Raw genomic sequence first — 144,179 nt, 5'->3', positions numbered from 1 at the left:
ACTCTCAGCTGGTGTTCTGCCTGCACTTCTGTGTCTGAAGGTGTATTCCTGATGTATCCATGGAGAGAGATGTACTCCACTGTCCACCTACTCCTCTGCTATCTTGTTCTCCTCCAAATTTAATAATTTTAAATTGGAGCACGTTCTTTGATGAGAAGATGGTGAAGTAGGAAAAAAAAAAAATGACCTGAGAAAACTCTTCTGTCCCTGGTATTTGTCTTTCGGTTAGAAAGCCTTTGCTTTTTTTTTTTTTTTTTTTTAAGATTTTTCTTTATTGGCACTCAATTAACCTTTGCTTTTTAAAGTATGTTACAACTTTATAAACTAGCTTGTTCTAACCAGGAAGTCACAAACTAAATCCCTCTAGGGACCAAATAGGAAACAAATATATGGAGAAACTTGGTGTAAGAGTGAATAGAGGTAATTATGGAAAACTGGACAAAGTTATGCTCTCTCTGAAGACAACCAAACACGCATTTAAAAAATCAATGTGTAGGCCTACACTGACTGACTCTCACTGAATTCAGCTTTAGTCTACTTGTTTGTCTTTAACTGAGAAAGAATTCAGTTCATCTCAGAGGAATACAATGAAATTATCAATATAGGTCATAATGAATACAGATCTGACGATCACAACTTATGGTGGACCTGACTTAAAATGGACATTAACTCAGAGCAAGGAAGTGGACAAGTATTTATGGTAGGGGTGGAGGTGAATGGCATGGACGGAGGGGGCTGGAAAGTTGTATCTGCTTTACCTGGAAGCTTTTTCAAATAACACACATCTATTCATTTCTCCTCCCATCCCTAGATTGTAATATGAAGCACCCCAACCAAAGCCAGATCCTGCAAATAAGAATTCTTACTTTAATGAGCCCATCGTTACTGCTGATAATAGTATTTGGTATTACTTTGACGTGAGGAGAGTATAAACAAGATTGAAAATAATTCCCATTGAAGGTCACCTATTCTAACAAGATTTTGACGGTTTACATTCATTCTTTTTCTTTCTAACTCCAGAATCTAGTTCCAATAAAGAATCAGAAGGAAATCTGATCTCTTCTTGTAGAAACACTGTTTTCTTTCACTCGAGTCAGTGTTTTCTCATTAGTTTATATACAGTTCTTAAGAAAACTCTTCAAAACATAAATCTGAAAAATTTCTCTATAGTGAGATCCCTCTGTGTGCCTCCCTGCCATCACAAAAGAAAAAAGAAAAAACACTTTTATTATTTCCTCAGGGTGCTACAGATGTATATTTTATATATATATATATATATATGCAAATGAGGTAGATATATTTTTTTAACTGTGTACTATTTCAAGGCCACAAAATTTGTCAGCAACTAAAGATTCAAAATAGGCTTTTGCCAGTTATACCCAGAGAATAGAAATACAAATGTATATGTAAGAATATAGGGAAAATATTATTCTCCAGAATTCCAGGGGCTGGAAAGAGCAGACTGGCTTGACTGGGCTGATTATCAAGAAATAAATACTTGAGATGCAGGAGGGAGCACTAGCATCTACATCCTGCAGAGGTGTGTGTGGTGAGAGAGAAGCTTCTAGAGGTGCATGAGGTGGAGAGGCAGTGACTTAGAGACCTGTAACTCTTTATTTTAAAATTATTTTACTTTATTTTGCATTGAAGTATAGTTGATTCACAATGTTGTATTAATTTCTGCTGTATACAATGTACAATGTGACTCAGTTGTACACATATATACTGTTTTTAATATTCTTGTCATTATGTTTTTTCACAGCACACTGAATATTGTTCCCTGTGCTATATAGTAGGACCTTGTTTACCCATTGTATGTATGATGGATTGCCATCTACTAATCCAAAGCTCCCAGTCCCTCCCTCCCCAGTCCTCAATGCCCTTGGCAACCATGTGTCTGTTCTCAGTGTCTATGAGTCAGCTTCTGTTTTGCTGATAACTTCATTTGTGTCATAGTTTAGAGTCCACATATAAATGATATAATATAATATTTGTGTTTCTCTGACTTTGCTCACTTAGTATGATAATCTCTAGGTCCATCCATATTGCTGCAAATGGCTGCATCCATTTGTATCCATTCATCTACTGATGGAGATTTAGGTTGTTTCCATGTCTGGGAAATTGTGAATAGTGTTGCTGTGAATATAAGGGTATATGTATCTTTGGAATTATAGTTTTGTCCAGATATATACCCAGGAGTGGAATTGGTGGATCATATGGTAACTCTATATTTAGTTTTTTGAGGAACCTCCATACTGTTTTTCATAGTGACTGTAACACTTTACATTGCCATCAACAGTGTAAGAGGGTTCCTTTTTTCTCCACACCCTTTCTGGCATTTGTTATTTGTAGACTTTTTAATGATGGCCCTTCTAACTGATAGGAGGTGGTACCTTGTAGTTTTGTTTTTTTTTTTTTTTTTGCATTTCTCTAATAATTAGTGAGGTTGAGCATCTTCTTTTAGCCATCTGTATGTCTCCTGAAAAATGATGCTGTTACAGTGCTGCACTCAATATGCCAGCAAATTTGGAAAACTCAGCAGTGGCCACAGGACTGGAAAAGGTCAGTTCTCCTTCCAACCCCAAAGAAAGGCAATGCCAAAGAATGCTCAAACTACCGCACAATTGCACTCATCTCACACGCTAATAAAGTAATGCTCAAAATTCTCCAAGCCAGGCTTCAGCAATATGTGAACCTTGAACTTCCTGATGTTCCAGCTGGTTTTAGAAAAGACAGAGGAACCAGAGATCAAATTGCCAACATCCGATGGATCGTGGAAAAAGCAAGAGAGTTCCAGAAAAACATCTATTTCTGCTTTATTGACTACGCCAAAGCCTTTGACTGTGTGGATCACAATAAACTGTGGAAAATTCTGAAAGAGATGGGAATACCAGAACACCTGATCTGCCTCTTGAGAAATTTGTATGCAGGTCAGGAAGCAACAGTTAGAACTGGACATGGAACAACAGACTGGTTCCAAATAGGAAAAGGAGTACGTCAAGGCTGTATATTGTCACCCTGTTTATTTAACTTCTATGCAGAGTACATCATGAGAAACGCTGGACTGGAAGAAATGCAAGCTGAAATCAAGAGTGCTGGGAGAAATATCAATAACCTCAGATATGCAGATGACACCACCCTTATGGCAGAAAGTGAAGAAGAACTCAAAAGCCTCTTGATGAAAGTGAAAGTGGAGAGTGAAAAAGTTGGCTTAAAGCTCAACATTCAGAAAACGAAGATCATGGCATCCGGTCCCATCACTCCATGGGAAAAAGATGGGAAAACAGTGGAAACAGTGTCAGACTTTATTTTTGGGGGCTCCAAAATCACTGCAGATGGTGACTGCAGCCATGAAATTAAAAGACGCTTACTCCTTGGAAGGAAAGTTATGACTAACCTAGATAGCATATTCAAAAGCAGAGACATTACTTTGCCAACAAAGGTCCATCTAGTCCAGGCTATGGTTTTTCCTGTGGTCACGTATGGATGTGAGAGTTGGACTGTGAAGAAGGCTGAGCACTGAAGAATTGATGCTTTTGAACTGTGGTGTTGGAGAAGACTCTTGAGAGTCCCTTGGACTGCAAGGAGATCCAACCAGTCCATTCTGAAGGAGATCAGCCCTGGGATTTCTTTGGAAGGAATGATGCTAAAGCTGAAACTCCAGTACTTTGGCCACCTCATGTGAAGAGTTTACTCTTTGGAAAAGACTCTGATTCTGGGAGGGATTGCGGGCAAGAGGAGAAGGGGATGACAGAGGATGAGATGGCTGGATGGCATCACTGACTTGATGGACATGAGTCTCAGTGAACTCCGGGAGTTGGTGATGGATGGGAGGCCTGGTGTGCTGCGATTCATGGGGTCACAAAGAGTCGGACACGAGTGAGCGACTGATCTGATCTGATCTGATCTGCTGTCTTCTTTGGAGAATGTCTATTAGGTCTTCTGCTCATTGTTCAATTGGAGACTTATATGTCTTTAAAGTTTGGTAAAACTACAGAGCTCTTATCACAAGTATGTCTGGACTTTTAAAATGGAAAACAGAAGTGTTTATGTTTTGATTATTTTATTTTTTAATTTGGAATAAATTGCTTTACAGTGTTGCATTAGTTTCTGCTGTGTGGATGGACCTAGAGTTTGTCATAGAGAGTGAAGTAAGTTAGAAAGAGAAAAACAAGTATCATATATTAGCGTGTATATGTGGAATCTAGAAAAATGCTACAGATGAGCCTATTTCCAAGGCAGGATTAAAGACACAGAGAGCAGACATGTGGGCACAGTGGGGGAAGGAGAGGATGGTTCAAACTGAGAGATTAAGATAGACATATATGTTATGATTCTGAAGTCTTCTTCACTGTGCAAGCTCTTTCTGTTTCTCATTTAGGTAACTGTAGTTCAATTGTGTCTTCAGAAGTTAGTATCCTTAACTCAGACAAATTTTTCTCTCTAAAACATTTTTGCTCAGCTGCCAAACTGATGCCTCTACTGTATTAAAAAAAATTGTGCCCTATTTAAAGAATAACATTTGATGACTCTTGGTTGCCTCACAAGAGAATGCCAAACTTCTCACCACAACACATTCATGACCCTTTATGATGTTTCCCAGTAACAAAGGCTTTCTGACATTTCCTGAATGAGTCATGCTCATTTCTTTCACTTCTCTGTTCAAAACTGACAAATCCAGTGCTTAGTAATTTAGGATCAGAAGTAATCTGTAGTGAAAACTTGAGCTACATTAATAAGGAGAAAGGAACACTGTTAGGGAATGAAGACAGAGTCAAATGCAGGTGACATTGTTATCTCTAACTTATTTAACAGTTTAGTTATAAATGTTCATATACTCTTTATTAAAAAATTATCAAAAGCGGTATTTTCCCCTAGTTCTTTGGGTAAAAGTTGGATAATGCATTGACTTCATTAATATTATGATCAAAAATCTAGTGTCATCAATCTAGTTTGGAAATCAGAATTTTCAAAATTATTAGTAATTGTGTCTCACTCTTCCTGTATAGCCATGGCAACCAGTTTACTGCAAGTTATTTGGATATAGTCACATAGGGTTTCTTTTGTAGAAAAGCTGGAAGCAATTTGTTTTTCTTAAAAAGTGAACTGAGTGAAATGAGATTATACAGTATGAGACTATCAAATTGTATTATGTAAATGCAAATAAAATAAAATATATTCTTGCTAAAGTGCCATAGGGTATTAAGAAAAGCCTAATGGGATTTACATGAATTCTCATAAATAAACCTCCTCAGGTTACCCTAGTCCTCAGATAGGAGGCAGAGGACAGTGAACTTCAGTCTTTGACATTTTATAATATCATTTTAAAAAACTATTTTATACACAAATCACTTAATATCACTCTTTGTGAAGTGATAGAAAATTTTAAAAGATTGGTGCTTCAGCCATCAGTGTTCAGCATACAAATTTTTTTTTACCCAGTTGGATTTCACTGCTTTGTAGAAAAGGGGGTCATTCAGAGGGCAGCATTATATAGTCAAATTCATGCCAAGTTATTGTCAGTGAAAAATGATAGTAATATTGTCTCTCATTTATTGGGAAACTTTGGGCAAATTGGAATCCCACTCAAATTAGAGGTTCCTAATGGTAAAAAATTGCAATATGTAACATTCTGCATTTTATTAAGAAGTCAAGGTAAGAAAGTCACTCAGACATTTGAATATTGAAATTTTAACACTGAAAACTGAAATAACCTTTTTTTCCCCTGAATAATTCAGATAATACAAATCGTATATATTATATATATCACTCATGCTCAGTCACTAATGGTGTTCGTGATTTGTCGCTCAGTCATGTCTAACTCTTTGCGACCCCATGTAACGTAGCTTGCCAGGCTCCTCGGTCCACTGGGTTTTTCAAGCAAGCATATTGGAGTGGGTTGCCATTTTTTCCTCCAGGGGATCTTCCTGACCCAGGGATCAAACCTGTGTGCCCTGTATCTCCTGCATTGGCAGGCTAATTCTTTACCACTGAGCCACCTGGGAAGCCCATATATATTATATGTGTATGTTTGAGTGTTTTTCTAATGTGTTTTAAGGTCAGTGTTTAGTTTTTTTTATTTTCTCTTTAGCTTTCTTGTCTCTAATTCTTTCTATGACCATCTGCTGTCATTTAAAAAAATTATTTTATAATATAGTTGATTTACAATGATGTGTTAGTTTCAGGTGTACTGAAAAGTGGTTTAGTTATACATATATCTATTATTTTTAAGATTATTTTCACATATAAGTTATTATAGAGTATTGAGTAGAGTTCCCTGTTATATGATAGGTCCTTGATTATCTGTTTTGTATATAGTAGTGTGTATTTGTTAATCCTAATCTCCTAATTTATCCCCCTTTACCTTTCCTCTTTGGTAGCCATAAGTTTGTCTTCTGAATCTGTTACTGTTTTGTAAGTAAGTTCATTTGTACCATTTTTTTTTAGATTCCTCATTAAGTGATATCATATAGTATTTGCATTGTCTAACTTATTTCACTTAATGTGATAAACTCCATGTCCATTCATGTTGCTGCAATTGGCATTATTTTGTTTTTTCTATGGCTGAGCAACATTCCACTGGACATATGCACCATATTTTCTTTATCCATTCCTGTGTCAATGAACATTTAGGTTACTTAAGATTGCCAGGAGAAACATCAATAACCTCACACATGGAGATGACACTGCCCTTATGGCAGAAAGCAAAAAGGAACTAAAGAGCCTCTTGATGAACATGAAAGAGGAGAATGAAAAAGCTGGCTTAAAATGTAACATTCAGAAAACAAAGATCATGGCCTCCGGTCCCATTACTTCATGGGAAATAGATGGGGAAACAGTGGAAACAGTGACAGACTTTATTTTCTTGGGCTCCAAAATCATTGCAGACAGTGACTGCAGCCATGAAATTGAAAGACACTTGCTTCTTGGAAGAAAAACTATAACAAACCTAGACAGAATATTAAAAAGCAAAGGCATTAATTTGTCGACAAAAATCTGTATAATCAAAGTTATGGATTTTCCAGTAGTTGTGCATGGATGCGAGAGTTGGACTATAAAGAAAGCTGAGTGCCGAAGAATTGATGGTTTTGAACTGTGGTGTTGGAGAAGACTCTTGAGAGTCCCTTGGACAACAAGGAGATCCAACCTGTCCATCCTAAAGGAAATCAGTCCTGAATATTCATTGGAAGGACTGATGTTGAAGCTGAAACTCCAATCCTTTGGCCACCTGATGCAAAGAACTGACTCATTTGAAGAAACCCTGATGGCTGGGAAAGATTAAAGACAGGAGAAGGGGATGACAGAGGATGAATGGGATCACTGACTCAATGGACATGAGTTTGAGTAAACTCTGGGAGTTGGTGATGGACAGGGAGACCTGGCATGCTGTAGTCCATGGGGTCGCAAAGGGTTGGACATGACTGAGTGACTGAACTGAACTGAATATGTAGCTAGTATATACATTTTAGAACCAAACTTTTTATTTTTTTGTTATCATAAGCAGTGATATGCTAGTACATGCTTAATAATGGACTTTCTGGGGGTAGGGAATGCCTGATTTGTAATATTTGCTGATTTCCATGGTGCAAATACTCCCACCTGGCTTATTTCAAGCTATTAAGGACCTCACTAAATGCAGAATTGGAAAGAGATGTGCAATGGCTCACCTCTGTTTAATGTTTCTGCTGTACAGATACATTATACATAAATAATCTTCAGGGAAGAGATACAGTAAAATGTAGTAAAATAATTAGGAGGTGATACTTTCTGGGATTTACTACCTTGATTTTAATGTAGTGTATTTCATTTCAAGTTAACATAATTTAATTTTTAATAGTTGGCTATAACAACTGGCTCAGAAGAGTCTTGACAATTTAACAATCTGCTTATTTATCCTGCTCTGAGTCTGGCTCTAGCACAGCCCTGATTTAGATAAAACACCTTATGTAGGGAGCATAAATCTCACTTTCTACAGCTAGGTTTTGAATAGTTAAGCTTTTAATGTGTTTATAAACTTGTCAGACCCCTTCAGAAATCAGAATACAGAAAACTAGAAGAATGAGCCCTGTCTCCAGGCTGTAGTTGAAACAACTGAACCCTGCTTAGTTTGATTCTCAAAGGCACTCACCTCCCCCACCCCATCTTTGAACACCTCTGAAATCGGTGTGCCTCTTGTAATTAAGATATGCACTTTCTCATCATTTACTTTGGGGCATTTTTCTATGGTACCTAAATAATTGTGCATCTTAACAAGCTATGGCATCTTCAAGTTGATTAAATATGGCACTTTAAAGTATGAGAAATTACTGATTTGTCTAGGACACTATGGGATTATTTTTTTATTATTAGAAAATGCAAGGAAGCCCCTTCCTATTCCATGAATTGAATATCTTAACATTAATTCAAAGTATCTAAGTACTGTGTTAGTAAGAACAAAAAAGGACCAATCTATCAAAAGAAGGGAGTTGACATTAAAAGGGTCTAGTTCTTAATGTCAAAACTATCCTGTTCTGAGAATAAAATATCATTATTTTTCTCCTCATCATAGCTTCAATGTTAACATTTATTGTGTGAAAAATGAAGCATGTGCTAATCTATTTCTTGTAGTAATTGGCAATCTCCATTATATGTTTTAGTGATGGTAAATAAGCAGTTGTTAATGCAGAAAGAGTCTGCAGGTGACATCTGAAATGTAACTGAGTATTAAAACCCAGAGAGAGAGAAAATTGCCTTCAGTCAAGTTCAGTTCAGTTCACTCACTCAGTCATGTCCAACTCTTTGCGACCCCATGAATTGCAGCACACCGGGCCTCCCTGTCCATCACCAACTCCTGGAGTTCACTCAAACTCATGTCCATCGAGTCGGTGATGCCATCCAGCCATCTCATCCTCTGTCATCCCCTTCTCCTCCTGCCCCCATTCCCTCCCAGCATCAGAGTCTTTTCCAATGAGTCAACTCTTCGCATGAGGTGGCCAAAGTACTGGAGTTTCAGCTTTAGCATCATTCCTTCTAGAGAAATCCCAGGGCTGATCTCCTTCAGAATGGACTGGTTGGATCTCCTTGCAGTCCAAGGGACTCTCAAGAGTCTTCTCCAACACCACAGTTCAAAAGCATCAATTCTTCGGCACTCAGCTTTCTCCACAGTCCAACTCTCACATCCATATATGACTACTGGAAAAACCATAGCCTTGACTAGACAGACTTTTGTTGGCAAAACAATGTCTCTGCTTTTTAATATGCTATCTATTGCAAAAATAGGAAGTCAAGAAACACCTGGAGTAACAGGCAAATTTGGCCTTGGAATACAGAATGAAGCAGGGCAAAGACTGATAGAGTTTTGCCAAGAAAATGTCATAACAAACACCCTCTTCCAACAACACAAGAGAAGACTCTATACATGGACATGACCAGATGGTCAACACTGAAATAAGATTGATTATATTCTTTGCAGCCAAAGATGGAGAAGCTCTATACAGTCAGCAAAAACAAGACCAGGAGCTGACTATGGCTCAGATCATGAACTCCTTTTTGCCAAATTCAGACTTAAATTGAAGAAAGTAGGGAAAATCACTAGACCATTCAGGTATGACCTAAATCAAATCCCTTATGATTATACAGTGGAAGTGAGAAATAGATTTAAGGGACTAGATCTGATAGATAGAGTGCCTGATGAACTATGGAATACGGTTCCTGACATTGTGCAGGAGACAGGGATCAAGACCATCCCCATGGAAAAGAAATGCAAAAAAGCAAAATGGCTGTCTGGGGAGGCCTTACAAATAGCTGTGAAAAGAAGAGAAGAGAAAAGCAAAGGAGAAAAGGAAAGATATAAACATCTGAATGCAGAGTTCCAAAGAATAGCAAGAAGAGATAAGAAAGCCTTCTTCAGTGATCAATGTAAAGAAATACAGGAAAACAACAGAATGGGAAAGACTAGAGATCTCTTCAAGAAAATAAGAGATAACAAAGGAACATTTTATGCAAAGATGGTTTCAATAAAGGACAGAAATGGTATGGACCTAACAGAAGCAGAAGATATTAAGAAGAGATGGCAAGAATACACAGAAGAACTGTACAAAAAAGATCTTCTAGACCTAGATAATCATGATGGTGTGATCACTGACCTAGAGCCAGACATCCTGGAATGTGAAGTCAAGTGGGCCTTAGAAAGCATCACTACGAACAAAGCTAGTGGAGGTGATAGAATTCCAGTTGAGCTATTCCAAATCCTGAAAGATGATGCTGTGAAAGTGCTGCACTCAATATGCCAGCAAATTTGGAAAACTCAGCAGTGGCCACAGGACTGGAAAAGGTCAGTTTTCCTTCCAATCCCAAAGATAGGCAATGCCAAAGAATGTTCAAACTACCACACAACTGCACTCATCTCACACTCTAGTAAAGTAATGCTCAAAATTCTCCAAGTCAGGCTTCAGCAATACATGAACCATGAACTTCCAGATGTTCAAGCTGGTTTTAGAAAAGGCAGAGGAACCAGAGATCAAATTGCCAACATCCGGTGGATCGTGGAAAAAGCAAGAGAGTTCCAGAAGAACATCTATTTCTGCTTTATTGACTATGCCAAAAAGCCTTTGACTGTGTGGATCACAATAAACTGTGGAAAATTCTGAAAGAGATGGGAATACCAGAACACCTGATCTGCCTCTTGAGAAATTTGTATGCAGGTCAGGAAGCAACAGTTAGAACTATACATGGAACAACAGACTGGTTCCAAATAGGAAAAGGAGTACAGTCAAGGCTGTATATTGTCACCCTGCTTATTTAACTGCAGAGGACATCATGAGAAACGCTGGACTGGAAGAAACACAAGCTGGAATCAAGAGTGCTGGGAGGAATATCAATAACCTCAGATATGCAGATGACAGCACCCTTATGGCAGAAAGTGAAGAGGAACTCAAAAGCCTCTTGATGAAAGTGAAAGTGGAGAGTGAAAAAGTTGGCTTAAAGCTCAACATTCAGAAAACGAAGATCATGGCATCTGGTCCCATCACTTCATGGGAAATAGATGGGGAAACAGTGGAAATAGTATCAGACTTTATTTTTGGGGGCTCCAAAATCACTGCAGATGGTGACTGCAGCCATGAAGTTAAAAGACACTTACTCCTTGGAAGGAAAGTTCTGACCAACCTAGATAGCATATTGAAAAGCAGAGACATTACTTTGCCAACAAAGGTCCGTCTAGTCAAGGCTATGGTTTTTCCAGTGGTCATGTATGGATGTGAGAGTTGGACTGTGAAGAAGGCTGAGCGCCGAAGAATTGATGCTTTTGAACTGTGGTGTTGGAGAAGACTCTTGAGAGTCCCTTGGACTGCAAGGAGATCCAACCAGTCCATTCTGAAGGAGATCAGCCCTGGGATTTCTTTGGAAGGAATGATGCTAAAGCTGAAACTCCAGTACTTTGGCCACCTCATGCGAAGAGTTGACTCATTGGAAAAGACTCTGATGCTGCGAGGCATTGGGGGCAGGAGGAGAAGGGGACGACAGAGGATGAGATGGCTGGATGGCATCACTGACTCGATGGACGTGAGTCTCAGTGAACTCCGGGTGTTGGTGATGGACACGGAGGCCTGGTGTGCTGCGATTCATGCAGTCGCAAAGAGTCAGACACGACTGAGCGACTGATCTGATCTGATCTGATCGCCAAGTCATTCCATCTTCTGATTTTATAAAAAACAAAACAAAACATGTTGATTTCATGTCAGAGCAGAGAAACAAATAGGGAGTTCTATTCTCTTTCTGCCCCTGCCTTGCGGTGGCAAATTAGTTGTATCATCCTTGTACACATTAGTAGAATGAAAGTAGGAAAAGCAAAGAGTGATGCTTTTTCTGTGGAGTTTAATTGCTGGTTCATGTCTTATCTTTTAAAATAGAAAATAACTTTTACTTTGTTTTTCTGCTTATAATGGCTGTACCTATTTAGTGAAAATGTTTGAAAACTACAGACAAATGTAATGATTCAAATAAAAATTATGCATAATAATCCTATCACTCAGAAACAAGACTGTTGTGCAGAACTTTTTGTGAATATCTCTGATTTTTTCAGAGGAAAATTTCTTTTGCATAATGTCCCCATGTTAAGAAAATAAACATTTGGAAAATACTTCCAGGAATTTGGAATTACACTCTTAACAATAGTATATGAGAGTGTGTATTCCATTGTATCCATGCTAACATTGGATACGATCATTTAATTTACCAATTTAATAACAAACAATTTCATCTCATTTAAAATTTTTGTCTCTTTGATTAACGATAGTTTGGTTTGGTTGAATGTCCATGTGCATGTTCATTAGCATCTACATTTCTTTAGTGATAAGCTCGTTCAGGTCCTTTGTCCACTTTATTTTAGAATGTTTACATTTTACATGGTGGCATATGAAAACATCTATACGCAAGAGATAAAAACTCTTGACAAGTATATTTCAAATATTCTTCCCAATTTTTTAAAAAATAGTTTTTTTTTCATTATAAAAGCAGTAATGTTCATGATGCAAAGTTTAGAAACTATGAAAAGTAGAGAGACAAAAACAAAAGTCATAATAATCCTCTTTCCTAGATATAATTATTGTTTACATTTTGGTGAATTTTTTCCTTTTGGCCTTTTTTTGTTTTACACATTTATATACACTATTTACAAATCCAAATCCATATGCTATGTTTGTATTCAGATTTTTTAAAATTGTATTGTGACCAATTATAAAAGTGCTGTTTGCTTATCTTGATTTCAGTTCCTCCAAATGTAGACCCTGAGACAAGAACTGGGATGTGGGTGTCAAGCTCACACATAGGACAGACAGCAAAGCCAAGGACTGACAAGTCACATAGTAGAGACACAATGAGCTACTTTTATATCAGAGAGTTATTTACAGACCCAGCAACTTGAAGAATAAGACAGAGGAGTCCACTGCCCTTGGTCCCTGTCCCTCACACTGAAGCAGAAGAACCTAGAAGACTGTAACACAAGTGGAGACCTACGCCTAGACTGCTGCTAGTGGATTTATATTCTGCAGCTGCATTCTGATGGGGACAGAACAAAGCAAAAGGTCCCATGCCTCATGAAAATGTGGGAAGTGGTGGGAAATCATCCTTACCATAGTCAATAGGGGAGAAGGCAATGGCACCCCACTCCAGTACTCTTGCCTGGAAAATCCGTGGATGGAGGAGCCTGGTAGGCTGTAGTCCATGGGGTCTCTAAGAGTCGGACACAACTGAGTGACTTCACTTTCACTTTTTACTTTCATGATTGGAGAAGGAAATGGCAACCCACTCCAGTGTTCTTGCCTGGAGAATCCCAAGGATGGGGAGGCCTGGTGGGCTGCTGTCTATGGGGTCGCACAGAGTTGGACACGACTGAAGCGACTTAGCATAGTCAATAGGGAGGTGAGTCCCAGATAGCCTCATATCAGCCCCTTACAAGACCTCCTATCTGCTAGTGTGCTAGGTGGCATACAAAGTTCTCTACTGAGATGGGTGTGTTGCAGTTCAAGCCTTTACCTATAAGGATACCTGCAAGATTGCCAGGTGCCACAGCTAGGCTGTTTTTCTACAGCTTAGAAAGAGACTCTAGGTATAAAAAGTAATGAAATGGGGAAAAGGAAACATGGAAGAGTGAAGAACAAAGGAAGTGTGTTCATGAACAAATGGGTTACTGCTGCTGGCAACTGTGGCTCACTTCCTGTGGAAGGGAGGCCTCTGGGGAACTGTGTAAATGTGCTATGGGACAGAGAAGCTGAAGTCTTCATCACCCATTCTTATCTCACTTTGCTTGTGGGTTGTCCAACACCAATGCCCTGGCCTTTCTAGAAGGTTTTGCCTGTGGTTAAGAAAGTTGTAAGGAAGCCAAAGAAAGCCTTGGGTAGAAGTTTGAGGTCTTGAGGTTGAGATCTGTCAGCAGTTTGGGAATTATCTACTGTAGCTGCATGTGAACTCAGAAGTGGGCAGAAAGGATATGAGCCTCACCTGCTACAATGCAGAACACTGAGAACACTAAGCATTATAAAAAGAGATATTAAAAATACCTTACTTCCATTTCTATGAGGTTCAGTTCAGTTCAGTCGCTCAGTCATGTCTGACTCTTTTGTGACCCCATGAGCCGTAGTACGCCAGACCTCCCTGTCCATTACCAACTCCTGGAGTGCACCCAAACCCATGTCCATTGAGTCAGTGATGCCATCCAACCATCTCACCCTCGGTTGTCCCCTTCTCGTCCTGCCCTCAATCTTTCCCAGCATCAGGGTCTTTTCAAATGAGTCAGCTCTTCACATCAGGTGGCCAAAGTATTGGAGTTTCAGCTTCAACATCAGTCCTTCCAGTGAACACCCAGGACTAATCTCCTTTATGATGAACTGGTTGGATCTCCTTGCAGTCCAAGGGACTCTCAAGAGTCTTCTCTATGAGGTAGTTTTGTTAACATTCCTATCATATTTCTCTGAGTTTTCATCAATGATTATATGATATTGCATATTCAATTTTGCTTTTTTTTTGTAAAAAAAAACTTATACCATTTTATAATAATTTACTCATATTACTACAAGCATACCTCAAAGATATTTCAGGTTCAGTTCCAGATGACAATAAAGTGACTATCACAGTAAAGCAAGTCGCATGAATTTTTTTGTTCCTTAGTGCATAAAAAGGTTATCTTTACATTATATTGTAGTGATACTTAGTATGTCTTTACTTAGTATGACTTTACATTATATTGTAGACATACTTAGTAGTATGTCGGAGAAGGCAATGGCACCCCACTCCAGTACTCTTGCCTGGAAAATACCATGGATGGAGGAGCCTGGTAGGCTGCAGTCCATGGGGTTGCTAAGAGTCGGACACGACTGAGCGACGTCACTTTCACTTTTCATTTTCATGCATTGGAGAAGGAAATGGCAACCCACTCTAGTGTTCTTGCCTGGAGAATCCCAGGGACGGCAGGGCCTGGTGGGCTGCTGTCTATGGGGTCGCACAGAGTCAGACACAACTGAAGCGACTTAGCACCAGAAGCAAGTATGCAACAGTGTTATGTCGAAACAAATAACATACATACTTTAAGTAAAAAATACTTGATCAATAAAAATCGCTAACATCATCTGATCCTTCAGTGAGTCATAACGTTTTTGCTGGTGGAGGTTCTTGATGGCTGCTGACCAGTCAGGTTGCTAATGGTTGGGGTGTGACAATTTCTTAAAATAAGACAACAGTGAAATTTGCCACATTGATTGATTCTGTCTTTCATGAAGGATTTCTCTGAAGCATGCAATACTGTTTGATAGCATTTTATCCACGATAGAATGTCTTTCAAAATCAGAGTCAATCCTCTCAAAACTTGCTGCTTTGTCAACTAAGTTTATGTAATATTCTAAATCCTTTGTTGTCATTGCAAAATCTTCACTGCCTTCACCTGGAATAGAACTCAAAAAACCACTTTCTTTACTCAACTATTAGAAGTGACTCTTCATGCAGTTTTATCATGCATGGTGTAGGCTAAGTTGCTTCAGTTGTGTCCGACTCTATGAAATCCTATGGACCATAGCTCACCAGGCTCCTCTGTGGGATTCTCCAGGTGTGGATACTGGAGTGGGTTGCCATGCCCTCCTCCAGGGGATCTTGACCTAGGGCTTGAACTCACATCTCTTAAATCTCCTGAATTGCCAGGCAGGTTCTTTGCCACAAGAGTCAATTCAGTAATGTCTTCAGGCTACACTGCTAGTTCTGGTTCTCTTGCTATCTCCACTACATATAAAGTTACCTCCTCCACTGAAGTCTTAAAATCCTCCAAGTCATTCATGAAGGTTGGAATCAGCTACTTCCAAACTCCTATTAATGTTAACCTTTTGATGTCTTCCCATGAATCACAAATGTTCTTAATGGCATTTAGAGTGATAAATACTTTTCAGAAGATTTTCAATTTGGCTTGCCAAGATCCATCAGAGGATCTGAGGATCTGCCATTATTTATGGCAGCCATATAAAAAGTAGTGAAAATGTGTCGCTCAGTCGTGTCCAGCTCTTTGTAACTCCATGGACTATAACCCACCAGGCTCCTCTGTCCATGGAATTCTTTAGGCAAGATTACTGGAGTGGGTAGCCATTCTCTTCTCCAGGGGACTTCCTGATCCAGGAATTGAACCCACGTCTTCTGCATTGCAGGTGGATTTCTTACCGTCTGAGCCATAGGGAAGCCCTAGACTTAGGAAATATGTTTCTTAAGAATAAGACTTGAAATTGAATTACTTTTTAATCCATGGGCTGCAGCATGGATGTGATGTTAGCATGCATTTCTCCCTCAGAGCTCTTGGGTAACTAAGTGCATTGTCAGCAGTGATATTTTTAAAGGAATCGTGTTTTTTTTTTTTTTCCTGAGCAGTAGGTCTCAGCAGTGGTCTGAAAATATTCTGTAATCATATATGTGTTGTTATCTAGACCTTGTGTTCCACAGACAGAGTAGACAGCATAATTCTTAAGGGTCCTAGGATTATCAGAATGGTATATAAGCATTGATTTCAACTTAAAGGCACCAGTTGCATTGGTTTCTAACAAGAGTCAGCTGGTTCTTTGAAGCTTTGAAGCCAAGCATTGACTTCACCTTTCTTGACCATGAAAATCTTAGATGGCATCTTCTTCCACTAATGTAAGACTGTTTGTCTATATTGAAAATCTGTTTTGTGTGGCCACCTTCATTAATTATCTTAGATCTTCTGGAAAATTTCTGCCACTTCCACATCAGCATTTGCTGCTTCACCTTAGTCTTTGAAGTTATAGAGATAGAATTTATCCTTAAACCTCATGAGCCAACCTCTGCCAGCTTCAAACTCTCCTGTGTGTTCTTCATTTCTGTCAACCTTCATACAATAGAGAGAGTTAGGACTTTGCTGTGGATTAGGCTTTGATTGAAGGGCATGTTGTGGTTGGTTTGACTTTCATTCTAGACCACTAATGCAGTCCATGGGGTCGCAAAGAGTTGGAAATGACTGAGCGACTGAACTGAACTGAATACTTTCTCCATATCAGCAAAAAGTTTTGCTTTCATGTCATCCAAATGTTCATTGGAATAGCACTTTTACTTTCCTTCAAGTATGTTTTATTTGCATTCATAACTTGGCTCCTGTTTGCAACAAGAGGCCTAGCTTTCAGCCTATCTTGGCCTTTGACATAGCTCCTCACTAAGCTTAATTATTTCTAGCTTTTGATTGAAAGTGAGAAGTTTGAAACTTTTTCTAGTTGAACACTTAGAGGCCATTGTAGGGAAATTAATTGGCCTAATTTCAGTGTTGTTGTGTCTCAGGGAGTGGGGAGGCTAGGGGAGAGGAAGAGAGATAGGGAATAGCTTGTTGATGGAGCAGTCAGAACTCACATATAAAACTTATCTATTGTTTGCTGTGTTATAAGAATGTGGTTCATAGTTCCCCAAAACAATTACAGCAGTCACATCAAAGATCACTGATCACAGATAACCATAACAAATATAATAATGAAAAAGTTTGAAATAGTATTGAATTACTAAAATGTGACACAGAGACAAGAAATGAGCAAATGCCATTGGAAAAATGGTGCAGATGGACTTGCTGTTGCAGGGTTGCCACAATAAAATGAGGGATTCTTATGTAAGTGCTTTGTGAACACATTTTTCTCCTTGGAGATTAAAGTTTATTTGGGGGATCAGTACACATGAAAAAGACATTAAAATAACACATTGAATTGAAGAATTATTGTTCAAAACATGAATATTTGGTTTAGATCATAAATTTAAAAAGAAATAGGATTGTGGAAGTGTCAAGAAATGTTTCATTGAAGGGAAGAATTTTAAGGTGGATGTTGTAGGACTAAACAGGAAATAGTTCAGATGTTTAGGAGAGTATCAGATAAATTAAATCAGGTGCAGCATGAGTACAGATTCTGAGGCACAGTGAAACAAACTCTAAATTCCACAACCCACGAAGTAGAATAGGGAAGTAGTCTGGATGGTCTAGATGGGACCAGTATCATCGCAAATAGGTGGTTCTAGTGGTAAAGAATCTGACTGCCACTGCAGGAGACACAAGAAGCACGAGTTCAATCCCTGGGTTGGGAAGATCCTCTGGAGGAGGGCATGGAAACCCTCTCCAGTATTCTTGCCTGGAAAATTCCATGGGCAGAGGAGCCTGGTGGGCTACGGTCCGTGGCATTGCAAAGAGTCAGACATGACTGAATCACTGAGCACACACAGCAAACCTCTGGAAAATATAGGGAGATAGTTTGGATGGTCCAAATGGGATCAGTATCATCATAAGTTTTCACATTAGCCTAGATGTTCCAGGTGGGCCCAATATCATCACAAGTGTTCTTTTATTTATTTTTTTTTTTTTTTGCCTTTTTCCATTTATTTATTTATTTTTTTATTTTACATTTTATTTTATTTTTAAACTTTACAAATTGTATTAGTTTTGCCTTCTCCCACCTCAGCATGTCACTCTGACTTCCCTTCTGCCTCTGTCTTCCACTTTTAAGAACACTTGTTGTGTTGCTCGCTAAACACAAGTGTTCTTAAAAGTGGAAGACAGAGGCAGAAGGGAAGTCAGAGTGACATGCTGAGGTGGGAGAAGGACTTAGTTTGCTCTTGCACAAGCTAATGAATATGCATGAATTCTAGAAGCTGAAAATGGCAAGGAAACTTTCTTCCATAGAGCCTCCCAAAAGGAACACAACCTTTGGACACATTGATTTTAGTCCAGTGAGAGCCCAGATTGATTTTGCCTGGAAAGAGATGAGTACTTTAATTTGCACATTTCATTTTTTTTCAACCAAGAAAGTTTCTATTTTCCTGTTCCTCTATTCCCATCATTAGTGTCCCTTCTGTTGTCTGGGTACTATCTTTCCATTTTTATTTTTAAAAATCTTTTCTCACACATTCTAAGAAAGGTTCTCAATTTTTACTTCCACATCTCTAATTGTATTTATTTTCCATGGAGTCAATTACATTTAGTTGCTACATTTTATATTTCTTTGTAGAACTTTATCACCTTTCCTCTGCCCTGTTTTCTTTTCTAGCATATTCTCTTCTGTCTTCTGGATCTTTTAGTAAGTTATTTTTAGAGGTGTTCATTTCCTTACCCATCATAGGACAATGTTTGTTATGATTGACTTTTTATTGATAGACTCCTAACCCCCTATCTATTCCCCTCTCTGCTTATTTTTCCTTTCTACCCACTGGAACTTAAATAATAAGAGACCTATTCAGTTGTAATATTTTCCAATAAGAAGAATTCATGAAATATGCTTAACCAGCTATCTAAGAGGTAACATGGAAAAGCAGAGAATGTATGATCCAGTATGTGAGTATTGGGTTTGGACAATTAGCTTTTTAAAAGAGAGACAGATGTGATGAGTGAGGAAGAAAGACTTCATAGTGGAGATGAAATTTAAGTTGTTCATTGAAGGGCTAAGTTGAAAATGGTGCAGATATTCACAGCTGAATCAGATAATATAGATGTCTGATTCTCTATGAATTAAAGTACTGAATGTCCTTCTGAACTTCAGTTAGAACTTATTCAATCCTGCTCATTTCTATACTTCCTTTCATATTTTCCATCTACTTATCTCTCCAAGCCACATGTAGGTAATTTCTTCAAATTTCTTACTGTTTGAACCACCCACTGGTTTTTTTTAATTTAATTTTTTATTTATTTTAATTTAAATAATAAATTAAAACTGTTTCTAAAAAATTTACTGGATTCTTTTTCAAGACTGCCTGGTTACTTTTGGTGATATTGATAGCTTATTTTTGTGATTACATTTTTTATTTTGTAAATATTTTATTCCTATTATTTTGTAAATTTTATTCTGATATGTAAATACATAAAATTTCTGGAGATTATTTTAACAGATACTTGCCCATCTGACTTGTTTCCTTGTTGGTTTGATGAATTTTAATTGTGAGTTCATGTTTGTTTGAAACTGATCTGTGAACATCCTGGGGGTTAACTTTAGGATATTTTCCTCAGGAGGGGATGTGTGTTCCTTCTTGCTGGGATATGGGGGCACAGGCAATTTAAGGCCACTTCAGTCTCCTTCTTGTACCCCTGGATTAATGGGAGAGTCTCAGGTTGAGTTCCCATTGTTGACACATGCCTAAGAATAGTCTTTAGGATTTTAGGGTTGGAGGATTAGTTTACACAGTTTATACTAGTTTATAATTAGGCATATTGTCTTTGTAGTAACTTTTGCACAGTTACTTGTAAACTTTTTTTCCCTTGATATTCTGCATTTCCTTCATGGTGTATTTGGTTGTGAATTTACTTTTCTCCTTCTGCTTGGTTCTTGAAACACAATTTTGAATGAAATAGTCTTTGATTCTTGTAATTACTTCTTTACTATCACTTTGAATATTGCTTCTCTGCCCACAGCTTTCCTTCTCTTCTGAAATTTCTATTTGGAGCCTCTCTCAGTGATCCTGATTCTGGTAAATTACTCTGGTCTGCTCACACTCTCTATATCTGTTTCATCTCTTGCTAGGCCTTCTAAACTTTATCATGTCTAATAATATTTTTATTTCACTGACCATTTTTTCCCTTTGAAAATGTCTTTTCATTTCCTTCCCTACTTGCTTTCTTTCCCCATTTTAACTTTTTTTAAAAATGGAATATATTCCTTTGTTTTTTTGAGCATCCTGAGGCTATCAAGTTCCAAGCCTTTTACAGACTGTTTTGTAAAATCGTGTAGTGAGGCCCTGTTCCTATGTTTCAACACTGTGTTTGGTTTTGTTTTGTTTTAACCTTTGTGGCACATTTTTCCTACTCCTTCTCATTTTCTCTTATTCCCTGTGTTGCTAGCCTAGAATCTTTTTTTTTTTTTTTTTTTTATTGTCATTTCAGGGCTCCTTGTATCATGTGATAAGATATTTCAGATCTAGTCACAGAATCAGCAGGTGGCTTGATTTGTTTCCTGATCTTTAGAATTCTGTGACTTCTTCATCCCACAGCTTGCTCAAAACCAAAGCCACAGTTTTTATTTTGCTCCCTTTTTGAAGACTGTGTTTATATGGCACTTCCAGCTTCTATCCCCAGACAATGAGGCAGGCTGAGGTTCCCCTTTTCATAGGGAGTATTTTAACCTTCTTAAATGATAGGGGCTGAACTTGGAGCAGTCACTGTGGCCAGAACTCAGTAGGGTTAGGGTCTCCTTGTTTTTATTGCTTTTTGTTTTTGTTCTGCTTTCCCTAGAAAGAGGTGTTTGTCTATCTCTTTTCTTTATTTTAATACTCTATTTCTCTGTGTTTGGAATACAGATGGCTTATTCAAGTGTGAATTTATACCATTTCGACCAGAACTCTTACCTTTGTTTTAGAAGCTGTTTATAGACTGTCAGTATTTACCTTCAGTATTTGGTTTGGTTTACATGCATTTGAGAATAGAGTTATATCTTTTTGGTGCAGACATACACCAAATACTATGTTGACTTGATGTGCCTGATGCCTGTTGGGGTCTTTCCTAGATTTGCTAAAGCTTTGATTTCTCGGTTCATTTCTAAGTATCATAGATCAAGATGCCAAAGATAAATCTTCTTTCTGGCCTAACAGTGATTTTGTTTTTTAGAGGGTTGTGGGGGTTCTAAACAATTTGCTATTCTTTTGTTGTCATTTTGTTAGTAATACTTTCTATCCCTCCCCTACCAAATAAGTCAAAAGAAAGGAATTGATTTGCTTTTAGTTTATGTGATCATCTTGGATTATCTGAGTCAATCTCACTTAGTGAGAGTTGTGCTTTCAATAGCTGTCTCTCTGTTGGACTAATTACAGCCACGCAAATCTATGGCTAGAATGACGGGAACAAGCCAGGTTTAACCACATTTCAGCATTCAGGGTGATCCCCTTTTCTTACTTCTGTGAACTATCCTGCAGAACCCTACCCCAAACTCTGCAGAAGACACTTAGGTTATGCTATGTCTTTGCCCTTCAGCCACCAGGAGGTGTATTCTGCCTTTCCAACTGGTCTACTATCTTGGAAGCTTAGTGGTTCACCTCCGGTCTACACATTGCAACCATAACGATTTTCCTGTTAGAAAGGGTTCAACACTTTCTTTTCTGCTGCATAAATTATTGTCCTTTTCTATGATGCTAATTTACTTTGTGAGTTACAGGGTCTTTTGTCTCCATGCTTAAGCAGGTTTCTTTGTAATGTCCTTCTTGACAACATCTTATCTGGGATGAGTGCCAGAGAGTAGAAGAGGGGTCAGGATGGGGAGTCCAATAACAGTATCATTAACATTATTATTACAACAGCAACAGACTAAACCTTTTAGAGGTTTGTCAGTGTTGTCCCTGCATCACTTTTATCTCCTCCATTCATCTCAGTCTTCTTTGATCCTCACAATAGCTCTGAGTCAGGAGGGGACCACTATTTTCTCCATGTTACAGATGAAGGTCCTGGAGCTCACAGAGGAGAAGTGACTTGTTGAAATCAGAGCTAGTAAGTGTCAGAACAGGAACTGTGATTTTCCTAGCAATATTTGTTGAGATTCAAACTGCCCAACATGGAGCGCGTTTACATGATAGCAGGGATTCTACAATAGCAAAGACATAATTTAAAAATGGGTTATTTTCCTATTTCCTGAGCCTTTTTATATCTGTTTGCAAATGGACACGTGTCTGCAAATAGGCATATGTATCTCCTTTAAGTCTTTCTGCTTTGGTGGTCCTTGATTTTGATCAGAAGCGGGAGTGAAAGACAATGTGTATTAAGTATACTTCTGCCATTTACATTGTTTGAGAGAGGCTATTATATTTGGAAATTCTTTCTAACAAAATTATGTATCAACTAACTACTTGTATGAAGAACCTGTGAAAACAACTTTTGGCAGGTAAATGTGTACCCTGCTGGTAAACTCTACCTATTCACCTAGAATTATTTTACATCCTTAAATGAATGTCTTTTTGGTAAGCCCTTAAGTTCCCTAGACTTCCCTGGTGGCTCAGACGGTAAAGTGTCTATCTACAATGTGGGAGACCTGAGTTCGATCCCTGGGTTGGGAAGATCCTCTGGAAAAGGAAATGGCAATCCACTCCAGGACTGTTGCCTGGAAAATCCCATGGACAGAGGAGCCTGGTAGGCTTATAGACATGGGGTCGCAAAGAGTTGGACACAACTGAATGACTCTTAAGTTCCTTGAGAATTACTGTTTCTGTCCTAAAAAGAGCTAGTAGTAAAAAGCAGTGACCTATTAAGCCATGAAAAGACATGGAGGAACCTTAAATGAATGCTGCTATGTGAAGGACACAAGTCTGAAAGGGCTACATAATGTATGATTCGAACTATGCAGCATTGTGGAAAAGCAAAACTATAGAGACAGTGAAAAGGTCAGTGGTTGGCAGGGGTTCACCTGCCAGCCCAGGGAGGAGGAGGCAGAGGAAGGGAACAGGTGAAGCCCAGGGAATATTTAGGGCCTGGAGACTACTTCTGTATGACACAGTAATGGTGGATACATGACACTGCCTGTCTTAGAACTGATAGAACTATACAACACACAGAGTGGACTTTATTGTAAACTATGGACTTTGGCTAATTATATATCAATATTGTTTTTCAACTGTTATAGATGTCCCACATGAATGCAAGGTAATAATAGGGGAAACTATGTGTTTTGAGGGAAGGAGAGAAGGTGTATGGAAATTCCCTATGCTTAATGTTTCTATAAATATAAAACTGCTCAAAAAAGCCTATTAACTAAAAAAAGGTGGTGTTCCTTGTTATGCATGGTACATATGGAGAAGCTAGAAGTTCTAGGAGGCTCTTCTCTGCAAAGGGTGTCCATCCCTTAGGGATATGACATACAGGTCTCTCTATGTATATGTTTATCAAGGTTACAAAGCTTTGTGTTGGGACCTTCTTTGTCCATTTCTCTAAACCTTCTGAACAGTTTCCTTTTCTTAAATCTGAAATTTCTCTAATCTTGGTCTTGGCTGAAGGGTAAATTTTTAAGGGAATGTGAGATTCAATGTTTTCAAATATGAGTTACGAGAGTGAGAGAATAATAAAAAACACTGAAGTTATTTTCTTGTATTTAGCCCATAGGCATTTTAGCACTCATAATTCATAAACAACTGCAGCTAAAATCCAGTTTTGCAGGGTGCAAGTCCCTTAGAAAGACTACAGTTTAAAAAAGATTACCCCCTCTGGAGCATGTTTGGTTTGATTCTTTGGTATCAGAAACTTCTTTTAGATTCAGTAACTATAGCTGTGAAAGAAAAGAGACTATTTTCAAAATTTATGTGAATTAAAATACAAGAAATGGCATGTTTTATATCCAGTTTGATATATTTCATCTGTACTAAAGACACTTTTGGCAGAAGAAAATAATACTAGAAAATATATGCCTTTATGCATCTTTATTTCTTATGTCATATTTAGTCTCTTTTAATTTGAACCAATAGATACACTAAAATTCTCTAGCAGCACAATGTTGCATAAGGTGATGGTCAGCATTAGTCAACAAAGAAAAGAATGAAGCTTTCCTAGCATAGCATTGCACATAAGCAAGCCTCCAAAATGGTTGGTTTCATTGATCAATAACCAGTGTGGTTGTAGGAATATAGGGATTTTGAAAGCAATATCTGAGAGATTGACTCTATTACTAAGTAAGGGCCAAAGCTCCAGAGTGTTTTTAACTAAGCAATTTCATTGATGAAAACTGGCTAATCTTTGTTTATTGGAATTTATTTTTATAATTTGTGCAAGGACATAATCTCTTGGCCAAAGGAATTACCCCTTGTTAGAGGTTGGACAGACTATGGCTCATGAATTAAATCTGGCCCACAGTCTGCTTTGTGTATACCAAAGGCCTTTTTTTGCACATCCCACAAGCTAAGAATAGATTTTGAAATTTTAAAGGGTTAAAAAATTGCACAAAAACTGTTAAATGACCCAGAAAGCCTAAAATATTTTCATCTGGCCTTTGAACTGACTTGCCAGCCTCTAGCTTAGAAAATAGAAACTTACAGGTTCAGTCCTTGCTTCCTATAACTAGATTAATTTAATTAGCTCTTATCTCTATTCCTTCCACACAAATGGCAGAGATAATTTACTTGAAGCTTTTTAAAAACTCTTCTATTTAGTGTGTTCCTATTGCTCATATTACTAATGAAGTCTTTGAGTTGGCCAATTAATTAGCCATCCTCTTCTCAATTCACATCCTGAACAAATCTTAACTAAGACAAAGGATGGTAGCTGAAGGTCAAATATCACCTTCATCACTGCTGACATCTACTTTTGAGGGTGTAGCAGTCAGCAGTGCGGCTAGGGCCAGACTCTCCATATGAAGAGTGCAGGACAGCATGGAGCCCTGTAGGCAGCTTCTTGAAGGATCAGATCAGATCAGTCACTCAGTCGTGTCCGACTGTTTGCGACCCCATGAATCGCAGCACGCCAGGCCTCCCTGTCCATCACCAACTCCCGGAGTTCACCCAGACTCATGTCCATCGAGTCAGTGATGCCATCCAGCCATCTCATCCTCTGTCGTCCCCTTCTCCTCCTGCCCCCAATCCCTCCCAGCATCAGAGTCTTTGCCAATGAGTCAACTCTTCACATGAGGTGGCCAAAGTACTGGAGTTTCAGCTTTAGCATCATTCCTTCCAAAGAAATCCCAGGGCTGATCTCCTTCAGAATGGACTGGTTGGATCTCCTTGTTGTCCAAGGGACTCTCAAGAGTCTTCTCCAACACCACAGTTCAAAAGCATCAATTCTTTGGCGCTCAGCCTACTTCACAGTCCAACTCTCACATCCATACATGACCACAGGAAAAACCATAGCCTTGAAGAAAGGGGGATAAAAAAGACAGAGTTGCACTGAGAATTCCCAATTAATTCTTAAGTTTACCTATCTCAGAGGGCAATATTCCTCCAAAAAGAAGAAAATGAATAAATGAGTAGAGAGAAACCAGTGGTCAAATGCATGCCTAAGATTCATGTTGAGAAAATCTCAGGGGTAAGAACAAAGTACTTCTCCCAAAAGTGTTGTTGTTGTTCAGTTGCTAAGTCGTGCCTGACTCCTTATGACCTCACTGTAGCATGCCAGGCTCCTCTGCCTTCTAGTGTCTCCCGCATGAATCCTCCAATTCATGTCTGTTGAGTTGGTAACTATCTCATCCTCTGTGGCACCCTTTTCCTTTTGCCTTCAATCTTTCTGAGCATCAAAGTCTTTTCCAGTGAGTTGACTCTTCACATCTGGTGGCCAAAGGAGTGGAGCTTCTGATTCAGCAGCAGTCCTTCCAATGAATATTCAGGGTTGATTTCCTTCAGAATTGACTAGTTTGATCTCCTTGTAGTTGCAAGGGACTCTCAAGAGTCTTCTCCAGCACCACAATTCAAAAGCATAAATTCTTCTGTGGTCAGCCTTCTTTATGGTCCAACTCTCACATCTGTACATGACTGCTGGGAAAACTATAGGTTTGATTGTACGGACCTTTGTTGCCAAAGTGATGTCTCTGCTTTTTAATATGCTGTCTAATTTTGTCATAGCTTTCCTTCCAAAGAGTAAGTGTCTTTTCATTTCATGGCTGTAATCACTGTCCACAGTGATTGTGGAGCCCAAGAAAATAAAATCTGTCACTGCTTCCAATTTTTCCCCTTCTATTGATTTTAGGTTAATGTTGAGTTTCAAACCAACATTTTTACTCTTCTCTTTCACCCTCATCAAGAGGCTCTTTAGTTCCTCTTCACTTTATGCCATTAGAGTGGTATCTGCATATCTGAGGTTGTTGATATTTCTCCTGACAATCTTGATTTCAGCTTGTGATTCATCCAGCTTGGTGTTTTACATGATGTACTCTGCATACAAGTTAAATAAGCAGGGTGAAAATATATAGCCTTATCATACTCCTTTTCCAATTTTGAACCAGTCAGTTTTTCCATATCTGGTTCTAACTGTTGCTTCTTGACCCACCTACAGGTTTGTCAAGAGATAGGGAAGGTGCTCTGGTATTCCCATTTCTTTAAGAATTTTTTACAGTTTGTTGTGATCGCCCTGGTCAAAGGCTTTAGCATAGTAAATGAAGCAGAAGTAGATGTTTTTCTGGAATTTTCTTGCTTTATCCATGTTCCAAAGAATGTTGGAGATTTGATCTCTGTTTCCTCTGCCTTATCATAATCCCTCTTGTACACCTGGAAGTTCTTGGTTCACATACTGCTGAAGCCTTGGTGGAAGGATTTTGAACATAACCTTACTAGCCTGTGAAATGAGTGCATTTGTACAGTAGTTTGAACATTCTTTGGCATCGCGCTTCTTTGGAACTGAAATGAAAACTGACCTTTTCCTGAACATAGTCTGCAAGGCATATCATTCTTCCCTTTTTTTGCCCCAGTTTGTCTCTCCAGTTTAATCTCTTATTATTTTCCTTTACTTTAGTATACATAACTATATTAAATGACTTGTTACAGCTGGTTTCTATATCTTGACTATTGTAATACCCCAGTTAGTGATGTCCTTTTCCTGCAATCTGCATCCATCCTTTGTATAAAACCCTATCTTTGTATAAAACCCTGGAAGAACCAGGGACTATTTGCTGTTTAAATAGCATAACAGTTTGCTCTATTCTCTTTATTCTACTGTATATCTTTCCATTTCTTAAAATTTCATGTTAATATGGTAGCACGTTTGCATGTTTTGATAGCACCCATAGATTAAGGATTGGTGGTTTTTTTACCCACCATTTATCCAGCATTTATTATGTGCTAGGTACAATGCTGTGTGCTTTTAACACATTCTCATTTAATTTTCACTGTAGTCCTAATGCAGTAGATTGTAAATAGGTCACACATTTTGAAATACAGTATACTGTGCAAAATTGAGGACATGGTTAGTAAGGTCATGGATCAGTTTCCTAAAATGTTTAAATACTTCTTATACAGGGTCTTGGAAAAGACCCTGATGCTGGGAAAGAATGAAGGCCAGAGGAGAATGGGATGACAGGGGATGAGATGGTTGGATGGAATCACCAACTCGATGGACATGAGTTTGAGAAAGCTCTGGGTGTTGGTGATGGACAGGGAAGCCTGGCATGCTGCAGTCCATGGGATCATAAACAGTCGGACATGACCGAGAGACTGAACTGAACTGAACTTTACTTTTAAACAAATTTTATTTTACATTGGAATACAGTGGATTTATAATGTTGTGATAGATTCAGGTGTACAGCAATGTGATTCAGTTATATGTATACATATAAGTATTCTTTCTCAAATTCTTTTCCCGTTTAGGTTATTATATGTGTACTTAATTTTCTTAGTAAATTTCAAAGTTCTCAAGGAAAGGGGTAGTGACTCCTCCTATTTTATGGTTTCCATCACATTTGTTGTATTGCTCTGAAGAAAAATGGATGTTCACTATATTTCTATCTTCAGTGCAATAAAATTAATAATCAGAATAAAAGTAAAAGTTATTTTTAATAAGTTCTACAAACCATCTGGTAGTAGAACTTATTATGGTGTAGCAGAATGGTGTAGCAGAAGACAGGAATAAATCTTGAAAATAAAATCAGTAAAAGCTGTGTATATATTTCTTCTTTAGCTTGTTAATATGCAAAATATAAAACATAAATATAGAGAGAATTAAAAAATTATCCCTGTAATCTGCCATAAAACTTCAATTCTTATCAACTGATGGTCAATTTTTTTGACCATCTATACCCTACCCAGCAATCTTGATTCCAGCTTGTACTTCATCCAGCTTGTCATTTCATATGATGTACTCTGCATATAAGTTAAATAAGCAGCTGACAATATACAGCTTTGACGTACTCCTTTCCCAATTTTGAACCAGTCCATTGTTCCATGCCCGGTTCTGTTGCTTCTTGACCTGCATACAAGTTTATCAGGAGGCAGGTAGGTTGGTCTGGCATTCCTGTCTCTTAAAGAATTTTCCACAGTTTGTTGTGATCCACACAGTCAAAAGCTTTAGCGTAGTCAGTGAAGCAGAAGTAGATACTTTTTCTGGAATTCTCTTGCTTTTTCTATAATTCAGTGGATGTTGGCAATTTTTTCTAAATCCAGCTTGTACTTCTGGAAGTTCTCAGTTCATGTATTGTTGAACATTGGAGAAGAAAATGGCAACCTACTCCAGTATTCTTTCCTGGAAAATTCCATGGACAGAGGAACCTGGGGGCTAGTCTATGTGGTCGCAAAGAGTTGACCATGACTGAGCACATCAGCACATTGTTGAACATCACCCTGATGGAAAAAAGCAAAGAAGAACTAAAAATCCTCTTGATGAAGATGAAAGAGGAGAGTGAAAAAGCATCAGTGACTCAATGGACATGAGTTTGGGCAAACTCCAGGAGGTAGTGAAGGAAGGGAAACCTGGCCTGCTGCAGTCCATGGGGTTGCAAAAGAGTTATACGCAACCAAGCACCTGAACTTCCCTGGTGGCTCAGAGGTTAAAGCATCTGCCTGCAGTATGGCAGACCTGGGTTCGATCCCTGGGTTGGGAAGATCCCCTGGAGAAGGAAATGGCAACCCACTCTAGTATTCTTGCCTGGAAAATCCCATGGACAGAGGAGCCTGGTGGGCTATAGTCCATGGGGTAGCAAAGAGTCGACCACGACTGAGCGACTTCACTTTCACTTTCAAGCACCTGAACAACAACAATACCCCACCTGTCCTGGATCAATTTGAAGAAAGTTTTAGACATCATAATGAGCTTCTGTGAATATTCAACATATCTTTTTAGAAGATGAGGGATTTTTTTAAATTGAAGCATCATTAATTTACAATATTGTGTCAGTACAGGAAAGTGAGTTAGTTATATAATTTTAGATTATATTCTATTATAGATGGGACTTGCCTGGTGGGTGGCTTATTGGTACAGAATCCACCTGCAAAGCAGGAGACGTGGATTTGATCCCTGGGTCGAGAAGATCCCCTGGAGAAGAAATGACAACCCACTCCAGTATTCTGGCCTGGAAAAATCCTATGGACAGAGAAGCCTGTCAAGCCTGACAGTCCATGGGGTGGGTCACAAAAGTCAGACATGACTTAGTGACTACACCACTACCACCACCATTATATATTATTATAGTATATTGAATAAAATTCCCTGTGTTATACAATAAGTCCTTTTGCTTATCTCTTTACGTATAACAGTTTGTATCTGGAGTCCCATACTGCTAATCAGTCCTTCCCTTCCTCCTTCCTTCTCCCTTTGGTAACTATAAGTTTGTTTTCTATATCTGTGTTTCTATTTTTGTAAATAAATATTTGTGTTTCTATTTTGTAAATAAGTTATTTTTCATTATTTTTAGATTCTGCATACTACAGTGTTTTCCTTTTTCTGTCTTACTTCACTAGGTCCATTTATGTTGCTGCAAATGTCAATATTCCATTTTTTTATGGCTGAATAATAATATTCCATTGTATATATATTATCATCTTAAACCAATCGTCTCTTGAGGGGCACTTGGATTATTTTCATGTCTTTGCTATTGTAAATAGTGCTGCTATGAACACTGGAGTGCATGTATCTTTTTGAATTAGAGTTTTCTTTTTTTTCTTGGATGTATACCCAGGAGTGGAATTGCATATGGTAGTTCTATTTTTAGGTTTTTAAGGAACCTCTATATTGTTTTCCATGTTGGCTGTGCTAATTTTCAATTACCATCAACAGTGTAAGAGGTTTCTTTTCTTCTCATCCAGATGAGGGCTCATTTTTAAAACAAAATGACAATTGCGTTATTGTCCAAAAATTCAGCAGGTCTTCAGTATCATCAATTGTCTTCAGTATCATCAATCATCAGTTAATGATTGAGTTTCCCTAGTTGTGCACAATTTATTTCAAGGTTAGTTTGCTTCAGGATCTGAATAAAATCAGTACAGTGTAATTGACTTACACATTGCTCATTGATGTTGTTTAGTCGCTAAGTCATGGTCCAACTCTTTTGTGACCACATAGACTGCAGCCCGCCAGGATCCTCTGTCCATGGGATTTCCCAGGCAAGAATGGTGGAGTGGAAATACTGGAAAGTTGTCCTTTGCTTCTCCAGAGTATCTTCCTGACCCCAGGATCGAACCTGAGTCTCCTGTATTGAAGGCAGATTCTTTACCATCTGAGTCACCTGGGAAGCCCTTAAATCACTTTTTATTAATAAATTATGCTCTCTCTTCTCTCTGTCTCCTTGCAATTTTTTCTTCTGAAGAAGCTGGGTCATGTGATTTTGGATTCTATCCTGTAAACTTTGCTAGCTTCATCCCATTATCTATATCCTTTACCATGTTTCTTTGTTCCTTGTATTTTTGTAATTTGACAGTTATATCTAGAGGCTTATCAGATTCAGGTTCAAACATTTTTATCAATAGTGTTTAAGTGATATTATGTCCTTCTATCAAGAATTTAAATTGCTAAGTCACTTCAGTTGTGTCTGACTCTGTGTGACCCCATAGATGGCCGCCCACCAGGCTCCCCCGTCCCTGGGATTCTCCAGGCAAGAACACTGGAGTGGGTTGCCATTTCCTTCTGCAATGCATGAAAGTGAAAAGTAAAAGTGAAGTTGCTTCAGTCGTGTCCGACCCTCAGCGACCCCATGGACTGCAGCCTTCCAGGCTCCTCCGTCCATGGGATTTTCCAGGCAGGAGTACTGGAGTGGGGTGCCATTGCCTTCTCTGTTTTGTGATGTTAGCAGATGGTAATCATTGCTGAAATCCATTAACTCATTAGGGATTATAAAATGGTGGTATTCTCATATACCATTCCTTCCTTATTTGTGGAAATATTTCTGTAAAGAGAATCAACAGTACATTATATATAAGCTACTCTGAAATATATTTATCTACTCTGAGGTAAACACTTAATGCACTCTTTTGACTTAATATTTTTCTAAACAATGAATTATTTCCCTTCTCCAGTGGATCTTCCTGACTCAGAAAGTGAACCAGGGTCTCCTTCCTTGCAGGTGGATTCTTTACCAACTGAGCTATCAGGGAAGCCATTTCTATCCTTTATCATGCCTATCCTTGCATGACATGTTCCCTTGATATCTCCAGTTTCCTTGAAGAGATCTCTTGTCTTTTCCATTCTATTGTTTTCCTTTATTTCTTTGCATGATTCCTTTAAGAAAGCCTTCTTATCTCTCCTTGCTATTTTTTGGAATTCTGTGTTCAGTTGGGTATCTTTCCCTTTCTCCCTTGCCTTTTGATTCTCTTCTTTCCACAGCTATTTGTAAGCCCTCCTTAGACAACCACTTTGCCTTCTTACATTTATTTTTCTTTGGGATGGTTTAGATCACTTAATGCCTCCTATATGATGGTACTAATCTCCATCAATAGTTCTTCAGGCACTCTGTCTACCAGACCTCTACTATATAATCATAAGGGATTTGATTTAGGTCATACCTGAATGGTCTAGTGGTTTTCCCTACTTTATTCCATTTCAGCCTGAATGTTGCAATAAGGACCTCATGATTTGAGCCAGTCAGCCAATTCTAACAATTGGATAACCCTCAGTTCAGTTCAGTGGCTCAGTCATGTCTGAATTTTTGCGACCCCATTGACTGCAGCATGCCAGGCCTCCCTGTCCGTCACCAACTCCCGGGGTTTACTCAGACTCATACCCATTGATTCAGTAATGCCATCCAACGATCTCATCTTCTGTCATCCCCTTCTTCTCCCACCTTTAATCTTTCCCAGCATCAGGGTATTTTCAAAAGAGTCATCTGTTTGCATCAGGTGGCCAAAGTATTGGAGTTTCGGCTTCAACATCAGTCCTTCTAATGAATATTTAAGACTGATTTCCTTTAGGATGGACTGGTTGGATCTCCTTGCAGTCCAAGGGACTCTCAAGAGTCTTGTCCAACACCACAGTTCAAAGGCATCAATTCTTTGGCATTCAGCTTTTTTTATAGTCCAACTCACACATCCATACACGACTACTGGAAAAACCATTGCCTTGACTAGACAGACCTTTGTTGGCAAAGTAATGTCTCTTCTTTTTAACATGCTGTCTAGCTTGGTCATAAAATTTCTGCCAAGGAGTAAGCATCTTTTAATTTCATGGCTGCAGTCACCATCTGCAGTGATTTTGGAGCCACAAAATATAGTCTGTCACTGTTTTAACTGTTTTTCCATCTATTTGCCATGAAGTGATGGGACCAGATGCCATGATCTTTGTTTTCTGAATGTTGAGTTTTAAGCCAACTTTTTCACTCTCCTTTTTCACTTTCATGAAGAAGCTCTTTAGTTTTTACTTTCTGCCATAAGGGTGGTGTCATCTGCATATCTGAGGTTATTGATATTTCTCCCGGCAATCTTGATTCCAGCTTGTGTTTCTTCCAGTCCAGTGTTTCTCATGATGTACTCTGCATATAAGTTAAATAAGCACAGTGACAATATACAGCTTTGACATTCTCCTTTTCCTATTTGGAACCAGTGTGTTGTTCCATGTTCAATTCTAACTGTTGCTTCCTGACCTGCATACAGATTTCTCAAGAGCTCAGGTGGTGTGGTATTCCCATCTCTTTTAGAATTTTCTACAGTTTATTGTGATCCACAGTCAAAGGCTTTGGCATAGTCAATAAAGCAGAAATAGATGTTTTTCTGGAACTCTCTTGCTTTTTCTACTATCCAGTGGATGTTGACAATTTGATCTCTGGTTCCTCTGCCTTTTCTAAAACCAGCTTGAACGTCTGGAAGTTCACGGTTCACGTATTGTTGAAGTCTGTCTTGGAGAATTTTGAGCATTGCTTTATTAGTGTGTGAAATGAATGCAATTGTGTGGTAGTTAGAATATTCTTTGGCATTGCCTTTCTTTGGAATTGGAATGAAAACTGACTTTTTCCAGTCCCGTGGCCACTGCTGAGTTTTCCAAATTTGCTGATATATTGAGTGCAGCACTTTCACAGCATCATCTTTCAGGATTTGAAATAGCTCAACTGGAATTCCATCACCTCCACTAGCTTTGTTTGCAGTGATGCTTCCTAAGACCCATTTGACTTCACATTCCAGGATGTCTGACTCTAGGTGAGAGATTACACCATTGTGATTATCTGGGTTGTGAAGATCTTTTTTTTTACAGTTCTTCTGTGTATGCTTGCCACCGTTTCTTAATATCTTCTGCTTCTGTTAGGTCCATACCAAGTCTGTCCTTTATTGAGCCCATCTTTGCATGAAATGTTCCCTTGGTATCTCTAATTTTCTTGAAGAGATCTCTAGTCATTCCCATTCTATTGTTTTCCTCTATTTCTTTGTACTAATCACTGAGGAAAGCTTTCTTATCTCTCCTTGATATTCTTTGGAACTCTACATTCAAATGAGTCTATTGTTCCTTTTCTCCTTTCTTTTCGCTTTTCTTCTTTTCACAGGCATTTGTAAGACCTCCTCAGACAGCCATTTTGCTTTTTTTCATTTCTTTTTCTTGTACAATGTTACAAACCTCCATCCATAGTTCATCAAGTAGGGAAAACCTATAGACCATTCAGGTATGACCTAAATCAAATCCCTAATGATTATACAGTGGAAGTGAGAAATAGATTTAAGGGAGTAGATCAGATTGACAGAATGCCTGATGAACTATGGCTAACCCTGAGAAGGTTTAATTAGCTTTCAATTTGATTGATGTATTTATTTATGCCATTAATTTTCCTCTGATAATATTTTACCCCTATCTTACAGTCTCATGTATGTTGTATATTCATGGTTACTAATAAGAAATTCTGTGGTTTTATATTTCTCTTTTATTATTTATTTTTTTTAATATAAATTTATTTTAATTGGAGGCTAATTACTTTATAATATTATAATGATTTTGCCATACATTGACATGAATCCGCCATGGGTATACATGTGTTCACCATCCCACCTCCCTCCCCATCCCATCCTTCTGGGTCATCCCAGTGCACCAGCCCTGAGCACCCTGTCTCATGCATCAAACCTGGACTGGTGATTCATTTCACATATGATAATATATATGTTTCAATGCCATTCTCCCAAATCATCCCACCCTCGCCTTTTCCCACAGACTCCAAAAGACTGTTCTATATATCTGCGTCTCTTTTGCTGTCTCGTGTATAGGGTTATCATTACCATTTTTCTAAATTATATATATATGCATTAGTATACTATATTGGTGTTTTTCTTTCTGGCTTACTTCACGCTATATAATAGGCTCCAGTTTCATCCACCTCATTAGAACTGATTCAAATGTTTTCTTTTTAATGGCTGAGTAATATTCCATTGTGTATATTTACCACAACTTTCTTATCCATTCATCTGCTGATGGACATCTAGGTTGCTTCCATGTCCTGGGTGTTATAAACACTACTGTGATGAACATTGGGGTACATGTGTCTCTTTCAATTCTTATTTCCTTGGAGTGTATGCCCAGAAGTGGGATTGCTGGGTCATAATGGCAGTTCTATTTCCAGTTTTTTTAAGGAATCTCCACACTGTTCTCCATAGTGGCTGTACTAGTTGGCTTTCATACCAGCAGTGTAAGAGGGTTCCCTTTTCTCCACACCCTCTTCAGCATTTATTGCTTGTAGGCTTTTGGATAGCAGCCATTCTGACTGGTGTGAAATGGTACCTTATTGTGGTTTTGATTTGCATTTCTCTGATAATGAGTGATGTTGAGCATTTTTTCATGTGTTTGTTAGCCATCTGTATGTCTTTGGAGAAATGTCTGTTTAGTTTCTTGGCCCATTTTTTGATTGGGTCATTTATTTTTCTGGAATTGAGCTGCAGGAGTTGCTTGTATATTTTTGAGATTAATTCTTTGTCAGTTGCTTCATTTGCTATTATTTTCTCCCATTCTGAAGGCTGTCTTTTCACCTTGCTTATAATTTCCTTTGTTGTGCATAATCTTTTAAGTTTAATTAGGTCCCATTTGTTTATTTTTGCCTTTATTTCCAATACTCTGGATGGTGGGTCATAGAGGATCCTGCTGTGATTTATGTTGGAGAGTGTTTTGCCTATATTCTCCTCTAGGAGTTTTATAGTTTCTGGTCTTATGTTTAGATCTTTAATCCATTTTGAGTTTATTTTTGTGTATGGTGTTAGAAAGTGTTCTAGTTTCATTCTTTTACAAGTGGTTGACCAGTTTTCCCAGCACCACTAGCTAAAGAGATTGTCTTTTCTCCATTGTATATTCCTGCCTGCTTTGTCAAAGATAAGGTGTCCATATGTGCGTGGATTTATCTCTGGTCTTTCTATTTTGTTCCATTGATCTGTATTTCTGTCTTTGTGCCAGTACCATACTGTCTTGATGACTGTAGCTTTGTAGTAGAGCCTGAAGTCAGGCAGGTTGATTCCTACAGTTCCATTCTTCTTTCTCAAGATTGCTTTGGCTGTTCAAGGTTTTTTGTATTTCCATACAAATTGGAAATAATAGGGATTGCATTGAATCTATAGATTGCTTTGGGTAGTATACTCATTTTAATATACTGATTCTTCCAATCCATGAACATGGTATATTTCTCCATCTATTTATGTTCTCTTTGATTTCTTTCATCAGTGTTTTATAGTTTTCTATATATAGGTTTTTTGTTACTTTAGGTAGATATATTCCTAAGTATTTTATTCTTTTCTTTGCAATGGTGAATGGGACTGTACCCTTAATTTCTCTTTCTGTTTTCTCATTGTTAGTGTATAGGAATGCAAGGGATATTTGTGTGTTAATTTTATATCCTGCAACTTTACTATATTCACTGATTAGCTCTAGTAATTTTCTGGTGGAGTCTTTAGGGTTAGGGTTAGTTCTTTCATAGCATATTTTTAAATTTCAGGGGGAAAGTCCTTTTTTTTTTAAAAAACATTTTGGTCATAGAATGATATATTGTAACTTTGGTATTAATTGATTATTTCTTGTGACCACAAATACTGTACTTTTCATAAGTGTTTTGCTTATCCTTACAAAGAAGATATATTCTTTACTGGGGTTTGGATTTGATATGTATTCATTAGGTCCTCTTATTTTTGTTGTTTAGGTCTTTTCAGTCAGTTCAGTTCAGTCGCTCAGTCTTGTCCGACTCTTTGTGACCCCATGAATCGCAGCACGCCAGGCCTCCCTGTCCATCACCAATTCCTGGAGTTCACCCAGACAAATGTGCATTAAGTTGGTGATGCCATCCAGCCATCTCATCCTCTGTCATCCCTTTCTCCTCCTGCCCCCAATCCCTCCCAGCATCAGGGTCTTTTCCAATGAGTCAACTCTTCGCATGAGATGGCCAAAGTATTGGAGTTTCACCTTTAGCATCATTCCTTCCAGAGAGCACCCAGGACTGATCTCCATTAGGATGGAGTGGTTGGATCTCCTTGCAGTCCAAGGGACTCTCAAGAGTCTTCTCCAACACCACAGTTCAAAAGCATCAATTTTTCAGCACTCAGATTTCTTCACAGTCCAACTCTCACATCCATACCTGACCACAGGAAAAACCATAGCCTTGACTAGACGGACCTTTGTTGGCAAAGTAATGTCTCTGTTTTTTAATATGCTATCTAGGTTGGTCATAACTTTCCTTCCGAGGAGTAAGGGTCTTTTAATTTCATGGCTGCAATCACCATCTGCAGTGATTTTGGAGCCCCAAAAAATAAAGTCTGAGACTTTTCGGTGTTTCCCCATCTATTTCCCATGAAGTGATGGGACCAGATGCCATGATCTTTGTTTTCTGAATGTTGAGCTTTAACCCAACTTTTTCACTCTCCTCTTTCACTTTCATCAAGAGGCTTTTTAGTTCCTCTTCACTTTCTGCCATAAGGGTGGTGTCATCTGCATATCTGAGGTTATTGATATTTCTCCCGGCAATCTTGATTCCAGTTTGTGCTTCCTTCAGCCCAGCGTTTCTCATGATGTACACTGCAAAGAAGTTAAATAAGCAGGGAGAAAATATACAGCCTTTAAGAACTCCTTTCCTATTTGGAACCAGTCTGTTGTTCCATGTCCAGTTCTAACTGTTGCTTCCTGACCTGTGTATAGGTTTCTCAAGAGGCAGGTCAGGTGGTCTGGTGTTCTCATCTCTTTCAGAATTTTCCAAAGTTTATTATGATCCACACAGTCAAAGGCTTTGGCATAGTCAATAAAGCAGAAATAGATATTTTTCTGGAACTCTCTTGCTTTTTTGATGATCCAGCGGATGTTGGCAATTTGAACTCTGGTTCCTCTGCCTTTTCTAAAACCAGCTTGAACATCTGGAAGTTCATGGTTCATGTATTGCTGAAGCCTGGCTTGGAGAATTTTGAGCATTACTTTACTAGCGTGTGCTATGATTGAAATTGTGTGGTAGTTTGAGCATTCTTTAGCAGTGCCTTTCTTTGGGATTGGAAGGAAAACTGACCTTTTCCAGTCCTGTGGCCACTGCTGAGTTTTCCAAATTTGCTGGCATATTTGAGTGCAGCACTTTTACAGCATCATCTTTCAGGATTTGAAATAACTCAATTGAAATTTCATCACCTCCTCTAGTTTTGTTTCTAGTGATGCTTTCTAAGGCCCACTTGACTTCACATTCCAGGATGTCTGGCTCTAGGTTGAGTGATCACACCATTGTGATTATCTGGGTCATGATAATCTTTTTTGTACAGTTTTTCTGTGTATTATTGCCACCTCTTATTAATATCTTCTGCTGCGGTCTTGTACGTTCCTAGAAATATTTTGTCTACTTGATCTTAGATTTAGAGAGCTATATTAAATCCTAAATTTGATGGATATTTTTTACCTATTTAAAAAAATTGTCTGTAATATCTACTTTATGAAAGATTTTGCTGTGTTCCTGGGAACCAAAATTTTAATCATTGTTATGTTCTCATTGTGACTCTTCACTTCAGCATTTTAGATTCCTTTTTCTCCTTTAATGATTTTTGTTCTGAATTCTTCCTTTTCAAATATGAACATTGTGGTAACTGCATTGAGTTTATTTGCATTTTCTTGTTACTCATTCTTCATCCTTTAAAAAATTTTTGAATATCTCCCATTTAAAAATTTAGATGTATGTCTTGTGTACAGCATAGAGTTATATTTTACTAGTTTAGATAATTTGGAATATATTGGTTTTAATTTCATATTGGTTTACACATGCACGTGTATATTCCATTAAATGTCATTTTTTTTTCCCTTTGATATTTATTGGTATATCACTAACCCTAACCCTTATAAATGGTTGTGAAAAGAAGGGAAGTGAAAAGCAAAGGAGAAAAGGAAAGATATACCCATTTGAATGCAGAGTTCCAAAGAATAGCAAGGAGAGATAAGAAAGCCTTCCTCAGCGATCAATGCAAAAAATAGAGGAAAATAACAGAATGGGAAAGACTAGAGATCTCTTCAAGAAAAGTAGAGATACCAAAGGAACATTTCATGCAAAGATGGGCTTGATAAAGGATAGAAATGGTATGGACCTAACAGAAGCAGAAGATATTAAGAAGAGATGGCAAGAATACACAGAAGAACTGTACAAAAAAGATCTTCATGGCCCAGATAATCATGATGGTGTGATTATCCTGGAATGTGAAGTCAAGAGCCAGACATCCTGGAATGTGAAGTCAAGTGGGCCTTAGAAAGCATCACTATGAACAAAGCTAGTAGGGGTGATGAAATTCAAGTTGAGCTATTTCAAATCTTGAAAGATGATGCTGTGAAAGTGCTGCACTCAAATATGCCAGCAAATTTGGAAAACTCAGCAGTGGCCACAGGACTGGAAAAGGTCAGTTTTCCTTCCAATCCCAAAGAAAGGCAATGCTAAAGAATGCTTAAACTACTGCACAATTTCAATCATAGCACACGCTAGTAAAGTAATGCTCAAAATTCTCCAAGCCAGGCTTCAGCAATACATAAACCATGAACTTCCAGATGTTCAAGCTGGTTTTAGAAAAGGCAGAGGAACCAGAGTTCAAATTGCCAACATCCGCTGGATCATCAAAAAAGCAAGAGAGTTCCAGAAAAATATCTATTTCTGCTTTATTGACTATGCCAAAGCCTTTGACTGTGTGGATCATAATAAACTTTGGAAAATTCTGAAAGAGATGAGAACACCAGACCACCTGACCTGCCTCTTGAGAAACCTATACACAGGTCAGGAAGCAACAGTTAGAACTGGACATGGAACAACAGACTGGTTCCAAATAGGAAAGGAGTTCTTAAAGGCTGTATATTTTCTCCCTGCTTATTTAACTTCTTTGCAGTGTACATCATGAGAAACGCTGGGCTGAAGGAAGCACAAACTGGAATCAAGATTGCCGGGAGAAATATCAATAACCTCAGATATGCAGATGACACCACCCTTATGGCAGAAAGTGAAGAGGAACTAAAAAGCCTCTTGATGAAAGTGAAAGGAGAGTGAAAAAGTTGGGTTAAAGCTCAACATTCAGAAAACTAAGAACATGGCATCTGATCCCATCACTTCATGGGAAATAGATGGGGAAACACTGGAAACAGTGGCTGACTTTATTTTTTTGGGCTCCAAAATCACTGCATATGGTGATTGCAGCCATGAAATTAAAAGACACTTACTCCTTGAAAGCAAAGTTATGACCAAGCTAGACAGCATGTTCAAAAACAGAGACATTACTTTGCCAACAAAGGTCTGTCTAGTCAAGGCTATGGTTTTTCCAGTGGTCATGTATGGATGTGAGAGCTGGACTATAAAGAAAGCTGAGCATCAAAGAATTGATGCTTTTGAACTGTGGTGTTGGCGAAGTCTTGAGAGTCCCTTGGACTGCAAGGAGATCCAACCAGTCCATCCTAAAGATCAGTCCTGGGTGTTCATTGGAAGGACTGATGCTGAAGCTGAAACTCCAATACTTTGGCCATCTCATGTGAAGAGTTGACTCATTGGAAAAGACCCTGATGCTGGGAGGGGTTGAGGGCAGGAGGAAAAGGGGACGACAGAGGATGAGATGGCTGGATGGCATCACTGACTTGATGGACATTGGTTTGGGTGTACTCCGGGAGATGGTGATGGACAGGGAGGCCTGGTGTGCTGCAATTCATGGGGTCGCAAAGAGTCAGACATGACTGAATGACTGAACTGAACTGAAATCTCCTTGAGTCGGACATGACTGAGTGACTGAACTGAACTGAAATCTCCTTTCTCTTGTTTTTGGTTATACAGAAATGTTCAAATTGTTCAAATGATTAGGTGTATGCTGATACATTTTACCAGCTAAGTTCTATCAGATAATTAGTGAATTTATTTACTCTTTGCATAATCTCTCCGTTCTTCCCTAGTTTAAGGCAGTTGCACTCTCCTGCATTGTCAGACTATCTAGCCATTACTTAACATACAGTTTCTTTTATAGTCATCATTTAGTTTTAGTTCTTAGTGTTTCAGGTATGTGTGATATCAGCATCTGTATTTATATCAATGTTTGTATGGTCATTTTGATTATCTGAAGTTTTTTCTCTAAGCTTCTTCATAAAGGGCTCTTAGCAATTGTATTCCCTGAACTCCTGTTTATTCATAACAGTGTGTGGCCTTTATCTTTGAAGACCAACTTGATTGGATATAAAGTATTTGGCTTGCAGCTAAATGAATTTCAGTAGAGCAAATACCTATGTTCCTGAGCACAACTTTCTTCTCTAAAATCAATCGCTATCATCTGATTAGGTCTTATCTTTATAGTTTTACCACCTTAGTATATGTTCCCACACATATTTTAGATTAAAAAAACCCACAATTTATAAAACTTCATAGAAATGAAACCATGCAGTATATATTCTTTTTCTGACATTTTAAAGTTTAATAACATTTTAAAGTTTAATACATCTACATCATTGTATGTGGATGTAATTCATTTTCATTGCCTATATTATTCTATATGATTAATGTATGATAATTTATCCATTATAGTATTGATGGATATTTAGCTGTTTATATTTTTGCTGCTTTAAACATGCCTGCACACATTTCTCAGGGTAGAATTAACTGGAGTAAATTTCTAGAGTCATGGAGTATATGTAACTTGATTAGATAAAAATTTTCTGAAGTGATCATATCAATTTATATAGTAGTGTGTAAGATAGACTCTTAGAATTGCAAGGAGACTTATAAAACATCTTTTTCAGTTCTTTTAAATATGATAAAATGAATTTCTGATTGGTTAACAGTGATGGAGTTGAAATTCCATTGCTGGTTAGTAAGCAAGGGGGTGTGGATTCCTGATCTTTTAATTTCTTTCTTTTTGTCATGTTACTGTTCTTTTTGTGATGTTTTGACAATAAAGGAATAGATTGAAAGATGACTGGTACTTGTGCAAAATCTCAAGAAGTCTCAAACTTCATGCCATGCAATAACTTGTACTACACACAGCTCAAATGTGCTCTAGAGTATCACTGTTTTATAGAAATACACAATATTTATATTGTGTTAAATCTGAATCATTATGAGGCCGATTTGGTATTGTGCATTCTAGAAATCATTATGAGGCTGATTTGGTATTGTGCATTTTATAAAGGCAGATAAATACAGAGTACATTTTAGAAAGATTTTCATTAAAATGTTACAATTGAAATTATTATGCTTAAGGGAAAGATTTTAATGGCTAAATGTTTTACACTAGGTAAAATGCCTTACCATCCAAAGATGTGGGAAAATTAGGCAAACTCCAATATGCAATGTTTGGTGTTGTCGGCTTATTTCCTATGTTATCTAAGTTACCAGTTCTTATACAGTGGATATAATGTCTGTTCTTTTATTTTCCTTTTATCATTTTGTATAATACATGTTATGCAGTAGGAAGTTTATTAATGTATTGAATGAATACTTCAATTTCCCACACAGTGTGCAAGTCTGGAATCAAAATAGTAGATGTGACTAGTGTTAGAGTTGCATTTTGTAAATATTTCTGAGGAGAATTGAAAGCCATTTAGAAGGTATCTCAGTAATTATGACTAAGATGATAAAACATGTTTTTGTACCCTCTTGCCTATTTTGTATAAAACCAGGGATTGGGAAAAAGCCATGTACTATGACTCTAGAAATCCACTTCTGCCAATTCCACCCTGAGAAACATGGGTACGAATTTTTAAGAGAGTAAAACTTTAAATATCAAGCTATTCATCAGCAATATTTAGATAAATTATTGCTATAATTCTCCTTTGATCTTTATTTAGTACAAGTATATTTAATAGTGTATTCAATATGTGGAAAATTCAGAAGAAATTATTTGAAAGCATCAGGTGGCTTCTCAAAATATGTCCTTATATCTCAATGATGCTTTGAATCTAAAGTTCAATGAACTTGAAAACAGTAGGTGAATTTAACCCAAAAAACAAACATCAAAAGAGAAACCCTCCAGACTCTACAAAAAATAGCAGAATCTGATATTTGGATTTTTCTAGCTAATGAGCACATGTCATGGAATTGCTGTGGCTCTTGTCCACAGAAGCTGTAAAGAGTTACAACAAGGAAAGCACTCCCTTATCAGATCAGAAACAACAGCAGATGAAATTAGAAGCATACCTTGGCAATACTGCCAGTTGGATTCCAGCCCACAATAAAGCAAGTATTATAGTAAAGTGTATCACAAGAATTTTTAGTTTCACAGTGTATATAAAAGTTATCTTTAGGCTATATTGTAGTCTATTAAGTGTGCAATAGCATTATGCCTAAAAAATGTACATACCTTAAGTAAAAAGCACCTTATTCTAATCATCATCTGAACCTTCAGGGAATCATAATGTCTTCCCTTGATGTTGATGGCTACTGAGTGATCAAGGTGGTGAATGCTGGAGGTGGAGGTGGCTGTGGCAATTTCTTAAAATATGACAACAGTAAAGTTTACCACATTGATTGACTCCTTTCACAATTGATTTCTCTTTAGCAGGCAGTGCTGTTGGAACCCATTTTAACTAAGGGGAACTTTTTTTCAAAATGGGAGTCAATCTTCCCAAACCCTGATGCTGCTTTATCAACTAAGTCTATGTAATATTCTAAATCCTTTGCCATTTCAACAGTCTTCACAGCATCCTCACCAGGAGTAGATTCCATCTCAACAAATCACTCTTTTTGCTCATCTGTGGGAAACAACTCCTCATCCATGACAGTGTTATCCTGAGGTTGCAGCAGTTCAGTTCCATCTTCAGAATTGACTGCTAATTCTAGTTATCGTGACCTTTCTACTATATCTGCAGTTACTTCCTTCACTGACGTCTTGAACCACTTCAAGTCATCTATGAAAGGTTGGAATCGACTTCTTCCAAACTCCTGTTAACGTTACATTTTAACTTCTTCCCATGAATCACAAATTTTCTTAATGGCATCTAGAATGATGAATACTTTTCAGAAGATTTTCAAATTGGTTTGCCCAGATCTATCAGAGGAACCATTATCTATGGTAGCTGTAGCCTTACAAAATATGTATTTTTAAGAATAAGACTTTCAAATCTTATTCTTTAACCCATGGGCTGCAGCATGGATGTGATGTGCAGTATGTAAACAACAAGAATCTCACTGTCCATCTCCCTCAGAGCTCTTGGGTGACCAGATGCACCACTGTCAATGAGCAGTAGTATTTTGAAAGGAGTCTTTTTTCCTAAGCAGTAGGTTTCAACAGTGGGCTGAAAATATTCAGTAAGCCATGTTGTAAATGGGTGTGCTATTATCCAGGCTTTGTTGTTCCATGTACAGAGCACAGGCAGAGCAGATGTAGCATAATTCTTAAGGGCCCTAGGATTTTCAGAATGGTAAATGATCATTGGCTTCATCTTCAAATCACCAGCTGCATTAGCCTCCAGCAAGATAGGCAGCCTGTTCTTTGAAGTTTTAAGGCCGGGTATTGACTTCTCCTTTCCAGCTTTGAAAATTCTAGATGGTATCTTCTTCCTATATTAGCCCATTTCTTCTGTAGTGACACCCACTCCAGTATTCTGGCCTGGAGAATTCCATGGACTGTATAGTCCATGGAGTTGCAAAGAGTTGGAGACAACTGAATGACTTTCACTTTCACTTCTGTATTGAAAATTTCTTGTTTCCAGTAGCCACCTTCATTAATTATCTTAGCTAGAACTTCTGAATAATTTGCTGCTGCTTCTATATTAACACTTGCTGATTCACTTTGCACTTTGGTGTTACGGAAATGGCTTCTATCCTTAAAACTCAGGAATGAACCTCTGCTAGTTTTGGCAGCTTCCTCACTTCTCTCAAGCTACACAGAATTGAAGAGCTGGGGAATGTTTAAGGGAATGTTGTGGGTGGTTTGATCTCCTAGCTAGTCCACTAAACCTTTCTCCATATCAGCAGTAAGGCTGTTAGCTTTCTTTTCATTCATGTATTTACAGGAGGAACACTTTTAATCTCCTTTCAGAGCTTTTTCTTTGCATTCACAACGTGACTAACAGTTTGGGACAAGAAGCCTAGATTTCTGCCTATCTTAGCTTCTGATATGTCTTCCTCACTATTAATCATTTCTAGCTTTTAACTCAAAGTCAAAGACCTGTGACTCTTCCTTTCACTTGAACACTTAAAAGCCTTTGTAGTAGTATCAGTTGGCCTAATTTCAATATTGTGTCTCAAGGAATCGGAAAGTCTGAGAGGTTGGGGAGGGAGATGGGGAACAGTTGGTTGATAGAGCAGTCAGAACACATACATTTATTAATTAAGCCTGCCAGCTTATACAAGTGCAGTTTGTGATGTCCCCAAATAATTACAATAGTTAACAGTGAAGATAACTGATCACCAATGAGCATAACAAACAGAATACTAACAAAAGTTTGTAATATTGAGAGAATTAGCAGAATGTGACTGAGATGCAAAGTGAGAAAGTGTTAGAAAAATGGTGCTGATAGACTTGCTCAATAAGGTTGCTACAAACATTCAATTTTTAGAAAATGCAATATCTTCAAAGCACAGAAAAGGAAGTGCAATAAAGAAGGTGTGCCCGTACATTTAGCACTCCATGGAAATGAATTTCTATTTAGTATCTTGCCGAGAAGCCTACTGTGTCAATTTGGGGACTTTTAAACAATATTACTTGGCAGAAATTGTTCTGGAAGAAGCAATTTAAATGGGACTTTTGGGGTTGTGACTCTTGTAGGATTATTAGTCTCATTATTTCATGTTGTACTGAAAATGAGTATGCTTTTTCTCACCTTCATTCTATTTGACCTTCAATATTTAAGTATATGAATGTTTTTCTTCACTGAAAAATGTGAAGGATAGATACAAAGATCTCAAGTATCTTGTAATAATATCTAACCTACATGCATGTTTATAATTCATGTTGATATATATTTATAATATAACAACTATATTTCTGTAAAATATATAATGTCAGTAATCATATATTCCATCAACAACCCATGAAAGCATATAAAGATGCATTTTAATTACTCACCAGTGGTATATTAGTAAAGAGCAGGTTTTTGGAGAAAAATAAAACAATGAAGTGATGTGATTTGTTAAAAGTAGAACTCATATGATGAAGAATCCTACTCGAACCAGGTTATTTTATTTCTCCAAATCTATTTATCTCCATTAACCTATGTGATCCCTCATACATATCTTGGCATTGACTACTCTTCTCTTAAGAACTTAGTCTTTTAGTATAAGTATCCCTTGTGCAGTATCATGAACAGAACACAAACATTGGGAGATCCTTTGACTAAAAAAGATTTTTGTCATGTATCTGAAATTCAAACTTAACTATGTCCTGCATTGTACCTGGCAACCCTGGCTTTGCCTTATGTAACAGTGTTTAAGTTGGAATGACAAAAACGATCATGAGCTAAGGAAAGAGAATGAACAAAGGCATGGTGGGAGAATTGAATACTGAGTGCTCATAAAACCCCAAGGAAAATCATGTGGCAGAAGAAAACTCTAGGGCCTCCCTGGCGGCTCAGTGGTAAAGAATCTACCTGCCAATGCAGGAGGCACGGGTTTGATCTCTAGTCTGAGAGGATCCCACATATCACGGAACTGCTAAGCCCAATATGCCACAGCTACTGAGCCTGCGATCTAGAGCCCGTGAGCTGCAACTGCTGAGCACTCATGCCACAGCTACCAAAGCCCACACACCCTGTGCTTTGCAACAAGAGAAGCCACAGCAACGAGAAGCCTGGGCACCACTACTAGAGAGAAGCCCCTGCTCCCTGCAACCAGAGAAGAGCCCATGTAGCAGGGAAGACCCAGACAGTCCAAAATAAATAAAATAAATGAAGAAAATGAAGAAAACTCCATGAAAGCTCTACAAAAAACAGGAACTATGTCTAATTTATCCTAGGGCCCACCCTGATTTCCATAGAGTAGGTGATTAATAAGTATCGTCCAATGTTTAAATGGAGAAGACAATGGCACCCCACTCCAGTACTCTTGCCTAGAAAATCCCATGGATGGAGGAGCCTGGAAGGCTGCAGTCCATGGGGTCGCTGAGGGTCAGATATGACTTAGCGACTTCACTTTCACTTTTCACTTCCATGCATTGGAGAAGGAAATGGCAACCCACTCCAGTGTTCTTGCCTGGAGAATCCCAAGGACGGGGAAGCCTGATGGGCTGCCGTCTATGGGGTCACACAGAGTCAGACACGACTGAAGTGACTTAGCAGTAGCAGTAATGTTTAAATGCACAATTGCTCTGTGACAAAGAGATTTAAGACTGGAGCTGTGGAGTGAGTCTAAACTGTGGAGGGGTTAGAGAGCTGGAAAGTGTGGGTTTGAAGGAGCCAATGCTGAGGATAGGGTTTGAATGTGATTGATCACAATTTCAAATAACCAATTTACCCAGATCAAATAGACCCTTTAAATGCATACACACGTTCATATCCAGAAAGACCAAGTCCTTCTATGGTCTTTGTTCATCTCACCAGAGAAAGGAGCTGGAAAAAAGAAACTCTTTAGGGTAATGAAAGTACACGGAAAGTTGCAAGAACATCTTCACTAATGATCATAGGATCATTTCACAGTGTTCCTTCCAAAAGTGACTAATAAACAAAAAGGATGAGCTTCATTTTGTCTCAGGTTTTGGATATGTTTGAAAGACTGGTAAGACATTCCAAGGAAAAGAAATATGACATGCATATACCAATTCTGAGACCAGCTCTGTATCTGTCACTCAGATTGTTCACCAGCCCTGCCCCAGGCACTCACCGAGGCAGGCAGGGATGAAAGAAGAGAGGGCCAAGGTTTTGTGAGTGCTGAGGGCACCGTGGGGGGCCAGTGACGGGTAGAGGCATCACTGTGGTTCATGCCCATGGTGCCCTGAGCATTCTTTTTTTTAATAATAGAAGTATATCCACATATTTTTTATTGTATTTTTAAACTTTACAATATTGTATTGGCTTTGCCATATATCAACATGAATCTGCCACAGGTATACAACATGTTCCCCATCCTGAACCCTCCTCCCTCCCCGTACCATCCCTCTAGGTCGTCTCAGTGCACCAGCCTCAAGCATCCAGTATCGTGCATCGAACCTGGACTGGCGACTCGTTTCATATATGATATTATACATGTTTCAATGCCATTCTCTCAAATCATCCCACCCTCTCCCTCTCCCACAGAGTCCAAAAGACTGAGCATTCTTGATTCCACAGTCCTGGCTGTCATCAGCAGAGGCAGTTTCCTAGGTTAGTGGCAGCAGCAATACCATTTCAAGGCAGTGCAACTACTCACTTGGGTATCAGCAGATACAGAAGCATCACTACAGTTTGCTGGAGATGAAGGTGAGGAAAACTGAAAACTCATAAGTCACTAAGGCATCAGCTAAAGGGCCTTGGTCACAGGGCACAGAGGAGCCTGAGAATCACAGCAGAAAGAATGTGAGATAAGGTGGTGCTCTTACAGAGAAGGTGCTATGAAAGCTAGAGAAAACAAATCTGATTTGTGTCACTCTGACCTTGTTCTCTGTGAGTCTCGCCCCACCTTTGTTGGCTGTTGTGTTATGGGCACTATGAGCAGCAGGGATGGTTTACCTTGGGTTGCTTATTGGGTATATTGTAAATTATATGCACCCAAATAAATGTATCACTGACTCAATGGACATGAGTTTGAGCAAGCTCCAGGAGATGGTGAGGGACAGGGAGGCCTGGTGTGCTGCAGTCCATAGGGTCACAAAGAGTTGGACATGACTGAGTGACTGAACTGAACTGAAATAAATAATCAGCACTGTCCACACCGAGGTCTATAGCATGCTTAATTTCACAGGCAGTAATATTAATAGTTATCTATTGTTGTTCAGTTGCTCAATTGTGTCTGACTCTTTGCAACTCCATGGATTATAGCACACCTGGCCTCCCCGTCCATCACCATCTCCTGGAGCTTGCTCATTCTCATGTCCACTGAGTCTGTGATGCCACCCAACCATCTAGTCCTCTGTCATTCCCTGCTCCTCCTGACTTCCATCTTTCCCAGCATCAGGGTCTTTTCAAATGAGTTGGCTCTTCATGTCAGGTGGCCAGAGTATTGGAGTTTCAGCTTCAGCATCAGTCCTTCCAATAGATATTCAGGACTGATTTCCTTTAGGATTGACTGGTTTGATCTCTCTGTGATCCAAGGTACTCTCAAGAGTCTTGTCCAACACCACAGTTCAAAAGCATCAATTCTTCGGGGCTCAGCTTTCTTTATGGTCCAACTCTCACATATGTACGTGACTACTGGAAAAATCATAGCTTTGACTAGATGGACCTTTGTTGGCAAAGTAATGTCTCTGCTTTTTAATGTGCTATCTAGGTTGGTCATAACTTTTCTTCCAAGGAGTAAGCGTCTTTTACTTTCATGGCTGAAGTCACCATCTACAGTGATTTTTGGAGTCCCAAAAAATAAAGTCTGTCACTGTTTCCATTGTCTCACCATCAATTTGCCATGAAGTGATGGGACCAGATGCCTTGATCTTCATTTTTTAAATGTTGCACTTTAAGCCAGTTTTTTCACTCACCTCTTTCACTTTCATCAAGAGACTTTAGTTCCTCTTTGCTTTCTTCCTTGTGGGCAATGTCATCTGCATATCTGAGGTTATTCATATTTCTTCTGGAAATCTTGATTCCAGCATGTGCTTCATCCAGCCTGGCATTTCACATGATATACTCTGCATGTAAGTTAAATAAGCAGGGTGACAATATACAGCCTTGATGAATTCCTTCCCCAATTTTGAACCAGTCAGTTTTTCCATGTCTGGTTCTAACCATGTCTGGTTGCTTCTTGACCTGCATACAGGTTTCACAGGAGGCAGGTAAGGTGGTCTGATATTCCCATCTCTTTAATAATTTTCCAGTTTGTTGTGATCCACACAGTTATCTATTACTTCTTTAAAAAAAATGCTACTTAAATAAATGTGTATTCATGAGTTCAACAAAGTAGTTTTTCAACTATAAGACTTCTCAGAACCTTAAAATGATAAAACATTATAAGTATTCAAGAGGCAGTTTTAAAATTAGCGTCAGTTCAGTTCAGTCACTCAGTCGTGTCCGACTCTTTGTGACCCCGTGGACTGCAGCACCCCAGGCCTCCCTGTCCATCACCAACTCCTGGAGTCCACCCAAACCCATGTCCACTGAGTCGGTGATGCCATCCAATCATCTCATCCTCTGCTGTCCCCTTCTCCCCCCTGCCCTCAATCTTTCCCAGCATAAGGGTCTTTTCAAATGAGTCAGCTCTTCGCATCAGGTGGCCAAAGTATTGGAGTTTCAGCTTCAACATCAGTCCTTCCAATGAACACTTAGGACTGATGTCCTTTAGGATGGACTGGCATATCCTAAGCTTAATTGGGCTTGCCTGATGGATCAGATGGTAAAGAATCTGCCTGCCATGCAGGAGACCCATGTTCGAGCCCTGAATCAGGAATATTCCCCTGGAGAAGGGAATGGCCACCCACTCTATCATTCTTACCTGGCAAATCCCGTGGACAGAGGAGCCGGGCAGGCTACACTCCATAGAGTCACAAAGAGTTGGACACTACTGAAGCAACTGAGCATGCACTCATGCAAGCCTAATTGACCACTACAATTTCCCACCTGTATGCTATATTTTTTAATATCAGTTTTTCAAGGAACACACTTTAGGAAAACATTCTTTTTATTCATGATGATATGCAAGTTATAGGTTTATTAAGAATCACTCCAGGGACACAATCACTTTGTTTTTGTGTGCATCTAATATTGGTGAATTATTTTAGTGGGCAGAGAGGAGCATTATTTAACTGTATGCTCACATATTCTCAAGTGTACCTCTCCTAGACTGTTGGCTTAGAAGTGAAAAGAGCATCGGTGTATTTGCTATTGGAAAACACACTGTATTTGCACACGTTGGATCTGGGATTCCTACTTTTATGGGCTTGGCAGAAGTAGAAAGGACCTTCAAGGTTGACTATAGCCAGGCAACGTCAGAGCATTCACGCTGTTTATCATCTGTCATGGTTTCTTTACTGCTGGAGAAGGGATCTGGGTTTTGCAGTTTTTAGGTGTCACCCCTCTTGTCCTCCATTATCTCAACTGTAATATACTGCACTCTGTTTTTGTTTTGCTTTTAAAAAGTCTTAAAGCCTTAGGTGATCCAGAATGAAGATGATTTGTGAATTTTAACAACTGGTTACTTGTCACTTAATAAATACATTTTTTTCAAAATTGACCTACCCAGCTACTTTTCTTATTTGAGATGTAAAAAAACAAAAAAGAAGATTCTGACAAACATATATGTTCATTTAGAATTACAACTGCTAATATCTTTCATATACATATAAACTAAAAGAGCTGGAGTTTACCTCAATCCCTAAATTTCATTCTCTTTTTTCAGTATCAGAGGTAACCATTATCAGGAATTTAGTGAGTACTCTTCAGTCGTATACTTTTCCAAACATATTGGTATTTGTGACATCTGTATACATACATGTACACCATACATAAATAAATACACACGTATAAATGCTATATGTCCATAAATAATATCGTACTTTATTATATGCATTTATGTTTACTAATTTGTATGAATGAATAATAATACATATTCAATTTCATTTGTTTTAATAGGTGTATCATTAATCAGGTTCTTTTCCAAGGAGTCAGCTCTTCACATCAGGTGACCAAAGTATTGGAGTTTCAGCTTCAACATTAGTCCTTCCAATGAATATTCGGGACTGATTTCCTTTAGGATTGACTGGTTGGATCTCCTTGCAGTCCAAGGGACTCTCATGAGTCTTGTCCAACACCACATCAAAAGCATCAATTCTTTGGTGCTCAGCTTTCTTTATAGTCCAACTCTCACATCCATACCTGACTACTGGAAAAACCATAGCTTTGGCTACATGGACCTTTGTTGGCAACGCAATGTCTCTGCTTTCTAATATGCTGTCTAGGTTGGTCACGACTTTTCTTCCAAGGAGAAAGTGTCTTTTAATTTCATGGCTGCAATCACCATCTGCAGTGTTTTTGGAGCCTCCAAAAAAAAAGTCTGTCACTGTTTCCACTGTTTCCCCTTATCTATTTGCCATGAAGTGATGGGACCAGATGCCACAATCTTAGTTTTCTGAATGTTGAGTTTTAAGCCAACTTTTTCACTCTCCTCTTTCACTTTCATCAAGAGGCTCTTTGGTTCTTCTTTGGTTTCTGCCATAAGGGTGGTATCATCTGCATATCTAAGGTTATTGATATTTCTCCCAGAAATCTTGATTCTAGCTTGTGCTTCTTCCAGCACAGCATTTCACATGATGTACTCTGCATATAAGTTGATTAAGCAGGGTGACAATATATAGCCTTCACATATTCCTTTTCCTATTTGGAACCAGTCTGTTTTTTCATGTCCAGTTCTAACTGTTGCTTCCTGACCTGCATACAGGTTTCTCAATAGGCAGGTCAGGTGGTCTGGTATTCCCATCTCTTTCAGAATTTTCCACAGTTTATTGTGATCCACACAGTCAAAGGCTTTGGCATAGTCAATAAAGAGATAGATGCAGAAATAGATGCTTTTCTGCAACTCTCTTGCTTTTTCAATGATCCAGCAGATGTTGGCAATTTGATCTCTGGTTGTTCTGGCTTTTCTAAAACCAGCTTGAACATCTGGAAGTTCACAGTTCACGTATTGCTGAAGCCTGGCTTGGAGAATTTTGAGTATTACTTTACTAGCATGTGAGATGAGTGCAATTGTATGGTAGTTTGAACATTCTTTGGCATTGCCTTTCTTTGGGATTGGCATGAAAACTGACCTTTTCCAGTCCTGTGGCCACTGCTGAATTTTCCAAATTTGCTGGCATACTGAGTGTAGCCCTTCCAGGGTATCATCTTTTAGGATTTGAAATAGCTCAACTGAAATTCTATCACCTCCACTAGCTTTGTTCGTAGTGATGCTTTCTAAGGCCCACTTGACTTCACATTCCAGAATGTCTGGCTCTAGATGAGTGATCACACCATCGTGATTATCTGGGTAGTGAATACATTACCATATGTAAAATAGATAGCCAGTAGGAATTTGCTGTGTTGCAGAGAGAGTTCAATTCAGTGCTCCGTGCCAACCTAGAGGGGTGGGATTGGGTGGGAGATGGGAGGGAGGTTCAAGAAGGAATGGACATATGTATACCTGTGGCTGGTATACGTTGATGTATGGCAAAAACCACCACAATATTGTAAAACAGTTATCTTCTAATAAAAAATTTAAACAATTTGCTAGTGTTGTGGAAGGAAAATGTCAGTTAATTTGTATTTTCCTGATACTAAAAGAGATTGGACTTCCCTGGTGGCACAGATGGTAAAGAATCTGCAATGCAGGAGAACTGGGTTTGATCCCTGGGTCTGATCCCTGGGTCAAGAAGATCCCCTGAAGCAGTGAATAGCTACCCACTCCAATAATTCTTGCTTGGAGAATTCCATGGTCAGAGGAGACTGGGAGACTACTCTCTGTAGGATCGCAAAGAGTCAGTAACACTGAGCGACTAATACTTTCACTTTTCACTTTTTTCAAGAGAGGTTAGCATATTTTCTCATTTGTCTTTTGAGTTACTATTCTGGAAACAGCTTGTTCTTAAATTTTGCCAATTTTATAAATGTGACTTTTGTCTTTCTCATTGATTAATTGAATTTCCTTATATATTTGATATTCCTTCTTTGTTGGATATTGCATTGTAAAAACTTTCTATTCTCTGGCTAATATTTTAACTTCATAATTATAATTATGTACTTAAAATTTTGAATTAAGTGTTCTTGATGGGTCATTTAATTATGTCATAAACATATTTTCCCAAATTTTAGAAGTTTCTCACATTTAGAAATTTAATACACCTGGTACTGGTTTTTGTTTATGAAGTAGTAAATTAATTTTCTTAGGATTGCTTTTGATAACACAACTTGTTATAAACTCTGTATTTTTCTCACTGATACATATATTGCATATATTATGCACCATGTTCTATGTTTATGGGTCAGTTTCTGGGCTCTCTTATGGTCCACTGATTTGTTTGACAACCACTGTTTTGTTTGATAACCATGGTACCAATACTGCATCAGCTAGTATGGCTCTACATTTTCGTAAGCAAGAACTCTTTTTTTTAAGATTGCTTTAGCTTTTTTTTTTTTTTTTTTTAACTTTACATGTGAATTTCAGATTCAGTCTAAGTCCTGTGAAAATGTCATTCCAATTTTATTGGAAGTTGCATGAAATTTTAGATCAATTTTGGGAGAAGGCATTTTTACTACACTGAGACTTCCAATTACTCAGGTCTTATATGACTTTCAAAGAGTTTCATGATTTTGTCTAAAATGTCTCATATATATTTTAGAGTTAGAATTCTTCATAGACTTAAAAGGTGCTGCTACTATATATGGAATCTTTTTTCTTTTGCTTTTCCCTAACACCATGTCCCAGGTAAGGAGCAGTGGCTGAGATACCCCACATCCAAGGTAAAAGAAACCCAAGTAAGACAGTAGGCACTGAGAGAGGGCATCAGAGAGCCTTCAGACTAAAACCACAATCACAGACAACTAGCAAATCTGATCACATGGACCACAGCCTTGTCTAACTCAGTGAGACTAAGCCATGCTGTGTGGGGCCACCCAAGACAGATGGGTTGTGGTGGACAGGTCTGACAGAATGTGGTCCACTGGAGAAGGGAATGGCAAACCACTTCAGTATTCTTGCCTTGAGAACCCCATGAACAGTATGAAAAGGCAAAAAGACAGGACACTGAAAGATGAACTCCCCAGGTCAGTAGGTGCCTGATATGGTACTGGAGATCAGTGGAGAAATAACTCCAGAAAGAATGAAGAGATGGAGCCAAAGCAAAAACAATACCCAGTTGTGGATGTGACTGGTGATAGAAGCAAGGTCCAATGCTGTAAAGAGCAATATTGCATAGGAACTTGGAATGTTAGTTTCATGAATCGAGGCGAATTGGAAGTGGTCAAACAGGAGATGGCAAGAATAAACGTCGAAATTCTAGGAATCAGTGAATTAAAATGGACTGGTGTAGATAATTTAACTCAGATGACCATTATATCTACTACTGTGGCCAAGAATCCCTTAGAAGAAATGGAGTAGGCATCATAGTCAACAAGAGTCTGAAATGCAGTACTTGGGTGCAATCTCAAAAACGACAGAATGATCTCTGTTTGTTTCCAAGGCAAACCATTCAATATCACAGTAATCCAAGTCTATGCCCCAACCAGTAACACTGAAGAAGCTGAAGTTGAACAGTTCTATGAAGACCTAAAAGATGTTTTAGAACTAACACCCCAAAAGATATCCCTTTCATTATAGGGGACTGGAATGCAAAAGTAGGAAGTCAAGAAACACCTGGAGTAACAGGCAAATTTGGCCCTGGAGTACAGAATGAAGCAGGGTAAAGGCTAATAGAGTTTTGCCAAGAGAACACACTGGTCATAGCAAACACACTCTTCCAACAACATAAGAGAAGACTCTACACATGGACATCACCAGATGGTCAACCCCGCAATCAGATTGATTATATTCTTTGCAGCCAAAGATGGAGAAGCTCTATACAGTAAGCAAAAACAAGACCGGGAGCTGACTGTGGCTCAGATCATGAACTCCTTATTGTCAAATTCAGACTTGAATTGAAGAAATGGGGAAAACCACTAGACCATTCAGGTATGACCTGAATCAAATCCCTTATGATTATTATACAGTGGAAGTGACAAATAGATTCAAGGGACTAGATCTGAAAGACAGAGTGCCAGAACTATGGATGGAGGTTCGTGACATTGTACAGAAGACAGGGATCAAGATCATCCACAAGAAAGAGAAATGCAAAAAAGCAAAATGGCTGTCTGAGGAGGCCTTACAAACAGCTGTGAAAAGAAGAGAAGCAAAAAGCAAAGGAGAAAAGGAAAGATATAAGCATCTGACTGCAGCGTTCCAAAGAATAGCAAGGAGAGATAAGAAAACTTTCCTCAGTGATCAATGCAAAGAAATAGAGGAAAAGAATAGAATGGGAAAGACTAGATATCTCTTTAAGAAAGTTAGAGATATCAAGGGAATATTTCATGCAAAGATGGGCTCAATAAAGGACAGAAATGGTATGGACCTAACAGAAGCAGAAGATATTAAGAAAAGGTGGCAAGAATACACAGAAGAACTGTACAAAAAAGATTTTCATGACCCAGATAATCACGATGGTGTGATCACACCTAGAGCCAGACATCCTGGAATGTGAAGTCAAATGGGCCTTAGGAAGCATCACTACGAACAAAGCTAGTGGAGGTGATAGAATTCCAGTTGAGCTATTTCAAATCCTGAAAGATAATGCTGTGAAAGTGCTGCACTCAACATGCCAGCAAATTTGGAAAACTCAGCAGTGGCTACAGACTGGAAAAGATCAGTTTTCATTTCAATCCCTAAGAAAGGCAATGCCAAAGAATGCTCAAACTAGCACACAATTGCACTCATCTCACACACCAGCAAAGTAATACTCAAAGTTCTCCAAGCCAGGCTTCAGCAATACGTGAACTGTGAACTTCCAGATGTTCAAGCTTGTTTTAGAAAAGGCACAGCAACCAGAGATCAAATTGCCAACATCTGTTAGATCATCAAAAAGGCAAGAGAGTTGCAGAAAACATCTATTTCTGCTTTATTGACTATGCCAAAGCCTTTGACTGTGTGGATCACAATAAACTGTGGAAAATTTTGAAGGAGATGGGAATACCAGACCATCTGATCTGTCTCTTGAGAAACCTGTATGCAGGTCAGGAAGCAACAGTTATAACTGGACATGGGGCAACAGACTGGTTTCAAATAGGAAAAGAAGTACGTCAAGGCTGTATATTGTCACCCTACTTATTTAACTTATATGCAGAGTACATCATGTGAAATGCTGTGCTGGAAGAAGCACAAGTTGGAATCAAGATTTTATCAATAACCTTAGATATGCAGATGATACCACCCTTATGGCAGAAAGTGAAGAGGAACTAAAGAGCCTCTTGATGAAAGTGAAAGAGGAGAGAGAAAACGTTGTCTTAAAGCTCAACATTCAGAAAACTAAGATCATGGCATCCAGTCCCATCACTTCATGGCCCATTGGGGGGCTTCAAAATTACTCAGATGGTGATCGCAGCCATGAAATTAAAAGACACTTACTCCTTGGAAGGAAAGTTATGACCAACCTAGACAGCATATTAAAAAGCAGAGACATTACTTTGTCAACAAACGTCCATCTAGTCCAAGCTATGGTTTTTCCAGTGGTCATGTACGGATGTGAGAGTTGGACTATAAAGAAGGCTGAGCACTGAAGAACTGATGCTTTTGAACTGTGGTGTTGGAGATGACTGTTGAGTCCCTTGGACTGCAAGGAGATCCAACCAGTCCATCCTAAAAGAGATCAGTCCTTGGTGTTCATTGGAAGGACTGATGTTGAAGCTGAAACACCAATACTTTGTCTACCTGATGTGAAGAGCTGACTGATTGGAAAGGACCTTTATGCTGGGAAGATTGAGGGCAGGAGAAGAAGCGGACAACAGAGGATGAGATGGTGGAATGGCATCACCGACTCCACGGACATGAGTTTGGGTGAACTCTTGGAGTTGGTGATGGACAGGGAGGCCAGGCACGCTGTGGTTCATGGGGTCACTAAGAGTCAGACACGACTGAGCAACTGAACTGAACTGAGCTAAACCAGGTATTACTGGCCTAAACAAAATGCTATTTACTTTTGATTGTTCACTTTGTATCCAGTAGTGAAAGTGAAAGTCACTGTTTTTTTTTATTTTATTTTATTTTTAAACTTTACAATATTGTATTAGTTTTGCCAAATATCGAAATGAATCTGCCACAGGTATACCCAGGTTCCCCATCCTGAACCCACCTCCCTCCTCCCTCCCCTACCCTCCCTCTGGGTCATCCCAGTGCACCAGCCCCAAGCATCTACTACCATGCATCGAACCTGGACTGGCGACTTGTTTCATACATGATATTATACATGTTTCAATGCCATTCTCCCAAATCTCCCCACCCTCTCCCTCTCCCACAGAGTCCATAAGACTGATCTATACATCGGTGTCTCTTTTGCTGTCTCGTACACAGGGTTATTGTTACCATCTTTCTAAATTCCATATATATGTGTTAGTATACTGTATTGGTGTTTTTCTTTCTGGCTTACTTCACTCTGTATAATAGGCTCCAGTTTCATCCACCTCATTAGAACTAATTCAAATTTTATTCTTTTTAATGGCTGAGTAATACTCCATTGTGTATATGTACCACTGCTTTCTTATCCATTCATCTGCTGATGGACATCTAGGTTGCTTCCATGTCCTGGCTATTATAAACAGTGCTGCGATGAACATTGGGGTACATGTGTCTCTTTCCCTTCTGGTTTCCTCAGTGTGTATGCCCAGCAGTGGGATTGCTGGATCATAAGGCAGTTCTATTTCCAGTTTTTTAAGGAATCTCCACACTGTTCTCCATAGTGGCTGTACTAGTTTGCATTCCCACCAACAGTGTAAGAGAGTTCCCTTTTCTCCACACCCTCTCCAGCATTTATTGCTTGTAGACTTTTGGATGGCATTCACGCCATTCTGACTGGCGTGAAATGGTACCTCATAGTGGTTTTGATTTGCATTTCTCTGACAATGAGTGATGTTGAGCATCTTTTCATGTGTTTGTTAGCCATCTGTATGTCTTCTTTGGAGAAATGTCTATTTAGTTCTTTGGCCCATTTTTTGATTGGGTCATTTATTTTTCTGGAGTTGAGCTGTAGGAGTTGCTTGTATATTTTTGAGATTAGTTGTTTGTCCGTTGCTTCATTTGCTATTATTTTCTCCCATTCTGAAGGCTGCCTTTTCACCTTGCTAATAGTTTTCTTTGTTGTGCAGAAGCTTTTAAGTTTAATTAGGTCCCATTTGTTTATTTTTGCTTTTATTTCCAATATTCTGGGAGGTGGGTCATAGAGGATCCTGCTGTGATGTATGTCGGAGAGTGTTTTGCCTATGTTCTCCTCTAGGAGTTTTATAGTTTCTGGTCTTACATTGAGATCTTTAATCCATTTTGAGTTTATTTTTGTGTATGGTGTTAGAAAGTGTTCTAGTTTCATTCTTTTACAAGTGGTTGACCAGTTTTCCCAGCACCACTAGCTAAAGAGATTGTCTTTAATCCATTATATATTCTTGCCTCCTTTGTCAAAGATAAGGTGTCCATATGTGCGTGGATTTATCTCTGGGCTTTCTATTTTGTTCCATTGATCAATATTTCTGTCTTTGTGCCAGTACCATACTGTCTTGATAACTGTGGCTTTGTAATAGAGTCTGAAGTCAGGTAGGTTGATTCCTCCAGTTCCATTCTTCTTTCTCAAGATAGCTTTGGCTATTCGAGGTTTTTTGTATTTCCATACAAATTGTGACATTATTTGTTCTAGCTCTGTGAAGAAAAGTCACTGTTGTTCCAACTCTTTGCGACCCCATGGACTATACAGTCCATGGAATTCTCCAGGATGGAATATTGGAGTGGGTAGCCTTTCCCTTCTCCAGGTTATCTTCCCAACCTAGAAATTGAACCGGGGTCTCCTGGACTGCAGGCAGATTCTTTACCAACTGAGCTATCAGGGAAGTCCAGTAACTGTATTAATTTTTCACTGGTTTTTGTAACTTTGTCTTTTGCTAATTTCCTCAGACAATAATCCAAATAATGACAATATTTAAAGTCTTTCTGTGACAGAAACCAGTATTTGTCATCTAATATCCTTTTTCCTTTGAGGATAGCCCTGTGTTTTAACTGGGCATATAGTTATGCAGGATAAAGCCAACATTTCCCAGGCTTTTCTTAGAGTTATGTGTGGCCATTACTAAGTCTTAATCATGGGGATGTAATCAAAAGGAATCTATGCAGTTTCAGACAACTGTATTTATTTATTTTTTCTTTTGCTTTTATTTTTTTAATTAATTTATTTTAATTGGAGGTTAATTACTTTACAATATTGTGATGGTTTTTGCCATACATTCACATGAATCACCCATGGGTGTACATGTGTTCCCCATCCTGAACCCCCTGCCACCTCCCTCCCCGTTCCATTTCTCAGGGTCATCCCATTGCATCAGCCCTGAGTGCCCTGTCTCATGCATCAAACCTAGATGGCGATCTATTTCACATATAATAATATACATGTTTCAATGCTATTCTCTCAAATCATCCCACCCTTGCCTTCTCCCACAGAGTCCAAAAGTCTGTTCTTTACATCTGTGTCTCTTTTGCTGTCTCACATATAGGGTTATCGTTACCATTTTTCTAAATTCCATATATATATTTATTAATATATTGTATTGGTGTTTTTCTTTCTGACTTACTTCACTCTGTATAATAGGCTCCAGTTTCATCCACCTCATTAGAACTGATTCAAATGAATTCTTTTTAATAGTTGAATAATGTTCCATTGTGTATATGTACCACAGCATTCTTATCCATTCATCTGCTGATGGACATCTAGGTTGCTTCCATGTCCTGGCTATTGTAAACAGTGCTGCGATGAACATTGGGGTACACATGTCTCTTTCAATTCTGGTTTCCTCGGTGTGTATGCTCAGGAGTGGGATTGCTGGGTCATATGGCAATTCTATTTGTTTTAAGGAATCTCCACACTGCTCTCCATAGTGGCTGTTCAGTTCAGCTCAGTTCAGTCGCTCAGTCGTGTCCGACTCTTTGTGACCCCATGAATCACAGCACGCCAGGCCTCCCTGTCCATCACCATCTCCCAGAGTTCACTCAAACTCATGTCCATCGAGTTGGTGATGCCATCCAGCCATCTCATCCTCTGTCGTCCCCTTCTCCTCCTGCCCCCAATCCCTCCCAGCATCAGAGTCTTTTCCTTTTTTTAAAAAATTTTATTTTATTTTTAAACTTTACAATATTGTATTAGTTTTGCCAAATATCGAAATGAATCCGCCACAGGTATACCTGTGTTCCCCATCCTGAACCCTACTCCCTCCTCCCTCCCCATACCCTCCCTCTGGGTCGTCCCAGTGCACCAGCCCCAAGCATCCAGCATCGTGCATCGAACCTGGACTGGCGACTCGTTTCATACATGATATTATACATGTTTCAATGCCATTCTCCCAAATCTCCCCACCCTCTCCCTCTCCCACAGAGTCCATAAGACTGATCTATACATCAGTGTCTCTTTTGCTGTCTCGTACACAGGGTTATTGTATTTAAAAGGAAATACAACCTCTTATCATCTCTTTTTTGGATGGAATGCAGAAATGATGGCTAGTGCTAGAGTATGCATGTTGAACCATGCAGTGAAAGAACAGTAAACCTGAATTTCTGATTGTCAGTTCACAATTAACCCAGGTCGAGAGGCAAAACTCAATTTTACAAGATGGAAAAGAAAAAACCCAAAACAAAAACTACAATCTGATTCTTTGGATTTTCCATCACTTGCAACAGAACCTATTCTTTCCAGTCTTTATATAAGTGATAAAATTTTTCTTCAGGAACAGTTGTATATGGTAGAGGTCATCTATTCCTCAGAAAGTTGCTAAAATTAAACAGTAAAAGTGTTTTTTGATCACTATAGGAGAATCTTGAAAACCACATTAATGTCCTTAATAATTCATCTAATTCAATATTCATTTCATCTTGGATCTATTCTGTCTCTCCCTGTCTCTCTCCACCTCTGTTTCTCTCTCTGTCTCTCTCCTTGTCTCTAGATAGATATAGAATATAACTCTAGAAAAATCTCTTATTCTTTCTTGATTTTTCAGATTTATTGGCTTTATTGTATATCTTATGAATTTTTTAATCTCATAAGTATCTTTGTAATTACTTAAGGGTCCACATCTGAAGTTAAATTATTCTGTTGAATGATTATTATCCATTGGGGAAGAAACATTTACTATATTAAGGTTTTCTAATTTTAAGTTTAAGAGTTAAATGTTTATTTCCTTGGAGGCAAATATAATCACCATTACAAAAAGAACATAGTGGAAATCTGATAGTGTAATGTGAATTGCTGTGCATTTTAGGCAATGAGTGCATGCATGCTCAGTCTCTCAGTCATGTCCAACACTTTGCAATCGCATGGACCGTAGCCCACCAGGCTCCTCTGTCCATGGGATTTTCCAGGCAAGAATACTGGAGTGGGTGGCCATTTCCTCCTCCAGGGGATCTTCCCAATCCAGGGATCAAAACTGCATCTCCTGCATTTCCTGCATTGCAGGTGAATTCTTTACTGCTGAGCCACCAGGGAAGCCCATTTTAGGTAATATTATTTAATGTTTATAGTATAAGTTGAGGTGGCATATAATACAATGTAAATCTTGTTCTTTCTCCACACCATTCCCCAAAATAGGTGTTTTCTACATTATTCAAGTTAAATTAACTTCAAGTTAACCCCCAGCTAGATAAATTCCTTATCTCTTGGTATGCTAAGTCGCATGGTGTACCAAAACCCCTTCATTGTTGCGTCATCACATGCTAATCAATAAGAAGATGTCATTTTGCCAATATCATCATAGGAATGTTCATCAAAGGTTTCACTGAACTGAATTAATCATATGATAGATATGGTGTTGGCTATAACTTCTGTTAGATAACAGATAAGAGGTGTGGCATATTGGTAAGAGGAATGGCATGTTTACTAAAATACAGTCCAGGGTATTAAATGCTGATAGAGCCTTCCAAGTGATACCCCCACCTCCACACTTGCTCCCTACTCCCTTATTGCACCCTTACCACCACCTCTTTCAAAGACAGACTAGGTTGACCTTTATTAGGCCTAAATTGATCATATTACTTTCCCATTTAAAATCCTCCAGTGACATCACTCTGCATCCAGAAAAAAAATCAATCTCATACCATGGCCACAGTACTCGCCACTGCCAACCTCACTGACCCCAACCTTTCTATACTACATCTTGTTCACTATTCCTGTCATGCTGGTCTCCTTTAGGTTCTTGAAGAATATCAAGCTCAATCCTTTCTTGGGTCTCCTTCCTACTGTTCCTTCTGCATGGGACATGCCTCAGAACCACTCACATCCTGCTTCCCAACTTACATGTAACCTCTCCAGAGACACTTTCCCTGTCTACCCTACTAAGCTTCAGTTACTCTTTATCTCATTACTGTATGTGTGATGGAAGACAGCAACAGACAGCTTGAAGAGGTGTATTTCTTTAGAGGTGACAAATATGGTATTTTAAGGAAATAAGCACATTCTGTTTTCAGACTTAGGTTTGGCAGTTCAGGGCCCCTGAGTTTCCATTTGAATGTACAGTGAGAATAATACCACCTCTGTAAATGGAGGAGGCATGTCTATCTTGATCCTTGGTGATTTTCTTCTCAACACTTCTCAGTACTTCAAGTAATCTTTTCTAGGTTTGCTTTCTCATATACAGTTGACTCTTGAACAATGTGGGGGTTGGGACACTAACTCCTCCCATCCAGCATGGTTAAAAATCCATGTAACTATGTTCTCTGCCTCAAAAAGAAAGAAATTGATAAATGACTTACCCAAGGACAGGAAGCTGAAACAATTTGAATGGGATCAGAACTCAAACTCTAGTTCTTTTGATTCTAAATACTGTGATCTTTGATTAAATGCAAACATTTTCCTGTACTTAGTTAACTTAAAGATCTGTACAATAAAAATATCAGAAAAACCCACATGTAAGTGTCCCATGCTGTTGAAGTCCATGTTGTTCAATGATCAACTGTATTATTTGTTACCCCACTCTAAACTGTAAGTTCCTTGAGTTCAGAATCTCTAGTTTTATTCATTGTTGTAACCTGTACATCCAGATTATGTCTGGGAGGCATCAGTAGGTATTTGTCACCTGCTGATTGACTGAATAACCTGGTCTCCACTGCTTTTTGGTTCACTCAGTCTTCTGGAAATGTTTTTGAGCTTGCAATCCAAATATAAGTTCTCAGTTCTTTGAAAGAAACTTTGTACTTACCCTCTAATGACCTCATATTCTTCCTATATTCCCACTATTCTATTAACTTCCTATTCTCTACACTAAAGAGTAAACTTCTAAAGGACAAGAATGATGTCCTGCTCATCATTATTTCCTTTACAATGCTTTAGCACAATGTCTTGTACAACTTTACTATTAGTGCATTAATTTATTCAGTTTGTTGCTGTTTACTCACTATTGATGTCTGACTCTTTTGGGACCCCAAGGACTGTAGCCCACCAGACTCCTCTGTCTATGGGAGTTTTCAGGCAAGAAGACTGGAGTGGGTTGCCACTGTCTTTTCCAGAGGATCTTCCCAGGGATAGAAAGCACATCTCCTGCCTGGCAGGCAGATTCTTTACCACTGAGCCACCTGGGAAGCCCAATTTATCCAATTAAAGCAGTCCTAATTTTCTATTAATTGGTGCTTTTAAATTTTGAATTGTGAACTTTTTGAGTTGTATATACTTTATGTCGGATGGAAGTAACAGTTTTTCTTTTAAAAACTCTTGTTTCTGATCTGCCTCATCCCTTATACGTTCTTCTCCCAGATGTGCTCTACTTAGAAACTGCCTGTCTACTTAGAGACTGGCAGCTCACCATCTAAATGTGGGCTGCAGATATGTTTTATTTGGCTCTCATAATGTTTTTTTTTTTAATTTTGAATTAGCTGATACAATTTAAAAAATTAAGTTTTATAAATTTTTTTGAACTTTTGTCTTTCCTAAAAAAAATAGGACAATCTGGCATCCCTGGGTTCACATACTCTCATGACAACAAATGCTAAACATGCATGCGAGCTCTGGCTTCCCATAAGACTCTCTTGTTTTGCCTCATTGGTTTGCAGTACATGCTTAGACTCTTTATATATAGGAGTTTGAAAGTCCAGTTTTGTTCCACTTCTATAATATGTATGTTATTTTAATAATGATCCAGTAGTAATTACCTTTTTTTCCAAGCTATGCTTCAACAGTATGTGAACAGAGAACTTCCAGATGTTCAAGCTGGATTTAGAAAAGGCAGAGGAACCAGAGATCAAATTGCCAACATCCATTGGAACATAGACAAAGAAAGAGTATTGCAGGAAAACATCTACTTCTGCTTCATTGACTGGGCTAAAGCCTTTGACTGTGTGGATCATAACAAACTGTGGAAAATTCTTCAAGAGATGGAATACCAGACCACCTGAGCTGTCTCCTGAGAAACCTGTAAGCAGATCAAGAAGCAACAGGTAGAACCAGACATGAAACAACAGACTGGTTCTAAATCGGGAAAGGAGTACATCAAGGCTGTAAATTGACACCCTGCTTATTTAACTTATAAGTTAAATGCTGGGCTGGATGAAGCACAAGATGGATTCAAGATTGCCAGGAGAAATATCCATAACTTCAGATATGCCAACCTTATGGCAAAAAGCAAAGAATAACTAAAGAGCCTCTTGATGAAAGTGTGAGTGAAAAAGCTGGCTTAAAACTCAACATTCAAAAACCAAAGATCATGGCACCCTGTTCCATCATTTCATTCCAGATAGATGGGGGAAAAATGGAAATAGTGACAGACTTTATTTTCTTGGGCTACAAAATCACTGTAGATGATCATTGCAGCCATGAAATTAAAAGATGCTTGCTCCTTTGAAGAAAAGCTATGACCAAACTAGACAGCATATTAAAAATCAGAGACATTATTTTGCCAACAATGGTCTGTCTAGTCAAAGATACGGTTTTTCCAGTAGTCATGTATGGATGTGAGAGTTGGACCATGAAGAAAGCTGAGCACCAAAGAATTGATGCTTTTGAACTGTGATGTTGGAGAAGACTCTTGAGGGTCCCTTGGACTGCAAGGAGATCCAACCAGTCCATCTTAAAGGAAGTCAGTCCTGAATATTCATTGGAAGCTGAATATTTACTGGATGCTGAAGCTGAAGCTCCAATACTTTGGCCACCTGATGTGAAGAACTGACTCATTGGAAAAGACCCTGATGCTGGGAAAGATTGAAGGCGGAAGGAGAAGGGGATGACAGAGGTTGAGATAGTTGGATGGCATCACTGACTTGATGGACATGAGTTTGAGCAAGCTCTGGGAGCAAGCTTTGAGCAAGCTTTGGTGATGGACAGGGAAGCCTGGTGTGCTGCAGTCCATTTGGTCACACAGAGTCAGACACAACTGAGTGACTAAACTGGACTGAACTGAAACCCACTTTGAAAGCTCGTCTTATAAATGGATGTTGAATTTTGTCAAATGCTTTCCCCATGTCTATTGATAGGATCATATGGGTTTTTATTGTTGTTGTTCCTTTTGTTATTGTGGTATATCACATTGATTTGCATATATTTAACCAATTTGTATGCAGGTCAGGAAGCAACAGTTACAACTGGACATGGAACAACAGACTGGTTCCAAATAGGAAAAGGAGTACGTCAAGGCTGTATACTGTCACCCTGCTTATTTAACTTATATGCAGAGTACATCATGAGAAACGCTGGACTGGAAGAAACACAAACTGGAATCAAGATTGCCGGGAGAAATATCAATAACCTCAGATATGCAGATGACACCACCCTTATGGCAGAAAGTGAAGAGGAACTAAAAAGCCCTTGATGAAAGTGAAAGTGGAGAGTGAAAAAGTGGGCTTAAAGCTCAACATTCAGAAAACGAAGATCATGGCATCCGGTCCCATCATATCATGGGAAATAGATGGGGAAACAGTGGAAACAGTGTCAGACTTTATTTTTTTGGGCTCCAAAATCACTGCAGATGGTGACTGCAGCCATGAAATTAAAAGACACTTACTCCTTGGAAGGAAAGTTATGACCAACCTAGATAGCATATTCAAAAGCAGAGACAATACTTTGCCAACAAAGGTTCATCTAGTCAAGGCTATGGTTTTTCCTGTGGTCACGTATAGATGTGAAAGTTGGACTGTGAAGAAGGCTGAGCACCGAAGAATTGATGCTTTTGAACTGTGGTGTTGGAGAAGACTCTTGAGAGTCCCTTGGAAAACAAAGAGATCCAACCAGTCCATTCTGAAAGAGATCAGCCCTGGGATTTCTTTGGAGGGAATGATGCTGAAGCTGAAACTCCAGTACTTTGGCCACCTCATGCGAAGAGTTGACTCATTAGAAAAGACTCTGATGCTGGGAGGGATCGGGGGCAAGAGGAGAAGGGAACGACAGAGGATGAGATGGCTGGATGGCATCACTGACTCGATGGATGTGAGTCTGAGAGAACTCCGGGAGTTGGTGATGGACAGGGAGGCCTGGCGTCCTGCGATTCATGGGGTTGCAAAGAGTCGGACACGACCGAGCGACTGATCTGATCTGATCTGATCTGAACCATCCTTGTGACCCTGGAATAAATCCAGCTTAATCATAGTGAATGAGCCTTTTTATATATTTGTTAGATTCAGTTTGCTAGTATTCTGTTGATGATTTTGCATCTATATACATCAAAAATATTGATGTATAATTTAATTTTTTCGTAGTGTCTTTGTCAGGTTTTAGTATCAGGGTGATGTTGGCCCTGTAGAATGAATTAGGGAATGTTTCCTCCCCTTCGATTTTTGGAATGGTTTGAGAAGAATAGATAGAACTTATTTACATGTTTGGTGGCATTCTTCAGTGAGGCCATCTGGTCCTGGACTTTTTGTTGAAGGAATTTATATATATATATATATATATATATATATATATATATATATTACAGATTCTGTTTCACTTCTAGTGATCAGTCTTTTCAGGTTGTCTGTTTTTCTTAACTCAGTCTTGGCAGGCTGTATATTTCTAGAAATTTGTCTGCTCCAGATCCAGTGCCAAGATGTGGCATGGAGCAGATGGGGCCAGAGTAATCTGCTGGGAGTGGGACTGAGGCATGCTTGTTCCTGGCACCACTTGACTAAGCACTGAAAGTGGCCATCATTGCCCTACCCGGACCACACTCCAGGCCTCTGGTCTGTCACTGTGTAGCTAGACTGAATCTTTTCCCAGGGCCTGACTGGCTTGGATCCCACATCAAGCTGTGGTGTGGAATGAGTGGGGCCGGAATGTTCACCTGCTCAAACTAGGGAGAGTGGCAAGACAGCAGCCACCAGTGCAGAGCTCTTTCCACCCTCTTCATTGACAAGCCAGCATTCACACACTCTCCTCAAGTAGAGTCTAGGCTTTTCCAGTGTATTCATCTGTCCCAGCCGTTCTCCCAGCAACCAAGGTCTCCTCTTCTTGGACCCCAGGACTGGTATGCCCAATTTGTGGCTTGAAATCCCCAGGGTGAGGGTCTGCCCATGCAAGTTTTCTCTTCCTTTCACATCTCTCCTGTGGGCAGAGGTCCCAACTCTATATCATTTTTCTGTCCTACTGAGTTACGTGGAAATCTTTCTTGCAGCTTTGGTTGTATAGGAGTTCTTTGCCAGTTTTCAGTTGGTTTTCCAGAGGAATTGTTCCACATGTAGGTATATTCTTAATGTGTGCATGGGGGGAGGTGAGCTTCATGTCCTCCAACTCTGCCATCTTGATACAATGTCCCTATGATTTTTTTTTGGAAAAAAAAAATTCGTGCCTTCTTTATATGTTGATTTCAATTGTTAACCTTGGTATACATAGAGCTGGTAAGTCTCTGTTGTTTGTTCACATTTGGACACCTGTTTGATATTTTCTAATCCCCCCATGAACATTCAAAAGTGTCATTTGAATTAAATACATTATTCAAATAAGGCTTCCCTTGTGGCTCAGCTGGTAAAGAATCCGCCTGCAATGAGGGAGACCTGGGTTCAATCCTTGGGTTAGGAAGATCCCCTGGGGAAGGGAAAGGGATGTATAGTCCATGGGGTCGCAGAGATGGACATGACTGAGCGACTTTCACTTTCATTTCACTATTCAAATAACTCTCCCCAAAATTACATTTGACAAAGTTGACCTGTGTGGTTACATTTCCCTCAGCATACCTAGGTTTTTAAACGAAAGGGGAAAGTTGATGGCAACATGTACTTTTGGCTTTCAAAAACCAGTAATGAATTATGCATTGTTTGCTCCCTGTGTAGTTGGCATATCTTAGAACATGCATCAGTTGGCCTGTGCGCAGGGCGGATTATGGCCTTTCACTGAACTTAACCTGCTTGAATTCTTTAAAGGATTTGTTCAAGTCTACCCTCTCCCCACGTGAATCCATGTCAGACACGAGTGAGTGGTGCGCTTTCGATCATGACTCTTTATAAAAGCAGAGAGAAGCTAAATCATAGCACAATAAGCACAAGACCTTCTTGCTTCTTAGGCAAGTGTTTCCTTAACAAGGAATAAAAATGAGCTATTCCAGGCTAAGTGTGGAAGGATAGCCAAGACAGTTTCACACTTTTTAAATAATGAGATGGTCAGAGCTGTTGTTTTCCAGCCAGTGTCAGTGTGAAGTGATGTGTACGCAAATATTAGTCACCAAGAAATGTAGGTATGAGCCTACAGTGTTAGGAGTGAGGAGGAAGGCTTTCTTTATGACCTGCAAATGGATGCTAGAAGAAATATTTCTTCCATTTATGTGAGGCATGGAAATTAGTACTCACCTACTATTTACAGAAAACTCTTTTTGTTAAAAGCTCTGGGACTTGTTTTCTCTGAGAGAGAGGGACTTGTAGCTATAATTAAGAAATCTGTTTAAATTGTGCTGATAATTATCCTAATTGGTTTGAAAATCTGATGAAATACTTAGACAAGTAAATTGCCCCAGTTAAGGGTTCGATAAGTAACCCATGTTTTATAAAAGAGAAGCTAAAGTAGGTAAATAGTTTTTCAAAATTAAAGACCCTGCTAATTTTAAGTAGGTCACATTTAGAAGCGCTCTTTGTGTGCCTGTTTATCTTAATTTGGGAAACTTGGTGGCCTTGCAATATTTATATCCAGGACTAAAATAAGGTCGAAAATAAAGTACAGCTGGATTGCTTGAGATGCTTTGAAATGAAAGGTCCTCACTGTTAATATCCAGATACTAAAAGCACTCAGAGTCGGAGGGTTAAGACAACAGCCAAGTGAATGACTGCATGTGGGAAATCGAGTGTGGGTCCATTTTGATCTGTGTGAAACCAGTGGTCTTCCATATGTGTCAAAGAAATTACTGCAGTGATCCTTAACACGTATGTTTCCAGTGATTAGCGTCTCTGGGGGAAGGACCTGTGAATCTCAATTTTTAAAACATGGTCCTTTGGTGACTTTTCAGTTCACTTCAGATTTCAGATCATCATTGTACCAATTTTAACAAACAGTGCAGATTGCAAGTGGCAGAAAAGAAGGGAAACTAAAAGGAAAGGGTAATTGAAACAAAGAATAAAGTAGATTCTCTTCCTGGAGAGGAACAGAGAAGAGAGTAAAAATGAATGACCTCAAATCATTTATATTTGCCTTTGGAAGATGTCCTGACTGTGTTCTGGCAGCAGATTTACAGTCATAACTTAATTTTGCTTTGGATAATAATAAATAGGTTTTCATTTCCAAAATACACACTGGAGAATGTGTGTGGGTGGGGAGAAATAGCTCCTCACATTGTAGGGCGATGACAAAGGAAAACTAGTTTGGTTTTTAAAGTTTGTCAGAGAAAACACACAAAGTGAACAATCCAAATATAGCTAATTAGGTGGTAACTGTTTCTTGGTTAAACACTCTCTATAACACCATTACTGAAAAAGCATCCTCACAGGTGGCTCTTAGCAAATTTCCTTTTGATACAACTGTAATAAGTGGAATATGACGGATGCTTATGGAACAAGTATTTTCTCATGTGGTAGTCACTTCATAGCAGTGCACCCTGAATTATATGCTGTGTGCATTGCAGGGGGGAGGGAGGGTGCTGATGTGAACATGGTGAGCAATTTGTGTCCTTTATGACAATTATTACTCAACTTTTTACCTTTCTTCCCATCTCTAAGATTGCAGTCATTTAAACTATACCTATTTGTCAAAGCAAAACCAAACAAAACAACGCTTGGGAAAAGAAGAGTGAAGATATTGATTCAATTTTTCTTCTGTTATTAATTACTTAATTCTATAAAGAGCATGACAATATACATCTACAAATACATTTATCTCATGTTAGTGATTCTTCCCTAACTCTGTGAGAGGGCAGTGAAGATCTATCTAATCACCTGAAGATACTCTTAATGGGTAATGGATGAGGAACTTGAGTCCCAGAGATATTAAGTAAGTCCCCAAAGTAAAAAAGCAGTCCTAGAATCCAACATCTTCCAATTCTAAAACTGGTATTCTCTGTAGTGCTTAACAATCAAGATTACTACTAATTTGCTAACTAACCATGGGGATATTATATGTTTACTTTCTGTTTCATCTGTGGATGCTCTAGGCTGAGAATATGATTTTTAGCCATGTGCTCATATAAAGACATTTCATTGAACAGACTGTTATATATGAGAGTTGAGATTTGGGATAAATTATAAATGCAGATACAAAGATGTTGAAAATATATCTGGAGTGTCAACTGAAGCAAGTATAGTTTGGGAGGCTCTGGTAAGGATAAAATAACTAAATGGTTATAGCGGGGTTTTCATGTCCAAGAGATACTAGGGGTTTCTAGATTGACATGTTGTAAAACTGCTCCCTAGTAGATCTATCATTTTGTTTTATGCCCCTTAAATATCATGCAATTTTGATAATTCATATATATCATAGACTGAATAATTAATTCTAAAGATAAGAAAATGAAATTCAGGCATATAATGTGCATGTGTATAACAGAACGATCAAACTAAGGGTTGAAAGCAGGTCCTCTGACTCTCTGCCCAGTGTTTTGGAAGGAGCTTTAATATGACATTTAATTACCCTTATCACAATTGACAAGTATTTTGTGGGCTCCAAGAATTTGTTGGACACAGTAGAAGCAAAGCACTATAAAATCTAACCCTGCTTTGAAGGAATACACAGACAATTTTTGGAAAACAGAACAGATCATTTCAGAAAAATAGAATCAATAGGAAAGTCTCTTTCTTTAAACGTTGATAGTTCTATCCACTCTTGCAGAAAGACCTTCTATTGTTTAATGATGAATAAGAAACAGCCTAATGCTTCTTGCTGCAGCTGAGCTTGAGTAAAGTAGCTGGAAATTTGCAGACTGAAAGTTGTACCACGCCTGCATTACTGATCTGTCTTCTGAAGGTCAGTGAATCTCCACTTCTGCCAGTTCTGTTCCTCTCCTGTAGACCCTTCTGTTCACTGTCATTTCAGGACAATAATCTGACATTTTCAGTAAGCTCAAATCAATTTTGATTCTTTTAAAGTGTTAAAAAGAAAGGCTCAGTGATGATGTGAGTAAAGAGAAAGCAGGGTGACCTGTGCTATATTGAGTTTTAAAATTAAACAGTTTCCTTTATGGACTTTTGTTCTATATGAAGTATTATGCTATAAAAGCACAAAGTAAACAGGCTGATTTTTAATTTGTATATATGACATCCTAGACATCAAACTTTAGAACAGGCTGAGTTATTCTGTGATTTGGGGTTAAATGTACGTCTGTTTTCTCTCTTCGTTGAGAAGACAGCTCATAAAAATCCATTTTCAACAGATGGTTGTAAATGAGGACTGAATTACCTTGTTTGGGTTAATATACATTCATGAAGAACATACCTTCTGAGGAAACCCAAGTCATCCCATAAATCCTGTCAATAAACTGATCTGGAATTTCTTTAAAATGTACCAAAATATGAGTAGCAAGTAATTGAATGTAGCCTTCCACGTCCCATTCCTGTCCCTTGGCCCCACATTTCCCACTTTTGATCTTTGATAAGCTTTGTAGTAGAGACAGAATTTTGTTGTAAAAGATTTAAGTATAGATCTGTTTTATTGAGGCTGGAAAAAACCAAACCTTACTATGGACATTTTCAGGTAACCAACAATCATCCTCCAAACATTAAGCTTAAAATGCTTCGTAAAGGAGTCTTTTTGGAAAATCTCTTCTCTTTGTAGAGTTTAAGGTATAAAACTTCACTGTTTCCCCCTATGTTTCTATTATTTAAGCTTCAGTTCTTGCCCCAGGTTTGATAAAGAAAGGGACATTGGGCTTGGATCAGGAACTCTTGTTTATAGCTCCAACTCTTTCTCTCACAGGATGTGACTTCAGGCAGGAGCGCTAACGACTAAGACCTCATCTTTCCCAGCTTCCAGATGGGGGCCCAGAGTGCTCACTACCAGTACAGTCTTGACATTATAGGATTACTTATGGGATTATGGTTGAGGGGCAAAATGAGGAGGTGGGGCAAGATGCTTTGCTGTCATCAGATGTATCATTGCTCTCTTTCTACCTTTAAGCTATTTCTGGGGAGAGGAGGTGAGACCATTGTACATACTGAATCTTGTGTAGGCTCAGTTGGAGTCTTAGAGGAAATCACATGCCTTTTGCTACACAGGAGTCTTCCATGAGGTATGAGGGAAGACAAAACAAATTGGTTATGAATGCAAGTGACTTTGAGATTGAAATGAGCCCATAGATGTTTGTAAAATGACTATCATAATATACCAGTCCTTGTCCATTTTCACTTCATCTCCACAATTAGACATTAATAGCAAAGAGAAGTAGATTAATATGAATCATCTTTGTAATGGCACAAATTATCTAGTTGTCACAATTCAATAGAGGTTTCCAAAATTAAATTTATCATTGTTAAAGCTATGCATGTCATATCATGGATTTAAAGAATCTCTCCTTCAGAAGATCATAATCTTATTTTCTTAATACAATCATTGCTGCTGCTACTGCTGCTAAGTCGCTTCAGTCGTGTCCGACTCTGTGCGACCCTATAGATGGCAGGCCATCAGGCTCCCCTGTCCCTGGGATTCTCCAGGCAAGAACACTGGAGTGGGTTGCCATTTCCTTCTCCAATGCATGAAAGTGAAAAGTCAAAGTGAAGTTGCTCAGTCGTGTCCGTCTCTTAGCGACCCTATGGACTGCAGCCTACCAGGCTCCTCTGTCCATGGGACTTTCCAGGCAAGAGTACTGGAGTGGAGTGCCATCGCCTTCTCCGAATACAATCATTAAGGGATGTTAAACAATAAAAAAAATAGTAATTCCTTTAAACATCTTTGAGAAACAAAAACAAATCTGAAACACTGGAATGCAAGCAAAAATAAAATTTGTTTCCATGTTAAAAAAACACATTTAATAATGCTGAGAATACTTTTAACTGGAGATTCCATATCTTATTCTGTACAAAGTCTTATAGTTCAGATTTTAAGCTATATTTATAGGTGACAAAGGGGGTATGAATAATTTAAGTCTAAATGATTTTAAAATAGAGAAATTCACTCAGTGTGAGAGGAGCAATTTGGAGAGCTAACAGGATGGAAATACGTGATTAAAAAAAACAACATCACTAGACATGGAAATAGTTTGGTACCTAGATTGCCAATATGAATAATTCTCATCTTGATTTGGGTATTGTTTAGGTAAACCTTCTCACAACTCTCATGGGTATCATGGGAAGAAGAAAGTAATTTAGCAGGCTTTCATAAAACATTTTTCTTTTCATAATCATAATACTATCCTTTTTCCTGAAATTTGACCTGTCCCTCCTATTAGGTCAGTTGCTAGAACACATAGTTGTAAAGTTCTGCCCCCAAATAAATGCCCCTGTGTTATCTACCTCTGGGATGGTTGACTATTGCATTATAAGAAATCTAATCCTTAAGATTTTAAGTGGTAATTTACATAGGACATTTTCCTAATATCTGTTTAAAGGATTATACTAGGCAATAGGGATATAAATTTGCTCTCTACGCTCCCATCCCCAAATCAAGTGATATTTGCAGCACTGGGAATAATACCTCTTCCCCATTCCTATGTTTCCTTCCATGTGGAGGGGCAGGGTGTAACATTCCTAGCCTATTTCCTCTGCTTCTTTGCTCAGCTGTTCCCAGGGAAACTGAGTAATGACTGTTGAGTTTGGCTAGAGCAAACTGGTTGTGCTTGGATCTACACTTCCCTTTGTTCTTCTTGAGAGCCAATTGTCTGCAGGGAGTTTGTGCTCTATTCCTCTCCAGTGAAGGGTCTATCCTTTGTTGGCTGAGTGTGGAGGGAGAACCTTGTCCTACCCAGCACTTCCTATGGATGGGTGCTTGCTTGCTTAGGTGCTCAGTTGTGTCCTACTCTTTGTGATCCCATGAGCTGTAACCAACCAGGCTCCTCTGTCCATGGAATTCTCCAGGCAAGAATACTGGAGTGCATTGCCATGCCCTCCTTCAGGGGATATTCCCAACCCAGGGATCGAATCCAGATCTCCTGCATTGCAGGCAGATTCTCAACCATCGGAGCCCATAGGGAACCTTAGTTTAATCTGGGTTCAGTATTTAGGAAACACTCTCTTCCACTCATACAAACCATATCCACCTAGTCAGCTATTTTAGTAATAAGTGACACAAGCCATCTCATTTATTTCTTGAGTCCATAATGTAGAAAAGAATATTAATTAGCCTCTATTGAATACCAAAAATAAGTAAGTAGATTCTGACCATGTTATGCTTCTGTTCCAGGCTAATGTACTATCCAGGCTAATGTTTTGTTATAATAAACAAGCTCCAAGATTTCAGAAATTAAAGAGTTTTGAATTAAGCTTAGATTTGTGTTTTTAATTATAAAACACATTCCTTCTTCCTCATCTGAGATGTTAACCTCCTCTCTTAAAGATAGCAGCCTTTTATTTTTCAGTATAATAGTAAGCAGACTAGTTCTCACCACCAAGTTTTTAAGTGGGCTATTATTCACTGTTAAGCTGTTTGTAGCTGTGGTTTAGCTTTAATCTATACAAGAGAGCATGGGGAAAATATACAGAGAACAATGTGTCAAAATCTAAGAGCTTGTTCTCACTTTGACTCCAATCATATAATCTCCAGTAGTATAATCTCCAATCATATACTTCTCCTTGTCCAGGGAGGAGAAGTAAAGTGCAAGTCACTAAGTCTTGTCTGATTCTTTGCAACCCCATTAACTATACAGTCCATGGACTTCTCCAGGACAGAATACTGGAGTGGGTAGCCTTTCCTTTCTCCAGAGGATCTTCCCAACCCAGGGATTGAACCCAGGTCTCCCGCATTGCAGGTGGATTCTTTACCAGCTGATCCACAAGGAAAGCCCAAGAATACTGAAGTGAGTAGCCTATCCCTTCTCCAGGGAATCTTCCTGACCCAGGAATCGAACCAGGGTCTCCTGCACTGCAGGTGGATTCTTTACCAACTGAGCTAGTGGGGAAGTCCCTAGAAAAGAGATGCTTCACTAAAATATAGGTTCATTCAGATCAAAATTCAGTTAAGAAATTTCAGAGTAGAAAGAAAGAGATGTGGGAGAATAATGTCAATATGTATGTTCACTTTGAGTTAATCCAATTATGAATTTTAAAATGTATTTTTGCACTTATCTATTTTAAGAGCCTATCTGTTGAGGAGGTTAGTGTGGCATTCTGTTCTGGAAAAAATTTTGCATGTTTGGTTCATAAAATGTTGACCTTATTCCCCATTATTTCCTGATAGGATACAGGACAGACTCAGAATGTATTTTGTCATCTAGGCAGGAAGACAATTTCTAACTCTCTGTGTCTGGAAGTGTTTACTTTAATGCTCTGTCCCTTCACACAGGATTCCACATCATAAGCATCAACAGTATTGCAAAACCTTAGCAAAAGCAACTACATTTTTTTATGCTTTTCCTGTAAGCAGTGAGTTGCTAAAATTTTACAGCTTAAATCCATCAAATAGGATCATTTCTTAATCTTGTACTCCAAGGTTCTCACAACTTTTAGGGAGGTACATGTGAAATATTAGTGTTCATATAGGCAAAACTGAGCCCTGTGAATATAGGGCGCCCACAGTACTCCACGGACACTCTTGGAGTTTTTGATGGTAATTTTTTGTATTATCTTTAGGGCAGCTCATTTTTAGCATTATCCCTAGGTAATCAGCCTTCTTCTAAAAGATATGAATATTTATCAAAGCCAAATATGTTGTATACATGTCCAGCTTCACATGCCATTGAAAGTAAAACAAAGAATACCCATAGGTCTTGAAAAGATCTGGGGCATCATTAAGATCTCTCATTTTATATTTGGAAAAAAACTGAGAAATAGGCAGTGTGACTTGCCCAAATTTGTTAGTGGCCATCCAAAATTAGAGACTTAGTACACAGTCAGTCCTGTGTACTTTTCATTATATTGCATTAAATAGGAAGGAAAGGAATAGCTATTTAGAGGTTGTTTTGGCCAGGGTGAGTATCTTGCCAAAGTTTGCATATCGTACCATTTTTACTTATCTCAATTTAAGACAATGCTGGACAAGCATAAAGTAAAAAGTGAAATAGTGTTTGTGTATTGACAAAAATTGAAATAGAAAACTTCACTTGTTACTTGTCTTACCTTTGTAACTTTTCCTAACTCAGCCCCCATGAGTCATTTTGTAGATAGAATTTCAACACTTAAGCATGCAGAACAATGAGCTAGACTTTCTGGATTATTTTCCTGGTTCTGCCATTGATAAGCCATGTGACCAACCATCAAAGATAAGTTGCTTAACCTTTCTAAACCTCAGTTTTCTCCTTTAATAAGTGAAGAAGATGATTTTTATATCATCAAGTTCAACTGAACTAACTCACAGAGCTATTTCAAAGGAGTAAGTAGGATTGATCTAGATCAGATTTGTGTCAAAAGGGACACTCTTGGAATTTTCAATTTCATTGATTCTTCATTGTATGGGACTGTTTGGATCCTTGGCTCATACTTGCTAAATGCCATCCTGACCCCACTCATTATTACAACACAAAATGCTCTCATAAATACCAAAGTGAACCTGTTTGAGAACCATCAAACTCATCTCTCTGTATATAGTTCTTAGCATACATATTTGGGACATAGTAAATACTCCCAGATACCATCATCATCCCAGAAACTGTCAGAAAATAATGTCTGGGGTCTTTCCAGATCTCAACATCTTCACCAAGTTGGGACTTTGCTATGGATTTGTGTGAGCTTCCTTTGTGCTATGAACTGTTTCAAAGGGGTAAGATTGGCATACATCAGATTTGGAGGCCCATTTAAGCCCTACTGTTCAAATGGTCTGGTTTGTTTGCCTGCTGAGTCACTTCAGTCGTGTCTGACTCTGTGCAACCCTATGGACTGTAGCCTGCCAGGCTCCTCTGTCCATGGGGATTCTTTAGGCAACAATGCTGGAGTGGGTTGCTATGCCCTCCTCCAGGGGATCTTCCCAACCCAGGGATCGAACCCTCATCTTTTGCATCTCCTGCATTGGCAGGCAGGTTCTTTACCACTAGTACCACCTGGTTTATTCAGTGGTTATTTGTAAATCTGGTGATCTAGTTTCCTGACTCTAAGTTCACCAACTGGCAAGAATGGCATAAGGGTTCTATAATTTCTGGAGAGATCTTCCTGAGAAAGTCTGGCTCACGTGATTGTCTTATCCCCTTTTAATCTCTTCTCTGTCATCTGACATTGTCCTTATCTCAGCCAATTATTTGGGTTAGCCAAAAAATTCTTTCAGATTTTTTTCATAAACTCTGACAAAAAAAACCAAATGAATTTTCAACCCAATAGTTTGAATCCTGGGGCTTCACTGCTGCTCTGTCTCCCTTCCCCTGCATCCAAGTATCTTGTGCATTAATACAGAGTGAGTGAGTGAAAGTTGCTCAGTCGTGTCCGACTCTTTGCGACCCTATAGACTATACAGTCCATGGAATTCTCCTGGCCAGGATACTGGAGTGCGTAGCCTTTCCCTTCTCCAGGGGATCTTCCCAACCCAGGGATTGAACCCAGGTCTCCTGCATTGCAGGTGGATTCTTTACCAGCTGAGCTATCAGGGAAGCCGGCATTAATACTATGGACTGATGGTAACATTGCCCTAGTCTGAACTTGGAGATGATGCTTTTCTAGCCGTACAAAATATGTTAGGATTTGCTCAAATTGGATTATAGTTTCACATTGTTGTTTGTTAATCAACTCCTCCCTGGGTCTGTGACTTCACTGTTTTTTCTCTTACTGTGGAGGTTCTTTTCTTATAAGAACCAGTGGGGGTGCAGCCAGCCCACAGTTGCACTCCCAGTCCTAGTTCTTGCACTGTGGCCTTACACCTTGGCTAGGTAAGAAGTCAGTCAATTCTGTCTGATAGCACTCTGAGAGAAAGATTGAAGAGATTGAGAGTAGGAACTATTGACTAAAATAATTATCCTGCTCATCCTGGATCAATTTGATATCTACTTCAAAGAGATAGTAATAGCTTTGGATTCTAGTGTGTAGAAAAATGCAAATACATCTAAGAACTGCTACCAGTGAGAGTTTGATATCAAAATTGCTTTTGACAACTCAATATGGAAAAGAGATAACAATTGAAATGACTAGCTAATAGGAACCCACAACCTACCTGGGATTACAAAGTATATTTCTTCTTAGTTTTATCTAGGATATAGGTCAAACATGTGTCACTGAACCAAGTTTGGGTCTGCTTGCCCATGAGCAGTAAAGCCAACCTACTGACACTGGGTTGTGGTGAAGGAAAGTGCAACACTTATTGTAAGGTGAGGTATGAGGAGTCCAGGACAACTAAAGCTCCCAAAGTCTGAACTCCCCAGTAGGATTCAGCAAAGCATTTTTAAAGGCAAGATGAGGGAGGGGTGTCCCAGGGTATATGATCAGTTTGTGCACAATTCTGTGACTGGTTGATGGTGAGGTAATAGGGAAGTGTTAATATGTTACGGGGTTAACATTATCAATTCTTGGTACCAGGCGGTCTGGGGACTATGTGCTCATGGTCATCAGATAGTTAACTTCTTCAATTTGGTAAGGGTTTGAGCATCTGTGTTAAGGAAATGTGCTTCAGGTACTGTTACCAATGCTCTCCAGAGAGAGGCTAAAGCAGAGAATATGAGCGGAGTCGGGGTGAGGGGTTTGTCCCAGGAATGGCCCAATAGGCCCCTATTCAGTGCCACATGGATAACTATTTTTCCACAATCTTTTTGCTTTAACTGTTTGGAAGTAAGTTTAACTAGAATTGCAAAAACTACATTTACCTATAAATTTCAAAAATGATCATTTCTTCTCTTAATCTTTCACTTCTTTCTCCTCATCCTCCTCCTTCCTATTGTTATGAAGCAGTATAAGATAGCCATTAAAAATTGGGCTTTAGAATTGGACAGATCTGAGTTTAAATCTAATTTCAGACAAATCTATTCTGGGTGATTTTGGGAAAATTATTTTACTTCTTTGAGCCTTAGACTCTTTGTCTATGAAATAAGGACAATAACACCTACTTTGGAGAATGCCTGTGATTATTAAATGAAATAACATATGTAAAGTGCTAGGGAGAATGCTTGCTTCATAGCGAGTATTCAAAAAAGAAGTATAGTTAAGGGTTTGTATGTCAAAATAGCTGTCCAAATGTTTCATCAAACTTTTATGAAAAATTAAGGGGCGGTTGTCATATCTTGGGATATGCTTCTGTCATCCCTCTCTGCTCTTTATTTTTGTTTGTTCCACATTTCAAATAAACTTGGAAATTTTCTATATATAGCTATATATAGGGCAGTTACCCAGGAAAGGAGGAGTAAACCAGTCAAGGTAACAGTGAATCACAAATGGAGAACATCTGTTTATTATCCTGAAATGTTTATTATCCTTGGAAGAAAAGTGCTGGTAAGACACATCAGCATGTATTGCCATCAGGCTTGCACGTGCTTCTCTTAAGTCAAGACTACTCCAGATTTTCTCATATTCAATTGATTTTGGTGATTATTCTCCAAGCTTTCATCAAAATGAAATATATATGATGTTTGATCATTGTAAGTATTCCTTTTAATGTACAGAGGGAGAATTAAAAATCTAGTAGGATCAGAATTTATTCATTGTACATTTTAAGATATTACACAGTGAGGATAAGGATATGCCCATGTCTCCTATTTCCCACTGTGTCTTTACTACATAGCGTCATGCCTAGAACATAATAGGTATTAAAAAGCAAATGGCCTGCTTGTATATAATTATTCATATAATTAAGCATTGGTCTATAATTATGTATTTCTGAAAGTAGTTGAAAAATCTAAAGATAAAATGACATTCAGCCAAAAGTTTCTGTCAGATTTGCCTAATAAGACTCCTTTTATGTGAACCAGTTAAGCTGAAGTCATTGCTTTGCCTTAAGGGAACAGCATTCTGTTGTGATCAATCTGTGTGACTCTTTCCCGGGGGTATTTTATTTTTAATAAAAAATTGCCCAGTGGTATTTTTTAGACTTGTTCATTAGCATTTCAGCTGTCTTATCTAAAACATTGATGTGTGGTTAAATTAAGGTTGTAGTTTTAGGGAATAAACTAAAAAATAGCAAACTGCTACATTATATATAAAGGACAAGGAGATTTAAATTAGTAATAAGCCAGTCTGTGTTGGGTTAATGTGATTGGGTCATTAATCACAACCTTAATGATTGTGCAAAGGACTAACTTAAGCATATAGCATTTTTAAAAGCTTCAGCATCTCTTCAAATTTGTCTAAAATTAATTTCTTTGGGAAGTCTTGAAGTTTTTTATTAGGAAATCTAAAAGAGTATTGAAATAGCAAAATTTCATAACAAAGTAATGAGATTGATCTTTCTTTTTTAATGAACAGATTGGAATGTATCATTTAATATGTATTTCCTTCTAAATAGTCATTTAGTCTAAGAATACCATCCCATTTAGACTTTGTATTTGGGATTTGCCTGTAGCATTAGGAAAACAAAAAAAATTAACCTCATTATTTTATGATTATACTTCACTCTTGAACTTGCTTGTTTACCTTAAACATGTGGCTGCAAATGTTTGGAGTCAAATGTTCGGTTGGTCATAAAAATCAAATCCAACTTTAAATACAAAGGATGTGCTGTTATTGAGAACATTAAAATAAGAGTGGCAGTCTTTGATGATTATTCTTAAAGAATTCTAATGGTGTTTTGAGATGCTGAGAAATGGCAGCATCGTTGGAAAAAAAAAAAAGTATAGCCTTCTAAATGACCACTGCATTGAAGGTGGAAACATTGGGGTACACGTGTGCTGTTTTCTTTTTTTAAAGAAAAATGAGCCTTGTTATTTTAGCATTCTAGCAGAGCAGCACAGTTAAAGATGGGATCCTTACTTGAAACACAGGCCTCCTTTATCTAGGAAATTCTTTGTCAGTGGCACAGCCTTGGGATAAATATTAATACATATACAGTAACAAGAGAGAAAGAATCAATCACTTTGTGCAGTCTTGGAAATCAAGTGATAACTGATAGATTAACATCCAACTGCATAATAATTATGGCTCATGTATTCTGAATCAAGATTTAATTTATCCTCTCAGTTTTAGAGTGGATATATTGGAGAACTATCATAAAATAAAATGGGCACCTAACTTACTGGAAACATGAAAGAGATGTTATTCAGTGATTTCTGTATAAGATTCAGCCATTGACCAGTTGGGAATTGTTCAGTTGCTCAGTTGTGTCTGACTCTTTGTGACCTGGGACCGCAGCGTGCCAGGTTTCCCTGTCCTTCACTGTGTCCTGGAGTCCACTCAAACTCATGTCCATTGAGTCAATGATACCATCCAACCATCTCATCGTCTGTCACCCCCTTTTCCTGCTGCCTTCAATCTTTCCCAGCATCAGGGTCTTTTCCAATGATACTCAGCTTAGTAAGTATATCCAACTGATTTGTTTATTTTGGTGTGACTGAGGCACCAGAATATCATCTAATTTTTTCCTCAAATACCATTCATCTAATTTTTTCCCAAATACCATATAACTTCTGGGTGAGATAATCTACTTACATACTCACATGTTGCTATCTCCCGAATCCAAAATACCCAAATAGACATCTTTGCCTGGATGTCCTATAGGCTACTCAAACTTGCTTGTCATTATCCAACCTCATCATGGTCCCCTAACCCCTGGATAAAAACTGATGTTTCTATATCCCTTATGCCTAGTAATATTGTGGCCAGCCAAGTTCCAAGAGCTGGAACTCATAATGTCCTTCTTAACCCCTCCCTCATCTCTACATGTGTGTGTGCGTGTGTGCTTGGTTGTGTCCAACTCTTTGCGACCCCATGGACTCTAGCCCGCCAGGCTCCTCTGTCCACGGAGTTTTCCAGGCAAGAACACTGGAGTGGGGATTTCCTCCTCCAGGGGATCTTCCCAACCCGGCGATCTAATCTGTGTCTCCTGCATCTTTTGCATTGACAGGTAGATTCTTTTCCACTATGCCACCTGGGAAACCCCTTCTCTGCCTAGACTTCTCCAAATTTAGTCACCACCTACAAAAGTTTCCTTCCACCTGCTATTGCTCTTGTACCCATTGTCCCTGCCCTAGGGAAAGCCCCACCTGCCTAGCTTCTGACTTAGACCGTAGCCACAGCAGAGGTTTTGCATCATTTATTTCAATCAATCCTTCACATTAATGACTGAAATCTTTTTCTAAGAAGCAAATTTGAGATGTCACTTTCTGCAAAAGTAAAACAAAAAACATCACTTCTGTGTTCTTCTTTAGAGAAGAAAAGTCAATAACCTTCACCTGGTGAGCAGACACATTTACTCCCTCATTATAACCCAACACTTCATCCCACACAACACTCTGCATTTCAGTCACACTTTAAAAGTTTCTTACAATCTGTTTAATTTGCCTATCTATTATTGTCATTAGGCTGTTTAACTAAACTGTTGAGGTACTAGAGAGCTGTCATGTATCATTGATACGAATAAATAGAGGGTCAAATAAAGCCCCTGGCACAGAGTATAGGCTGCTTACATGGTTGTTGAGTGAAAAATTAAATAACATCTAACACTTATATGGGTCTCATTATGAGCCAGGCACTGTTCTAGGCTATTTATATTAACTCATGCAAATTTAACCACAGCACTATTGTTCAGTTGGTAAGTCCTATCTGACTCTTTGCAACCTCATGGACTGCAGCATGCTAGGCTTCCCTATCCTTCACTACCTCCCAGAGTTTGCTCAAATTCATGCCCATTGAGTCCCTGATGCTATCTAACCATTTCTTTCTCTGCCACCCTCTTCCCCTTTTGCAGTTAATCTTTCCCAGCATCAGAGCTTTCCCATGTGACAGCTCTTCACACCAGGTGGCCAAAGAGTTGTAGCTTCAGCTTCAGCATCAGTCCTCCCAATGAATATTCAGGGCCGATTTCCTTTAGAATTGACTGATTTGATCTCATTTCTGTCCAAGGGTTTTCTCTAGCACCACAATTCAAAAGCATGAATTCTTCTTTATGGCACTCAGCCTTCTTTATGATTTGACCCTCACATCCATATATAACTACTGGAAATCCACAGCTTTGACGATACGGACCTTTGTTGGCAAAGTGATGTCTTTGCTTTTAAATGTGCTGTCTAGGTTTGTCATAGCTTTTCTTCCAAGGAGCAAGTGTCTTTTAATTTCATGGCTGCAGTCACCATCCGCAGTGATTTTGGAGCCCAAGAAAAAAAAGTTTGTCATTGCTTCTACTTTTTTCCCCTTTTATTTGTCTTAAAGTGATGGGACCAGAAGCTATGATATTAAGTTTTTGAATGTGGAGTTTTAAGCCAGCTTTTTCACTCCCTTTTTTCATCCTCATTAAGAATCTCCTTACTTTCTCTTCACTTTCTGCCGTTAGGGTGTTATCATCTGCATATCAGAGGTTGTTGATATTTCTCCCAGCAATCTTGTTTCCAGCTTGTGAGTAATCCAGCCCAGCATTTTGCATGATGTACTCTGCATATAAATTGAATAAGCAGGGTGACCATATATAGCCTTGAGGTACTCCTTTACCAATTTGGAACGGGTCTGTTGTTCCATGTCCGATTCTAACTCTTCCTTCTTGACCTGTATACAGGTTTCTTGGGAGACAGGTAAGGTGGTCTGGTATTCCAATCTCCTTAAGAATTTTCCACAGTTTGTTGTAATCCCCACAGTCAAAGTCTTTACTATAGTCAATGAAGTAGATGTTTTTTTTTCTGGAATTCCCTTGCTTTCTCTATGATCCAGCGAATGCTGGCAATTTGATCTCTGATTCCTCTGCCTTTTCTAAACACAGCTTCTACATCTGGAAGTTGTCAGTTCATGCACTGCTGAAGCCTAGTTTGAAGGATTTTGAGGATAACTTTACTAGTTGTGAAATGATGCAATTGTGAAGTAGTTTGAACATTCTTTGGCACTGCCCTTCTTTGGCATTGGGATGAAAACTGACATTTTCAGTCCTGTGGCCACTGTTGCATTTTCCAAATTTGCTGGCATACTGAGTACAGCATTTCCACAGCATCACCCTTTAGGATTTGAAATAGCTCAACTGGAATTTCATCACCTCAACTAGCTTTGTTTGTAGTGATGCTTCCTAAGCCCCCCTTGACTTCACATTCCAGGATCTCTGGCTCTAGGGTGAGTGACCACACCATCATGGTTATCCCAGTCATTAAGACCTTTTTTTTTTTTTTATAGTCAAATAGTTTTGTATGCTGCTGCTTCTGCTAAGTCACTTCTTCAGTTGTGTTCGACGCTGTGCGACCCCATAGAACGCAGCCCACCAGGCTCACTCATCCCTGGGATTCTCCAGGCAAGAATACTAGAGTGGGTTGCCATGTCCTTCTCCAGTGCATGAAAGCGAAAAGTGAAAGTGAAGTCATTCAGTTATGACTGACTCTTAGTGACCCCAAGGACTGCAGCCTACCAGGCTCCTCCATCCATGGGATTTTCCAGGCAAGAGTACCGGAGTGGGGTGCCATTGCCTTCTCCATAGCTTTGTATAGTTCTTCGTTAATACCTTTAGTATTCTTGCCCTCTTTTTTTAAGGTCTTCTGCTTCTGCTAGGTTCTCACTGTTTCTGTCCTTTTTCATGCCCATTGGTGCGTGAAATGTTCCCTTGATGTCTCCAGTTTAAGCAGGTAAAATTATTTTCATGTTATAGTTGAGGACATTGAAGCACAGAGAAGTTAAGCAACTTATTTAATGTGTACAGCAGTAAGTGTGACTGAGCATAGTATTGAACTCCAGACATGGGATTCTTAACAACTATATCTTATCACCTCTTAGTGTAGCCCAAAGCCAGAAATAAAAATTTGTTTGTTTTTTTTTCCATCTTTGCTTTTTGGGAGAAAAAGCAATTACAAGAAGATTAAATAGTTAGAGATTTATTTATCCAAAGGCAGTTTCTAGCATATATCTGAGAATAGAAAACAAAATTTATTTACTATGACCGCAATATATCATAATTTAAATGCAGTATAGTTTGAAAAATGATAAAAATGACAGTGTCATATTTGCAGAATTCCTCTGAGGGAGCTGCTTCTGTTGCCCCAGGGGTAGATGTTTTAATAATGGCTTTATTTTCTAACTTCCCTTCCCTATATCATTTTTTTCTGTATTTTAAAATATTATATTTCTATTTCCTACATATTTCTTATATATTAAAAATTATTTTCCTTGGAATACTTTTCTTGGAATCTGTTTCTGGGAGAATTCAGCTCAGACAAAGATGTTCATTATTATTACCTTGGTTGTAAAATATAGAATAGAAAAGGCATTAAATGTGTTAATGTATTAAAAAAAGAGTTAAAGCACTTTGGGGAATATTTTTTATAATCCCTGATTATAAACTCAGTTTGAGCTCTGCTCCGGGCCTCTGATACTCTGCCTGGTTTACTATTACAATTCTCCTGAAACCAAGAAGATCAACAACCTCAACACAAATAAGGACTTCTCCTCTTTATGTGACAGATTCTTTCCATTATGTGTTAGTAGCACAGTCATGTCAGACTCTTTGTGACCCCACCAGTCTCCCCTGTCCATGGAATTCTCCAGGAAAGAATATTGGAGTGGGTTGCCATGCCCTCCTCCAGGGGATCCTCCCGACCCAGGGATCAAACCCTGGTCTTCTGAATTGCAGGCAGATTCTCATCTGAGCCACCAGGGAAGCCAGGAAAATGCTCTCCTCAGACACCAAATGCAAGACTTGTCAGTGAGAAGAACTGCCTTTTGTCTACCAAAGTTTGAAGTGACCACAGCTAGGAAACAATTTATTTGGGCCTTTCAAACTTCTCTCTGAGTGAATCACTGGGTCATGAGTGAGATTTGGGCAAAACCTTTTCTATTTGGGATCCTTAGCTATCGAGGGTGATGGAATGGAAATACAATAGTTATTTTAAAAAATTTAAAAATCCCATTGGAAAACATATATTTCCCCACAAAAATCATTGTCCAGGATAAGCAAAATGTCAAATATACTTGTTCTCAGAATTTTACTATCTTATATTTGTCTAAAGTTATGATTAAAACTTGACTTTTATCTTTAATAAAAGGGGAGGCTAGTTATTTAATAAAAGCAATTTTGTAAATGAGTGTCTTTGAAGCTTGGAGTTAAAGCTGGAGTGAGAGGGAGAGGGTCCTTGGTGGTCAGAATATTGGGGGTAGAACCTCTTTCTCTGCCTCGCCAAGCTCATGGTGCAAGGCAGAGAGAATGCTGCCTGTCATTGTGAGTGAAGCCAAAAGTAATATACCTGAGGGAAATAATTCAAACTCTATAATTTATTGTGTGATAAGCTCCAAAGTGTCAGTTATAATTAGGAAAAGGAATCACGGAGTCATTTAGAGCATTTCAATTCACTTCTACAGACACAAGCTGAGTACCTGTTGTTAATTTAGGCGCTGCTGCAGGTAGAAAGACCAGCAAAATACTGGGCCCCTTCAGGGAGATATTTGGGGACAGGAGGGAAGCACGATGGTGTGCTGGATACAATCCCAGTGCATCTGGCTCTGTGAGAGATTGGTTTGGGCCCAATGTCTGTGTGCCCCGAGGAAGACCTCATGAACTCAGAGCATGCCAGAGCTCCCCAATATTTGCTAATTTACTGTCTGTTAGGCACTGTAACCAGATAGTATTCAACAAATTTTACTTGATTTCAAAAACAATTCCTCTGTAGAAAATTTTAAAAAATCCCCCAAAGACAAAACAAACTCAGTTAGATAAAGAAGCTAATGCTTCCATCCAGTAAGTACAAAAAAAAAAAAAAAAGACTAGTAATTCTGTTTCATTATCTTAACCACTGTTTAATTTTCATTTTGGTCACTTTTAGTACATTTTTCCCTCATGCATGTGTGCATGCTAAGTCGCTTCTGTCGTGTCTGACTGTGTGACCCTGTGTACTGCGGCCTGCCAGGCTCCTCTGTCCATGAGATTCTCCAGGCAAGAATACTGGAGTGGGTTGCCATGCCCTCCTCCAGGGGATCTTCCAGACCCAGGGATTGACCTTGTGTCTCTTAAGTCTACCTGCATGGGCAAGTGGGTTCTTTACCATCAGTTCAACCTGGGAAGACCTTCCCTCCTATAATACAGTTATATATTTATGTATTTGTAATCATGGTGTGCATGTACCCTAATTTTTATGTAACATGGAAAGCATTTTCCAGATTCTTACACAGTCTTCATTCCATGCCTGCAGAGTGTTGCATTCAATGGACAAAGAAATTTTCTGTTAGATATTTATTGCTGCTTTCATTTTATTGTCTTGATGTTGCCATGAAAAGTTTTATGTTGATGATATCTTTTAATATTTTAGATTATTTCCTTAAGTTATGGTTCCTCCAGAACATGAAGTATGGATTGTATTTATTTTTCACAGTTGCATCCTCAATGCTAAGCTCAATGTCTGGCATGTGGTGTGTATTTTATAAATGTTTGTTAAATAAATGATGAATGAAGGGGAATTACTAGATTAAATGGCACTGATACATTTTATTGCCATTTTCAACCCTGATAGTGTAGTATTATTTTGAACTGGCCAGATACTTTTGCAAATGCCATTTCATTTAATTCTAAGAGAAATTCAGTGATGTAGTTAAAGAAGCAGAGATTCAGGGGTTGACTTACAGTGACACGGCTGGTGTGGAGCCAATATTCAGACTAGTGTCCTTTGATGCTAACCTTCGGGTTTTATTCATTTTTGCCACACTGTCCCTCATCTAAATTTTCTCATTAAGAGAATCTTGAAGACAAAGTCCAGAGGCTTTTAACTGTTGTTTGCCCAACAACAGTTTGTAGAAAAGTATAATTGGTTAGTTTCAGCAGAGTTTGCCAAAGTGTTATCTATGCACCACTCCCAGAGAACACACAGAGCTTGTCATTCCTTCCAGGACCTATAAAATCAAAATCCCAAGGGGATCCAAAATTCTTGTCAGATGGGAATGGACATCTTTGCCAAGAACACTTGCATGTTGAGTTGTGTCCCCCAAAATGATGTGCTGAAATCCTAGCTCCTGGTATGGAGTTAGGATTTGTGAATGACATTATTTGGAGATAAAGTCTTTGCAGATGTAATCAAGGTAAAATGGTTCCTCCTGGATTAGGGTGAGCCCTAATTTAATGAATGGTATCTTAGTAAAGAGAGGGAACTTTGTATACAGAGGTGACACAGAAAGAACACCATGTGAAAGTACAAAAGGAAGAGTGATGAACAACATTGAACACAGAGGCAGGGGTTGGAGTGATGCATCTACACCCCAAGGAATGCCAAGCGTTAATGGCAACCACCAGAAGTTGGGAAGAGGCAAGGAAGGATCCTCATCCTGAGCCTACAAGGAGAGCATGGCCCTTCCAACTCCTTGATTCAACCTTCTAGCCTCCAGAACTCTGAGAGAGTACATTTCTGTTTTATGCCATTTAGTTTGTAAACCTTTTTATGGAAGCCCCAGGGAACAAATATAAACATCAAGATAAATTTTCTTCATGATCAAATCTGAGAACCACTAGTTAAATTTGCCCTAATTTTAAATCCTAAGATGACTGATTCTTAACCCCAAAATATTAATTTAAAGCCAGAAACTATCAAGTAAAGGGCAAGACTAAAGGTGCTATATCATCAATGGAAATAAGGATTAATAAACATGGTATGAAGTCATAACTCAGACATTCCAAAATATAACTAGCTCTGGGAGATAGTAAAGGACAGGGAATCCTGGTGTGCTGTGGTTCACGGGGTCACAAAGTGTTGGACATGACTTAGCAACTGAACAACAAGCGTGGTAAGTTTGGATCAATATAGTTAGATTTTGGTATGTCTGAGTTATGACTCCACCTTTTGAAAAAAAGAATAAACCAAATTTCTATCTGCATGTTTCATATGGAAAAAGAAACATATATGTTTGATATCTTTAGAAAAAAGAAAGCTTTCTCTCTCTGTGGGAGATACTTCCAATAATGATTCAATTTCATATTGATCCAAAGTCTTATGCCTTTAATATTGGCCACTAATTTCTTAAGGGCCCAAATACAGAGGCTTCATTTCAACTAATAATAAACTATATTTAACTAAGATTTCTGCTTGTTAATTTTTCCAGAAAAAAAATTTTTTTTCAGTATGGTAGATAGTGTCTAAAATGATTCCCAGTGATCCCCACCTCCTGGTATTTATTTACATTTTATACTATTGACCTAAAAAAAATAGATTTCCAATTATTTCTCTGAAAAAAATTGTATTTACTTAAAATAAGTGAAGAATTGCAATTTGGGGTTTGCAACCATGGCAAGCCACCTGCAAGTCCCCTGAATGGCAAAGGAAGTGAAGTTCTTTTATAGGGAGGAAAAGGAAGTTGGGAGGGCTGTAGGAAACCAAGAGTCCATGGCTTTTCATTGGCTGAGTCCTTGCCAGAAAAAAAAGGACTTTTCTTCCTGTCGAGCTGTGTTATCATCATAGGATGTGAGAGTTCCCCCTTCTGTTCTCCTGACTACATTTAATTGAGATTTCTGCATACTAATTTTTTACAATATGATCTTCTCCCCTTGACTGTGGGCTGAACTTACTTACTTGCTTTTAACAAATAGTAAATGTGATGGCATATTATTTCTGAGATTAGGTTATAAAAGGCTGTGACTTCTGACTTGCTTGCTTTGTTTGGCTTTTCTTGCTTGCTTTTCTCTTAGAAAGCAAGCTGCTATGTTGTGAGCCACCTTATGGGGAGGCTCATGTGGCAAGGAAATGAAGGTGGCTTCAGGCAATAGCCAGCAAGGAACTGAGGCCCTCAGTCCAACAACCCCCAAGATAGCGAACCCTATCAACAACCACGTGTACACGTTTGAAACAGTGTCTTCCTTTATGTGATCCTTGAGATGGCTATGCTGCTGCTGCTAAGTCGCTTCAGTCGTGTCTGACTCTGTACGACCCCATAGACGGCAGCCCACCAGGCTCACCCGTCCCTGGGATTCTCCAGGCAAGAATACTGGAATGGGTTGCCATTTCCTTCTCCAATGCATGAAAGTGAAAAGTGAAAGTGAAGTCTCGCAGTCGTGTCCGACTCTTTTCGACCCCATGGACTGCAGCCTACCAGGCTCCTCCGCCCATGGGATTTTCTAGGCAAAAGTACTGGAGTAGGGTGAGATGGCTATATCTGTAGCTAAAACCTTTATTATAGTCTTGCAAGATTCTGAGCCAGAGGATCCAGTTAAGCTGTTCATAGATTTCTAACCCACACAAATGTGAGATAATGTTATTTTGAGCCACTAAAGTTTTGGGGTAATTTATTATGCAGCAACAGATAGCAAATTCAATAGCTATTAAAATGCCTGAGCATGTCCATATTGGAATTTTATAGAGATATTGTATCCATTTCCACCCTGAAGCTAAGCTTGCTTGGTTATACATATGAATGACTATATGAATTTCTGCTTAATAATTAAGGAAGACAAATATGGTGAGTTTTGCCTCTTGCTTATTTATTCCCTGGTGGTTCAGACAGTAAAGCGTCTGCCTACAATGTGGGAGACCTGGGTTCAATCCCTGGGTTGTGAAGATCTCCTAGAGAAGGAAATGGTAACTCACTCCAGTACTCTTGCCTAGGAAATCCCGTGGACCGAGAAGCCTGGTAGGCTATAGGCCATGGGGTTGCAAAGAGTTGGACATAACTGAGCGACTTCACTTTCACTTTATTTATGAACCTAGTATTTTTATGATGTCTTACCTAGAGGTCATTCTGTCCAACCCCTGTACTTATCAAATGATGAAGCCATCATTAGCTTGCCCAGGTAGGGTTGCCTGCTGCTGCTAAGTCGCTTCAGTCGTGTCCGACTCCATGTGACCCCATAGACGGCAGCCCACCAGGCTCCCCCGTCCCTGGGATTCTCCAGGCAAGAACACTGGAGTGGGTTGCCGTTTCCTCCTCCAATGCATGAAAGTGAAAAGTGAAAGTGAAGTTGCTCAGTCGTGTCCGACTCTTAGCAACCCCATGGACTGCAGCCTACCAGGCTCCTCCGTCCATGGGACTTTCCAGGCAAGAGTACTGGAGTGGGGTGCCATTGCCTTCTCCCAGGGTTGCCAGATGTAGCAAATAAAATTACAGAATTCCCAGTTGAATTTGAAATTCAGATAAACCAATGAATTATTTTTTATCATAAGTATATCCCATGTGATATCTGGGATGTGATTACACTACAAAATAATTTGTTGTTGAATTGAAATTGAAATCTAACTGGGTATCCTGTATTTTTATGGCAACCCGATGTCTAAGATCATGCAACGAGTTAGTAACAGAGTCTGCGCTAGCAGCTGGATGTCTGGTTACCAAGCCAACATTATGCTTTCCACATGACCCTGTGATGCTGATGAAACCTCATCTTAAGGTTGTCTGTGTTTGAAGTTTTAATGTCTTGTAGCAACCATTGCTGAACTGCTTTTGAAAGGAGCTCATGGGTTATTAAAGAACAAAAGCGTTGTTCTTTGACACAATCAATGGGTCTCATTCTGCAAGTGAAAGTCCAGTCTAATAACATTAATGCAAGGCGGCTGCATATCCTGATGTTCCAATAGTAATGAGCAGGACTAGATGATGTTAGTTTCTGACTGGATTGCATTACTATAACGATTTAAGTATGCAGACACACTTTAAAGAATTTGCAGGAAAAAAAATCTGAATCACTGTTAAGCTTTTATGATTACATTTAACATATGCAAGTATATAAGAATTAAAGTGATTATGTGAAATACATAAATATGCACAGTAGGTATAAAAAAAGCCCCTTGCTAAATTGTACCAGGAGACCTTATGTCTGTGGGTGATTTCTCTTTAATTAGAATTAGTATTTCTTTGCATTTGTTCTTTAACTTTGAATATCTACTTGGCTTTAATTGTTTAAGTACATTTACATGGATAATTTACATAATCTACTCTGATTGATAAAGGGTTTACATAGAGTATCATCTTTGAGGATAACAAGTGAAATGAGAAAATAACAGACTGGTGAAGCAAAAGAAAAAAAAGGAATGCTCAGTGATTAAGGAGTTTTAATAAATGCCATTGGATTTTGTGTCTTTGCTCATTCCAGCACATTTATTCCAGTGTGACCCACCACCTGGAAATGCTTTGTATTTTAGGGCTTTAATGAAACACTGTTATTTTTCAGAAGCTCAATAGACAAAATTTCAATAATTTTGTCCTTGGAAGCAAATAATCAAATGAAGTATGAGAGGTATCTTTGAACTCACCTAAATGTTAGGGGTTTCTTCTTATGGTGAAGGGTAATATGATGATCTTAAGGAAAATTCACTGATATTAAAGTAAAAATAACTTTCTTATATTTAGCAATAATATATGACTGAATAATGCTCTACTTTTAATAAAATATTATCTCCCCAAATATCTAAAATCATCCTGAAAACAGTATTAAAGAAACACAATTTGCCTAAAGTCACACTGAGATAATGTGGCACAGCCTGATCTCAACATCTATTTTCTGGTTTCAGGCCCCAAAATCTTTGTACTGTGCCATAATACCTCTAGATTTCTGATGCTGTTCTGTTGAGGACTGTATACACATTGCAAAAATAGAGCCTGTGCTGAAATAAAACCAGGATTTATTTACCAGACACTCTAAAGTCTTATTTCTCGGAATTTAGCATTTGAACCTCTCAAAGACTGAAAATGACTTATTTAGAAATGCTAAAGAAGGAGGAATGGAAATTCACTTTTTCCATTTAGAATTCTCTGGCCAATCTCATCTCTAGTCAGTGTGGTGTGTCTCTCTGCATATTTTATTAGAACTCTGTTGCAGTTGAGTTAAAGTTGTACCAGCCCCACTGCCCTGAGCCTGTGCACAGGATATATCCCATAATTTTTTGCTGACTGGCTGACTGACCCAAGGCCCTCAGGATAGATGTGAAGAGTGCTAAGGGAGCTGAGAGAAACTGGAGAACCTCTTAGCAGCCAAGGTTTGAACCAGAAATTAAAAGGATACAAAATGTAATCTCTGAAGAAAATAAAAGCTACACAAGAGTCTTTGAGTTATCTGTGTCAGTGTTTGATTTTTGTTGGTGTGGATAGGGGAGAATTGTCTTTTTATTATTATTTTAGTTTTTAATGGTAACCCAGTACATTGTAAATCTAAGTAAGCCTATGGATTTTATCCTCCATTCTGAATAACCATTAGACTTTACAATAGAGGCCCTGAACATAGATTTCTCCCTTTGGCATCCTGAGCTGAGGAATTCTAGGCGTTTGAGTACCAGATTTATTTGAATTAACTGTTTCAACGTAGCTGTGTAGCCTCCTGCATCCATATATTTCTGATGAGTGAAATTCTCATATAAAGTTGAAGTTACAAAAGTACGTGACTGTGGTGTTTCTCCTCTAATTCATCTCTTTTTTCACAATCCTCTCATAAGTCTCCCCCATTCCCACCACACATAAAACATTCAGACATGTCGATACTATTCTTGTTGCATGCATATGTGTGCTAAGTTGCTTCAGTCGTGTCTGACTCTTTGCGATCCTATGGCCTGTAGCCCGACAGGGTCCTCTGGCCATGCGATTCTCCAGGTGAGAATACTGGAGTGGGTTTCCATGCCCTCCTCCAGGAGATCTTCCCAACCCAGGGATCAAATCCGTGTCTCTTACATTTCCTGTTTTGGCAGACAGGTTCTTTACCACTAGCAACACCTGGGCAGCCCACCATTCTCGTTACTTGTTCTTATCTCCAGAGTAATTTGGAGACCATAATCTTAGTGATATCCAAACTCCAGACTCATCAATCTTTTTGATTTATATTTTCACTTGTACTTCTTTTCTTCTAGTTATTTTGACTCTCAGATTCACAATATAGACTAGAAATAAGTCTTCTGGGCTATCTCTGGGTCTTTATTCTATTCTGAGCTTTCTGTATTCTATGCTGAACTTCGCCACCTTTTTCATCTATGCTCTCTTTATTGTATCTCATGACTGTTTTTCTTAGGCCTTTTGGTATTTTGTGTAATACTTTTTGAATGTAATCCAATATATTTCTACCTGGTCAAAAGATTAATGGGGAAATTGAAGTTGGGGTTGTGCCTTCCAACCATTGCAGAGAATACATCCTTGTTACAAGTAGAAAATAATGTCCTATTTATGTGTGAAAGGCAGCTGTCTGTATCACTATCCGTCCTGTGTGAGAGTTTATGCAGAGTGTCTATGACAGTTTCTTACATAGGCATGTGCTCTTAGCCATTCATAGGAAATCCACCAATATTGCCTCTGATTACCCCTGGATATTGTTTAGCCCGTATAGCCATATATCTTGCACCTTTAGCTCACTAGGGTGAAGACTGAATTTTCAAATGTGGTTCTACTACATATGAGGAAAAATGCAGTCTGATCTTTCTTCAGTGTTTGATTTTGGGAAGATAAACAAGAGGCTAATCAAGGTCCTTCCACTTAAAATGTCTTAGTGTCTCTTCCACAGGTGTTTCCTCTGGCCAAATGAAAGTCATGACCCAAGGCAAAGTAGACTTTTAGAAATGATTCATTCCTTTCTACAGATTCAGGCATACAATGCCTATGTAATGTTTTAGCTGCTGTAGTAGGCAATGAGAGGTAAATTGGATTATAGGTATGTGTGGAGAATAATGGTTTATCAGGAACCATTTTAATGTTTGAATAACAAGTAAAAAAATAGGATCCAGGAAAGAGTCTGAGGACCAGGTATATTAGCAGCAGTATGTATATGTGTGTGTGTATATATATATATATATATATAGTGAATAAATTAATAAAAGGAACAAGTTGAAGGCCAAATTTGAGAGTTTAGAGTGGAATAATAGAAAGCAGATTAGAAGAAACTTTATTTATGACTTACAATAAATCCTTTAATAATAAAAGCATCAAGTTACAATAAATGTACAGCAATTTTCAGTGTTTCTAGAGGCAGTCACCCCAGAAGTGCTTATGGAGCATTAGAATGATTGAATATGGCTCAGATGGTAAAGTGTCTGCCCGCAATGCGGGAGACCTGGGTTTGATTCCTGGGTTGGGAAGATCCCCTGGAGAAGGAAATGGCACCCCACTCCAGCACTCTTGCCTGGAAAATCCCATGGATGGAGGAGCCTGATAGGCTACAGTCCATGGGGTCGCAAAGAGTCGGACACGACTGAGAGACTTCACTCACTTCACTATAGCATAGGTACTAAAAAATAATTCTGTATTTATTTCCTTGGATAGAGATGCATGAAATAAGAAGTAAGAAAATAAGTTGTAGTGTGATTGTATATGTATCTATCTATACCTATATACACACATAGACACTTTATTCTGAGAAATGGACTATTTCCTGTCATATGGGTAAACAAGGATGTCACAGTCATCAGAGATTCCAGCCTTCCAAATGTGAATTCCTGAGCCCTAAGGGCACTCAGGAAGGGATATAATATCTCTGTGATCTGGCAGCCATTAGGCTGAAGCCACTCCCTACTGGGAGTCCTGAGGCACGCAGGATGTGAAAAATGCCCCAGATAGCTGAGATGCTCATGGAAGGAATGATTTCAGTAAGCCCAGACTCTCTTTTCTTCCCATACATAGAAAAGTGCTAATATCCTCGATTTGGGATATCTGGTTTTCCTTAATTAACAATAATCTTTTGATAGACTGGGCTTCCCTTGTGGCTCAGCTGGTATAAAGAATCCACTTGCAATGTGGGAGACCAGGGTACATTCCCTGGGTTGGGAAGATCCCCTGGAGAAGGGAAAGGCTACTCATCCCTGTCCATGGTGTCACAAAGAGTCAGACACAACTGACTGACTTTCATTTCATTTTGATAGACTATCTGCCCTTTGTTGCAAAACTTCTATATAATCTGGCTTCTCCCTTCTCCTTGGAGTAGTTTCCTCGGGGTTACCTGAGATGCTGCCTCCTGAGCTTAAGTCCTAAAAATTTCTGCCAATAAATACAACTCTTAACTTTTAGGTTGTAACTATTTTTTTAAGACGACAGTATGTACATCAGTTCAGTTCAGTCCCTCAGTCGTGTATGACTTTTTGTGACCCTGGGGACTGCAGCACGCCAGGCCTCCCTGTCCATCACCAACTCCCAGAGTTTACCCAAATTCATATCCATCGAGTCGGTGATGCCGTCCAATCGTCTCATCCTCTGTTGTACCCTTCTCCTCCTGCCCTCAATCTTTCCCAGCATCAGGGTCTTTCCAAATGAGTCAGCTCTTTGCATCAGGTGGCCAAAGGATTGGAGTTTCAGCTTCAGCACCAGTCCTTCCAATGAATATTCAGGACTGATTTCCTTTAGGATGGACTGGTTTGATCTCCTTGCAGTCCAAGTGACTCTCAAGAGTCTTTGCCAACACTACAGTTTAAAAGCATCAATTCTTCAGCGCTCAGGTTTCTTTATAGTCCAACTCTCACATCCATATTTGACAACTGGAAAAACCATAGCCTTGACAAGATGGACCTTTTTGGCAAAATAATGTCTGTGCTTTTTAATATGCTATCTAGGTTGGTCATAAGTTTCCTTCAAAGGAGTAAGCATCTTTTAATTTCATGGCTGAAATCACCATCTGCAGTGATTTTGGAGCCCCCAAAAATAAAATCAGCCACTCTTTCCACTGTTTCCCCATCTATTTCCCATGAAGTGATGGGACCAGATGCCATGATCTTACTTTTCTGAATGTTGAACTTTAAGCCAACTTTTTCACTCTCCTCTTTCACTTTCATCAAGAGGCTCTTTAGTTCCTCTTTACTGTTTGCCAAAGGGTGGTGTCATCTGCATATCTGAGGTTATTGATATTTCTCCTGGCAATCTTGATTCCAGCTTGTGCTTCATCCAGCCCAGCGTTTCTCATGATGTACTCGGCATATAAGTTAAATAAGCAGGGTGACAATATACAGCCTTGACGTAATCCTTTTCCTATTTGGAACCAGTCTGTTGTTCCATGTCCAGTTGTAACTGTTGCTTCCTGACCTGCATACAATTTCCAAAGAAGCAGGTCAGGTGGTATGATATTCCCATGTCTTGAAGAATTTTCCACAGTTTATTGTGATCCACACAGTCCAAGGCTTTGGCATAGTCAATAAAGCAGAAGTAGATATTTTTCTGGAATTCTCTTGCTTTTTTGATGATCCAATGAATGTTTGCAATTTGATCTATGGTTCCTCTGCCTTTTCTAAATCCAGTTTGAACATCTGGAAGTTCATGGTTCGTGTATTGCTGAAGCCTGGTTTGGAGAATTTTGAGCATTACTTTACTAGCGTGTGAGATGAGTGCAATTGTGTGGTAGTTTGAGCATTCTTTGGTATGCCTTTCTTTGGGATTGGAATGAAAACTGACCTTTTCCAGTTGTGGCCACTGCTGAGGTTTTCAAATTTGCTGGCATATTGAGTGAAGCACTTTCACAGCATTATCTTTTAGGATTTGAAATAGCTCAACTGGAATTCCATCACCTCCACTAGCTTTGTTCATAGTGATGCTTTCTAAGGCCCACTTGACTTCACATTCCAGGATGTCTGGCTCTAGGTGAGTAATCACACCATCGTGATTATCTGGGTCTTGAAGATCTTTTTTGTACAGTTCTTCTGTGTATTCTTCCCACTTTTCTTATATCTTCTGCTTCTCTTAGGTCCATACCATTTCTGTCTTTTATTAAGCCCATCTTTGCATGAAGTGTTCCCTTGATATCTCTAATTTTCTTGAAGAGATCTCTAGTCTTTCCCATTCTATTATTTTCTTCTATTTCTTTCCACTGATCACTGAGGAAGGCTTTCTTATCTCTCCTTGCTATTCTTTGGAACTCTGCATTCAAATAGATATATCTTTCCTTTTCTCCTTTGCTTTTTGCTTCTTTTCTTTTCACAGCTCTTTGTAAGGCCTCCTCAGACAGCCATTTTGTTTTTTTATATTTATTTTTCTTGGGGATGTTCTTGATCCCTGTCTCCTATACAATGCCATGAACCTCCATCCATAGTTCATCAGGCACTCTGTCTATCAGCTCTCATCCCTTAAATCTATTTCTCACTTCCACTGTATAATCTTAAGGGATTTAATTTAGGTCATACCTGAATAGTCCAGTGTTTTATCCTGCTTTCTTCAATTTACATCTGAATTTGGCAATAAGGTATTCATAATCTGAGCCACAGTCAGCTCCCAGTCTTGTTTTTGCTGACTGTATAGAGCTTCTCCATCTTTGGCTGCAAAGAATATAATAGTCTGACTTCAGTGTTGATCATCTGGTGATGTCCATGTGTAGAGTGCTCTCTTGTGTTGTTGGAAGAGTGTGTTTGCTATGACCAGTGCATTCTCTTGGCAAAACTCTATTAGCCTTTGCTTTGCTTCATTCTGTACTCCAGGGCCAAATTTGCCTGTTACTCCAGGTGTTTCTTGACTTCCTACTTTTTCATTCCAGTCCCCTATAATGAAGAGGACATCTTTTTTGGGTGTTAGTTCTAAAAAGATCTTTTAGATCTTCTTAAAACCATTCAACTTCAGCTTCTTCAGCATTAGTGGTCAGGACATAGACTTGGATTACTGTGATATTGATACCTTGGAAATGAACGGAGATCATTCTGTTGTTTTTGAGATTGCATCCAAGTTCTGCATTTTGGACTCTTTTGTTGACTATGATGGCTACCCTATTTCTTCTAAGGGATTCTTGCCCATAGTAGTAGATATAATGGTCATCTGAGTTAAATTCACCCACACCTGTTGATTTTAGTTCACCGATTCCTAAAATATTTACATTTACTCTATATTATTATATATATTATATAATACTATATATAATATAATTACTATATATATTACTATATATAATATATTATATATTATATTACTCTTGCCATCTCCTGTTTGACCACTTCTAATTTGCCTTGACTTATGGAACTAACATTCCAGGTTCCTATGCAATATTGCTCTTTACATGGTAAAGACAGTAGGTGCTGAGAGAGGGCATCAGAGGGCAGACAGACTGAAAACCACCATCACAGAAAACTAACAATCTAATCACATCAACCACAGCCTTGTCTAACTTAGTGAGACTAAGCCATGCTGTGTGGGGCCACCCAAGACAGTCGGGTCATGGTGGAGAGGTCTGACAGAATGTGGTCCACTGGAGAAGGGAATGGCAAACCACTTCAGTATTCTTGCCTTGAGAACCCCATGAACAGTATGAAAAGACAAAATGATAGGACACTGAAAGATTAACTCCCCAGGTCGGTAGGTGCCTAATATGCTACTGGAGATCAGTGGAGAAATAACTCCAAAAAGAATGAAGAGGTGGAGCCAAAGCAAAAATAACACCCAGTTGCAGATGTGACTGGTGATAGAAGCAAGGTCCGATGCTGTAAAGTATACACATATGTGCACACATTTATGATATCATCCTTTTTTCATTAAAAACAACACATAATCATATATATGTGGATGTATATATATGCAAATGCATGTATGAGAGTAGAGAAACGTATTTCAGAGTAGGAATGGAGGAGGTAAGGAAATCAGTAACTTGCTCTCAATACAATCTTAGATTATCTGATTAGTTATAATAATACACATTATTTTTAATAAAGTACTGTTGCTGGCCAAAATCTTGGCTTCCTCTGCCCATTGTAGCTGAATAAGAAAATACTAGACAGAGTTTGTAGGAAATAGAAAGGTGGCTTTCGTTCTCAGCGGGTGGAGAGGGGAACATAGTAGGTGTGTGTCTCAAGAACTGTGCCCCACCTCCTCCATGAAGAGTCTATATAAGCCCTATAGGGGCTTATATAAGATGAAGGCTCACAGTTTTGAGTCAGTGATGAGGAAAACAGAGGTATTAGGATCTTGTCTTCTTCCTCTTGGATTATTTTTAAAACAGTCATAGGCTGGCATCAGTAACCCAGTAATTGAGTCTGAAGTTCAGTGGCTCTGTGGGCTTCTTTTTAATATGTAAAAAAGAAGCGCTACAAGGGGAAGAGAGTGTTGTAAGTGTAAGCACCAGATACAAGAGGTATTTAGCATAGAGTCAAAGGATATTAGGTACAAAATGTAGCTCCTGTAGAGGTGGGAGGCAGAAAAGCAAACTTAGTTACAGGCATGAAGAGTTAGAAGTAAAAAATCTAGGCTTGTTCAAGCCTGTTCACTGTTCTCTTTTTTTGTTTGTTCTCAGGAGAGGGAAGGAAAACTAATTTCTCTCTTTTTTTTCCTTCCTTTTTATTGCAATAGTATTAAAAATAAAAATTTAAAGACTATATTTCTAGTTAAATGATCACTGATGCTTAAAGTTTGAGTGAAAAAGCTTGAGTTTTGTTGGAATACTGAAAGACTCCATCTGATGTAGCTTTGGATACTTGTGTGAGAAACACAGCCTCTCCAAGGCTCAATCTCCATTTCTGGAATCCTAGAGATATGATATGGTCTTGCCATATTCAGCGGTAAAGAATATGCCTGCCAATGAAGGAGATGCTAGAGATGTGGGCTTGATCCCTGGGTTGAGAAGATCTCCTGGAGGAAGAAATGGCAACCCATGCCAGTATTCTTATTGCAAGGAAAATCCAAATCTGACTCCATGTTGGAATTGTTTGTTTGACTTGCTTTTCATTGCTTTTCTTGTTATAATCATACAGAATGGCCTGCCTCAGAGAATCCTGCCCCTCTGCCTGGCTATTAAACTAAAGTGCCTTTGCTCAGAACCTTGGAGATGCCAGGAAGGAAGAAATGAACACATCCCCTGCCTGAGGTTTGCCATTCTAGGAGATATTTGCAAGATTAATGGCCTTTTTACTTTGTTTCCTCACCTCCCTACCTCCCATTTCTGATCTATAAAAGAACCTGTCATCCAGACCCCATAAAATGGTTATTTTGAGACATTAGTCTACCATCTTCTTGGTCAGCTGGCTCTCTGATTCACTGGCCTTTCATGTGGTGAGCAAATTGAGCTTGAACTTGGTAACATTCTTGCCTGGGAAATCCCATGAACAGAGGAGCCTGGTAGGCTGCAGTCCATGGGGTCACAAAGAGTCAGACACAACTGTGACTGAGTATGCACACACGTGCGCGCACACACATACACATGCACACACACAGATATGAAATAGATGCTTTCTGAGATCTCTTCTATCACAGTTACTCTGTTTTATCATTTAATAATAATAGAAAAGAAACATGTGTGAAGATAGTAGTGGTGCTAAGGTATGGTTGGGATTTTAATCCTTTCCTTCCTCTCCACCTGCCATTCCATTAATCACCTATAAAATGCTTCAAATAAGCTTATGATCCAAAAGAAAAATGATGGGATTTTGTGCAAGCTCAGTTTCAAGACAAGCTCCCTGACTGTTCCCTTACCTCATGTCACTGCTGTCTCTAAAGCCTCCTCAAAGCAGAAATTCTGTGTCTATTGCTCTTAGAACTTGCTCCATAGAATAAATCAATATGTGTATTTAGGATTACAGGAAATATTTATTCATAAAGTTTAAAAGGCACATTATTCACATACAACTGTTCCTCTACAATGCAAATGTTCTTTGGGAAAAGTACACTTTAAATCTCAACACTCATTTATGTCTCAACAGATACATTTTTAAGAGCTCTCCAAAGAGCAGGATTTTGAAAAGGAAACATGGAGGGGAAGGAAAACCACGTGGAAGGAATGAAATGCACGGAAAGGGAGAAGCTTCAAAAAGTGAGTACAAAAATGACAGGCACTTCTGGAACTTGTAGAGGAAAAAATGTACTTGGGTCAGCATCTTTGACTTCTGTTTTTCTCTCCCATCTCCCAACTGCAAATACATCTGCAAATGCTGTCAGTTCTCTCTTCAGATGTATGTGGAATTCAACCACTTTTCACACGACTAGTGCTCCAGGCTAGACCAAACCACTGTTATCTAGATTATTGCAAAGGCATTCTAAAACTAGTTCTGGTTCCAGTCCCCTTAGGATCTATTCTCAACACAATAGCCAGAGGGACCTTTTGAAAACCTAAGCAAGATCAGACGTTCCTCTGTTCAAAACCCCTATTCTAGTGGTTTCTCATTTACTCCAAGTTAGAGTCAAGTTACCTATAATGTCCTACAAGAGATTCTTCAACTTGGCTCACATTAGACACAGTCTGGTGAGCTTTAAAGAAATATTCATGTTGAAGTCTGATTCCCCACAATATTGAGTTTATTGGTTTTATGATTGAGGCAGCGCTATTTGCTAGGTCTTCAAGTGATCCTAGTGGACATCCAGGGTTGAGAATTACTGTCCTCTATAATCTGCTCTCACCTTCTTTGCTCCTTGCCCCCTTCTCTTACCTTCTTTTTTCCCTTTTCCTTAATATCTTCTGGACATACAGACATCATGGCTGTTTCCTGAACACACCAGATAATTTTTGTGTTGGTTGATATGCCCTCCAGTGAGCCTCCTTCAGGTTCTTTATATATATATATATATATATATATATATATATGAAAGCTGTGGTACATATACACAATGGAGTATTACTCAGCCACTAAAAAGAATACATTTGAATCAGTTCTAATGAGGTGGATGAAACTGGAGCCTATTATACAAAGTGAAATAAGCCAGAAACAAAAACACCAATAAAGTATACTAACGCATACATATGGAATTTAGAAAGATGGTAATGATAACCCTGTATGCGAGACAGCAAAAGAGACACAGATGTATAGAACAGTCTTTTGGACTCTGTGGGAGAGGGAGAGGGTGGAATGATTTGGGAGAATGGCATTGAAACATGTATAATATCATATATGAAATGAATCGCCAGTCCAGGTTCGATGCAGGATACAGGATGCTTGGGGCTGGTGCACTGGGATGACCCAGAGGGATGGTATGGGGAGGGAGGTGGGAGGGGTGTTCAGAATGAGGAACACGTGTACACCCGTGATGGATTCATGTTGATGTATGGCAAAACCAATACAATATTGTAAAGTAATTAGACTCCAATAAAAATAAATAAATTTATATATTTTTTTAAAATGTCAAGCATCCTGCACAGAGACCCCTTAGAAAATTATGAGTAGAAGGACCTTGATTAGACTCTTCTAATTTTTCCCATCTCAAACTCCCCAAGCTATGCCAGATTAGACTTCCCTCATATATAAATATATCTGTCATTTGATAATTTAGCCTTCACTCTGGTGAGCTGAGGGTGCAAGATAAATATTTGTGCAGTTCCAACATCTGCCCAAAGAAATCAAAGCTAGTATTGATGAAATTTCTGCATACATGCTTAGAGCACATTTTTATCTAACTAAGTCCCTAGAGATGCATGCATGTAATCTCACATACATAGAAAAATCATGTACTGAGATGCTTTGAACAGAGTTTCTAAGGTCTCTTCCATCACAGATATTCTATGATTCTGTTATTAAAAATTAGTACTAACACAGAATTATAAATATTAATGATATAAAAACAGAATCAATGAATAGGTTAAAGAGATTTAACCCCTCCATTCCCTGTAATGTCTGTCATCCTCAAATAACCCCAAATAACCACACAATTTAAGAAAAAGCAGTGATCTCTCTGCATGTTAAACGTGTATGGCCCCTGGCTTCATGCTCAGAGCACATTGTTGTTTTGGGAGCATCTGCATGTACAGGTTTCATGTTGGGCCTTCTGAATAAGCTTATGGGACTCTATTGAATAAGTCTGTCTGTGTTATTAGGATTGTGCAATTTAATCATGTGGTTTAAAGCATTTTTTTTAAAGATACCAATAACCCTTGGAAAAGGTATACTTTGAGGCAGATTACTCATTTATATTTCAGCATATGATATTTTTAAGAGTGCTTGATACCTAATAGGATCTCAGTAACCATTTGGAGGGTGAATAAATTGATGGGTTGAATATTTTCTATGGAATAGATGTAGGCTCCTTGCTCTAAGAGAAATCTGGTCTGAGATTATCTTAAATTGTATTCAAAAAGATGCTTAGAAAAGTGGCCTGCAACAACAGAGGGACATAGAGGGATTAATCACACATTAAAGATGAGGAAGGAGCATTAGCCATTAATATGAAGAATCCATCTTTCATTTTAAGGGCACTGTAGCCTAGAACTGTCCAGCTTTGTATGTGTGGGTAATTTTAGAAGAACCCACAAAAGAATTCACCTTTTAAACATTTGACAAACCTGAGGAGGACCAAAACCAGCTCACAAGTGTATCAGTCAAGTAAGGTCTTTTTGAACCTCCTGTCTTTCAGATTTTCCAGTTAAAGATGGGGGTAGATGGGTAGAACCACAAAGTATTGGGTTGGTCAAAAAGTTTGTTCAGATTTTTCCATAAGATGCTATAGAAAATCTGAACGAACTTTTTAACTAACCCGATAACAAAAGAGAAGCCCATTGGTTCTTCTCCAACTCCATGTTTCTCTCCTACAGTCTTCATCTGTGGGGAGGGAGTATCTTTGGCTTTAAATTAGGTTTAGACTTTTGATTTACTAGTGACATAAAACATTGTTTTGTGGTTTAAAGTGACTCTAGAACTTCTTATTACTTAAGAGTACCCAGAAAAGGTAATGTGGACTGCCCAAATTTTCATCTGGAGACAGTTGAAATATTAACCCAACAGAATAAATTTGAAGAGACAGTGGGAGATAAAAAGTGAAGTTGTTTACAATTCTGTCCCATGAGTCATGCTTGTTACGTGTTTCTCCTTCACAGCTCTGCCTTGATTTGTATGATACCAATTCTCATGTCAAACTGAAAATATTTCTGTAGCAAGTCAAGCACATCTTCTGTTGGTGCTGAAATTTCACATAAACTTTATTTTTAAATCTGCTTGGAATTATTAAAATGGATTAATTTTTTCAGTCTTTAATAAGAGAGCCTGTCAAGAAAGTCTTTGCTCAGGGATTGCTCAGGGATTTACTCAGGATTGTAGTAAATCCAATTCCTGTGAGTAGGACAGTCCACAAGTAGCAGGCTCACAGCTCACTTTCTAAAATCTCTCATAGTCACATGGAGAATATCTCAAGCTGATTTGATCTGTGGCAATTACCAGTGCTAAAGGCACTAAGGGAACTGCTTTTATTGGGTTTAGTTACATTTTAAAAAAATTTTAATTTTTATTGGGATATAGTTGCAGTGTCGTTTCAATGTTGTGTTAGTTTCTGCTGTACAGCAAAATGAATTGGCTGTATGCTTACACATGTCCCCTCTTTTTTGGATTTTCTTCCCATTTGAGTCACCACAGAGTACTGAGTAGAATTTCCACTGCTTTTAATGAGCTATATTAATTTTTTTTTGAGCTACATCAAGTAATAGACAAAATTGAGACTTCCCTGAGAAAAATGAGAATTACAGTCTCTTGAAGTTAATTGTTCTCTTTAAATTTAGGGCCACACAACTTTACATTTGTCTTTAACAGAGATACAATTTGTCTTTAACAATTGTCATCAGTTCTGACAAAATGGCCTCTTCTTGTGAGAATGGCTTCCCAAAGTGTCTTGGTCTATTGAAACCTGCAGCCTTGTAAACTGGAAGATAAGGGATGTCCTGAGTTTATTTTCTTTCTCCAAACAGCAGCCAGGCATGGTGCTCTGCACACAATAGGTGTCACAGAATGTTATTGACAGAACGTCAGGTCTAGGTGCTTCAGTCATTTGGAATGCATATTTCTGCCCATTGTTCATACTTGAAACACAAACAGCATTAATACTAACATTCTGTGGTTTCTGAATTCCTTTCATAGCTCTCTCCTCATTTCGACTAATTACTGTAATAGGCAGAGCACCACTTCCATTTTGACAGTTAAGATGGAGGAAATTGAAAATTCAAAAAGACCATAAAGGACAGAGTCTCTTTAAAAAGAATCCATTAGTCAGTTAAAAGTTATCTCAAATTCTCAGCATTCAAAGTCTCTAACTTATAATTTCCTGTTTTGTTAAAGCATAAATGAGGTGGCTCTTTTTTTTCCCTCCTGAAGATCACAAAAACCATTTCACTTTGTAGATGATTCGCCTACGTTTCTGTGTAAGTGTACTTAAAATTTTGTATAGGTGTGAGTAAGAATAGGTAATCTTCCCCTTTGTTATTTCTGGAAGTGAATTTTCTCCGTTCGTCCTTTGAGAGGATGAATGGAGGGTGTATGAAGAGCTGGTAAGTGGGGCTGTTTATCTGTCTCCTGGAAGATTAATAACACACTGAGCAATTCTCACAGTTATTACATTTATGAGCAGGAAGAGCCTTAGGCAAAACCGAGAAAGATGTTTGCTACCAACATATCTTTGTTTTATTTATCTCCTTTGTTAGTCTCCTTTCCAAACTTCTAGAACTTAGTGCCCAGCCTTTCTGCCACCCCTTAGATGCCCAAGCCTCAGCCTACCTGTTGGCATATGCTTCAGTATTCCTTTGATAGAAATTTTGCACCTGAATTTTCTTGACTCTTCACTTAGTTCTAACTGGATCTCGTGTATCCCATCCTGTCACATGTTGTTGGATAACTGGCTAACAAATTCAATCAACTCCTCCATTCAGGGTAGTGATAACCAATTATAATTCAATGTGTTAACAGAAGAGTTGTGTCATATGCCCAGTTAAGTAAGTTGAGCTTGAGCACAGGGTTTGGGTATTAAGGAACAGAAGAGAAAGGATGAATTATCATGTGTTCCCTACTGGAGTAGTCAGCCCAAGCTGCTGTAACAAAGTACCATAGACTGGTTCAAGCAACAGACATTTACTTGTAGTTATAGTTGTGGAAATTGGAAGTCAGATTAGAGTAACAGCATGGTCCAGTTCTGCTGAGAATTGGCTTTTTAGATTGCTGATGCCTACTGTTTGTGTCCTCATCTAGCTAATAGAGAGGTTTCTCTCTTCCTTGTTTTATAAGGCCATGAATCCTTTTTAATGAGAACTCTATCCCTACAACCTTCAGTTCAGCTCAGTTCAGTTGCTCAGTCATGTCTGACTCTTTGCGACCCCATGAATTGCAGAACGCCAGGCCTCCCTATCCATCACCAACTCCCAGAGTTCACTCAAACTCACGTCCATTGAGTCCGTGATGCCATCTAGCCATCTCATCCTCTGTCGTCCCCTTCTCCTCTTGCCCCCAATCCCTCCCAGCATCAGAGTCTTCCAATGAGTCAACTCTTCACATGAGGTGGCCAAAGTATTGGAGTTTCAGCTTTAGCATCATTCCTTCCAAAGAAATCCCAGGGCTGATCTCCTTTAGAGTGGACTGGTTGGATCTCCTTGCAGTCCAAGGGACTCTCAAGAGTCTTCTCCAACACCACAGTTCAAAAGCATCAATTCATCGGCGCTCAGCTTTCTTCACAGTCCAACTCTCACATCCATACATGACCACTGGAAAAACCATAGCCTTGACTAGATGGACCTTTGTTGGCAAAGTAATGTCTCTGCTTTTGAATACGCTATCTAGGTTGGTCATAACTTTCCTTCCAAGGAGTAAGCGTCTTTTAATTTCATGGCTGCAATCACCATCTGCAGTGATTTTGGACCCCCAAAAAATAAAGTCTGACACTGTTTCCCCATCTATTTCCCATGAAGTGATGGGACCGGATGCCATGATCTTTGTCTTCTGAATGTTAAGCTTTAAGCCAACTTTTTCACTCTCCTCTTTCACTTTCATCAAGAGGCTTTTTAGTTCCTCTTCACTTTCTGCCATAAGGGTGGTGTCATCTGCATATCTGAGGTTATTGATATTTCTCCCGGCAATCTTGATTCCAGCTGTGCTTCTTCCAGCCCAATGTTTCTCATGATGTACTCTGCGTAGAAGTTAAATAAGCAGGGTGACAATATACAGCCTTGCCGTACTCCTTTTCCTATTTGGAACCAGTCTGTTGTTCCATGTCCAGTTCTAACTGTTGCTTCCTGACCTGCATATACTCCAAAGGCCCTATTTCTAAATACAGTCACACTGGATTAGAGCTTCAACATATGAAATGCAGTGGGGCACTCACAATTCAGTCTATAGCATTCATTCTACTCCATCTTATGGATGATTGGGAATGAACAAGACAGTATATATTTATAAATGTTTCTCCTTTGTAAGTCTCAATTTCTGTTTTCAGTATATGAATTCTTTGTTGAGCTAAATTTTATTCTAAAATTTAAATATATGTAAATTTCCCTCAGTATGCACAAATACTTCATCTGATGCTCAGTTGAAGATATTGCTCTCTGTTCCAAAGATATTGGGGAAGGAAAAAAACTAATTATGCTTGATTTGCTGAGAAATAGCATATGTGCTTCATGGGTGACTTAAGGGAGTTTTAAGGGTAATTTAGTCTATGTGTGATTTTTTACCTTAGGAATTGCCTTTAGAACTGAATAGGACTTCATTATAAATTTGATTTTAACAGTTATGCTATTTGATTTGAATAGCATAACTTAAGGTCATGAGTAGCCTGGTATTTGATAGGATATATTTGAGTAAGGGGACCTAGGGATATTTTTAAAACATGCATAGGTGGTGTCCTTCTCTGACCATAGATAATTATAAAAACTCAAAGTTTTGCAAATGACATTGTATATAAAATGCTTTTAAAACCCTCACATAAAACATAACATGAAATAAAGTACTAACTCCAAGTGACTTTTTATTAATTAATCCAGGAATATATTTATTAATGTGACTCAGGAATAATCAATACCACCTATATGATGGGACAGATGTTTTCAGATGTCCTTCATGGAAACTTTCTCTTGTTAAAACCTGAGTTTATAAATATTTTCTAGGTAGGAGGCAGTTTCAGGAGAATAATTTATTGAACATCCCTTATTGGGATATATTTGAGGGCTGACTAAATGCCAGCACTGTTCTAGGTTCTAGGGAGCACATGAGAACATGACTGACAAGCTTTTGTCCTGCAGGAACTCACACGGAGTGGGGGGCAGGAAGGCAATAAACAAATACAATAAATATGGCTGCTGCTGCTAAGTCGCTTCAGTCGTGTCTGATTCTGTGCGACCCCATGGAATGCAGCCTACCAGGCTCCTCTGTCCGTGGGATTTTTCAGGCAAGAGTACTGGAGTGGGGTGTCATTTCCTTCTCCAATGCATGAAAGTGAAAAGTGAAAGTGATGTCGCTCAGTCGTGCCCGACTCTTAGCGACCCCATGGAATGCAGCCTACCAGGCTCCTCTGTCCATGGGATTTTTCAGGCAAGAGTACTGGAGTGGGTTGCCATTGCCTTCTCCAAATAAATATGGCACTGCTGCTGCTGCTGCTGCTAAGTCACATCAGTCGTGTCCGACTCTGTGTGACCCAATAGATGGCAGCCCACCAGGATCCCCTGTCCCTGGGATTCTCCAGGCAAGAACACAGAAGTGGGTTGCCATTTCCTTCTCCAATGCATGAAAGTACAAAGTGAAAGTGAAGTCGCTCAGTCTGACTCTTAGTGAACCCATGGACTGCAGCCTACCACACTCCTCCGTCCATGGGATTTTCCAGGCAAGAGTACTGGAGTGGGGTGCCATTGCCTTAGATGACAATAATTAGGCTGACGAGACAGAGTACTTGGATTGCTGCTTCAGATTGAGTGGTTAAAGAAAAGCATTCAGCTTGAAGGCAAACCATGTATGACGAAGAGTCAGTCATGCAAAGAAAACAGAGCTACTGAAGGGCACAGCTAGGATGAAGGCCTACGGTTTGAATGAACTGCTGTGTTTGCTGACCAGGGACAAAGCAGCATGTCCACCTCCAGCAATATGGAAAAGAGGGAGGGTGGCTAGAGTGTGATCTTCCTTAAGTAGGTCTGCAGGAATATGTTTAGTAATAAACTAGAAATGGCACTAAATTGCACTATTCGACAAAAGTTGATAGACTCTGAAATGTATCTGAGTCAGAGAAAAAAAAATAACGTATATTAGTATATGTATATATGGAGGACTTCCCTGGTGGCTCAGCGGTAAAGAATCTGCTTGCAATGCAGGAGCCACAGAAGATGTGGGTTTGATCTTTGGGTTGGGAAGATCCCCTGGAGGAGAGCATGGCAACCTACTCCCGTGTTTTTGCCTGGAGAATCCCACGGACAGAGGAGCCAGGAGCACTACAGTCCATTGGGTGGCAAAGAGTCGAACATGACTGACGCACACGCACACACACGTATATCTGTGGAATCTAGAAAAAAGGTACTGATGAACCGATTTGCAGGGCAGAAATAGAGAGACACAAACGTAGAGAACAGACATATGGACACAGTGGGGAGAAGGGGAGGATGGGATGAATTCAGAGAGTAGCACTGACATACATACACTGTCATGTGTAAAACAGAGAGCTAGTGGGAAGCTGCTCATAGCACAGGGAGCTCAGCTCGGTGCTCTGTGATGACCTAGAGGGTTAAGTGGGAGCGTGGGAGGGAGGTTCCAGAGGGAGGGGACATATGTATACAGATGCCTGATTCACATTGCAGTACATCAGAAACTAACAACATGGTAAAACAATCATAATAATAAAATTTTAAAAATGTATAAAAAGTATCTCTGAGCTGGTTCAAGGGGATTTAGAATTTGCTGAAGTTAATAAAACAAAGCGCCCTGATAAAACAAGGTGACCAGTTTGAGATAGACAGACCTGGGGACTGAGAAAATGAGAAGAAAAAGAAACGATCAATAGAAGCACAGAATTAGAAGAGTTAGGGTTAGGATAAGACTTTTCCAGTAGCAGCATGCCCCACATGTTGATCTGACTGGCAGCTTACTCCAGTGTGCTGTAGCATTATTAACATTTATTATGTGTTATAGCAGTGGAAACACAGGATATAGGACTAAGGATCTCACCAATAGTTTAGTGATACTTCACTCTAACACTACCATCACACTACTTATTACCTGTAACGTGGAATGCTCTGTGAATCTTTATCTGTACATGCATGCACTGTATATGCAGCATATATTTATATATTATACATGTGCATTGTACATAGAGTAAGTATTTGGTCATTCTCAACTAAACCATATGTTTACTGTCATTATTTACTGTGGTGCTAGAGAATACTCTTGAGAGTCTTTTGGACAGCAAGGAGATAAAACCAGTCAATCCTACAAGAAATCAACCCTGAATATTCATTGGAAGGATTGATGCTGATGCTAAAGCTCCAATACTTTGGCCACCTGATGGGAAGAGCTGACTCATTAGAAAGATCCTGATGCTGGGAAAGATTGAAGACAAAAGGAGAAGGGAGCACCAGTGGATGAGATGGTTAGATAGCATTAATGATTCAATGAACATGAGATTGAGCAAACTCCAGGAGACAGTGAAGCCTGGCATCCTGCAGTTCCTGGGATCACAAAGGTTGGACATGACTGAGTGACTGAACAAAAGTAAGTTCAGAAAACTCCTCAGAAGCTGCAAATGATGAATACCTGTATTGGTTGGACCCACACAAGAAAATAAAAACAAAAACCAAAACAATGAAAAGTCCATTGTCTTTATACAGTAGCTTAGTTTAGAGATGACATTCACTTTTGCAAACATTACTTCATATAGTCTCATTTTGAAAATGTGGATTTGGAGGTGCAGATGTGCTTATTTTCAAAGATGACTATCAACAGAGTACCCTCTGCGTATTTCTTACTTGAAAATCCTGAGAGAATTTGCTTGGCCCGTGCATATGCTTCCTTGTGTCTGATCATCCTCCAGATTTGGTCAGCTCAGACTCAGGAATGGGAGAGGAATAGAAACATGACTGAGAGTGTGGGCTGCAGCTATTCCTAGGAAAGGGGAGTGAGCAGTTACTGCAAAACATAACCAACCCTCTTACCAGCAAGGCGAGGTGTGGAAATATTTTCCAGCTAGTCAGCTAAAATAAATAAAACATGTACTTTAAGAAGTAGATTTTGCAGAAGTGAGTTTTTAATTACCAGAGTTATTATTAAAAACTTCCATAACCGAGACTATGTTCCATCATTTTTTTAATCCTCTTTTGCATGGAAGGATGAAGATATGTATTCTTGAACATTTCAAATAAATTAAAGCAAGTTCCCAAAATAGAGAGTGTGTGGGCAATTTTGTTGGTATTGTTTTACTCCTTGTTCAAACTCTGGCATTCACACCATCCACACACTTATGTCTGTGGACTGGAAGAGTAAGGAACAATGAGGTGGGTTTCAGTGGCTTCTACAAACAGACAGAGCTGCACCTGCCTGTTCTGAGGATGCTGATGTCAAGTGAGACCCTCTCCCAGGTATATTTATAGTTCATCCCACTGCTAGTGTGTCATAAAATGGAAGAGTTCTAAAAATACGCTAGGAGATGAAGTTTCAGAGAAAAGAAATTTAAATGGATCTGGCTGTGTTTATTTTATTCCTTATACTAGCCAAATAATATCAGGAATGGAGGAAAGGGATGACTAGGGTAGATAAATTTTAAGATTTTAGGCTGAAAGAGGGCTGAATTTTTAAAAGGGAAAAATTAGTCAAGAGTGAATGAAAAGTGGTAAGCAATAGAAAAACTTACTCTGATGTTTTTATTAAGTTCCAACAAAATGGCAAGAGGTTGACTTTTTCTTTTCTGTACATCCAGCTGGGGGGTTGACAGGTAGCTTTATGAAAGACCCCCGGGGAGGCACATATAATCAGGAAAGTCAGGCACAGTGTGGCCAGACTGATAGCTTTTGAGCTTTAAAGGGTCCGTCTTGACAAGCTCACTACTCCAGGCCTGTCAAGTGGACCTGAACTTGCTCGGGTACTCCTTCCCAGAGGAGGTCATCTTACAATGTAGAACAAAACATCTAAAAGCATAGACTTTGAACCCTGGCAAATGAGAGAGCCATCTGTGATCATTCTTAGAATTGTGTATCTTTGGAAAATTATTGTTTTATATCTGAGTTTTCTTTCCCAAGCAGTGAGAATAAAATTACCTTACTTGCAGAGTTCTTAGGAAGAGTAAATGAGGAAATATGTGTTATATACTGAGTAGTACTTGATAGAAGTTTTAAAAAACCAAACGAGGTCTATCACTATTACCTACTTGAATCCCTTTTAGTTGAGCAGTCATCCATATTTGCACTGAAAGTCTTGGACTCCCTGGGTTTTAGCATGGAAAATCTCAGGTGCCTGAAACTGTTCAGTCCTGGACAAACTGGGATGGTGATGATGCTAGTCTCTCACCCTTTAGGGTAAAAGACTCTTTAATCAAAACTTCTTGATTCCAATATGCATTTCTAGGGGGTTTTATTCTCTTTGTGTTTCACGACTATGTGTATTTATTTAACAGACCCTTACATAGTACTTAGTATGTACCATTCACTGAACTTTTTCAAATGTTTACTTATCTTCTGCTGCTAAGTCGCTTCAGTCATGTCCGACTCTGTGCAACCCCATAGATGGCAGCCCACCAGGCTCCCTCATCCCTGGGATTCTCCAGGCAAGAACACTGGAGTGGGTTGCCATTTCCTTCTCCAATGCATGAAAGTGAAAAGTGAAAGTGAAGTCGTTCAGTAGTGTCTGACTCTTAGCGACCCCATGGACTGCAGCCTACCAGGCTCCTCCGTCCATGGGATTTTCCAGGCAAGAGTACTGGAGTGGGGTGCCATTACTTTTCTAATCATCCTAAAAAACACTCTGAGACAGGTCCTATCATTATCCTTGTTTATGGACAAGGAAACCAAGGCAGAGAGAGGTAAAGTAAGTTGCAGAAGGCCACAGATGAGTCTGGATTCAAATTTTCAAATTCTGTTTCCAGAGTGTACACTATTTATTACTACCCTTATGTTAACTGTGTGTGGTATATGTATTCTAATAAGTAGTACCCAGAATTAAGATGAGGATTCCATTTTAAGCTCTGTCACTGATTTGAAACTTGGCTTCACTCTGTACATCTAAGTTTGTTGACCTGTAACCTGAGACACGTACTTATACCAGGTGGTTAAAGGCTATGAGTATCATGGGAGAAAGGATACCATAAAAGGCAGGATAATAATATTGCCACATGACATCCAAGGCCAAATTTTCCAGTGTGAATCTTTGGGATTCCTGTGTTCTTTTTTTTTTTCTTTCTGTTACCAATATGTCATATCACATATGAAAGATATTTCTCTTTAGAATGATAGAAAATGCTGAACATTTAATCAAATCAGACATTTTGACTGTCATGAATTCAGGTGGTCACAAAATTGTCAGATTAGCCTAAATTCTAGACATTATCTTTACTGTATTTTGAATTAGGTAATTCTTTTTAATAAATATCTATCTTATTTGCCTCTGCCCTGACACTCTCCACCCCAAGTACACATTCACATAGCTTTGTCAGTTACTTGACAAAGTGGCTCTCCTATAAACTTTGATTAAGAGTTAATGGTTTTGCCAGCACAGCCTAAATATGATTGGTTGTGCAGATGAGTTGAGGCATATGGATGAAGCCTCCTCACTCTTCTCTGCATATCCAATATATCACTTTTCCTGGAAATAGCTGAGGATATGAAAATCTTTGGTCTGTCCCCTTTTTACAGATTTATTTAGAATTCACAAATGTTTTATTCCAAATGCTTTTTCCTTTAAGTCACAAAATTAAATTCAACAGAAGGCACATGATCTTCATTTCATGTTATTTCATATATTTTTCATTTCATCTTGTTTTGTATGATTTGGCAGCCAATGTGAGATTTCTGAAGGGTAAAGTACTATTTTGGACATTTTCTGAAATGAAATGGTGGTGCTTCAGGATTATTCTAGAGCCATTTCACACAGCACATTCTGTTAGTCCCTAGATAAAAACGAGAATTTGCTTCTCACAGATATGAAACCAAGAAAGTCTTCATGACATTCTTTTATATTCATTTCAGGAATTTTTGAGCACCTAATATATGCAGGCATGATGCTACATTTCAGAAGATGAGGTTCCTGATTTCAAGAAGTGTCCAGAAGGGCTACAAAGTAGAATACTAAAAAGTTTACAATGGAAGTGCAAAAGCCTGCTGAGAGGCAAAAAAAGAAAGGACTATTTAGGATGGGATGGAAAGAATGGATGGAAAGATAGGGAGAGACGTCTTAGAAGAGGTGGCATATGAACACATCCTTGAGAGACAACTAGGATATGAACAGATAGAGATGGGTGGGAAGGACAGTTCATGCTGAGAGAACAACAAAAGCAAAGCCACATTAGAAAATTGACAAAGTGCAAAGGGTCAAGTCTTCTGAGAGCATGGTCAGTCCCCATATGCGTTAGGCACAGGAGGATATGAGTGCTGCACTGAAACAGATGGGAAGACATTCGATAATAACTACAGAAGTTCTTGGGATGCTTTTAGTGTGGACTTTGTAGGCAAAAGGAGCAATTGCTTAATTGACTAATGTATATGAGCTCATTGTATACAACACAGGACATAGAACAGTTAATAGTTGGCTGTAATTATTATCATCCTTAATTTTGGAGGTTTCTAGTAAATAGGAGTGATGAGATCATGCTTAGAAGAGATTATTAACTATTCATTTGCTTGAATCTATAATTCCTCTTTCTTTTTCCATCAGCTCTTAAGAGCAACAGAGAGGGAAAGTCCACAGAGAGGACATCAGATCTGGCATTTGATGATGTGGCAATCCTATTATCAACTTCCTCAAAAAGATTTGTTATGCCAGTTTTGAAGTGAACACTCACCCAGTTGAGAGCTAGTTATCATTGAAGGGCTTCCCTGGTGGCTTGGAGGGTAAAGCATCCTCCCGCAATGCGGGAGACCCAGGTTCAATCCTGAGTCGGGAAGATCCCCTGGAGAAGGAAATGGCAACACACTCCAGTACTCTTGCCTGGAAAATCCCATGAAAGGAGGAGCCTGGGAAGCTGCAGTCCATGGGGTTGCAAAGAGTCGGACACGACTGAGTGACTTCACTTTCACTATCATTGAAGGAAATAACAATGATAAATAACATTATAGCTAACATTTTTAAAGTGCGTAGTGTGAGTCAAGCCCAATTCTTGGTGCTTCATCCATGTTATTACATGTCCAACCTCCACAAGAACCCTGTAAAATAACTGGCCTGGAAGGTTGAATTGTTAGAAACCTCATGAACAAGACAGACCTTTAGAGAAAGGAAGGATTCCAAAAGTTGCCTACAAAGAAAAACAGGACGTCTAATAGAAAGCATGTGAGCAAAAATAGGTATTTAAATGTATTTCTGTTAAAGGTAAAGAAACCAAAGGTGAGAGAGACTAATAATTCACACAGCTGTTAAGTATTAAAGCTTGGATTCTAATACTTGAGAAGGTCTAATACATTGAGCAGATCTAACTTTGAGGTCTGTATCCTAGGACTTGAATCCAGGTTTTAAGGCTCCAGAATCCATGCTGTTAATCCTTATTTTACAGTGCTATCAGTTCAGTTCAGTTCAGTTGCTCAGTCGAGTCTGACTCTTTGCGACCCTATGAATCACAGCACGCCAGGCCTCCCTGTCCATCACCAACTCCCGGAGTTCACCCAAACTCATGTCCATTGAGTTGGTGATGCCATCCAGCCATCTCATCTTCTGTCGTCCCCTTCTCCTCCTGCCCCCAATCCCTCCCAGCATCAGGGTCTTTTCCAATGAATCAACTCTTCACATGAGGTGGCCAAAGTATTGGAGTTTCAGTTTCAGCATCAGTCCTTCCAATGAATTACAGTGCTATACATTCATACATAAAATGACTGTCTTTTTTTATGAAATACAGTAATTACTGAGTACCTGCAGGGGCTTGGTTCCAAGACCCACTGAGGATACTGAAATCTACAGACGGTCAAATCCCTTATATGTGTAATGTGATGTAGTATAGTTAGCTCTCCATATCCACAATTTATACTCCATGGATTCAACCAACCATGGATCCATTTTCCAGAGGTGAGGGATATGTGGAAACACAAGGCCAACTTTGTGTTAACAGTGAGAAACTGGCTTTCAAGGAACTTTTAGCCTACCTAGGGAAGACAGAAATCCTAGCAAGAATCGTGTCTACATTTTGCATTATTTTTAAACCTGTATTTATTTATTTATTTTTTAATTTTATTTTATTTTTAAACTTTACAAATTGTATTAGTTTTGCCAAATATCAAAATGAATCCGCCACAAGTATACATGTGTTCCCCATCCTGAACCCTCCTCCCTCCTCCCTCCCCATACATCCCTCTGGGTCGTCCCAGTGCACTAGCCCCAAGCATCCAGTATCATGCATCGAACCTGGACTGGCGACTCGTTTCATACATGATATTATACATCTTCAATGCCATTCTCCCAAATTGAAGGATAATTGCTTAAAGAATTTTGCTGCTTTCTGTCAAACCTCAACACAAATCAGCCATAGGTATACATATATCCCATGCCTTTTGAATCTCCCTCCCAATTCCCACCCCATCACACCCCTCTAGGTTGATACAGAGCCCCTGTTTGAATTTCCTGAGCCATACAGCAAATTCCTGTTGGCTATCTATTTTACATATGTAATGTAAGTTTCCAACACATTTCACCCTCTCCTCCCCTCTCCCCATGTCCATAAGTCTATTCTCTATGTCTATTTCTCCACTGTTGCCCTGTAAATAAATTCTTCAGTGCCATTTATCTAGATTATATATATATATATATATATATGCATTAGAATACAATATTTATCTTTTTCTTTCTGACTTACTTCATTTTGTATAATAGGCTCTAGGTTCATCCAGCTCATTAGAACTGACTCAAATGTGTTCCTATTTATGGCTATATGTACAATATATACAGTACTATATGTACAGTAACAATATGTACCAAAACTTATTTAACCATTTGGACATCTAGGTTGCTTCCATGTTCTAGCTATTGTAAATAGTGCTGCAACGAACACCAGGATATATGTGTCTTTTTCGACCCTGGTTTTCTCAGGGTATATGCCTAGGAATGGGATTGCTGGATCATATGGTGGTTTTATTTCTAGTTTTTAAAGGAATCTCCATACTCTCATCCATAGTGGCTGTATCAATTTATATTCCCAGCAACAGTGCAAAAGCATTTCATTTCTCCACACCCTCTCTAGCATTTATTGTTTGCAGACTTTTTGATGATGGCCATTCTGACTGGTGTGAAGTGATATTGTCATTTTGATTTGCATTTCTAAAATAATGAGTGATGTTGAGCATCTTTTCATGTTTCTTAGCCATCTGTATGTCTTTTTTGGAGAAATGTCTCTTTAGGTGTTTTTCCCACTTTTTGATTGGGTTGTTTGTTTTTCTGGTATTGAGTTGGATGAGCTGCTTGTATATTTTGAAAATTAATTTTTGTCAGTTGTTTCATTTACTATTATTTTCTCCTATTCTGAGGGTTGTCTTTCACCTTGCTTATAGTTTCCTTTGCTGTGAAAAAGCTTTTAAGTTTAATCAGGTCCCACTTGTTTACTTTTGTTTTTATTTCCATTACTGTAGGAGGTGGGTCATTGAGGATCTCGCTTTGATTTATGTCATTGACTGTTCTGCCTATGTTTTCCTCTAAGAGTTTTATATTTTCTGATCTTACATTTAGGTCTTTAATCCATTTTGAGTTTATCTTTGTGTATGGTGTTAGGAAGTGTTCTAATTTCATTCTTTTACATGTAGCTGTCCAGTTTTCCCAGCACCAATTATTGAAGAGGCTGTTTTTGCCCCACTGTATGTTCTTGCCTCCTTTGTCAAAAATAAGGTACCCACAGGTGCCTGGGTTTATTTCTGGGTTTTCTATCTTGTTCCATTGATCTGTATTTCTGTTTTTGTGCCAATACCATACTGTCTTGATGACTGTAGCTTTGTAGTATAATCTGAAATCAGGAAGGTTGATTTCTCCAGCTCCATTCTTCTTTCTCAAGACTGCTTTGGCTATTTGGGGTCTTTTGTGTTTCCATATGAATTGTGAAATTTTTTGTTCTAGTTCTGTGAAAACTGCCATTGGTAATTTGATAGGGATCACATTGAATCTGTAGATTGTGTTTGGTAGTATAATCATTTTCACAATATTAATTCTTCCTACCCAGGAACATGGAATATCTCTCCATCTGTTTATGTCATCTTTGATTTCTTTCATCAGTGCCTTATAATTTTCTGTGTACAGTTGTTTTGGCTCCTTAGGTAAGTTTATTCCTAGATATTTAATTATTTTTGTTGCAATGGTGAATGGCATTGATTCCTTAATTTCTATTTCTGATTTTTCATTGTTAGTATATAGAAATGCAAGTATGTCTGTGTATTGATTTTGTATCCTGCAACCTTGCTAAATTCACTGATTAGCTCTAGCAATTTTCTGATACTATCTTTAGGGTTTTCTATATACAATATCATGGCATCTACAAACGAGGAGAGCTTTACTTCTTTTCAGATCTGGGTTCCTTTTATTTATTTTTCTTCTCTGATTGATGTATCTAGGACTTCCAGAACTATGTCAAATAATAGTGGTGAAAGTGGATACCCTTGTCTTGTTCCTGATCTTAGGGCGAATGTTTTCAGTTTTTCACTTGAGAATAATGTTTGCTGAGGGCTTATCATATGTGGCCTTTACTATGTTGAGGTAGGTTACTTCTATGCCCATTTTTTAAAGAGTTTTATTCATAAATGGGTGCTGAATTTTGTCAAAGTCTTTTTATGTGTCTATTGAGATTATCATATGGTTTTTTCCTTCACTTTGTTAATATGGTGTATCACATTGATTGATTTGCGTATATTGAAGAATCCTTGCATTCCTGGAAAAAACCAAACTTGATCATGGTGTATAAGCTTTTTCATGTGTTGCTGAATTCTGTTAGCTAAAATTTTGTTGAGGATTTTTGCATCTATGTTCATCAGTGATAACAGCCTGTAGTTTTCTTTTTTGTGTTGTCTTTGTCTGGTTTTGGTATTAGGATGATGGTGGCCTTGTAGAATGAGTTTGGTAGTGTTCCTTCCTCTGCAATTTTTGGAAAGAGTTTTAGAGGGGTAGGCATTAGCTCTTCTCTAAATGTTTGATAGAATTCTCCTGTGAAGCCATCTGGTCCTGGGCTTTTGTTTTTTTGTGAGATTTTTCATCACAGCTTCAACTTCAGTGCTTGTAATTGGGTCATTCATAATTTCAATTTCTTCCTGGTTCAGTCTTGGAAGATTGAGCTTTTCTAAGAATCTGTCCATTTCTTCCAGGTTATCCATTTTATTGCCATATAGTTGTTCATAATATACTCTTATGATCCTTTGTATTTCTGCATTGTCTGTTGTAACTGCTCCTTTTTCATTTCTAATTTTGTTGATTTGATTCTTCTCTCTTTTTTTGGATGAGTCTGGCTAAAGCCTTGTCAATTGTATTTATGTTCTCAAAGAACCAGCTTTTAGTTTTATTAATCTTTACTATTGTTTCTTTCATTTCTTCTTCATTTATTTCTGCTTGGATATTTATGATTTCTTTCCTTCTACTAATTTTGGGTTTTTATTTGATCTTCTGTTTCCAGTTGTTTTAGATGTAAAGTTAGGTCGTCTATTCAATGTTTTTCTTGTTTCTTGAGGTAGGATTGTATTGCTACAAACTTCACTCTTAGCACTGCTTTTGCTGCATCCAATAGGTTTTGAGTTGTCCTGTTTTCACTGTCATTTGTTTCTAGAAATTTTTTGATTTCCCTTTTGATTTCTTCAGTAACCTGTTGGCTATGTAGAAACATGTTTAAACTCCATGTGTTTGTGTTTCTTACAGTTTTTTTCTTGTAACTGAAATCTAGTCTTATAGCATTGTAGTCAGAGAAGATGCTTGATACCATTTCAATTTTCTTAAATTTAGTGAGGTTTGATTTGTGACCCAAGATGTGGCTATCCTGGAGAATGTTCCATGTGCACTTGAGAAGAAGGTGCATTCTTCTGCATTTGGATGGAATGTCCTGAAGATATCAATGAGATCCATCTCATCTAATGTATCCTTTAAGACTTGTGTTTCCTTATTAGTGTTCTGTTTTGGTGATCTGTCCATTGGTGTGAGTGGGGTGTTAAAGTCTCCTACTGTTATTGTGTTACTGTCAGTTTCTCCTTTTATGTCTGTCTGTTAATGTTTGTTTTATGTATTGAGGTGCTCCTATGTTGGGTGCATAGGTATTTACAATTGTTGTGTCTTCCTCTTGGATTGATCCCTTGATCATTATGTAGTGTCTTTCCTTATCTTTTGTAGTGTTCTTTATTTTAAAGTCTGTTTCATCTGTTATGAGGATTGCTACTCCAGCTTTATTTTGCTTCCCATTTGCATGGAATAAATTTTTCCATCCTCTGACTTTCAGGCTGTATGTTTCTTTGGTCTGGAGTGTGTTTCTTGTAGACAGTATATATATGGGTCTTGTTTTTGTATTCATTCAGCCAGTCTGTCGTTTGGTCGGCACATTTAATCCATTTACATTTAAAGTAATTATTGATATATATGTTCCTATTGCTATTTTATTAATTGTTTGGGGTTGATTTTGTAGATCTTTTGTCTTCTCTTCTATTTCTTGACTATATAAGCCCCTTTAACATTTATTGTAAAGCTGGTTTGGTGGTAATGAATTCTGTTAACTTTTGCTTGTCTGAAAAACTTTTAATTTCTCCATCAATTTTGAATGAGATCCTTTCTGGGCACAGTAATCTTGGTTGCAGATTATTCTGTTTCAGAACTTTAAATATATCCTGCCATTCCCTTCTGGCCTGCAGAGTTTCTGCTGAACGATTAGCTGTTAAGCGTATGGGGTTTCCCTTGTGTGTTACTTGTTGCTTCTCCCTTGCTGCTTTTAATATTCTTTCTTTGTGTGTAGTCTTTGTTAGTTTGATTACTATGTGTCTTAGCATGTTTCTCCTTAGGTTTATCCTGTATGAGACTCTTTGTGCCTCTTGGACTTCACTGAATATTTCCTTTTCCATGTCGGGGAAATTTTCAACCTCTTCAAAAATTTTCTCATACCCTTTCTTTTTCTCTTCTTGGACCCCTATAATTCAAATGTTGGTGCATTTGATATTTTCCCAGAGATCTCTGAGACTATCCTCAGTTCTTTGCATGTTTTTTTACTTGATTCTACTCTTCAGAAGTTGTCTCCTCCATTTTATCTTCCAGCTCACTGATTCATTCTTCTGCTTCAGATATTCTGCTATTGATTCCTTCTAGAGTATTTTTAATTTCAGTAATTGTGTGTTTGTGTCTGTATGTTTATTTTTTAATTCTTCTAGGTCTTTGTTAATTGATTATTGCATTTTCTCCATTTTGTTTTCAAGGTTTTTGATCATCTTTACTATCATTATTCTGAATTCTTTTTCAGGTAGTTTGCCTGTTTCCTCTTCATTTATTTGGATTTCTGAGTTTCTAGTTTGTTCCTTCATTTGTTTAATATTTATCTGCCTTTTCATTATTATTTTTTTTAACTTATTGTGTTTGAGGTTTCCTTTGCCCTGGCTTCAAGGTTGAATTCTTTCTTCTTTTTGATTTCTGCCCTCCTAAGGTTGGTCACGGAGAAGGCAATGGCATCCCATTCCAGTACTTTTGCCTGGAAAATCCCATGGACAGAGGAGCTTGGTGGGCTGCAGTCCATGGGGTCACTAGAGTCGGATATGACTGAGTGACTTCCCTTTCACTTTTCACTTTCATGCATTGGAGAAGGAAATGGCAACCCACTCCAGTGTTCTTGCCTGGAGAATCCCAGGTATGGGGGAGCCTGGTGGGCTGCCGTCTATGGGGTCGCACAGAGTTGGACATGACTGAAGCCACTTAGCAGCAGCAGTAGCAAGGTTGGTCCAGTGGTTTGTGTAAGCTTCATATATGGTGAGATTTGTGCTGAGTTTTTGTTTGTTTGTTTGTTTTTCCTCTGATGGGCAAGGCTGAATGAGGTGGTATTCCTGTCTGCTGATGATTGGGTTTGTATTTTTGTTTTGTTTGTTGTTTAGATGAGGTATCCTGCACAAGGTGCTACTGGTGGTTGGGTGATGCAGGATCTTATATTCAAGTAGTATCCTTTGTGTGAATTCTCACTATTTGATACTCTCCAGGGTTAGTTCTCTAGTACGCTATAGTCTTGGAGTTCATGCTCCCACTCCAAAGGCTTAGGGCTGGATCTCTGGTCAGGAATGAAGATTCCACAAGTGGTTTGTTATGGCATTAAGTGAGCTTAAAAGAAATACCCAAAAATGAGAAACCAAAGGTGAACCACTGACAAATGGCAGTTACAAAAGGAGGCAAATAAAAATTAAAATAATGGATTATGAACATATACATATATACCCATAAGCATAATCAAAACAGTAGAAGAAAAATAAAGTACAATAGATTGACCCAGCAAACAAAGGAAATCAAAAATTATATTTACCAGTTAAAAACAAAACTAACTTAATCAGAAACTGGAAAACAAAACTAAAGTGAGGTGCCAAGTGGGGAATAAAGCAATGAAAACAAAAATAACAAATATGTTGAGAGGAAAGGAAAGAAAGAAAAGAAAGAATAGATATGCAAAATTAAATATAAGTAGATGAAGATTTATATACATTAAAGATTAACTGCAAGGGGAAAAGAATAGTAGAAAAGGCAAACAAAGGAATAAATGTAGAAAAAATATAATAGGTTTAAAAAATTAAAATTAAAAAAAGGAAGAAGAAGAAAAAAAAGGAAAACTTCACAGAACTGCAAAAGCCCAATGTAGAGGCAGAGGTTTATAACAACAATAAAAAGTGTGACTGAATATACACATATACATATACACCCATAAGTAAAATCAAAACAGTCCAACTAAAATAAAGTACAATAGATTGACCTGGTGAACAGAGGAAACCAAAAATTATATTTATCAGTTAAGAGCAAAACTAACTAAAGCAGAAAGTGGCAAACAAAACTAAAGCAAGGTGCCAATTGGGGAATAAAATAATGAAAATAAAACTAGCAAATATGTTGAAAGGAAAGGAAAGAAAGAAAGGAAAGAAAGAAGAGCAAAGTTAAATAGAGATAGATAAAGAAGATTTAAATACATTAAAGATTAACTGCAAGGGGAAAAAAAAACAGTAGGAAAAGCAACTGAAGGAATAAATGTAGAAAAAATAATAATGGTTTTAAAAAATTAAATTTAAAAAAATTAAATTTAATATTAAAAAAAGAGTAAAGAGAAAAAAAAGGAAAAAGAAAGAAAGAAAGAAAGAAAACTCCACAGAATTGCAAAAGCCCAACATAGAGGCAGAGGTTTATAAAAACAATAAAAAATGTGACTAAGAGAAAAAAAGAATGCTCAAAACTTAATTAGATTTCATAGTGCCAATAAAATCGACAACTATAACAGAGGGGGGAAAGGGTGGAGGGAGGAAAAAAAATCCAGAAGAATCTACAGAACAAGTCAAAACATAAGAATAATAAATCTTTTTCTTGAGTCACTGCTGTTAGAGTTTTTTCTCTCACTGGGAGTCACAGACCTCCTCACCTCCCTAGGATGCCCTCCAACACTGTGCTGGTGTCTGGACCTGCTGTGGCGGCAGCTCAGATTCTAATCTGGTCCTACTCCTGTGTGTTCTTGCCTCCAATGTCCACAGCTATCAGAACTAGTGTGTTTTCTTTTGTGGGAGAATGTCCTTTTATATATTTCAATGTCCTTATATATATTCCATAAACACAGAGTCTGCCTAGTTGATCTGCAGCTTGTACAGCTGGTGGGAAGGTTTTGGGTTTTCTTCCTTAGCCACACTGCCCCTGGGTTTCAACTGTGGTTTTATTTCCACCTCTGCACGTGGGTCATCCACTGGGGTTTGCTCCTGAGGCTTCTCTGGAGGACTTGGGTCTTCCCCAGTGAGGGCCAGGTGTGGAGGTGGTGCAGCTGCTTGGGTTGCAGGGATACTGGTAGCAACAGGTACTCAGGGGAGTTGGTGGCTAGGGCAGGAGGAAATATAGTACTCTAGAAGGTTATGGCAACCAGTATTGGGCAATACGCTGCAGTATTCTTGCCTGGAGAACCCCTTCTCTGACAGAGAAGCCTGGCAGGCCAGAGTCTACATGGTCGCAAAGAGTTTGATATGACTGAAGTGACCCTGCGTGCAAGACTATTTTTTGCCTGTGGCAGCTCTGCCCTGGTGAGAGTTGAGTATGAAGGTGGCACAGCTGCTCGGCTTGCAGGGACTCTTGTGGTGCCAAGGGTGCAGGGACACGGACTGCCTCCACTGCAGGAGTTATGGCCCTATCAGAGTCTTTTTTCGAGCCTCTTGTAGCTGGAGATCAGAAGGCCTCTTTGCCCAGTCTTTCTCCATAGCTGTGCCCATTCAGGCACTTAGAGGGCTCCCTTGCCTGGGGTCCTTCTCTGTTGTTCAGGTGTCAGGCACATGGAGGGGCCCCCCTGGCTGGAGTCCTATTCTGTAGATAGGTGTGTCAGGCCCTTAAAGGGACAGCCTGGGTGTGATCCTACTCTGTAGTTCAGTGTATCAGGCATTTGATAGGCTAGCCTGTCTATTGTTCAGCTGCCTATGCTGGCATGTGGGGAGAGATAGGCTATGGTGATGGCTCCACCCCCTATGCATGACCCAGCAGTATCACCTTGCTTCCGTGGCTGCCCAGCTTTCCTCCACAGTCGTTTCCCACCACAATCTCCTCCTTTACCTCCCCTTGATCCATCTCTCTGCAGTCAACAGCAGCCCTCACCCTGGGATTCCTCCACAATCCCTAAACTCCAGCTCCCAGCCGTTGTGCCTTTCAGGGAACTTGTGTCCCTGTCTGGGGTATGTATGGCTGCAGCAAGGACTGTCTGATTCTCATTCCATTTAGGCTGCCACAAATCAGCTGTTTTACTCAGCCTTAAATGTTTCTCCTCTGACTCAGACAATTGCCCCATTGTGAGGATCGGACCCCTGCTTCAGTTCCCCCACCCGCCAAGGGCAGGTCCAGTCCTACTAACACTTCTGTTTTCCCCCTAGTTCCTTCATCCTACCAAGTTTTGGGTGGCTTTATATATTCTTTCCCACTGGTCAGTTACTCCTGTCTGCTCTCAGCTGGTGTTCTGCATGCACATATGTATCTGAAGGTGTATTCCTGATGTATCCATAGAGAGAGATGTACTCCACATCCACCTACTCCTCTGCCATCTTGTTCTCCACATTTTTGCATTCTTATCAAATTCAGTGAAAGAAAAGAAAAAGAATATAGCATTCACAGAACACAGTGCAGATCATGTATAATGTTTTTTTTAAATGCCTTGATTGAAATATCACCCACTCATTTAATATGGTTTTTAGTATATAGCCCATGGAATTTTCCAGGTAAGAATACCGAGGGGAGTGCCATTTCCTACTCCAGGGGAATCTTTCTGACCCAAGGATCAAAACTGCATCTCTGTGTCTCCTGCATTGGCAGGTGGATTCTTTACCACTAGGACCCCCTGGGAAGCCCTGAATTTATAGTGTGTATTCGTAGAGTTGTGCAATCATAATCACAATCCAATTTTAGAATTTTCATCAGCCCTCCATTCCAAATCCTAAACCCATTAGCAATCACTCCCTATCCTACCACGCTGTGCACCACAGGCGACCACTAATTTCTTTATCTACAGATTTCCCTATTCCAGACATTTCAAATAGATAAAATCATGAAATATGTGGTCTTTTGTGACTGGATTCTTTCACCTAGCATAATATTTTCAATGTTTATCCAAGTTGTAACTGGCATGAGTACTTCATTTTATTTTTATTGCTGAATAATATTCCATAGTATGGATATACAATGTATTATTTATTCATTCATCTAATTAATAAATTTGACTTGTTTCTACTTTTTGTTTGATATGAATAATACTTATATGAACATCCCTGCAAGTTTTTATGTGAACATATATTTACATATCTTAGAGTGGATAGTTTTTTGGGTTTTTTTTTCGTGTCTCATTGCCCTGGCTAGAACCTCCATTAAAATGTGGAATAGAAGTGGGTAGAGAAGTAACTTCATTTTTCTCCTGATCTCAAGGAGGATGCATTCAGTGTTTCACCATTCTGTATAATGTTAGCTGTGGATTTATTTCTTGTAGGTGTCTTTTGTAGATGAGGCTGAGGAACTTTATGTCTATTCCTGGTTGGTTGTGTAATTTTTATTTTTTTCATTAATTATGAAACTATTGAATTTTGAAAAAAATTTTTTTCTTCATCTATTAGATCTCTTGTACTTTATTATACTATGGCTTTTGTACTTTATTATATTGATATGTGTGTTATATTAATTGATTTTTGAATATTAAATTAACCTTGGATTCTTGCAATCGTTCCATTTGGTATAGTGTATAATCATATCTTTATGTTTAGATTTGGCTTGATAATAATATCTTGAGGATTTTTGCATTCATGTCCCTGATGGTCTGTAGTTTTATATTCTTTGGGTGATTATCTTAGTCTGTTGGGTTATCATAACAAAATACCACAGACTATGTGGCTTAAATAGAAATTTATTTTTCAGAGTTCTATAGGTTGAGAAGTCCAAAATCAAGCTGACTGATTCAATTACTGATGAGAGCTGTCTTCCTGGCTTGCAGATTACCAGTTTGTCTTCACATGGCCTTTCCTCTGAGTGTGTGGAGGGGAGAGAAAGGAGAATGGAGGGGGAGAGAGAGACTTCATTTAACCTTAATTACCTCTTAAAGGTCCAGTTTCCAAAACTTAGGGGTAGAGAATTTGGGGAGGACACAGTATGGTTTATAGCAGTGATATATTTGTCTGGCTTTGGTATTAGAGTAATAGTAAAAGTAGCCTCATATAATAAGCTGGGCAGTGTTCCTTGCTCTTCTGTTTTGGGGAAGAGATTGTGAAGCGTACTATTAATTCTCCTTTAAATGTTGGTACATGTTTTTCTTGCTGCTTTAAAGCTTTTGTCTTTGTTTTTTCAACATTTTTATTATGATATGTTTGGGTGGGGATTTCTTTGTGTTTACCTAACCTGGAGTTCATTGAGCTCTTGGATATGTTAATTAGTACTTTCCATTAAATTTAGAATGTTGCTATCATTATTACTTGATAATTTTTCTGCTTTTTTTTCTTTCCTCTCCTCTCCTTTCCTTTCTTCTCTTCCTGTTTTATCTCTTGTTATGCATATGTTATTGCACTTACTGGTGTCCCTCATTTCTCTGATGTTACTCATTTTTTAATCTCTCTCCTTCAGATTGCATCATCTCTATTGATCTGTAGTGAAGTTCACTGATGCTTTCTTCTGCTAGTTTAAATCTATTGTTGACCCCTTCAATGAAATTTTCATCTCAGTTGTATTTTTCAACTTCAGAATTTCCATTTTTTAAATAATTTATTTCTGTATTGATGATATTTTCTATTTGATAAGACACTGTCATCACATTTTCCTTTACTTCTTTAAGCAAGGATTCTTTTGGTTCTTTGAACATATTTATAATAGCTGCTTTGAAGTCTTTGTCTACTATGTCTAACATGTGGGATCATTCAAAGGTAATTTCTGTTCCTTGCTTTTGTTTCTTATATGTAAATCACGGTTTCCTATATGTAGGTCACGGTTTCCTATATGTAAGTCACGGTTTCCTATTTTTTGCATACAGTCTATGTTTCTGTTGAATATTGGACATTTAAAATAATATAGAAACTTTTCTCCTGGAGAAATAACCAGATATTTCTGTTTTATGTCTGCCTCTTGCCTCTGAAAAAAATCTCTGTACACTGCTTCAGAGCTGTGTGTGCATGGAGACAGTGACTCACTTTTCTTGGAATGACACCCTGACTTCACTGGGCTGGGGCAGCTGGTCTTAGCTTGTCTTTCCTGTCCCTTTACATTTAGCTTCTGAGCCTATTATCTCTGTTAAACCTTAGAACCACCTATGAGTAAGGTAGTAAATATCAGAGCCAGGCTTTAAATCCAGACATTTGACACCATTCCTTGCTTTGTGGCAAGTGCTTAATAATATTTGTTAACTAAATTAATGGACCCCTAAAATCAAGCAATACATATTTAGAAAAAAAGAACATGTCAAGAAGGATGTTAAAATAAAGGCTATTATGGTTGGGTTGAGAGATATCATAGAGGATTTTTTTTTAATTTTGCTATTATAGAATAAAATGAATGTCTTAGAAATTGCAGAATTATCAAACTTTGCACCTAAACTATTGGCCTTTATGACCAAGATATGCTGTACAGTCAATTTTTCAGATCCTTAAATAGTACTTAGTATGTCTTAGTTTTATAGTATGTGGAGCAATAGCTCAGAAAGGGGTAATTTCTGAGGAAAGATAAAGCAGTGAAGAGGAGCTTCAGGGGTGTGAATAGAAAGGTAACTGCAGAAATGATCAAAGGAAACTTTAGTGGCTAAAAAAGAACCCAAGTGTCTGATCCCAGAACTACATCAACAAGGACGGGACCTGGAGAACTGGCATTTTCATTATTTCTGGTGGATAATCCCAGCCTTGATGGTGTCTCAAGCACAGGACAAGTCAAGTGTATTTCTCTGATTATATTCTCTTTTGAAAAAAAAATGGCTAAGATGGCGGAAAAAAGGAAACATTTTGCACTCTGATGATTTCTGTGCATCTCTGATGATTTTTCTTTATGCTTCCTTCTATCCATTCTTTTACAAGAACTCTGGTTATGCCTGTTAACACCTGAAGTCAGATCCCAGGATCTGTGATTATAAGTCTGTCTTGTCTGGCTCCTTCAGAGCAGTTAACCTTTCTCTTTGGGCTAAAATAACTGAAATGCTGTAATATCAGAGCAATGAAACCTAGTTAGACTTGGGCATGAGAATGCTGCCTACATTGAATTAAAGCCTTGAAAAGCAGCCATGGTTGTTTTAACTCAGTTCATCTCCAAAGACAAGTAGTAATGTCTGACAGATGGAAATAGTCTAATTTGGTAGGTGAAAACATTTCTAAGACTCATGGACTATATTACAAATGCTGTTAGTTGAAACTCTTATATGACTCAGAACTGTATTCTCCTGTACGATATCATTTAGAAGGCCCAAAAGAGCATTTTAAAAAATGAAATGGGACAGAAAATCTGCCCCAGATAACTGTTGCTAAGTTTGCTGATGTCATTTAGAGATCATTTTGTTACTTACCTCTAGTGGGTTAAAAGCATTGCAAAGGTTTTTTTCCTGCCCTCAGCATATCTTTAAGTGACAGGCACAGATGTTTGCTTTCACTTCCTAGCATCCTCACCCTGGGCAGTCATTGTCTAAGCACTGGAGTTTCAGTCATCACATGAATGATTACAAAATACACATCCACATCCACTGTCCTTTTGCCATCTCTAGTGCTCCTGTGGGTCATTGGATAATTAGATATTTGAAAAGCACCTTGACATAAGAGCTATAAATAATTCCTTTCTCCAATTTTAGAAAGTTCCATGGGAGGAAGGGTCATTGGAAAAATCCTTGGATCACCCTGCCTAAAATACTGGTATTTGTTTGTCTTAGAGTAATTCAAGGAGAGGGAAGATGATGTAATGGAAATAGATCCTGATAGTAGAATGGGTATCCAGTCTAATCCAGTCACTAATTACCTGTTTAAGTTCTGAGCAGCCCATTCTCCTCATGAACACATATATGCAGAATAAGTATTGAAGTTGATATTTAAGACGGTTTTTGAATATTCTGTGAACACTTGTTTTTACCTTTGTGTTCCTTTCTTTTAGTGTCTTAGGGCTATCCTAGTATTTCACTAGGTAAGTGGCTCCTCTGACTTTGTAGAGAATGCAGAGAGCCTGGTATGAATACTTAAACATTTGATAATTCAAGTTTTTCATTAAGGGAGAGAAGTTGATGTGGCATACCAAGGCAGAAAATAGATAAAAGAATTGGTGTCCCAGGAAGCACCTGAAAGATACAGTTTAAAACATTAGCTCATTGCCTAGAATTATTTTTTTAATTGAAATGTTGATATACATACTGTGCTAGTTTCAGGTGTACTACGTAGTGATTTGACCTTTGTATATACACTATGAAATAAGTAACACAATAAGGCTTATAGCCATCCATTTCCATACAGAGTTATTGTATTACTATTGACCATATTCCTTATGCTATGTATTACATCCTCATACCTGATTTATTGTATATCTAGAGGCTAATAGCTCTTAATCTCTTTTACCTATCCCACACTCCCATGCATATCCCCTCTGGTAACCACCTTTGTTTTCTGTGTCTATGAATCTGTTTTCATTTGTTTTTTTAGATCCCACCTGTGAGATCATATGATATTTGTCTTTCCCTCTCCAATGTATTTCACTTAGCATAATATTCTCTAGATCCACTCATGTTGTCATAAATGGCAAGACTTCTTTTTTATGGCTGGGTAATGTTTCATGGTATGTATGTATATATACATACATACCATGAATATACACACATATATACATATATGTATATATGTATATACCTTCTCTATCCATTCATCAATCAGTGGACGCTGAGGCTGCTTCCATATTTTGGCTACCACAAATAATACAGTGAATGTTGGGGTTCATATATGTTTTTGAATTAATGTTTTTGTTTTCTTTGGATAAATACCCAGAAATGAAATTACTGGATCATGTGACAGTCCGTTTTTAATTTCTTGAGGGAATTTCTGTGCTGTGTTTTATAGTGGCTGAACCAATTTACAATCTCACCAACAGGGCACAAAGATTCCCTTTTCTCCATATCCTTGCTAACAACTGTTATTTGTTGTCTTTTTGATGATAGCCATTCTGACAGATGTAAGGTAGTATCTCATTATGGTTTTAACTTGCATTTCCCTAATGATTAGTGATGTTGAGCATCTTTTGATGTGACTATGGGCCATCTGTATGGCTTCCTTGGAAAACTGTCTATTTAGGTCCTCTGCCCATTTTTCACTTATGTTATTTTTCTGATGTTGAGTTGTATGAATTGTTTGCATATTTTTAATATTAACCCTTTATCAGATATATCATTTGCAAATATCTTCTTGCCTTCAGTAGATAGTCTTTTTGTTTTGTTGTTTCCCTTGCTGTGCTCATATTTTTAGTTTGAAGTTGTCCCATTTGCATGTGTGTATGTACATGTGTGTTTGCTTTTTTGGCTCTTGCCACAGGAGATAGAGCTGAAAAAATATCACTAAGAGCAGTGTCAAAGAGCTTACTGCTTATGTTATCTTCCTCAAGTATGGTTTCAAGTCTTATGTTTAAATCTTTAATTTTGAGTTTATTTTTCTGTATAAGGTAAGAAAGTAGTCCAGTCTAACTCTTTTGTAATAGCTATCCAGTTTTCCCAATACCATTTACTGAAGAGATTGTCTCTTCCCAATTGTATATTCTTACTCCCCTTTGTCATAGATTAATTGCCCATATGAAGAGTGGGTTCATTTCTGGGCTTTCTAGCCTTCCATTGAACAAAAATGTGTCTATTTTTGTTTTGATTACTGTAGCTTTGTAGTATAGTTTGAAATCAAGGAGCATGGTACCTCCAGCCTCTGTTCTTTTTCAAAATTGTTTTTGCTATTCAGAGTTTTTTGTGTTTCCATATGCATTTTAGAATTATTTTCTTCTAGTTCTGTGAAAAATTCCATTGTTATTTTGATAAGGATTGCACTGAATCTGTAGGTGGCCTTGAATACTATGGTCATTTTAACAGTATTCATTGTTCTAAACTGTGAGCACAGTATATCTTTCCATTTGTTTGCTGCTTTTAAGATTCTCTTGTTTTTAATTTTTGCTATATGCTGAGAGGAGCTACCCCACGTCTGAGGTCAGGGGCAGAAGCCGGGAGGACCCCATGCCCGAAAGGCAGAGGCCAAGAGGAGTTACCCCATGTCTGAGGTCAGGGGCAGTGGCCGGGAGTACCAGACTGCGATGGCGCAGGAACGGCTGAGAGGAGCTACCCGACATCGGAGGTCAGGGCAGCAACGAGAGGAGTTACCCCGCGTCTGAGGTCAGGGGCGGCGGGCGGGAGGAGCTACCCCACGCCCCCATGCCCGAGGCTGGGAGCGGTGGCCGGGAGGAGCAACCCCACGCCAAGGCCAGGGGCGGTGGCCGGGAGGACCAAGCCCACGCCATCGCTGCACGGGCATAGGAGGGCTTAAAGGAGCTATCCCACGTTGAAGGTCAGGAAAGGCGGCGGTGAGGAGATAGGCCTCGTCCAAGGTAAGGAGCATTGGCTGCGCTTTGCTGGAGCAGCCGTGAAGAGATACCCCACGCCCAAGGTAAGAGAAACCCAAGTAAGACGGTAGGCATTGCAATAGGGCATCAGAGGGCAGACACACTGAAACCATACTCACAGAAAACTAGTCAATCTAATCACACTAGGACCACAGCCTTGTCTACCTCAATGAAACTAAGCCATGCCCAAGGGGCAACCCAAGATGTATGGGTCATGGTGGAGAGATCTGACAGGATGTGGTCCACTGGAGAAGGGAATGGCAAACCACTTCAGTATTCTTGCCTTGAGAACCCCATGAACAGTATGAAAAGGCAAAATGATAGGACACTGAAAGAGAAACTCCCCAGGTCAGTTGGTGCCCAATATGCTACTGGAGATCAGTGGAGAAATAACTCCAGAAAGAATGAAGGGATGGAGCCAAAGCAAAAACAATACCCAGCTGTGGATGTTACTGGTGATAGAAGCAAGGTCTGATTCTGTAAAGAGCAATATTGCATAGGAACCTGGAATGTCAGGTCCATGAATCAAGGCAAATTGGAAGTAGTCAAACAAAAGATGGTAAGAGTGAATGTCGACATTCTAGGAATCAGCGAACTGAAATGGACTGGAATGGGTGAATTTAACTCAGATGACCATTATATCTACTACTGCGGGCAGGAATCCCTCAGAAGAAATGGAGTAGCCATCATGGGCAACAAAAGAGTCTGAAATGCAGTACTTGGATGCAATCTCAAAAACAACAGAATGATCTCTGTTCATTTCCAAGGCAAACCATTTAATATCACAGTAATCTAAGTCTATGCTCCAACCAGTAATGCTGAAGAAGCTGAAGTTGAACGGTTCTATGAAGACCTACGAGACCTTTTAGAACTAACACCTAAAAAAGATGTCCTTTTCATTACAGGGGACTGGAACGCAAAAGTAGGAAGTCAAGAAACACCTGAAGTAACAGGCAAATTTGGCCTTGGAATACGGAATGAAGCAGGGCAAAGACTAATGGAGTTTTGCCAAGAAAATGCACTGGTCATAACAAACACCCTCTTCCAACAACATAAGAGAAGACTCTATACATGGACATCACCAGATGGTCAACACTGAGATCACATTGATTATATTCTTTGCAGCCAAAGATGGAGAAGCTCTATACAGTCAGCAAAAACAAGACCAGGAGCTGACTGTGGCTCAGACCATGAACTCCTGATTGCCAAATTCAGACTTAAATTGAAGAAAGTAGGGAAAACCACTAGACCATTCAGGTATGACCTAAATCAAATCCCTTATGATTATACAGTGGAAGTGAGAAATAGATTTAAGGGACTAGATCTGATAGATAGAGTGCCTGATGAGCTACGGAATGAGGTTCGTGACATTGTACAGGAGACAGGGATCAAGACCATCCCCATGGAAAAAAAAATGCAAAAAAAGCAAAATGGCTGTCTGGGGAGGCCTTACAAATAGCTGTGCAAAGGAGAAAAGGAAAGATATAAACATCTGAATGCGGAGTTCCAAAGAATAGCAAGAAGAGATAAGAAAGCCTTCTTCAGAGATCAATGCAAAGAAATAGAGGAAAACAACAGAATGGGAAAGACTAGGGATCTCTTCAAGAAAATCAGAGATACCAAAGGAACATTTCATGCAAAGATGGGCTCAATAAAGGACAGAAATGGTATGGACCTAACAGAAGCAGAAGATATTAAGAAGAGATGGCAAGAATACACAGAAGAACTGTACAAAAAAGATCTTCATGGCCCAGATAATCAGGATGGTGTGATTATCCTGGAATGTGAAGTCAAGAGCCAGACATCCTGGAATGTGAAGTCAAGTGGGCCTTAGAAAGCATCACTACGAACAAAGCTAGTGGAGGTGATGGAATTCCAGTTGAGCTCTTTCAAATCCTGAAAGATGATGCTGTGAAAGTGCTGCACTCAACATGCCAGCAAGTTTGGAAACTCAGCAGTGGCCACAGGACTGGAAAAGGTCAGTTTTCATTCCAATCTCAAAGAAAGGCAATGCCAAAGAATGTTCAAACTACCGCACAATTGCACTCATCTCACACACTAGTAAAGTAATGCTCAAAATTCTCCTAGCCAGGCTTCAGCAATATGTGAACCGTGAACTTCCTGATGTTCAAGCTGGTTTTAGAAAATGCAGAGGAACCAGAGATCAAATTGCCAACATCCGCTGGATCATGGAAAAAGCAAGAGAGTTCCAGAAAAACTTCTATTTCTGCTTTATTGACTATGTCAAAGCCTTTGACTGTGTGGATCACAATAAACTGTGGAAAAATCTGAAAGAGATGGGAATACCAGACCACCTGATCTGCCTCTTGAGAAATTTGTATGCAGGTCAGGAAGCAACAGTTAGAACTGGACATGGAACAACAGACTGGTTCCAAATAGGAAAAGGAGTTCGTCAAGGCTGTATATTGCCACCCTCTTTATTTAACTTATATGCAGAGTACATCTTGAGAAATGCTGGACTGGAAGAAACACAAGCTGGAATCAAGATTGCCGGGAAAAATATCAATAACCTCAGATACGCAGATGACACCACCCTTATGGCAGAAAGTGAAGAGGAACGAAAAAGCCTCTTGATGAAGGTGAAAGTGGAGAGTGAAAAAGTTGGCTTAAAGCTCAACATTCAGAAATGAAGATCATGGCATCCGGTCCTACCACTTCATGGGAAATAGATGGGGAAACAGTGGAAACAGTGTCAGACTTTATTTTTCTGGGCTCCAAAATCACTGCAGATGGTGACTGCAGCCATGAAATTAAAAGACGCTTACTTCTTGGAAGGAAAGTTATGACCAACCTAGATAGCATATTCAAAAGCAGAGACATTACTTTGCCAACAAAGGTTCATCTAGTCAAGGCTATGGTTTTTCCTGTGGTCATGTATGGATGTGAGAGTTGGACTGTGAAGAAGGCTGAGTGCCTAAGAATTGATGGTTTTGAACTGTGGTGTTGGAGAAGACTCTTGAGAGTCCCTTGGACTGCAAGGAGATCCAACCAGTCCATTCTGAAGGAGATCAGCCCTGGGATTTCTTTGGAAGGAATGATGCTGAAGCTGAAATTCCAGTACTTTGGCCACCTCATGCGAAGAGTTGACTCATTAGAAAAGACTCTGATGCTGGGAGGGATTGGGGGCAGGAGGAGAAGGGGACAACAGAGGATGAGATGGCTGGATGGCATCACTGACTCGATGGACATGCTGCTAAGTCACTTAAGTCATGTCCGACTCTGTGGGACCCCATAGATGGAAGCCCACCAGGCTCTACCGTCCCTGGGATTCTTGAGGCAAGAACACTGGAGTGGGTTGCCATTTCCTTCTCCAGTGCATGAAAGTGAAAAGTGAAAGTGAAGTCGCTCAGTTGTGTCCTACTCATCGCGACCCCATGGACTGAAGCCTCCCAGGCTCCTCCGTCCATGGGATTTTCCAGGCAAGAGTACTGGAGTGAGTTGCTATTGCCTTCTCCAGATCCTACTATATATCACAATTTAAAAATAAATTTAAAAAAAGGATGGAGGGATGTGACCCCTGCTCTCTAGAAGATCATGCTCTAGGAGGCTGTCAGGCCAACTATGACTAACAATATAATCAGGGTAGTAGAGAGGTCAGAAAAGCCTGATAACTTCCTCATTTTAAAAAACACGGAAGGGACTTGAGTCTGGACACGATGGACATGAGTCTGGGTGAACTCTGGGATTTGGTGATGGACAGGGAGGCCTGGCGTGCTGTGATTCATGGGGTCGCAAAGAGTCAGACACGACTGAGTGACTGATCTGATCTGATCTGATATTAATTATAATGTGTCTTGATGTAGGCCTCTTTGGGTTAATTGGAGGTTGCATGTGTCCTTCCTCAGGTTAAGAAAGTTTTCAGCTATTATTTTTTCAAGTAAGTTTTCTGTCCCTTTCTTTCTCTTCTCCTCTGACCCCTATAATGAGAATACTAATGCAGTTGATGTTGTCCAAGAGGTCTGTTAAACTATATTCATTTTTAAAAATTCTTTTTTTCCCCTTTTTTTCTGTTTAGGTTGGATTATTTCTGCTACACTGTCTTCCAGTTTGCTGATAATTTTCTCTGTATCATCTAACCTATGTGTACTTATATATTCTTTCTAGTGTACTTTTAATTTTAAGTATTGTATTCTTTAGCTCATTTTGATTCTTCTTTATATTTTCTAACTCTGTTGATATTCTCACCATGTTCAATCATTTTCTTCCAAATTTGGTGAACTGCTTTATGATCATTATCTTGAACTCTTTATTGGGTAGATTGCTTATCTCCACTTCATTTAGTTCTACTTTTGAGGTTGTGTCGTGTTCCTTTGTTTTCAATATATCCCTCTATCATCATTTTGCCTAAGTCTCTGATTCTATGTATTAGGTAGATTAGTTACATTTCCCAGTCTTGGAGATGTGGCCTTATGTAGGAGGTATCTTATGGGACCCAGCAGTATGTTCCCCTCTGGTCATCAGAGCTGTATGCTGTAGTGGTGCCCCTTGTGTTGGCTATGTGTACCCATCTATAGCAAGGTCAACTACTTTGAGTGCACCGGTAGGTTAAGCTGGCCACCAGTGATTTGGCTATGAGGCCATGCCATACATGGTAGCTACAGACCTGCTGGAACATGGAGTGGGCCTGTTGTGTGGTTGGCTGCATGGCTTCAAGTGATATAAAGCTGGGTGATGACCTGCTGGTGGGCAGAACAGGCCCCAATACAACTGCTGTATCACTCAATGTGGGGCTTGGAGCCGGTGCTGGTCTTCTTGCAGGTAGAATTAGGTTCCCAGTGCTTTAGGCTTGAAGGAAGATTCTCAAATAGAACTTGCCAGTATAGGTGTCATCATAATAGAACAAGATCCCCAAAGTGGTTACCAATGTTGTCTCTGTCCCAAGGGGGTCCAAGTTGCCTCCTGCCTTTCTAGGAAGCTTGCCAGAATCAGCAAGAGTCTTAACAGGATCCTTTCAAACCCTGGCTCTGGGCTTGGACTTTTAGTATGTGAAATTTTGTGTACCCCTTAACTGCAAAGTGTTTGTTTCCTGCAGCCCTCTGGCTTTTCAGAACATAAGCTCCACTGGTTTTCAAATTCTGATGTTCTGGGGACTTGTCTTCCTTGTACAGATTTCCCAAACTGGGGAGCCTGAGATGGGACTTGAACTCCTCTCTCCTTGGGAAAGACTGTCATAGTTGTGATATCCCTCGCATTTAAGGGTTCCCAGCCCAGGACTGTGGATCTTGACCTACTCCATCTCTGCCTCTTCTATCATTCCAGTTATGGTTTCTTCTTTACATCTTTAGATGTAGAAACTATTTTCTGCTAGTCTTCAGGGCATCCTCATAGATTGTTGCTCTGTAAGTAGTTGTAATTTTAGTGTGTCCATGGGAGGACACAGTAAATTGTTCAACTAAAGATGTTGAACTCACTAGTTCAACATCTTTCTACTCTGCCATTTTGGCCCCCTCCTGAAATTCTCGAATGTATAGCAATTCTCCACCACAAGGCCTATTGCTAACAGAAGACCAGCAGAAATATGCATTCATGGATGGGGAAAAACAATAATTAAGGTAATGAGCCCTGAAGTCAGACATATCTAGGAGCTCTAGTAGCATAATTGGTTGCCATATGGTACTTATAATAAGTCAGACAGATCTGAGTTTGTGACTCCAGTTTGCCATTTACTAACTTTGTGTCTTTAGGAAAATTTACTACCCTCTCTAAGCCTCAGTTGCCTTATTTGTAAAATGGGGATATGTCAAAATTAATCTCAGGTGATTAATGTGAAAATTATGTATGCAAAATGTGCTTAATGCAAAGTCTGGCAAATGGAAAGTTCACAATGTGCATTAGCTATCATTCCCATTTCTATTAGTAAGGTCATAGGGTGATGAAATTTAGGTTTAGTTTATGAATTATTTAATAAATACTTATTACAGCATGCTGCTGCTGCTAAGTCACTTCAGTCGTGTCCAACTCTGTGCGACCCCATAGACAGCAGCCCACCAAGCTCCCCTGTCCCTGGGATTCTCCAGGCAAGAACACTGGAGTGGGTTGCCATTCCCTTCTCCAATGCATGAAAGTGGAAAGTGAAAGTGAAGTCGCTTAGTCGTGTCCGATTCTTAGCGACCTCATAGACTGCAGCCTTCCAGGCTCCTCCATCCATGGGATTTTCCAGGCAAGAGTACTGGAGTGGGGTGCCATTGCCTTCTCCTATTATAGCATAGTATACATATAAAGAAGTGCAAGGAATTGTTTTATTTCTCAAAAAATTTAAAATCCTATTTGAGACAAAATGGTCACCTCTTATGTTGCTGGGTGTAGGGCTTGCAGATTTTGTGTTATTGGATAGCAATTTAAAAAGACACCGTATTCAAGGCTGTAGTTCTTGTATTTTGTCATTGGAACAAAATACAACAAAGTAGTATTTCCCAGTTATTGACTAATTTTAGCCAAAGACTTATGAATACTGTTATGATGAAAGATATATTTAAAAATTATATTATGAAAAATGTATGGCTAACCATGGGCTTCCTGGGTAGCTCAGCTGGTAAAGAATCCACCTGCAATGCAGGAGACCCCAGTTTGATTGACGGTTGGGAAGTTCCCCAGGAGAAGGGATAGGCTACCCACTCCAGTATTCTTGGGCTTCCCTGATGGCTCAGAGGTAAAGAATCCACCTGCAATGTGGGAGACCTTAGTTCGATCCTGGGTTGGGAAGATCTTCTGGAGGAGGGCATGGCAATCCAGTCCTTGACTGGAGAATCCCCATGGACAGAGGAGCAGGAGCCCCACAGGCTACAGTCCATGGGGTTGCAAAGAGCCGAACATAACTGAGCAACTAAGCACATGGCTAACTATATTTTAATTACATTAACAAAATTACTAAACCATGGTGAGAAGTGCTCTAGTTTAAAAAGTACATGCAATTGGATTTCATTTCAAAGATTGCTATTTATGTAATAATAATAATAGTCCTTAAAGTTCAAGCCTTAGAAAAATTAAGCTCAGTTATAAAAGTATTTCTTAATTGGATCATTTTGGGACTTCAGGTCCTTGATTCACATATAGTTTTGCATTGGGGTTCTCAGTGTGTGTGACTATCAGGCACCTGACAAAGATGGATTAGGTCCAGATCCAACCAGACGCTTAGTGGCAGATGGCTCCCCGTGCACTTACTCCAAACTTGGAATGTGTAAGAAGCTAAATGCTCAGAGGCTGAAACCTAATCCATTACGAGCATATGTGTACTGAGTTTGGGGGGATCTGGCCACCAAGAGCAGTGTTGTGTACCTAATCCTGAAGGAGGATATGTGGACTAGCATGACCTCAAAGTATCAAAATCTATCTGTCCTAGGCCTCTATTTGGTTTCTGAAGAGAATGGAACCTTATTCTTGGGGGCTCTGAGGACACAGTCCAATTTATTTCCATTCAGTTCATTTATTTGCCAAATGCCTTAATAACAGGTTTTAATCAGTTTCTTCCAAACCTGAGGGGTGGGGGCAGATTCTCCTATTTATTCTGGTTGGAGAAACTCTCCCTAAGAACCTTAATGTCAGAGAGAAAATCACTGTTTTCCAGAACAAAGAAATTCTAGTTGACCATTTTGACCAGCCTTGCACTCAGTAGTATGCACAGATTCTCAAACATTTCTCCTGTGAGATGTATCTCAGAAATGTGCTCACTGACCCTGAATCTAGCTAGCATCTCCTCTAGTTGCCCTCCAAGATTCAATTCAACCAGTCTCCCCGATTCAGAGAGCCTTGTCTCAGGGGTTTCCTTTAGTGAGAAGTTCCCTTATCTCTGAGATTCTAGTAAAAAAGACCCTGAGGAGGCTAGAAAAGGATCTTTTAGCCAAGACAATCAACATATATTCAGAGTGTTTATTATATAAATGTTCTATGTCTTAAAAATTTGACTATTTGCTCATAGGATTTATAGTCTAGTGGAGAAGGCTAGGTCCTTTCCTTAAGTATAGATTACGGATAGAAGAAGTTATTTCCTTCTGGCCTACTTTCTCAGTAGTGGCCCTATCAACATTTTGGACCCTGCAATTTTTGCTGTGTGGAGTTGTACTTTGCTTTATCTGATGTTTACCAGCATTTCTGTTTACTACTTACTAGATGGCAGTACCAACAAATGGATTCCAGACGTTACCAAATGTCTCTTGGGGTCCAAGTCATCTCCAGATGAGAATCGCTTCTGTAAGTCCATGCATCCTACTCTTTGGGCACCTCTAAAGTCACATAGGAAGGAGTAGTTTCTCAGTTTTCATTCAAGGATCAGGGTCCACTTATCTCATAATCCATGATTAGAATAGTTTGAATATGTCATCGTGGCTCTAGAACAGCTTTCCCCAAGCAGATGTCCCATAAACTTTCTCTAGAATGTTAACTGGTGCATGGTTAACAGCAATGACTCCCAATGTCAAATACGCCTGACATGTGCGTGGTCAGTCACTTCAGTCATGTCTGACTCTTTGCAACCCCATGGACCGTAGCCCACGACATTCCTCTGTCCATGGGATTTTCCTTGCAAGAATACTGGAGTGGGTTGCCATGCTTTCATCCAGGGGATCTTCCTGACTCAGGAATCGAACTCACGTCTCCTGTGTCTCCTGCAGTGCAGGTGGATTCTTTACCACTGAGCCACTGGGGAAACCCCATGCCTGACACATGTTGGATTAAACAAAGTTAATCAGATTTGTTTACTGCAGGGCTTTTCATCACCTTTTAAATGCTCATATCAATTAGAACTCTCTGCAAGAGGATATAGTACTCAGCATTTCCAAACTTATTTCAACAAGCATTCCTTTTTCATAACATGCTAATTGATGGCCTTGAGAATACAGTTCTGAAGGATACTTTTTGGAAAATGGTACCCAAGGATATTCAACATTAGCTCCAGCTTTCACTGGAGCTTTTTTGGCCAAAGAAGAAGTTCCTTCTAAATCATTTAAAGGCAACTTAGCAGCAGGTGGAAGCCATGGGAGGTAGAGCAGCAAAGGGGTATAGCTTTGGGGTCAGTCTGTCTCTTTTCAGATCACAGCTTTACCACATACTAGTTCTGTGTTCTTGGGCAGGTTTGAAGTATCCGTGCCTCAGTTTTTATCTGAAGTTATAAATAGTGCTACTCCAGTAGTCTTTAGTTAGGGCTTAAATGAGGATTAAATCAGTAAATATAAAGCATTTAGAAGATCACTTAACATATAATAAGCGCCCCATTAAGGGGCTTCCCAGCTAACTCAAATGGTAAAGAATCTGCCTACAATGCAGGAAACCTGTGTTTGATTCCTGGGCTGGGAAGATCCTCTGTAGAAGGAAATGGCAACCCACTCCAATATTCTTGTCTGGAGAAACCCATAGACAGAGGAGCCTGGCAGATTACAGTCCATGAGGTTGCAAAGAGTTGGACACAACTGAGCGACTAATACACATCACAAAATCTAGCTACTGTCTTTATTTATTATTAGACCTATAGTGAGTCCAGAACTCAGATGAGTTCTGTGAGGCTGTCTTGATTATGGACAGAACTGCTCTAACCCACTGAAAGTCTGTTTACCCTAGGCTTTGCAACATGGGGCAATTTCCCACGTGCATGAAAGAACTATAAAACAATCTTGGCTGAAAGTACTTAACTACTATTTCAGATACAGAAAGATCCAAAACAGACTGGTTGAGGAGTGATTTTCCTTTCGTTCCTCATTCTGATATGTTCAGAGCATTG

Source organism: Bos indicus x Bos taurus, chromosome 2 (assembly GCF_003369695.1).
Source record: "Bos indicus x Bos taurus breed Angus x Brahman F1 hybrid chromosome 2, Bos_hybrid_MaternalHap_v2.0, whole genome shotgun sequence".
Taxonomy (NCBI): Eukaryota; Metazoa; Chordata; class Mammalia; order Artiodactyla; family Bovidae; genus Bos; species Bos indicus x Bos taurus.
The sequence above is the reverse complement of the archived record's forward strand: the minus strand, read 5'-3'. Positions refer to the sequence as shown.